Source organism: Salminus brasiliensis, chromosome 1 (genome assembly GCF_030463535.1).
Source record: "Salminus brasiliensis chromosome 1, fSalBra1.hap2, whole genome shotgun sequence".
NCBI lineage: Eukaryota > Metazoa > Chordata > Actinopteri > Characiformes > Bryconidae > Salminus > Salminus brasiliensis.
In genome coordinates, this window is record NC_132878.1 from 91,026,911 (window position 1) to 91,166,345 (window position 139,435).

The 139,435-nt window shown below is 42.2% G+C and overlaps 2 protein-coding genes across 3 annotated transcripts; both read left to right on the forward strand.

The window, feature by feature from the left end:
• The first annotated feature begins 14,635 nt into the window (after nt 1–14,635).
• On the forward strand, nt 14,636–81,670 carry sv2a (synaptic vesicle glycoprotein 2A). The gene is made up of 13 exons (XM_072692382.1): nt 14,636–14,840; nt 38,723–39,480; nt 59,113–59,293; nt 59,564–59,715; nt 61,434–61,567; nt 63,658–63,747; nt 65,015–65,125; nt 65,458–65,546; nt 67,050–67,214; nt 69,136–69,269; nt 71,326–71,529; nt 72,642–72,801; nt 75,836–81,670. Exons 2-13 carry the CDS (start codon nt 38,883–38,885, stop codon nt 76,017–76,019), a joined length of 2,202 nt encoding a protein of 733 aa, XP_072548483.1. The 5' UTR covers nt 14,636–14,840; nt 38,723–38,882; the 3' UTR covers nt 76,020–81,670.
• Nucleotides 68,452–86,430, forward strand: bola1 (bolA family member 1). 2 transcript variants are annotated; one of them, XM_072692384.1, is made up of 2 exons: nt 68,452–68,456; nt 85,453–86,430. In XM_072692384.1, exon 2 carries the CDS (start codon nt 85,486–85,488, stop codon nt 85,924–85,926), a length of 441 nt encoding a protein of 146 aa, XP_072548485.1. In that variant the 5' UTR covers nt 68,452–68,456; nt 85,453–85,485; the 3' UTR covers nt 85,927–86,430. The 2 variants fall into 2 exon arrangements, with proteins under 2 accessions (XP_072548485.1, XP_072548484.1); XM_072692383.1 differs by lacking the exon at nt 68,452–68,456 and adding an exon at nt 83,380–83,446 and having other exon boundaries at nt 85,455–86,430.
• The last annotated feature ends 53,005 nt before the right edge of the window (nt 86,431–139,435 follow it).

A 139,435-nucleotide genomic window follows, 5' to 3' on the forward strand; every position in this document is an offset into this window, starting at 1 on the left:
TGCTGAACATACAGAAACCCAGAGGACGTGTGTATGCTCACTGGTGGATCTAGACAGTAAAGACAGGTGACCCCTGATTCCCATCACCACCACGGAAAAGAAATCTGAGTCTGAAGTTTTCCCTACGCATTAAACCACTCTGGCTTTGTTTACATCTCAATGATTTAATGAGGCACCTTGTATAAATAGTACAAGTTAAGAACCTTGAGGTCAAGCTGGCAATGGGGCCACTCTGGGCAGACCAGCAGTACGGATGCTGTAGCAGAAGGACTAGCCAAGGAGGTCAATCTGTGAAAGTAAGGAGCTACTTGGAAATCCAAAAATAGGATATCCAAGCTACTAGTCAGGAATTTAGCAGTGGTCCCACTTGGACAGCAGCAGCAGTAAAGTTTCCAAATTAGGAAAGCCGTGGAGAACATGGCATGGTACTGATGTTACAGCACCAGACTGTGTTCAAGCATCCAACTCGGCTGGTGTCTGTGAGAACAAACAGGATGTCCCCCGTGTAAGCCTAGGTACTTTTACGTTTTACTGTTACTAGAGCTGGAAGCTGATCCCAAAAAGAGTCGTAAGCCCTCTGATTATCCGAAACTCCCAAGCTTTGGCTTGGTTTCTGCAGAGATTCCAGAATTTTGTGGGAGTGTTAGTGGTGTAGAGTCTGGATAGATAGGTATACTCTGCCTTCTGGCATATCTCAGCATAAACACACCACTATATCAGTGTGTGAATACCTCCACCATCTTTTCTGAGACAGACTGAATTTTAATAATATACACACAATATGACACACTATATGTCCAAATGTTTGTGGACATCCCTTCTAATGAATGCATTCAGCTACGTTATCTTGCAACCACTGCTGACACAGATGTGACCCACCCACATAGCTGGTCTAGTCCCTGTAGAAAAGTACTGTCATTAGAACAGGACTCTTTGGAGCACATAAACATGAACCCATTGGCACCATGCAGAGTTTCCTAATGCCAGGCGTGGGCTATAGAGGGGTATAAAGCCCCCCAGCATTGAGCTGTGGAGCAGTGGAAGAACTGTGTTCTCTGGAATGATGGCTGGTTCTCCATCCAATTTTTTTGGGATGAGGTGGGGTGGTGATCATCCAACATCCTGACGCCCTTACTAACGCTCTTGTCACTAAATTGCAATCCATCAAATCCTCACAGCAATGCTCCTCCAAAATCTAGTAGAAAGCCTTCTTAACCGGACAGTAGAGACAATTACCCCAACAAAAGCAGGGCAAACTCACTTTTAATACCCTTAACTTTGGAAAAAACTAATGAATGAGCAGGTGTCCAAATACTTTTGTCCCTATATTGATTGTATTTACGCTTAACACCTGCCTAACACTAATACTTGCATATTTAGGCTAATTTATGTGGAATGCATCCTTTGGTATGAGTTGTGGATGATTATCCAACATCCTGACCTCAATAATGCTCTTAACGCACTGAATGCAATCAAATCCTCACAGCAATGCTTCTCCAAAATCTAGCAGAAAGCCTTCTTCCCTGGACAGTAGAGACAGTTACTCCAACACAAGCTGGATAAACTCTTTTATTTTAACACCCTTGATCTTAGATGATCCAATGAACGAGCAGGTGTCCCAATACTTTTGTCCTTACCATGTATACACATATAGATCCATTGTAAATGGCACTGTATAGCCTTTATTTTTTCTCATAGAGAGAACCTGCTCGGACCTGGACCTCCTTATATGGGCAACCAGTGCATTCCCAGTAAGAATGAACTGGAAACGCTGCGCAACCAGTTAAAATAGGACTCCACATTTAGGTCATTTCACGACTTCTCCACATCCATCCACCCATTATCCCCATCCATCCCATTCATCCCCACTGCACAGCTTAGAGAAAGGGGTCATCCTGTTCATACCAGCGATTGCCATAGAAACAGGGTGATGTAAAAATGAGCACGAGGCAGCAAAGTGTAACCCAGATCTGCCATCCGTAAACATGCCCCAGATGAAAATGTGATGCATGGCCATTACGCACACGCAGAGGGTCCCTGTACTCACCTCTGAGATGACGAAGGGGTGCTCTTAAAACAGTCGAAGCTCAGAGCTGCAATGATCCTCCAAAACATGTCCATGCCTCTGTTGCCTCTCATGGCAAAGCAACCTTCTCAAAGCCTCCCTCATCTTGCCTCCTTGCGTTATGGCATGCGAGCATGGCTGAAGCGTCGCGTTCAGACCCCCAGAGCCATCGTATCTAGCCTACAAACGCGCCAGACAGGAATCCGAGAGCAGTCCACGTACAGAGAGGAGAAGGCTCTCGGCGTGTCGTTTGAAGGTGGGAGGATGAGCCAATTGCAATCCCCCCTCCTCCTTGTGAAATCAGGCTCCTTGTTTGGAATTGCCCGTTCCACCTTAAATGGCGCAGCAGTTACATTCTGGCGCCTCAGGCGCCAGAATGTAACTGCTGCGCCATTTAAGGTGGAACGGGCAATTCCAAACAAGAGGCTCAAACTTCAGCCTTATGCATAAACTTAGACTCATTTTAGGCTTATAAAAGACTAAAGCAGTGGGGTGGGGACTTTATTTTATTTTCCTAGCAGCTCAGGTGCTTTTCTGAAACCCGTCTAACCAGACCATCTTATCTGCTTGTGACAGTTCAGTTCATCAAAACAGGCCTGATTTCAGTTTCGCTCTGTGCCCTCAGTGCAATCTCATGCTTGCTGGGCAAGGTTGTGGTTTCTGGTGGTGCAAGACTGAACAGAAGTGTTCCTTCCTCTTAAACCGACGTGAATTATTTGGCTGCATCAGTAGAGTCAGTCCACTAAGTAACACACAGATGTGCGAAAGCCAATAGAATAGGAGTCACTAGACTCTCTGGAGCAGACAGACAAAATGAGTCTAGAAAAAAATTGGCGATGTGGTGGATTGGACATTTCTGGTTGCCGAACGCAATCAAATCCTCACAGCAATGCTCCTCCAAAATCTAGTAGAAAGCCTTCTGCCATGAACAATAGTTACAGAGAGGTGGTTACTCCATCAAAAGCAGGATGGACCATTTTTAATGGCCTTAATTTCATAATAAACAATGAATGAGCAGGTGTCCGAATACTTTTGTCCATATTGTGTACATCTGACTTTGACAGAGGCTTTGTTATCGTAGCAGGGATTGGCTGAGAAGGGGCTGCAGGAAATAACCAATCCGAGAGTTTAGATCAGGCACGGCTCCATGCGGTGTGGTATAAGGGTCAGAAGGGTCAGATGGGTCATCCTTGACCATATTCTCCACAAGTGTAGTGTCTACCTAGAGAACTGTCCAGGCCTGAGCCCAAAAAATGAGGGGTGGGTGGTGGTGACTGCTACACAGTGACTGGAGGACATTAATGGGGAGGCTTCACTGTGAATCAGTATGAAGTTACACTGATTGACCACCTTTATGCTATGCTAAAGCGCTTCTATCCTGGTGGGAGTGATAGTGGGACCATCCCCCAGAGTGACAATGCCTCCATCCAGAGAGCACCAGGGGTCACTGAATGTTTAGATGAGGATGGAAAGACAGGGAAGAATATGCTGTGGCCTTCATAGATGCCAGATCTCAACCCAGTCAAATGGAACCTATGGATTGAACCTAAGATTTTGGACTGACGAGTTAGGCAGCGATCTTCACAACCGTCATCAAAACACTGAATGGTGAGAAGATCTTTTGGAAGAAAGGGGGTCCAGGGTCCTTCCTGACCAGTTTTAAGGATTCAAGGTTTTAAGGAGACTTTACTGTCATTTGCATCACATGTGGTACATGGGGTGGAACGAAATTGAGATCTCAAGGTCCCAGTTACACCAAAAGAGCAAGAAATTGAATAAATAAAATAATAATAATAATTTTTTTTTTTAGAATATGAGAAGGGTAGACATAAGTAGGAAAGTGAAATAAATAAATAAATAAATTCAGATACCTTTGAGAAACTAGGCCCAGATCTCTGGAGTCTGTTGGCGGCCCAACACCATAATAAAACATTTGATGTAAACAGGTTTTCCTGATTGGCTGTCCTGTATTGTGCAGCGTTCAAAGAGAGCAGTGCTAAACACTCCTTATAACTTCAGTGTGAGTGGGCGGGGCTAAACCGCTATGACCTGAACGAGTGGATAGATGCTACTTTTTGTGATTTCACAAAATCTATGGATTCACAAAAAGCACATTTGGTACCAAGACTTGTATCCAGACACCAACATTGATGACAGTTCTTGCAAAAGTCAAGTAAGTGCATGTGAAAGGTGGAAGTGCTCATAATGTTCAAAGTGAAAGCCAGTAAAAATGTAGTCAAACTAAATGATCCTGTATTTGAAAGTTTTTAGTGAACTGATATAGCGACTGACATGCCGACTCCAAAGGATTTGACATCGTAGAGCTCTGACTGTGTGTCACATGGGATGAATGTGTGTATGCGAGTGTGTATAAAGCAGAAGAAAAACTAATTCCTGTTCGACACACTTACAGTGTCCTCCATTGGGCCAAAGAGCCATTTTTCTTTGATAAGCCCCACCCTCTGCTCAGCCAATCAGCTTTGATTAAAGTTCCAGACTTTAATTTAACCTCTTGAGACCCAGCATCCTCATACTGGGACATTACATTTCTGCTCCTCTGCACCATGATACTTCACTTTTTTAAAACTTCGACCCTTTGACCTCATATGAGGACACTGTTTTCTGCTAAGTCGACTTCCTGTACAAAGACTAAGTTTAGTTTTTATGCTTGTTAGGTTCTACTAATCCCACATAGGAGAAATTAAAAATGCACACCAAGCTAAAGTCCAGGTCTCAGGAGGTTAAGGCTGTCTACATACGTTTAGGTTCCACCATCTTGAAATTGCATCACTTTTTACACAGTCCCCCTCATGGCATTTCAGGACATTCATGTTTGGGACGTTTGGCTTCACAGGTGTTTATGATTACTCAGGTGTGTCCTGTTGCTTCATTAGTGCAGGTAAAAGACACCCAGGCTTGCTTCTAAGCCTCTGAAAACCTTTGAAGTCTGCAATTTCCATTGTTCAACATGAAGAAGAGATGTGCCAATGGAGGTCAAGGAAGCTCTGACGAGGCTGAAGAACATGAATAAAGCCATTACAGACGTTGGTGAAACCTTGGGATTAGCAAACTCAACTGTGTGGAATATCATTGAGAAGAAAGAGCGCACCGGTGAGCTCATCAGTCGTAAAGGGGCTGGTAGGCCAAGAAAGACCTTCACTGCTGATGGCAGAAGAATCCTCCTAAGTCCTGTAAATAATCAGTAAATAATATTGTTATAGTTTTTTTTTACTTTTATTATTTATATTGAGTATAAAGTGGTAATTTATCTACGTTTTTGCATCTGAGTGTCTTGCTATTCCCTTTCTGCTGTAACACTGAGAATTTCCCCACTGTGGGTCTAATAAAGGATTATCTTATTTTATCTTACCCAATGTAATAATATTTCACAGAAAAAGAATGGTTTGTGCAAAACTTTAGGCATGGCCATCAGCACTGGCGTCTGCGGACTGGTGCGTTGGAGCCGGGTATGTGGCGTTGGTTGCCCAGTGATCTTGCATTGCTAGTCTTCCCTGACTGGTGTTGAGGGCATTGTATGCACGTACAGGATGGGTGATTGGCAGTCCAAATTAGGGAAAAAAAACACAAAAAACTTTAGGCACACTGGGCCAAATGAGTAGTACCTCCAGCCGCTGTAGCTGATCATACATCTAACACAATATTTTTAGCAGATCTAAATGTTAGAGTCACTCACAAAATGACCTGTGCAGAACCCTGGACACCTTACAGATTTACTATGTAGTAACACCCCCTCTTTTAATCACACTGATAGATCATATTTAAAAATATTTTCCAAATGTAAGAATTTGAGCATTTATTTAAACTTAAAAAATAAAATTTTATATATTGTGAATTTATACTTCCATTAGTTTTCAAATATGTGAGAATAAACCAATGAACAAATGGATGTTAATGAAAACATTCTAGGAACTTTCAGAAAACCTGACAGATTAAATATTCAAAGAACCAAAACTGCAATGTTCAAAACATTCATTTAATGTTTTACCAATCAAATGTACCTTTGCTGGTTGTGGCCAAAGAGGTCAATTTTGGCTTCCTCAATCCAGAGCGCTTGCTTTTGAAACTCAGCTGGGTTCTCTAGTTTTGTAGCGTAGCCAACTTTAACCTTTGGGAATGTGCATGCATTTGTCCCCTGGAGCTGTGTGCACACACTACCTGCTGTGCAACATTCTTACCTTATCAGAGAAGCTGAATCCAGAGCACAGACTGGTTTGACCAATTTAGCCAGGCTATTTGATTCATAATTAGCAGTAATAATTCTCTTAGTAATTGGTCTATTTAACTTTTGAATTTTTTGTTTTTTTGGGGGTGAGTTGACCCTTCCGACCCATATCTTGGCTATGAGGCAGTAAGAAATACCTAGCTACTGAAAGTGACCTAAATTTAAGTTCAATTTAATTTCTACTGTCTGCCTTTGTTCCAGGTTAGACGTTAAGATTTAGTTCCATAGTTCCACATTGGCCCAACATATGAATGCCCACCAGGGTCAGTGAGGAGACCTGGAGGGGTTCAACATGGGCCTCCTCCTGGGATGTACACAGCACATGGGGCCTAGAATGGAACCCTGTGAGATTACGGTGGGCTGTTACGATTGGGCCCATTTGGAAAGCCCAACTGGGTCCCAGTGAAAAAGGCATGTACAAACCCACTCAGAGCCCATGCCCTCCCGGAACCCACCTAACCCCACATGAGCATGTTGGCTGGGATATAAGGTTTTTATGGGATGTCCTAGCATTTTCACATGACTGTATGCCCAAAAGTTTGTAGACACCTGCTTGTCTATCAAGGGTATTAAAGGTACCCATATCCTTCCATATTTTCCAAGTATTTACTTTTTTCCTTTTGGCTTTACTTGTGATGTTTGTGTGGTTTTGTCTTGCACAAGTAGTCATTGTTCATTTTGTGGACTAATTATTTGCAAATTATAAAACCTATGCTTATACTTGGACTTAGATTTAGTTCCACTTTTGGGTCTAATTTCATTCCGTTCTGGTGCTTCAGCTGTTACTCACATGTCTAACTTTGGAGCTTTAGGCTTTTGTTTTAGACTAAAAAAGAGAAGAACTGAACCTCAAATGGGAAAGTCAGTTCCTGTGCTGATAAATACTGGATGTAATAATTGTGGCTCTACAGGGAACCCAGTCCCTTTTTACTCCACCTCAACTGGGTTTAATAGCTCCTATTACTTGTACTTGAGTCATTTTGTGATTGAAGTCATATTTGTAGTTGGCTATTCTTGGCCTATCCACCTCTTCCTTCCAGTTAACCTTATTTCTTTGAAATAACAGGCTGCTGTAGGCCTGTTCACCTTTAACCCTGCACCATTCTGTTGGAGGATGCAGCTGTGCAGGACCTCGGTGGTGAAGGAAGCTATTATCTCCACTACTTGTTCATATTCAAGTAATAGACTGAAACAGAACAGCAATATAAGGCTAGACAGGCCTTTTGGGAAGAGATACATCGCTCACTGTGGAGGTATAAACGTGTGTCGTTCACTTAGAGAGTGCATTACTCTCACTTTTATTAGGGTTCTCCCACCACCTACTGTTTGTCCCTGGAAATGCACCTGGCCGACCTTTGGTTGCTGCCCCTGATTTTATTTAGTACGACTTTATTTAGGAATATTGCTTTGATCCACTTTCAAATGTAGAACACATCTTAATTACATGCTGAAAAAATTGACGTTCTGTACCGATTCTGTTTTGAAGGTCCTGTGGTGAAGGTGTTGAGGTGCTCTTTTCATTTTCTTGGCAGTGGCGTATGAAAGGATGTCTCTCTCTCTCTGTTTCTCCTTGTTTAAAAAACATACTAGGACTTTGCAACTTTTCGAGGGCAGTGTTTACTTCACCAGTAAAGAAAGAGCAACCATTGCTTTACAGTTGTTGGTGTGTAGGTTATATATGGCTCCACTCACTTACTTTTACATTTAAGGCATTTAGCAGACGCCCATATCCAGTTCTTCAGTGTTTATTAAGAAGATACCCTTAGCTAGTTTGTATAGATCAGGGTCCAAAAGATACCTCTAAGCTTAGATACTACTAAATAAAAAAGTCTGCATGGAGACCACCATAATCAGCACTACACTTCTACTGTTGGAAGAGGTGGGTCCTCAGTCAGCATTTGAAGACAGCGAGTGACTCTGCCGTTCCAACATCCAGGGAATATTCGCTCCACCACTTAGTTCCAGCACTTCATCAAGCACAAGCAAACCAAGCTAAACGTCTGAGGTTGAGATGAGACAGACTCCTCCAGAATCTTCTGTAATCATGTTCTCATCACCTGCAGCTGATTCTAATTTCAGATATTTGAAGTAATAATAAATGTGGGTAGTGTCCAAACCTTTTCCTCGCAAGAAAATAACATTGCTATTAATGACATTTCACTACATTTCATTTCTTCAGTTCCATGTGTTTAGTTATGTTTCATATCCACATGTTGTTCATATATATATATATATATATATACATAAACATGCCAATGTAGGGCCTGTATTGTTAGCCCAACTGGCAACCAGAATGTTTTGTCCTCGAGTTCTACGTTGGCCCCTTTTATGAATGCGCACCAGTGATGGGACCAGGAGGAGTTAAACATAGGCCCCATCTGGATTGTCCACTGCACATGGGGCCTAGATGAGACCATGAGACTATGACTCCACCTATGTGAGCCTAATGGTTATGATCATTTTGGCTGGGACAGCCAAAAAAACCTTTGGAACACAAAGGTTTTTATGGGGTGACCTACTATTTTCACATGACTGTATGTCCAAAAATTTGTAGACACCTGCTTGTCTATGAAGGGTATTAAAGGGCCCATATTCTTCAATTTCCATGTACGTCTTTCCCCTAGGCTTTACTTATGATGTTTGTCTGGTTTCATCTCTACCGATCTGAAAAAGATTTCCACATTTTTTTAAACATTGTTGTGAGAATTTGATTGCATCCCGCCACAAGAGCACTGGTAAGGTCAGCTACCCATGGACTACATGTCCATGTTAACTGGGTGTCCACCCGTGGGTTCCGTTATTTAGAACAAAGTACACCAATCAGCCATAACATTAAAGGGCCCATATTCTTCAATTTCCATGTACGTCTTTCCCCTAGGCTTTACTTATGATGTTTGTCTGGTTTCATCTCTACCGATCTGAAAAAGATTTCCACATTTTTTTAAACATTGTTGTGAGAATTTGATTGCATCCCGCCACAAGAGCACTGGTAAGGTCAGCTACCCATGGACTACATGTCCATGTTAACTGGGTGTCCACCCATGGGTTCCGTTATTTAGAACAAAGTACACCAATCAGCCATAACATTAAAAACCACCTGCCTAGTATTGTGTAGGTCCCCCTTGTGCAACCAAAACAGATGGGACACAAAGGTTTTTATGAGGTGTCCTACCATTTTCACATGACTTTATGCCCAAAAGTTTGTAGACACCTGCTTGCCTACTTTCCATGTACGTTTTTCCTCTAGGCTTTACTTATGTTGTTTGTCTGGTTTCATCTCTACCAATCTGAGAAGGATTTCCAAATATTTTGAAACATTGTTGTGAGGATTTGATTGCATTTAGCCACAAGAGCACTGGTAAGGTCAGCTACAGATGCTGGATTATTAGTTCTGGCTCTCCATCTCATGCCAAAGCTATTGGGTAAAGCTCCATCACTAGAGAGAGCACAGTTCCAACGTTCCAAAGCTCGTTGCTGGGGGGCTTTCTACCCCTCTAGCTGATGCTCAGTGTCAGGAATGGTGATCCTAGGCTCATGTGTGGCTGTTCTGGACAAAGCTTTTATATGCTAGGCAGATTACACAAGCTTTGTGAGCACAGTTGACTGCCTGTGTCTGAATACTTTTGGACACACCTTGCTCATTTTAATTTGATTATCAGTGGTTTTCTGACATTAAAAATCAGTTGTGATGTAATAACTCAGGCAGTGTCACCGAGTAGGTCCTCTGTATCCCTCAAAAGTGACAGAAGATGCACTCCTTAGCTGTGGCGTCGCACAAACATGCATGAAGCCTTATTTGACAATCCGGTCACATCGTCACACTGCCTGTTGCTAAGCACTGAATTACCCTGGCGGGTCGGATCAGAGCGTCTGCAGCTGAAATATCCAGCGTTAGCTACAGGTCTCACCTGCTGTGCCTTACTGTGCTGTACTGAAGACTGCGCACGGCTCCCTTAGCAACAAACTGCTACTGATATCAATGGGGGCTTCTCTGTCTTTTACTGTAGCAAAGACAAGAAAAAAACACACGACTGCTATGTGAACCATATTTGACATCCCAGAATGAACAGTATCACCTTTTATTTTTCAACATCACTACCACTATTGAAATCCTGATTATTGGCCAAAGCCAATATGACAACCTAGGGGGTCCCAAGGGCCAGTTTTAGAGCAGTTGACTTAAAGGTCATATATCTAATGTAATATATAGGACTGTGTGGAGTACACTAGGACCTGGGACTCAGTTGGGCTTCCCAAGTGGACCCCATCATTACAGCCCACCCTTATCTTACGTTGGTCCCATCCAGGCCCCATGTGCAGAACAACCCAGATGTTTCAACCCATGTTTCACCCTTCCTGGTTCCATCCCTGACCCTGGTGTGACCCTGGTAGGCATACATATGTGGCCAACATGGAACCCATGGACAAACCCATGGGAGTCTGGGAGTTCACCCGTGGGTATGATTATATAGAATGAAGTACGCCAATCAGCCATAACATTAAAACCACCTGCCTAGTATTGTGTAGGCCCCCCTTCTGCAACCAAAACGGCTTTGACCCCTCCAGGCTTGGACTCCACAAGAGCTCTGAAGGTGTCCTGTGGTATCTAGCATCAAGACATTAGCAGCTGGTCCTTCAGACCATCAAGACAAGACAAGACAAGCATGTACACCATTGTGTATGGAGTACCTTATGTGTAGAGGAGCACCACCATTTCAGAGAACACAGTTCTATTTCAGCCCATGCCTAGCATTAGGCATGGTACCAATTGGTTCATGTTTACCTACTCCAGAGAGTCCTATTCTATTGGCAATACTTCTCTACATTTTAGTCCAAACCCCTTGACTTGTCAAAGAACCACCTGTGCATTTCCATGATTCTTTGAGTGCTGACTGTATGTGTAGGTGGAATTAGTGTATGTGTATATACATGTATCAACTTGTATCAACCAGCATTAGTACAAGTGTAGTGACGATGTAGATGTTGTAAAGTGTTTAGATTAGTCCAGGTGGCTGTTGGAGGGTAGTGGTGTGTTCAGTAATCTGAGCGCCTCAGGGAAGAAGCTGTTGCAGAGTCTGGATGTGGCGTAACAGATTCTCTGGGATCTTTTGAAAAGAGCATTAGAAGGGTGTGGGAGGGATTGAGGGGGCATCTACAATACTGGATGCCTTGTAGATGCAGGGTTTTTTTTTTGCATGGTTGAATCAGTCTGCTCTATGGTGGCAAAACTGTTGAATGTATTCTTTAAATAGTACCACGAAGGGTTCTGCTATTGTTACAGCTCAACAAATCCAGGAAATTAGACTTTTTTATAACGTCCATTATAAACATGTTTTGTGGTTATTGTGGGGCCCACATGGGTGGAACGCGGGCTAGGTGGGTTCCAGGTGAGCACAGGCTCTGAGTGGGTTTGTACATGTGTTGTTACTGGGACCCAGTTGGGCTTCCCAAATGGGCCCCATCATTACAGCCCACCCTTATCTTACATTGGTCCCATACAGGCCACATGTGCAGTGTACACCCCAGAAAGTGGGCCCATCTTCCACCCTTCCTGGTTCCATCACTGACCCTGGTGTGACCCTGGTGGGCATACATATGTGGGGCCAACATGAAACCCATGGACAAAACATTTTGGTTTCCAGTTATGCTACTCATACAAGCCCCGCATGGCCACGTTATCTGGGAGTCTACCGTGGGTACCATTATATAGAATCAAGTATGCCAATCAGCCATAACATTAAAACCACCTGCCTAGTACGGTGTAGGTCCCCCTTGTGCCGCCAAAACAGCTCTGACCCGCTGAGGTATGGACTTCACAAGAGCTTTGAAGGTGTCCAGTGGTATCTGGCATCAAGACATTAGCAGCTGGTTCTTTAATTCCTGTAAGTCATGAGCTGGGGCCTCTATGGATGGCATCATCGAGTCCTGGATGCCTATGATTCTGTCGCAGCTTCACTGGTTGTCAGGTACTGGCCACTGCATACCGGAAACATCCCACAAGACCTGCTTGATGTTTTGGAGATGCTCTGACCCAGTCATGTAGCCATCACAATTTGGTTCTTGTCAAATTGGTTCAGATTCTTATGCTTGGCCATTTTCCTGCTTTTAACAATCACCTTCAGGACCGGACTGTTAATTTGCAGCCTAATATATAGATCCCCTCTTTTGAAAGGTGCTATTAACCAGATAACCAATGTTATTCACTGCAGCTGTCAGTGGTTTTAATATTATGGCTGACTGATGTACATGTTCAATGTTAATATACAGTTATCAGTCTTTCCTTCCAAAGAAATGTGAGCGTAATACATTCATAATCACCTCTCTAATGAACAGACACTTTTCCCTGGCCATATCTTGCTGGTTTCACACATAGACCTCCTGATCCATCAAAGCTTGATCTATTGCTTGGGCTGATGCTTTTCAGCTGCCATTTAAACTGGCTGTGCAACTACAGGCAGCTTAATAACCCCAAACTGACCATCACAAGGGAGGCATTTGCTATTCATTTTCTATTAGTGAATTATGTGCAAATATGCCAAACGAAAAGGCTTTGACATACACGGCCTACGACCAACACACTGCCCTATATGACCCCATGCCCCCATAATACCTGAAGCTGCTGCTGTTCAATACAAGCTGGATGCATTTCAGCTAGAATTGCAACTATGCAAGCAAACATTTGCCATTCACTTTTCATTGTCAGACACTTACAGTGATAATAAGACGAAATACAGTATTTTTAATAGAAGACTGAAACATAATGATCTGTGATGCTCAGTGCAAGCTGTATCCATGGCTTGTGTTGATCAAATTCAGTTATGAGCTTGACTGTTCAAGCAATTGCAAGCAAAAGCAATGACAGATGGTTAAGAATAGCATTTGCCATCATGAAATATCTGCCATTTATTTTCCTTCGCGTTATTTACAGCAAAAATGCACATAATTCAGTCTGAGTCCAATTTCAGCCAATGCTTGCAATAATCTTCCCAAAGGGCAAATTATTATACTCCAGAATGGTATTTTTTTTTTTTACCTTTGAGAGACCTCTGCTCCCACATAACACACTATCCATACGCCATAATATCTAAACCCATTCTACTTGTGATGCAAAAGCAATGACAGCTTTGCTACTCCATAGCTCAACAGGGGGCCCTGTTATACCCCTGTAGATCACACCTGGAATTAGGTATGGTGCAAATATAGACAAACTGTGTGTGTGCATTTGCACATGGACATAGGGTATCTGAATCCCACCCTATACTTGTGATGCTCAACCCTAGCTTGATCCATTGTATAGGGTTAAGCATCACAAGTATAGGGTGGGATTCAGATACCCTATGTCCAAATGTTTGCGGACACCCTTTCTGATAAATACAATCAGCTACTTGCTTATGCAAATGCAAGCAAACACAATAACAGCTCCACATTTGCTCATTAACCGTTAGCCAGGTCGGATAACTTATTTACACTGCATTTTGCATTGCAGTAATCACTCCAAACTGGTGCTTATTCGTGTATTCTTTCCAAATTTGCCAAAATGTGAGTAGTTTTTAATGAGGATTGAATAAATGAATGGCTTTGTCATTCAGGGCAACCTATGTCCCATACTGACTCAAAACACATTGTCCAATATGACCCTATGCCCCCTAAAACCTGCAGCCACCCTACTAATGCTCGGTCCACGCGTTATATCCATGCAAGGCCTATTGATTTCAGCTGCCATTTCAACCGTCCGGCCATTGCAGCTGGGATGCGGAGATCGACACAGTGCACGCGCATTCACACCCCTCTCCTATATTAACATCAGCAGTGTTTTTATTTACACTATTGACTGAAAGCCTGCTTGTAATGGGGGCTTATTTGTGCATCATCAAAAAATAATAATTAAAAAAATAAATATATTAAAAAAAAAATAAAAAAAATATAAAAAAATAAAAACACCCCCAGTGGTCTCTGCTGGTCTCCACGGCTAAATTATGGACACGAGCGTGCGCACGTGCGCGAGCACTCCCCCCTCTTTACGTCCTTACTCGGTACATATGTGCAGAATACGACCTTCATTTATATGAGAAACCTCACTGTTGGTTCTTGCCCACCGGGTGCGACGCCCGTCGGTCAATGGCGAAGACAGCGCTTTCCTGGCCCATTTTAGAACCGCAATCTTATCAAATACCTACAAATATTACATTCATCCCAATTAAATCTACACCCATTGCATAATTTCCAGCACATTTGACATTAGCAACAGAAATGCTTACTGAACCCCCCTCCAGGTGAATGGTACGGTCCTACGGGAGAGATGAGGGGTGTTGGGGGGGGTACTCCAAGAAGTGCGCTGTGTAGTAGGGCAGCACCCTCCACACACGCACGGCGCTCCTCTTCCAGGGATACAGCGAAGCAGCCAGACAGCCAGATCCCTTATCATCACAAAAACTATATAAATATATAAAATATAATTATTTTCCCCATTAAAACAGCCCAAACGGAGAGCTCGAGGAAGGGATCTACAAAGAGCAGCCTATAATAATAAAGGTAGGTGGTGATGCATAGTAATTATATATATATTTCAGTATATTTCAGTGGATTTGAGCAGCCTGGTGCAGTAGAAAGTGGAAATAAAAAAAATAACACATCCAGCAGCTGTTGCTAATTAATTCGTAATTAGCATATTTTTCACACCCGTTGAAATCATGGTAGCTAAATGTCGTCGAAATATAATATTACGAATTAAATGTATCGTGATGGTTTTACCGCAAATGTTAGTAAAAATACATTAATATTAATAATAATTAAAATAAAAATAATAATAAATAATAAAATCAGCGTCTCGTGCACCATCGCGTCGGTTTAAATTTCCTGAGAGATGACGGTTGGTCTCACAGCAGCGCGCGCCTGATTTCTGAGCTAAAACTGCGCAAATATGCCGATAATCGATAAACTCGCCGCTTATCGTACTCATAACCCCCACAACACACGATATCCCGGCGCAAAGTGAGGAAAAACGAAAGCTCCGGCTAATTAATCGCTCATTTCATCGACCGTTAGGTGAGGAGTAACGTTAGCCTTAGCCTCGCCCCTTCACCTTCGAGTCTGACGGTCCTCCAGGGGGCTGGTTGTTAGCCTATGGGTCTCACTGCGAAATGACTGGGCTTTATTTTACAGGTGTGGTTTGATTTTGACGACGTTACGAAGTCGTAGTAGAGGTTTTCTGGTGAATACTTGGATAAAATGGGGTCATAATATGGCTGTGTTGGTGACCTTGCAGCAAACGTAGGCTAAAGGATGGCAACCTGTGGTAGCTAGGCTGGATGGGGGGGTTTCTCAGATGATGATTTTGGACCTTTTTGCTGTATTACTTCACTTTCTGTCAAGCCTGAGACCAGAAAACACGGCATGAAGAGGTTTGCCTGGGTACAGTCACGATTCGTGGATGGCCTAGATGATGCTTTCGTGGGGTTTTGCTTGGTCGGGTTGGAGGAATGGTGGTTGTGGTGACTGGCCTGTCGACGTGATGATGGGCTTGGATTGAAAATGTCATTTATGTCAGTTATGTTGGGTTGTAATGTGCTATAAAGCGCACTGAATATAGCCTTGCAGTTATTAGTGCAGGTTCTGCTTCGGTTCCAGGTTCGAATTTTGTTCCTCTCATGCTTGGCTTGACCTAAAAAATCCCATGAAATGAGATAATATGTTTTTGTGTTCCTCAGCCGCTCTGTAAGTGAACACCGGTTGATCCCAAAAGCAGATACTATATCGGATTACAGATGCTCTTACTAAACACTTGTTCCAAACATTGATCTAATGAGCTCTTAGCGAACACAGGGTTTTTCCAAGGGCTCTCCTGGTAGCTGTTCTCCATGAGTTCATTATGAGTTCATCTACCTGTCTTTGATAGTCTGGTCCTTCAGGTCTCATTTTGGGATGCTTATTTATTTATATATTTTTTTTATCTCAGTCTCTTATATCCGTGGCTTGTTGTGTACTTTCTATGTGCTGCATTGCTCTTTGCAGTGTAACCTTGAGAGGAACCCTCGGAGGGACGATAATGAGGCAGGGACTGACGGTAAGAAAGCAGGTTGAGGGTCCTCGCTTGTAGAACTCGCTTTTCTGGGTTCATCGGTCTTCCCGGCTGGGGTCCACATGTCATGTGATCCAGCTTTCGGCCGACCATTGGTAGAGCTATTTCTGGACTGGCCAAGTCATGGCTTGCCACTGCGTTGGGTTTGGAGAGGTGAGAATGTCTGGTAGAGGCAGAGGATAAAATCTGTTGAAATGGCTGCGCAGGCCACCACAAGAAACCATAACGTTATCAGAGAATGACCGGTCTGATTCAACAGGAATTGACTGAAAATTGGTTACTATAAGAGCAATATAAGTCATATTTTACTTTATGGACAGGTGTATGGTTTATGTCCTGTTAAGAGAGTGAGTTTGAGGATCTCCAGATACTAGAAATTTCTTTAAATTGACCATTGGTAAAAATGGCAGTTTTGAATTACTAGGAATAACATATTGGTACGTTAATGCACGTTCGAGATATTGGAGATGATCCTTCATTACAGCGGAGGTCTATTCTGGAAAACGTCAATTAAAAAGTGGCAGAAATGGAAGGTGAATGATTTTACGCCCAGAAACTGCAGTATGTTCTGCCAAGAAAGACTGGGTGCAGCAGCATCGTAATCTCTCCGTCGTAATCCCTGCAGTGGAGAAGTGGAAGCTCTTCTGCAGGGGAAATTGTTCTGCTCCCATGGGCAATATGTGCTGCTGCCAGTGTATTCTGATGGCAGACCCTATTTCAACCTGTTGAATGAATCAGCGTTTCTTGTCTCACAAAGGTTTTAGATGTTTCTTTTGCTGAGTCATGTCAACAGAGCTGTAAATTGGGTACCGGTATTGCTAGTATACGTGATAACATAGGCTGTAAATCTGTGCTGTTGTTTGTTTGTTCACCATTAGGAAAGACTAGGAGATGCACATTTTCTTCAAACCTGGTTCCAGAAATCAGCAGCCGTATGCTCCTTTAAGCAGCTGCCAAGCACTCTGAGAATCAAAATAATTTATGCCCACAAATTAGAAGGCTATAAGAACATAGCAAACCTTTTTAAGTAGTTTTAATGAAATTAAGAAGGGACGGTTAGCAGGAATTGTGGAGGTCAAGAGAGAACTGCAATGTAGAAATGATAGAAAGGCCTTTAAGAAGATTAAGCATACTCTGGAGTGGTGGTGCACTATTCTACTGTGCAGCGACACTTACACTCTGGTATAGGAAAAATGGATTCAATTAAATATTTATATTTCTGAAAGCAAACATTACACCCTCTTTAAAAAGGCTGAAGATGAAAAGAGGATGGATAATAATCCTACACATACCTCAAAATCCTCATTGGACCATCTCAAGAGGTGCAAGCTGAAGATTTTGCCATGGCATGGTATCTGTGGAAAGTGGCGCAAGGCAGCCCAAAAATCCTAAAGAACTAGAAGCCTTTGGCAAAGAAGACGGGGTGAGAATCACCAAAAATGTCTTGACTACTGACCATGCAGGGTGCCCAAACCTTTACTTTGAGACCTTTCCCTTTTTTTAACAACAGCACAAGCTGTACATTAGCCAGCAATAGTGCTAGTATATGTGATAACAGCATGAATTACACATTAGTTAAGTACAGGAAAAACAGACCGGAACACGTAGGGTTGTCAGTATTTCACAGATCCAGGGTTAAAAGGTCCCTGGAGTTGTGTATTAAATCTGCATCTGTCCTCACTGTGATGCATAAATGTCTTACATAATCCCAACCCATACAGTAGTGCTGGATGCTGCTCAGAATGTTAATGAGGACCGTTAGCCCAGGACGAGGGCGGTGAGTGTGTGCTTGTCTGTGGCGGCGGGGGCTAAAATGGATGCGGTGTGGATCATGGGTGAGCACAGCTGATGGAGCGCAGTGTGTCCATGGTGACAGCGCACACGCAGATTTGTTACAATGGCTAACGTGACTCACTGTGGCTTTGTCTTCTCCACAGACATGGCAGTAGATGCTGAGCTGCCTCTTAAATGTCCACCAGTGCCCCACTCTCTTCTCTTCTCTCATCCCTTCACATTCACACGTCTCTACATTGTCTTCTCTTTTATTCTGTACTCTCCCCTTCAATCCTGTTTGTTATCTTCTCTTCTATTCCCTGATCTCTTTAAGCCTCTTCTTTGTCTGTCTTCTCTCACCTTCTCTTTCCTCAGTTATTCAATCCTTGCTTTTGTTTTCTCTTCACTTTTCTTCAACCATTTCTGTTGGCTTCTCTCCTCTTCCCTCATTTTTCAAACCTCTCTTTTTCTCTCCTATTCAGTCCTCTCGTTTATCTTATATTCCATCCTCTCTTCTCTCTTCTCTTCTTTTCTCGCCCTTCCCTCATTTCTCATACCTTTTTCTTTTCTTCTCTTCCCTTCAAGCCTACCCCCTCCCTCTTATTTCTTTTCTCCTCTCACACTTCCCTTCCCTAATTTCTCAGTTCAACCCTGTCCCTTCCCCCATTTCTCTTCTCTTCCTTCAAACCTCTCATTTCTATTCTCTTCAATCCTGTTCCTTCCATCTCTTGTCTCTTCTCTTTCTTCTCCTCAATCCTCTCATTTCTCTTCTCTTCAGTTATCTCTTTTCCCTCCTCTTCAAACCTATTCCTTCCACCATTTCTCATCTCTTCTCTTCAATCCTCTCCTGTCAGTTCTCTTCCATCTGTTCCCTTGCCTCATTTCTTATACCTTTCTCCTCTCTTCTCTCTATTCTGTTAGATTTAATTTTCTTTTCATTTTCATTAATTACCCTTCTCTTTTGCCATTTCCTTTCCTTGTTTTTTCCTCTGTTCTCTTCTTTTTTCTTCTCTTCTTTCTTCTCAACTTTCTTCCTTTTCAGTTCTATTTTCGCTCTTTATTTCTAACCTCTTCTTTTTTTATTTGCACCTTTCTCTGTTTTCTGATCTGTTATATTGTTTTTATTCTGCTTTCTGTTTTTCTCTCTTTGCACCATTTATTAGCTTTTTCTTTTCTTCTCTTTTCACAGCGCCTTTCTTTCTCTTCCTCCGTCCACCTCTTTCAGCTCATCACCTCATCACAGCACACTCATTTTCACCCGGTTTCCATTTCCACCCTGCCATTTACTCAAGATCTCCAAGAAATATAGTGGATGAATTGAACTCCTCTGGGGCCTCTTTAGCTGTACTTTACATCTCTTGCGTCAGTGGCAGAGTGTGTGCTATGCTCTCAAACGAGAACACTGCAGAAATGTCCTCACACAGCATCAGCACAGGCTCATAAAATGAGAGTGAGGAAATGAAAACTGGTTTGGGTAAACAGATGCAGATATGTCAGCCGAAATGGATCTGTTAACAACAGCTAGGGAGACACGTTCAGTAGCGTTTAGTGGTACCTGCTAACAAGATGGCAGTTCCTTCCCTCTGAGGCTTCTGGTGCGTTTCAGGCTGGGGTGTTTGCTAAATGAAAGGCTGGAGAGAGAGCCTAGTGTATCCGAGCCTCTAGGCTGTGTTTATCCACTAGTCTATAGGATCAGCACTGAACACACAAGTCCTGCCTGCTGGGAGGCCTTTGGAAAGCGAAAACGCTAAGATGGAGCATCCTTTTGTGTCTTCCTTTCAGAAATTTTGGGTTAGATAATCTGTGAAATCTGTGAAATCCCACTGTGGGACTAATGAAGGATTTTTTTTTTATCTGTAAATAATTTCAGAGAAATAACAGACACATGCAGTAGCTTTTTGTATAGCCATTGTGAAGCTCCAGCTTTGAGTCTTATGTCATTAAAAGAACAATTAAAAATGCAAATGTAACTAATAGTGACTGAATGTTAAAGCATTAACATATTTACATAATGTTAACAGGTGATTAGTAGCTTTTATTTATCACAGGCAATCTTAGATAGGCCTCTATTATAGGTGTAAATATTAAAAACATAATACTGAATTGATGTAGTAAATCTTAGCCTTAGCGCCTTGAGCCTTGTGGAAGACAAAGTCGTTATAATTATTATTATGGATGAATATTAATGGGATAGTTTCCCAGATAGGGATTTATCTTAGTCCTGGACTACACGTTACTCTAAATGAGGATTCTCAATTGAAAGGAAAATGTTGACAAAGACTAGCATAAGTCCCTGTCCGGGAAATCAGCACTTTTAGAATTATTAATAATAACACACATTATACCCTTGTTTCTCACGTGGCTCAATCCACAAAGGCTGAGATTTATACAACATAAACCTGAGTATTATATTTTTTTACAATTTCACCAATAATATATTGACAAAAGTATTGGGACACTTGCTCATTCATTATTTCTTCCGAACTCGAGGATAAAAAAAGTTAGTTATACCCTTCTTTTGTTGGAGTAACTGTCTCTACTGTCCAGGGAGGAAGGCGTTCTACTATGTTTTGGAGCAGCACTGCTGTGTGGATTTGGCTGCATTCAGTGACTGCAGCGCTAGGTGAGGTCAGGATGTTGAAAGATCATCACCTGCATCATCATCCCCAACTCATCTCTGGATGAAGCACCATCCATCATTTTAGTGAACACAGTTCCTCCACAGCTAAATGCTGGGGGGCTTTATACTCCTCTAGCTCACGCCTGGCATTAGGCAGCATGGTGCCAATAGGTTCATGTTGATCTGCTCCAGAGAGTCCTGTTCTATTGGCTAGACATCTCTACAAGGACTAGACGAGCTGTGTGTGTGTGCATATGCACATCTGTATCACTCATCAGCAACGGGGGCAATTTAAAGTAGCTGAATGCATTCATTGGAAGGGGTGTCCACAAATATTTGGACATATCCAGCATTGCCTGTTGGAAAGTGATATTAAAGCTGAATCAGCCAGCAGCTGCTGAAACCAAAAAGAGATTTCACAACATGGTTTGTTATCATGCATGAGTCTGTAACATTTCTGTAACATTATGTACTTTGCACCAAAATCCAAATCATGAAGCCTTTATCATGCTATACAGTACTTTCACATTTTGTGTTTTGTGTAGGACTCTTTAACCCTGCAACCTGTGCAGGATGTGACAGAGCAGGCTGATTACATACGCTTTACAGGGCACCGTGTTTTTTAAGCGGTATGAGAAAAACAGGCATGCATTTGAAACCAGTGCAAAACACTGCATTTTCTCTGTGCTGGCTTTTGCAGTGACTCTTCTCATCAGTGAGTCATAGCATGGATTAGTTCTGCTGACAGCCCAGCAGCAGAGAGTGCAGACCCTTTGCTCTTTCTCTGCACATGGGCCAGTGCTTTTACTGCGTAACAGCACTATTTCAATTCTTAGGATGTTCACAACATGCCAAAATGCTCAGCCAAAAGAAAGACTGCGCAATTGGCAGCCCACACATATCTGCTGCAGCTGTTGCAAGTTCTAGTAATTGTGATAAATCAGTATCAGCTCAGGTTCAGTTGTTTTTGTTTATTTTTGTGGCTCACTTTGATCTTAATAACCTAATCAACATATCTATATCATTGTATCTCAAAAATGGCAATGTTACAGTAGAAGGCAAAAACCTTCTAGACTTTGAGTGGAAGTCATTTTGGAGCATTTCTTTTGGTCCATTCTTCAATACATTTGCATACAATGGAAAGAACGTTCTGTCAAAATGGGGATACAATTTTTTTTGCATGACAGCAATGTGTACCATTTCTCATCGTTCTTGCACATAGAAATCTGTAGTACATTTAAATTTGAGTAGTATTCTTATGCATTATTCATTATGTGAATTCATGCCTACTTACAGCTGACCTGAAACAACCCATAAGTGGTCAAATCTAAAGCTTGTCTTGTAGAGAAAAAGCTAATCATTTTCTTCTAGAAAGATCTCTTAGAGAAAAGTGTTGCTGTTTTCCATCCGTTTTCCGTTCCTCTAGAAGCTTGGAGGCTAATGTTGAATTCTGCCAGACAAGACAAGACAAGTTATGTCTAGGGTTTAAATAAACATAAAAGAATGAAAATGGTCAGCTGTGATCTTGACCACATAAAGACATAGACAAACATGGATCTTCATAACTGTAGCTTTAATTAACCCACCTCCAGTTTGTCCCATTCACTAAAGACTGTCACAAGTTTTCTATAAAACCTTAAAAACCTCAGTAAAAGATCTAGGAGGGAGGAAATTTCACCAGCTGACTTCTTGTTGTTGCAGCAGTGGCAGAACCACAGAACCACGCTGGAGTTCAGTGAGCTCTTTAGAACCGCCTGCTCTTTCATTAATGTGTGTAAGAAAGGCTGACTGCATGAAACACCTAAACACACCTAAACGTGTCCCAATACTTTTGTCCAAATACTGTATTTACATTTGGCTGACGTGCTTATCCAGAGTGTCTTACATTTATATCATGTTACACAAGTAGGAGAAGGCAGTGTAGAGAAGTCTTACTCACTCTGTTGGTGTAGGCTGGTGCGCTTGCCCAACCAGGGAATTGAACCCAGGTTTGTCACAAGAAAGGTGGTGTTGCCCACTACGCTACACAATATTTTTTATTAAAGTCTTTTTAAAGGCTTTCTAGTTTTTTAGTCATTGTGGAATGATCATGTAAGGCAAAGGTTGAAGGTGAGCGTCAGATGTGTGTGTGTGTGTGTGTGTGTGTGTGACATAAGGGTGGTGGTGGGTGGAGACAACATTATGAGGGGCATAATGAGACTCATCAAGGCTGCTAATGAGATGCTCCTTTATGGGTGCACAACTCCAGATGAGCCTTGACATGATCGTTCATTTGCTATGCCTTTCCAAAAAACCATCGCTTCTCTCTCTGCTTTCTTTCTTGTGTACTCCTTCTGGTTGCCTGGTGTGAATCATCCGCCCACACCTAAAATCTGGTGCTGCAAATTATTCAGTGAATGGCCGTCTGCTGCCAGAGCCTTCTGAATGAACCCAGCGAAGGGCAGGCGCTCTAAATCTCTAAATCCGAAATCTCTGCCAAATGGATTATCGTTACGATTAGCCAGTTCATAGCAAATACAATGTCCAAACACTGGAGAAAAACACACTAAGACTGCATGATTTTATTTACAGGCTTAACCTCACTGCCCTCCCTGGATTACTGTACTTGACAGCTGACAGAGGCTTGATGGAATCGTGCCTTCTACACTGCATGTCCAAATGTTTGTGGACAACCCTTCTAATGAATGCTTTCGGCTACTTTATGAGTTGCACTTATTGCTGACACAGAAGTGCAAATACACACATACAGATTGTCTAGTCCCTGTAGAGAAGTACTGCCTGTATGGAGCAGATCAACACAAACCTATGGTCACCATGCTGCCTAATGCCAGGCGTGGGCTAGAGGGATATAAAGCCCCCCAGCATTGAGCTGTGGAGCAGTGGAACTGTGTTCTCTGGAATAATGGCTGGTCTCAATCCAGTACTTTTGGGATGAGTTATGGACTTGATTAGGATGAGGTGGCATGATTATCCAGCATCATGACCTCACTCATGTTCTTGTTGCTGAATGCAGTCAGGTCTTCACAGCAATTCCACACCAAAACCACAGAGTGGTTGGTGTGGTGCAACAGATAACACCCCTACCTGCCACTGAGCTACCACGCCATGTGGGAGACTGGGGTCCGATTCCCTAGCTGGGTGACTATGCTGCGCTACACCAATAAGAGTCCTTGGGCAAGACTCCTAACACTACACTGACCCACCTCTGTAATACGAGTTACCTTGTAAGTCACTCTGGATAAGAGCGTCTGCTAAATGCCATAAATGTAAATGTAATGTAAATGCAATTCTCCATAATTTGGTAGAAAGCCTTTTCTGGAGAGTAGAGAGACAGAAACAGTTGCTCCAACAAAAGCAGGATAAAATCTTTTTTAATACATTAGATTTTTGAAGAAATGCTGAATAAGCAGATGTCCCAATACTTTTGTCCATATAGTGTTTTTTTTTACAGATGACAGCACTCGGTTGAATTGGTATTTCAGACAGTGTTTGCTACATATGTGTCCATGGGATAGTAGTGCTTTGAGCAGTGTCATAGACTAATCTCTTTTGATTATATAAAGAACCACTTTTGTAAGAGGTGTGAGAGGTGTGTGAGGAGTCTTTTAAAGGTTCAGCCCCTTGTAAGTAAGCAAGCCCTGCATGTAAGCCCACAATTCGTCATCCTCAGAACTACATTCCTGTCATAATTAACATCAGTTTCATAGGCCCTAAAATAGAACCCTGTGGGACTCCACTAGATATGCTAAAAAACAAATGGTTAACAAATAACTGTACTCGGATTAATAGCTGACTAATAAACATAGGGTTCAAGGGGCTAAATGCGAAGGCTCTTAAAAATAGCCCTTCTATGTATTTTTAAGAGTCTGTCGTGATTAATGAGGCCAAGTGATGACCTTAACTATTCACTTATTAGGCAGTCGTAACTTTTGGCTTAAATTATCTCTGCTAAATGGAAATGTCCCTTCATTAAACGGCCCTGGTTTGCAGAATGTGGCTTATTCATTCATTCATCTCATCACAAGCCAAAAGCTACATTTTTCTACACACGCCATGGGGTATTAAATTTAGCCCTGTGTCCTCGATGAGCTGTGGCCCATGGGTTTTGTAAAATGTTCTCACTTATTTAAGGAGTATTTTTGGTGCCCCAGAGAGGCATTTTAGATGGTTTATGAGGCCTGTTGTGGGATTACAGCATCAAACACTGAGTAAGTTAACAATGACACATCGATTTTTAACCAATCCCTCACCCATTTCTGTGCCTCTCTCCTAATAAACAGCCCTCATTGGGTGATGCGTTCATCTGCATCATTTTAGGAACGTATTGTTTAATGGATTGTGACTGAACGACTATAACCGAGACTTAGACCTCTAATGCTCAGCCTCAGAGGTTTTCCGGTTTAGGCTCTGCTGGGATTTGTCAGCAGTAGCAGTAGCTGATTGATGCAGTCAGACTTTGGCGCAGTGACTACTGCTTGCTGTCCCCGTTTTCGTCCTGGTGTGGCTGTGCTGCTCTGCTGTAGTCTCTGGCTGAGAGTGAGAGCAATGCTCCCTCTGGCACCATCAACGCAGCTTCAAAAAATTCAATTACGTAATTAGGTCTTTCATTATCCACTAAACAAGAGATGGAGCACTTGCCCACCCCTCACACGAGAGCAGATTCACAATCTAGTCACTCCTAATGAGGTGTGGAAGAGATGTTGTCTCTGGCCCCTGGACCCTCATCTGCCTCTGTTTCTGCTCATCATTGCCTGACAGTTTGACACTTGGCACAACTCTTTGGCTTAAGTGTCGACAAACGTAATTCCTTAGTAAAGAAAGAAGGGAAATCTGCTGATTTTTGAGGACTGGAGGTTGAGTGTACTCTATACTCAAGGTTACTCAGTGAAGAACCAGAGGCACGTTTCCATCGAGCTTTCAGAACCTTTTGAGAAGCAAGTATCCTGGACGAGAACAACACATGAAGGAGCTACTGGTTATTTAACCCTTGTGTTGCCTTAAGCATAAAAAAACTGGCAGTGTGTAAAACCCTCTAAAATATCTTTTCTCAGCTTGGAATTAAAAGACTTTCTAGACTGACCCCAACAGTAGAGAATGTGAAACATGGTCTCTGTATGTTTACTTCCATGAAGGCTGTAGGCAAGCAGATCTATGTTGGAAATGGCCCCTTTTTTGACCTGTACGACCTACGTTTTTTGGACCAAGTTCAGACTGATTGAGGACCACAGTCGATCAGTTCTATGTGACATTAAAGCAACAGTATGTAGCAATTGTACATTAAAACAGCAGCTTCAGAATCATTGTGATACTTCACTGACTGTTACAGGGGGAATGGCGTCCCTGTCATTGCCATTCTGGGCTGAAAAGTTGCTACTGCACTGTGGAGCTGCATGAGACCTCTTGCCAGAACTGTGTAACACCTTCGTAACATGAGTTATATTAGTATAAAATCCTGTAAAATTATTTCAGGCTGGACGATATGGTATATATATATATATACTTATATACTTATATTTACTACTTTAGCGTCAGATTCTTATAAACTGCTATTCAGATACTCTTTCTGACAATACAGTTATTTTTATTCAACATCTGCTGCTCTTCATCTACTTAAACTAGTCTAATTACACTGTTTGTAATGAAACCTGCAGTTAATCAGTGTTTTTAAGCACTAACAATATCCTCGATATGCTTAGAGAAGCATATTATGTATCATGATAACAAAATGTATCACAATAAGATAAAATATCGTAATATTGCTCACCCCACCGCCTCCGTCCACATGCTTCTTTACATTTCAGTGATGGTCCTGATTATACTTCTGTAGTGGAAGCCCATTAGCAAAAAATACCAATTTTTGCATAAAGCTGCTTTAAAGAAAAGTACCATATTGGTGCCATTTCTGTCTAGTAATGTGACCATAGGGTAGGGGAGTTTCTGGACTCCATGAAAGGCTCCTGTTCTGTGAAAAAGAGCCTGCAGGGGAAATTGGACTCAAGTAATCCTGCAGTGGTTCTAAAGAGATCAGACTGCGGACAATCATATTCTAACATGATTACAGTCTCTGTGCCAGACCCCCCCCCTCCATTCAACAATGCAAGCCTTCTTTGTGTCTGTATCAGGTAGGGTTGGGTGGTACTACGGTAATAAGCTATATCACAGTATTTAAACAGAGGATTTTTTGAATTAAAAATATTTCAGAGTCATGATAAGAACTGTTGAATATCTGTCCTGTGTCTATCTAGTAAATAGCCAGATAAGCTCATTCATTCTCCAATGTGTATTTCCGAGGGCCACAGTTTGGGGGGCGCTGTTGGAGCTCACTGACTGGTGATATCATGCTGCCAGCAGGTGGGCAAACAAGTGGCCCGCAGTAGCTGCACATTTAGGCACCAGCTTGAGTCATTCCATATGAAACGGAGAGCAAACCTGAGCAAGCCTGGATGAACCAGCCTGCAAGATGTTTCTAAAAACGTAACCAGAGATGCAAACCAACAAATTAAGCACCTTCTAAGACCATTCACTCGACTCTGTGCTCTCAGATATGCAAGTAATTTGTAATAAGCTTTATTTGGCTCTGAGATGGTCTGTTCCACGGTGCTGGGTCTACTAGCTACGCTAACCCAGAATAAGCCTGACTAGCCGGCTGCAAATGCGATTGGACAAAGGAGGAGACTTCATCTCTCTAGGACTCCAGTTTTGAAGTGCAGTAGTTAGCCAGAATTGCAGCTGTGCTGAGTGGTACTCGTTGGCTCTGAAGCCGAGCAAGCGAAGCAAAGGTTAGCTTAGCGAGGCGGCTACAGATCCGCTCCCCCTAAAGGTTTTATTTCAGCTTTCGGCCTTTTCAGTAGCAGTCGCTAAACTTCATCCTCCAGATCTGAGTCATTATCATCTAGACGTTTATAATTAGAGGTCAGCCAGACTAGACAGACTAGTTCAGTGTTGTCATGCTAGCTCAGCTAATGCCAACCAGCTTCTCTCTCCAAATTCACAGCACAGTTCAGCATTTAGTTCATGTAGTCTGATTGATGGTTTAACATTGATTAAATAATTGATTTTGAGTTGAGTTGAATTGAATGAATTGAGTCCATGTAGTCAAGAGATGCATCCTGGGGGTTGTAGTGTTGGAGAGGCACTCCGTATTCTTATCTACAAAGTCTGTATCAGTATCAGGCATGAAATCCGTACCCTGCGTTCATTTTGTCTGTATTTGTGGGCGTTCCCCGAAAGCTTACGGATATGAACGGAACAGGGCAGTACCTCTGGAAATCGTGGGAGGAGTGTAGCCAATAGTTCAAGAGAAGCACAACCACTGCTCTATGGACATGACGAAGAAGTAACTCTGAGCATTTCTGGTTTTAAAGGCTGCAAGTCGAGATGAAAATGCAATGTAAATGACGTAGCTAAACGTAGGACCAGTCTGCAAAAAGCTTCGTAAAATTGATCAAGATGGTTTAATGATATTTAAATAAGTGGACGCATCCCAGCACTAAAGGCAGGGCTGTGAAATCGCACTGATGAGGGGATTTGGCTTCATGACGGTGCCGCCTGGTTGTTTTGGCTTTATCTGCAGTGATGTGTGTTTTAGCTAGTCTGATTGAGGAAGGATACTGCTCCCCAGTGAGTCGTTAGCAAGGAGAAACCTCTGTAAAGTCGAGGCTGTTTACCACTCTTCTGCCCTACAGTCTGAAACAGAGGGGAAAGAGACCTAAAGGTAAGTAGATCTCAAACATGTCAGAAGCCTTGCTGAAGCTAGCTGTTTCCTGGTCCATAAAGCTCAGGGTTTACTGAGCAGTGGAATCACTTGACATTTCGTGTGGTTGAGGACAATCAATTAGAAGATCCTCCTGCAAACACAAATCTCCATATTGCAAACGAGCAGTACATCTGAACACTCATTCAGAAAGACATTTTGGCATCCAAAGACATGGACAGAGATTCTAGCAGTCTGTTTTGTTTATTAAAATCAGAGACACACTCTTGTGCAAAAAAGTGTAACATGGACAGAGACACACATCAGCACATTTGAATAAAGCAGTATTACTGTTTATTTGTCTAATTGAACATGTAAACATTAAATGAGGCTCGTTCAAAAGTAATGGCACATTAAAAAAAACAAAAAACGTGTCCTTCCATTTTCCAACCCGCAAAAAAGACGCTGAAAAGATGTCTTTGCGTGATGTTTGGTTGAAAATTAAAAAGAAGTCCAGACAACGTCCCTTGACCTCTAAATTAATCATGAAGCATTGGGCGGTGGTCCTTCACTGCGTTTTTCTTGAACAGCAGTGATTATGTTCAGGAACACTAGTTTGGGTTTGTACACAGCATTTTCCTCAGCTTATTTAATTACTATTTAATGGCTATATTAGGGCTATATGTGGTCCGAAAAACATGTCCACTTTGGGCTAAATTTGGACCAAATCAGACGGACTAAACACAGCCCAATTTTCAGCATCTCTTTTTGAGCTAAATAAAGTCCATGATGGGCCAACTGGATTTAGCCCAAAAACAACGGCCATATTGCTTCTGTCCAATGAAAAATTGAATGCATCTTCATGTTGTCTGTTTAATTTTTTTTCCATGGTTTGAACCCTGTAGCTCCTCTGATCACTGTGTAAATTACCCTGAAAAAAATGGATCAATAGAAATGCTCTAAATTATTGAGAATGAAGTCTTATTTTAAATTGACTACCATTTAAAGTTAATCACATTTTCCCTTTTTCTGTAAACTCACCATTTTGGAGATACATGCTTTTCATTGGACAGCAACGATATGATGTCTGCTGCCGGGTTGGTTACATTTATGACTTAGAAGACGATCAAGAGTGACCTAAGCCTTGGGAACACGACACAGCTTTCCAAATCGTAGCAGATAATAAACAGACCGGGAGTCTCACATTTCCCCTTTTGAGTTTACTTTTGATTTTTATGGCGAATGGAAAAAATATCTATCCCACACTAAACGACTAGGGGTCATACACTACTCGACTTCAGCCCGCTGCTGCACTGAACCGAACACACCCCAAAAAAACGTGCATCTCAGCTTTACCTAGGAAATGCAGATTCTCACCGTCATTTGCGCGGACTAAACAAGAACGAGAGAGAGGTGAAAACGTCTTTAGGTGAGGTCGAGGGTGAGAAGGCGGGAGTCAGCGTGGTCTGTACTGACTGCAGAGGGAGTTGGAGGTGAGTAGCACAGCACATATTGGAGGCAAGGAAGGTGTTGGCTTCTTATAGGCGAATTTCCGTTCCACCTTAAATGGTGCTGTGGTATCAGACCTGTAGCTGCTAGCACCAGAATTGAGCTGCTGCATCATTTAAGGTGGAAAATAGAATTAAATTAGGAAGCTGCATAATAACTGCATTTCCCTGCTCAGTTTTAATTGGCTATGGACAAGGCCTGGTCAGATAGAGCTGTCGAGCGTCAAGCAGTATACACTACTAGATTACACTCACAATCGTGTCTGATATACAGTTGGATATATATATATATATATTTTCAACTGCTGACTCGACTGCTCCACAGCTCAGTGCTAGGGGCATTATACCCTTCTAGTCCACACCTGGCATTAGGCAGCATGGTGCCAATAGGTTCATGTTTATCTGCTCCAGAGTGTCCTATTCTATTGGCAGTACTTCTCTACAGGCACTAGACAAGCTGTGTGTGTGTGTACATTTGCACATGCATTCATTAGAAGGGGTGTCCACAAACATGTGGCCATAAAGTGTACATTATCTCTGCACAGTGTACACAACATAAGGCCTGATTAGCAACTGCGTTAGACTGTCAGTTGTTCACTGAAAACCATGTAATTCTGGGCTAAGACTGAATCTATGTAGAGAAGATAAACCTGTGAGAAACACAGAGCGTCTCCAGATTTCAGCCCTCAACCAGTGCTTGGAAAATGCATGAGGGATTGAGCGAAGTGGAGGATGTCCATTGTCTCTGCTTTCCTTCGCACTGATTGAATGAAGCTGATAGTGATGGGCTGTGGTTTTAATGCAGCAGCCTGGGGAGTTTTCAGCTCCGGTGTCAGGCTAGTAGTAAAATCAGCCAGATCCTACAGGGACCGTATCAAACGTCCACTTTTTTTAGACTGTGCAATAAGACCTTCAGGCTCCTATATATTATTCTAATTATAAGGCCTTTTCAGTGTAACCCTTTACCAAATACAGCTCTCACTGTTGAGAATATGATTTCTGCTCATTGACTTTAGAGTTTGGTCATTTAATTCTAGCAATTGTTTATGGCACAGGATTGTCATAAGGTAGATCTGTAATAGGGGTGTAATGGTACACAAAATCACGGTTTGGGCTTCACGGTTTCATGTGTTCGGTACCCCCCTAACCCCCTCCCCCCCTCCCGCCCAATAAAAAAGACTAATCTAGGTTTCTTATTTGAGACATTTGTACAACTTACAGTTTACTGCATAGTAGTGTGCTATAGCACCCCCCCCCCCACTGTTGGGCCCATATTAGATGGTCAGTATTAGCTGTCCGTGAACTTGCCCGCAGCTGACAGTCACCCCATCGTTTGTTAACTGTGAAGGAAAACACGAGGGGCTCTCTTATAAATAGCTGGACAAGCCGAGGTAGGCTGCAGTTCTTGCTGCTGCGTCATAGTAGGCTCCAGAAATGCAGCCCACGTTCAGAGCAATTTGGAGGAATCCACTGATGTAGCTTTCCTGGCCTTCGGTTACCCACAGTTCTCTGCACACAAACAACAAGGTAACAAAGCCTCCAGAGCAGAGTCCGTTTAAAATGTTAGCTTTTTTAAATATAATAATTCTGTTATATTTAATCATTTTCTGTGGCGAAACGAAAAAGCATGCAGGTTTTAGCCGCCAGTTTTCATAGAACAGTCCTATCAAGGACCCGCTTTGGGACTACAGACAGGTACCTTCTTGATGTGTGGTGATTGTAGAAACGAAGGAGTTGTAAAGGTGCAATGATGCTCGGGCGATGAGGTAGCTCATCACACCTGACCAGCAGGTAAAGGGTAAAGTCATGGTGGCAACATAAACAACCCGGATCATTTTTGGTTAGTAGAGAGCAGGGTATGGTGTCTGCACCCCTCTCGGTGTATTGAGTTATGTAAGGGGGAAAATCCGAGCTGGACTGATGAATAAATTATTCCATCAACAAGACTCTTCTCCCCGATTGCCCTCTACCCGAGCACGGAGCATAAATATCCAGAGACGGAGACTCACTACACTGTATTGATTTCACATATTCATTACTATGGGTAAGTCTAGCTGGCCCCTTATTGGTTCTTCAGCTGACTGTTATTGAGGAAGTCTCAGGCTCAGTCTCAGGTTAATGGCTATTAAACACTCAAGCGCCACTGTTGGATTTCTCTCAGGCCGATACCACAAATATGTCTGGAGTCCTGACCAATCAGGCCAGTAAGCACACCAGAAACAGTCCAATGTGCAAGATGCTAATGCGCTAATCACTTGGCCAGAATGTTACTGATGTGCTCCTTCACCCTGAGACACTGCCGACTTCAAAAGCTCCTCAGAACGCTCTCCAACAGGTCTTCTCCTCCAAGACGTTCTCAGTGGATTTACTCAAGCAGCTGTTGGCAAAAACAGAAATGCTCACATCATGATTCTTCTTCTATTGTTAAATGGGTGTCGGGAGCCTGCTTCAACTTCCTAACTGGTCCGAAAGCATGAACCATCCACTGTCACACTGACAACCAACCTGACCCGAGACCGCCTCTTTTTGTTGGACAGAATTTTGGTCCTTTGGTCTGGGGCACCTTCTATACATGCTGTTGAGCTTTGGGCCAAACTGAAAATTCAGAAGATCCGGACCAAAAGGCATCCGAAGAGTCTACCCTGCAATTACACCTTGATTGCACCATTTTAGATGGAGTACAGAGGCAAAATTACAAAAATTGTGGTTCCAAATACCAAATAAACCGCCTCTGAAGGTCTGAACGTCCAGACCAAACAAGGGAGGCGGGAAAGCACCATAAACGACTACACTGCTCCATTTCAAATCCTGTCACTGTCACTGTCCAAATACTTAAATCACCAGCCCCACCACATCCCTAACTCTAACATTTGGAGTATAGGTGGTGTTACGGGCTGTAGTGCTACACTATTTGTGCAGATGTTTGTGGACACCCCTGCTGATAAATGCAAATCAGCTATTTTAAGTTTTAAGCACCCACAGCGTGTCTGTAGAGACGTATTGCCAATACAATAGGACTCTCTGGAGCAGATCAACCTTTTTGACACCATGCCAGACGTGGGCTAGAGGGGTATTGAGCTGTGGAGCAGTGGGACTGTGTTCTCTGGAATGATGGTTGGTGCTCCATCCAATTCTTTTGGGATGAGTTTAAGAGTTGGGTATGACGTCACTAATGCCCTTGTTGCTGAATTCAATCAAATTCTCACAGCAGTGCTCCTCCAATATCTTGTAGAAAGCCCTCTTCCTTGGTCAGTTGAGACAGGTAATCCATCGAAAGCAGGATAAACTCTTTTTAATACCCTTGATTCCAGAGGAAACTATGAATTAGTCGTGTCCCAATACTTTTGTCCATATAGTGGATGTCTGATGACACCATAAGGACAGTTCTACTTTGCTGTTGCCAACTGGGACATTTCTCCACAGGGTCAGTTGCGTACATCGTTGAAGTCATGCTGTTTCTCACACACACACACACACACACACACACATGCAGTCATACAACCCAGTCTCGCCTTATTGCTTGTTCAGGTTTTGGACAGGTGTCCTCTCGTGTTACGTGGGACTGTTTAAGCCTGTGTCTTGTCCCTGCTGGGGCTTTCAGTGCTGTCAGGCCTATAAAGCCGGGCATGGCTCTTTAATTGTTGGGTTGCTATGTGTTCAGTTATCAGTGAAATAACACTGGAGGACACGACCAGTGAAAGGCATCGCTGCAGCTGCTGCTCAAACAGAGGCGCCGAAATGAACGGTGAAATGAGCAGCGCAGGAGACGTGTGTGTGTGTGTGTGTGTGTTTTTTCTTGAAGACAAGGCAGGCGATGGTCTGACCGCCTCGTTATCTCCAGGGATGCAGGGTGGCCAGAGAGGTGAGAAGAGACCGCCCAGCTGATGAGGCCTGTTTGGGAAGAGAAACACAACAATGAGACCATCCCGCAAAGCAATTACCCCCTGATCAGACGAGAGAGGGGGGGGTGGTGGTAGAGAGACAGTGAGGGAGAGAGACAGAAGAGAGGGGGGGGTAGAGAGACAGAAGAGAGAGAGGGGGGTAGAGAGACAGTGAGGGAGAGGGACAGAAGAGAGAGAGAGAGGGGGGGGGTAGAGAGACAGTGAGGGAGAGGGACAGAAGAGATTGTCCTAGAATAGGCCTGTCACGGTCAGTTGCTAGTTGCTATGTGGTCACACAAGGGTAAAAGTGTTTTTGCTAGGTGGTTGCTATCGTATCTCAGTGCTGTTACATACTATTGTGTTAATAGATGAATAGGTTAATAGATGGTTTCTATGGTGTTGCTAAGTGGTTGCTACAGTGTTGTTTGGTGGTTGCTATCGTATCTCAGTGTTATTGCATGCTATGCTGTTGTTTAGTGGTTGCTAAATGGTTTCTATTGTGTTGCTCGGTGTTTGCTATGGTGTTTAGTGGTTGATAGATGGTTTCTATGGTGTTGCTAAGTGGTTGCTACAGTGTTGTGTGGTGGTGGCTATCATAACTCAGTGTTGTTGCATGCTATGCTGTTTTTTAGTGGTTGCTAAATGGTTTCTATTGTGTTGCTTGGTGGTTGCTTTGACATTTCAGGTGGTTGCTATGGTGTTTAGTGGTTGACAGATGGTTCATAACTGCTAAGTGGTTGCAACAGTGTCGTTTGGTGGTTGCTATCGTATCTCAGTGCTGTTGCATGCTATGCTGTTTTTAGTGGTTGCTAAATGGTTTTTGACATGGGAAAATGACATTTCAGGTGGATGCTATGGTGTTTAGTGATTGCTAGGTGGTTTCTATGGTGTTGCAGTGCTATTTCAGGTGATTGCTGTGGTGTTGCTACGTGGTTACAATGGGGGTTACTATGGTGTTTAGTGGTTGATAGATGGTTTCTGTGGTGTTGCTAAGTGGATGCTATGGTGTTGCTGTGTGGTTGCTATGGTGTTGCTGAGTGGTTGCTATGGTGTTGGTAGATGGTTGCTGTACCATTGTTAAGTGGTTACAATGGTGGTGGTGGTGTTAAGCGGTTACAACGGGGTTGCTGTGGCATCCCAAGTGGTGTTGTTTAATGGTTGATAGATGTTGCTAAGTTGCTAAGTGGTTGCTAGATGGTTGCTGTGCTAAGGTATCTCAGGTTGTTGCTATGGTGTTGCTAAGTGCTTGCTCAGAGGTTGTTATATTGTTGGTAGTAGGTTGGTAGTTACTACGACATTGCTGTCTTTCCAGGTTGCTGTTCATCCTTCCACACATCCACCCACATAAGGAACCAGTGAAGTCTTTTTAAGACAGTACTGAGAACTTCTTAGGTCTTGGTGTTATCTTAACTTATCTTAAGATTCCTGGTAAGTTTTTTCTTGGGAAGCTTTTTGTGAATTCAGCTGTAACTCACACAGTCACTCACTCACGTTTAGCAGGCTGAGGATTCTCCACACAGGTGATACTCCAAAAGCCGCCTGTGCTGTGCGTCAGTGACACTGCGTGTGCTTGTTTTTCCTGTAGTTTCCGAGTCTTGGTTTGCTTTTATTGTTTTTTTATTTTTTTCTGGTCTACTTATTATCGTTTGACATCAGACATGTATAAAGTACTAGAGACCCAGACTTACATAAAAGTGCGAGTGTTCCTTAAGCTCCATACTTTATATTTTTGTACTTATTGCAAGTAGATTATTGTAAAATGTACTGGTTAAGTACTGAAAGTAAAAGTACAGTACTGTGTTCTGTAGTTCTTACAGAGAGCAGTCAAAAGTTTGAGTATCAGAGTTTATATTATTTCAGATGCTCAGACTTAAGGCCTGTCTTAGTTCCTCTGGCTGTAGTAGAAGGACAGGACTGTAGGAGACAGAGTTCATGAACACGAGTCTTCAGTTCACTCTCTAAACAAACTCGCCCAAAAGAGAGAGAGAGAGCTGAACATGTGCAAAACAAGATAATGGTATGATGGTATGTTCAATCAGCTGCTTGTTGCTGTGTGTGTATGCAGTGCACCTGCTTGTTGTTTACAGGGTCTTGATAATTGGTCTAAATCTCTGTTTTGTGACTCATACAGTTGTTCAGTGATCTACTGACGTGATGTGTCGTGATAACAGTAATGTGCAGTTGAAGTCAAGTCAAATGTATTACTGTATTTTACATTTTACAACCCGATGTCACAAAGCAGCTTTAGAGACAAAGGGAATGAGACTGAATAAATCCTGGGAACCTGAGTGAGTAAGCCAAAGGCAACAGTGGCACGAGAAACTCCCTCAAAGCTGGAGAAGAAAACAATGAACAAGAGGCACAAGAGGGGTCCCATCCTCCTCTCTTCAAAACCACTTACACTGATCAGCCATAACATTAGTACCACCTGCCTAATATTGAATTGATCCCCCTTGTGCCACTACAACAGATCTGACTTTTGGAGGCATGGACCCCACAAGATCTCGGAAGGCGCTGTAAGTCCTGTAAGTTGTGAGGTGGGGCCTCCATGTATCGTGTCAGTGAGCCTCGAGTGCCCATGACCCTGTTGCCAATTTACCCGTTGTCCCTTTTTGGGGCATCATTGGGGATGTTTTGGAGATGTTTCAGCCGTCTAGCATCACAGTTTGGTTCTTGTCAAAGTTCCTGCATTAACACCTTCATCACCTTCAAGAACTGACTGTTCACTTGCTGCCTAATATATCTGACCCTTGAAGCCCTTGATGACGATAATAAGTGTTTTTTTTTTTACTTCACTTGTCAGTGGTACTAATGTTATGGCTAATTGGTGTAAAAGTGACTAATGCACAATATTTAGCCACCATAACGCCACCTGTTTTCTATGGGGTGTAAGAAAATGTTGATATTTAACTATGCACCCACTGCTGACACTGATGTGCAAATGCGCGCACACACACACAGCTTGTCTAGTCCCTGTAGAGAAGTATTGCCAATAGAATAGGACTCCCTGGAGCAGATAAACATGACTATATTAGCACCATGCCTAATGTCAGGCGTGAGTTAGAGGGGTATAAAGCCCCCCAGCTTTGAGCAATGTCATTTGGACAGTAGAGACAGTAGTTACTCCAACAAAACGGTGTCCCAATACTTTTGTCCATATAGTGTAGTTCTGTAACCCTCCTCTACGTTGCTGTCTCATGCTCTGAAAGGCCCTACTTGTACAGCTTTATTTCAGAGCACCTGAGTGCCTCAGAGACAGCGGTGATGTTGCTTAATTATCTATGTCACATTATTAATACCGGCCGTGGATCCCGACTAATTTCAGCAGGTTGTACAAGGTGTCGGGAAATGATGGTTTTATAATTTTCCCCTGGGAACATTTTAATTGCGGTGTTTGTTCAGATGGAACTGTCAGATTCACAGCATGTTTCTCTAAAGTCTTCCCCCCCTGCTTTTAGGCAGAGAGGGAGAGACCAAGGTCACCTGTGGTGCCTCCGGAGCTAGTGTGTCCTCAGACACACTCTGGCTCTCGCACCTCAAAGACATAAGCGTTATTAGCAATAGTAGTATTAGCACTGGGTTCGTACCCCCTGATCAGCAGTGGTTGAAGACATCATTACAGTTTCACTCAAAGCACTGCATCATTCCACCCATTTTAAAGGTTTTGTGGTTGATGCTTTAAATGGTTGTTAGAGCTAGACCATAGAAGAACCACTTACGGTTCCTTAAAGAAGCATATTTGTGATGAAGATGTAGCTGTAAACTGTAAGGAACCTCCTCATACATCTCCATTGCAAACATCTGTCTTTATGGAATCGAAAGTGGCTCGTCTATGGTGTAGCTCAAACAACCATTTGAAGCACCTTGATCTTTAGGAGCGTCCAAAATACCCCAAAATTTGTGGACGCCCCTCTTTAAGCAGCTGCATTAAGGCGTGCCCAATTACACCTGTATAATCTCCATAGGAAAGCATTGGCAATAAAACGGGACACTCTGGAGCAGCCATACATGCACATAATGCCCAATGCTGATGTTCAGCCTGAGGTATATAAAGCTGTGCAGCCGTATCCAATAAATGTGTGATGAGCAAATGTTGTGATCCAGAACTAATTATCCAGCATCAGCACCTGACTTCACTAATGATCTTGTGGTTGAATGCAATTACATTCTCACAGCAATGTTGAATACCTTTGATTAATGAAAATACCTTTGATTTGCAAGAATTCTGTGTTTCTGTCCACAAACTTTTGCATTTCTGTAACTAATGACAGTGCTTAAACGTTGCGTCAGAGATTCCTTGCATCTAAATCAGATGCCTGAGCTAAATCAGATGCCTGATGTATTTTGAAAGTCCCATGGACTAAGGAAGTATTAATAAATGTTTTGGCCACAGTTTGCAGGGTATGGTTAGAGAAAATGTTGTGTTGCAGCCAGTGGCTCAGGGATCATTTTACTGGTAGATGAAAGAGAGTATGAAGTTTGCTTCCAGAATTTTTGGAAACCCTCAAAATCCACAATGGACAACCTCAAGAGGAGCAAGCTAAGGGGTTTCCTAGTGCTTTCACAGTCACCCTACCTAACCATCATCGGAAATCTTTGGATAGACCTCAGAAAAGCAGTGCATGCAAGACTGCCCAAGAATCCCAAAGAACTAGAAGCATTTGGCAAGTTAAGTTCTGCTAAGTACTAAGGGCGGTTTGGGTGCCAAAGCTTTTTTGGGGCTTTTTGGTTTCGCTGAGCTATTCACAAGACCAGCAATTGTAACCATGTTTCAAGCAGAGGTGCCCAAACTTTTGCATGCCACTGTATTGCACAGCCCAGAGTCTGTCCTCTCATTGATCCTCTGTTCCTCTGTTTACAGATTACTGCAGATCGCTGCACCCGGCTGGTGCTTTAATCGCTGTCCAGGGTGCTGAACTGAAACAGCCAACCTCTGCTGCTGCTCTGCTAAATGCAGACTGACCTCTGCTGAGCTTCCTCCAGCCACCGCAGATTAACACCAACCACACATCTCCGCAGCAATGGATGAGGGGTACCGAGACCGGACAGCCTTCATCAAAGGCGCCAAGGACATCGCAAAAGAAGTGAAGCGGCAGGCGGGCAAGAAGGTGGGCCGCCACGTGGACAAGATGTCAGACGAGTACACCAAACGCTCCTACACGCGCTTCGAGGAGGAAGACGATGACGATGATTATCCCGTCCAGGCGCAGGACGGCAGCTACTACCGCAGCAACAGCCGCGCCAACGATGACGAGGGCGCCCACAGCGACTCCACGGAGGGCCACGACGAGGACGACGAGATCTACGAGGGCGAGTACCAGGGTATCCCGCGCAACGACTCGGTGGGCAAGGCCGACGGGCAGCCAGGGGGCGCCGCCCACTCACAGTTCCGGGACTTGGCGCAGTACGAGGGCGAGAGGCGCAAGGACCAGGAGGAGCTGGCCCAGCAGTACGAGACCATCCTGCAGGAGTGTGGCCACGGGCGCTTCCAGTGGACCCTCTACTTCGTGCTTGGGCTGGCGCTCATGGCCGACGGCGTGGAGATCTTCGTGGTGGGTTTTGTGCTGCCCAGCGCTGAGAAGGACATGTGCCTGTCCGAGCCCAACAAAGGCATGCTGGGTAAGTCATCTGTCACCCTTCTGCAGGTCTAACAAACCAGGTTTGTTTTCACAGATGGTAGACGAAGCACCTCCTGGAAATGTGTTGGAAAATCGTATGACGCTATTTGAAAGGCAATAAGGCTGACAGGCTGATGTGATTCTGTAAAAATGCAATCATGTGTTAGAACTTTGAAATGATTGGGCTTACAAATTAAATTGTGTCACGGATAATGTTATTTATCATACTGTAATACTGCACTGTGTCTCTGACTGCAGTACCCAGCTCTAGAGGCGTATGCGTTGTAGTCTAACCTACTCTTTGTATTTTCATGGATAATACAGTCACACAAAGGTAAGATATCCAAGGTTGCTCTTTAAGACTACAGTAAAGGTACCTGGTTTTTAGTATGTAAACAAAGCATCAGACTTAATTTAGCCAATACCTGATCCATGAATACACTAAAAATCCAAATGTTTGTGGACACCCCTTCTAATGAATGCATTCAGCTACTTTGAGTTGCAACCACTGCTGACACTGCATCTCAGAAGCAGATAAACATCAACCTAACGGCACCATGCTGCCTAATGCCAGGCATGGGCTAGAGGGGCATAAAGCCCCCCAGGATTGAACAATATAATGTGGACAGTAGAGACAGTAGTCACTCCAACAAAAGCAGGATAAACTGTTTTTTAATATTCTTAATTTAGGAAGAAATGGTGTCCCAATACTTTTGTCCATATAGTGTAGTTATATATCCCTCCTCTATGAACCCCCCCAGCATCTATGAACCCTCCAGCATTGGTGCAGTGGAGTAGTGGAACTAACTGTGTTCTCTGGAATAATATATGGTGCTCCATCTAATACTTTTGGGATACTGAGATGGAGATGAGGTGGGGTGGTTATCATCCAACATCCTGACCTCACTAACACTCTTTTTACTGAATGCAATTAAATCCTCACAGCAATGACCCTCCAAAATCTAGTGTAAAAGCCTTCTTCCCTGGACAGTAGAGACAGTTACTCCAACAAAAGCAGGATCAACTCTTAATTAATACCCATTTTTAGGACATAATAGTACATATGCAGGTGTCCCAGTATTTTTTGTGAATACAGTGTATGTGCCTGGATCAGGACATCACTACTGGGGATCTGCCAAATATCGGCCTGGCCAAAAATGATTGGATTTTTGCTCTGAAATCTTTCTTTTGAGTCACATTTGAGCAAAAAGAACAAATGCAATTAAGCACAATGGATTATCTTAATCATTTAAGAGTCTTTTATGCAGATATGAGTGAGAATGTGGGGGTTGTGTGTGCACTGTAAATGAAATCTATCATGTGCACACAGAGACCTCGAACAGCGATCAACAGTATATTCCTGCAGGCCAGTGTCCGTTCACATTTCATGCCCAATACACCATCTGTCAGATCCATTGAGTGAAGGACACACAGTGAAGAACGGCCTGCTCTCCGCTGTCTGAACTCCACACTGCGATGACGCATTCAGAGCTATAATTAACAGGCAGGAATAGAAAGGCTTCACAATGCAGCGGGTGCTGCAGCGAGAGAGGAGGGAACTGGCTGAGGAACGACCTCCAATCATGAACAAGCGCCACACTGACAGAAACCTCATATGCCTGGGTCCTTTGTAGACCGAAATAACATATACAAATACTGTAGATCTCCGCTGCTGGTAGAACCGCATGACCGTACGCTTCCATACACCTGCAAAGTTCCAGCTACTTCCCAAATGTAATCACTCCTTTTAAACAGTCATTAACATCTGCTTTGCGACCTATTTCCCACACATCCAACGAGACGCTTACTCTGACAATTCTAGGAATCCCAAAAAGGCCTAGTTTACAAAAAGAGTCTACCTGAGTCTAACTTCATGATTGACTGTCAATTAACCCACCCATTCTTAGCTCCCCATAGCACTAGTAATGCTCCCAGCACTAGGAAGATAAGGACTTAACACATGTCTCCAAGACCTCCAAAGCCAGACACCACCTATCTTCGAACTGCTGCCGATGCGGCATTACATGCCAGCCAGTTTGCTTGGAGGAAAGCACCGGGTCCCCAGCTCCACCACACCAGCTAACAGACCGCTTTGGCAGCCAACATCTACCCACCTGATTAGAGCATGGCCAGTTGTGCTCTCTCAGACTCTGGCCGCTGATGGCAAAGCGGAATGGCCCGGGATTCAATCTCGTGACCCCCTGGCCGCTGAGCCACTCAGAGCCCCATATTTACAATTTTTTAAATTTACTTAAAGATACTGTAAAATAAAAAATCAGCAAAAGAATAAACATGCCATCACATTACTCACCCCTGCTTTACATGTATGAGCGAGTGTGTGTGTGTGTGAGAATATGTGTATGCTTGTGTGTATCTTAACAGGGCCCTAGGTCTCTCCCCTCTCTTACACAACCGTCCTGACTCATGGTGGAGTGCCTCTGTGGCTTTACTGGCTGCTCCTTCACTCTTCCACTGGGTCCTAGAGCTCCACACGAACACACGTGCATGCACATGCACCCAGCTGCAGCGCCGCAGTGCCAGCGCTCACATGACACTCTCCAATCAGAGTCGTCAGTGTGTGTTTATGTGTGTGTGTGTGGGGGGGGGCTGGAAGTGGCTGCAGAATCTCCTCGCTCACTGCACACACTGCAGGCCATCCCTGCATGTCATTCCACTCTTCATTTCACACACGATCTGCTGCATGGAACACATTACCATAGAGCCTATTTATCACCAGCTTCTATGATATCCTCTTTCAGCTCAATTGGAATACAATACGCTGTTAATTAGACCATTTCTAGACAGAGGAAAACTCGTTCCACATTTAAAGTACCGTTGCTGTAGACCTCTGACATTCTGAAGTCGCCCTCATGCCCGTATTTGGACGTTCAGGCTAAAGCAGGCTTTCTCTAAGAGAAATATGAATGGTTTTATAAATCACAGCTGTTTTCGCCTTTGTTACAAATAAACACACCCAGGTCCACTACATAAGTACGGCTTTCCTCCATAGGTCACTGGATCCTCTGTATTATGAGGCCATTAATTGACCTTAACTGACCAAATCCATTTTTGTTATGTTTTGTTATGATAAATATGATTTTTTTTCCTTTGCATTAAATATTCAAGCATATATTTAACAGTTTATATAATTTTTTATAAAATATATAATAAAACATTATTTTTCAATATAACATTACTGTTGTAAACACAATATTATGTGTCCGAAATCCACAGAATATATAATAATAAATATTAAGCACCCCCAAAACTGAAGCTTTACAAACCATACGTGTCTTTAAAAGTACATATGCTAAATTTGACCTAATTTATTTAAATGACCTTTTAAAAAAATCTATTTTTTATATTTGAGAATTTATTGATTTATTTAAATGAGAAATATTGTGCGGCCTGTTGCACCACTTAAGTCAAGTCAGATTTATTTGTGTAGCTTTTTACAACTGTTGTCATCACAAAGCAGCTTTACATAATTAGTAATTAATAAAAGACAGAAACAAAAAAGAAATAACGTAAGACATGAAAGATCAAAGACCACCAGTGAGCAGCCAACAGCGACAGTGGCAAGGAGAACCTCCCTCAGAGCTGGAGGAAGAAACCTTGGGAGGAACCAAGACTCACAAGGGGGACCCGACCCGTCCTCCTCTGATCAGAACTATTTATAAATTATTGATAAAAGTTACCAAACCATCTAAACTGTTGAACTGCTCTGACCATAATCATAATATATTAATCATGGTGTAGTAGAACTTAATATAGTCATGGCAGTGATGGTCAGAGTAATGATGGGTAATAGTGGTGATATTAATAGTGCAGATAGTTAAGAGTCCATTCAGGTTTTAACATGGTCATTAAACAGGTAGCAGTGGTAGGAGGGTGTGCTTCTGGTCTGGTATGGTGGTGGTGGGTTGGGGGCAGCTGGTGTGACGCAGTGTCCTCTTGCCGTGCTGTTCGGTTAGCTAGCTGAAGAGATTGTAGCTGTTTTGTTTAGACTTTGCTTTTACCGTGGCAGCCTTCTGATGTGTGGATATCTTTATTCTGAGGGAGTGAAGTTGGGGAAAAGAGATGCCAAAAGCCTGGTCTGGTTAGCGTTAGGTTTTTGTGTTGTTCCTGAGCATTTGGACCAGTTGTCTCTTAGTTGAGGGTGACAGAGCCTTCTTTTAGATCTTGGTTAAGTGGCTACACCTTCCAATGTGTTGTTCTCACGTACAATGGCTTGAACTGAGGGTCTTGGAATGTGCAGTTGTTTAATAATGGCTTTAAGAGACATTCCTGTCTTATGTAAATGTATGATCATCCTTCTCAGATCTGCTCTGAGCCCCGTGGACTTTCTCATCGTACTGTGTGTTGGTCAATCCAATGAGTGTGCTGTCAAACAACCCTTTTAATGTTGTACAGAGACGCTGCCGCCAGCTGTAGCCAATCATGACCTACTTTTTTACAAAATCCAACAGGTCAGCTGCAGTATCCTCAGTATCGGTCAGCTAGCTGTAGAGATTGTAGCTGTTTTGCCACTAACCCCTTTGTGCAGAGCTGCTGTAATCCTTGGATTGGCTCTCAGTACTATCTAATTATCTCTATTCTGAGGTTGTGCCTGTGTCCGTTTTGGAGGGAGTGAGCTTTGAGAGAAGAGATGGATCCATGCTGGCTTTGCTGGCTTTAGTTTCCTACCCCTCTATGGACCTTTGCGTAGGAAAAGCCGTGGCTCATGTAGCAACTCGTCTAGCTGGACGCTGCAGTCTGGAGGTGATCAGCTGCATGTTTCAGAAAACTGCTCTGGAGAAGAGCGTCTGCTAAATGCCTTTAATATAAATTCATCATCAGTTATGATCAGTTATTGTTCTCAGGTCATGTTGCAAACGTAACTCGGTCCTGCAGATTTCTCCTGTACAACATCCGGAGAATTCGACCCTTCATCTCTAGAGAGTCGCCCAGGTGCTCGTTCAGTCTCTCGACACTTCAAGGCTTGACTACTGCAACTCTCTTCTGGCTGGTCTCCCTCTGCGCACCATCAGGCCCCTGCAACTTATCCAGAATGCAGCAGCACCGGTCGTCTTCAACGTTCCTAAATTCAGCCATGTCACTCCACTGCTGCGTTCTCTCTTCACTGGCTTCAAACCCAGACTGAAGACCCTCCTCTTTTGAGAATACTTGGGTGAATAGCAGAGTGGTCTCCTTACTGACTTGTGTTTAGTAGAGTCTAAACTTAGAGGATCTTTGAATTTTAGCCTATTCAAATGAGTGTCTGCAGCCGTGCAAAAGCTTCGTAGTTCCACCTAGAGGTTAAACAGTGCCCTGTAACCGAGGAGCCTCATGCAGAGCTGCTGTAATCCTTAACTCGAGACTATGATCGGATTTGCTCTCAGGATTGGCTAATTAGAGAAATATCGGCCAATCGCATATTTTGCCTGATTATCAGATGATACCGATATGAAGCGATTTTTCCATTTCTGATTAGTCTAATTAGGCAAAGCAAAAATAGGAGAGAAACAGAGCATCCAATACTAAAGGAAGCCTCCTGAATCTTTTGTACAGTGCAGCCTGCGCTGCAACTCCTCTGGATAGAGTTAAATTAATGGACACATTACCAAAGAATCTAACGTATTGCTGGTGAGATTCTTGCTTTGGTAAGGTTAAATCAATAAAGCAGTATAGTGGGCTTTTGATAGCAGAAAACAGTAACGGTTAAGGGATGGTTTTCAGTCCTGAACTATAAGAGCTATAAGAGCCACGGCAGCTGCGCATAGAAACACACCAGGCTCGACTCGTTCCCGCTATCAATATTTCCATCTATCTGTCAGCCGCCAGCATGCTACGAATGATAGAAAGCCTTTTCCAGGGAATCTGTTTCTATGCCGTGGTGAATAGCCTAGGGGGGGGTGTGCTGCGGTACATGCACACACTGTGTAACTTTCAAAAACTCATTAAGGGGGAAAAGCACTGTAGAAGCAGAAGCACACTATATGTCCAAATGTTTGTGGACACCCCTTCTATTGAATGCGATCAGCTACTCATTAGAAGTCCAAATAGAGAAGTATTGCCAATAAAATAGGACTCCCTGGAACAAATAAACATAAACCCATTGGCACCGTGCCTAATAATGCCAGATATGGGTTAGCATTGAGCTGTGGAGCAGTGGATTGGTGTTCCATGGTTGGCAGTGGATTAGTGCTCCATCCAATGCGTTACGGATGAGTTGAGGAGTCACTAATGCTCTTGTCTTTGAATGCAATCAAATCCCCACAGCAGTGTTCCTCCAAAATCTAGTAGAAAGCCGTCTTCCCTGGACAGTAGAGACAGCTACTCCAACAAAAGCTGGACAAACTTTTTTAAATACCCTTGATTTCAGACGAAACAATGAATCAGCAGGTGTCCCAATACTTTTGTCCATATAGTGTGTGAGTGCCCAGCAGCGTAAAAAGATTAAACACATTATTGTTCTAATATCTAATATTAAATATTTATTTTTTCCTATGATGTTTCCCCCAATTTAGTGATCTCCAGTTCCCACCCACTGGCTAGGTTTCCCCCTACCCCATGATGCCGCCACCACCACTGCTGGGAGGGTGAATGCTAGCATAGCATAGCACAGCTGGGGCTTCCTCTCTATCTATGCTATTCTATGTCACCTCATCCCCGACTCCCCTTATCATCCCCAAAAAATAGATGGAGAACCAACCATCATTCCAGAAAACACAGTTCTTCCACTGCTCCACAGCTCAATGCTGGGGGGCTTTATACCCTTCTATAGCGCACGCCTGGCATTAGGCAGCATGGTGCCAATAGGTTCATGTTTATCCTATTCTAACGGCAATCCTTTTCTTCTACCGGTACTAGACATGCTGTGTGTGTGTGCATCTCTGTGAGCAATGATTGCAACCTAAAGTAGCTGAATACATCATTAGAAGGGTGTCCACAAACATTTGGCCATATTGTATAGTGAATGTGGAAAAGTCCAATCTCCAACCAGTTCTTTCAGCCGGAGGGAATTTTCAGCTGCATATTGGGAAGCCTGTCCACCTCAGAGCACAGGTAGGTGAGTCAGGCATCAGTGAGCAGTTGGGATCCAGAGCAGGATGTGGAATCAGACATTTTCCCCACATCATAGTGTGTTTTTTGGAGGAGGGGGTGGAGGAGGGGGTGGAGGAGGGAGTGGAGGAAGGAGTGGAGGAAGGAGTGGAGGAGGGAGAGGAGGAAGGAGTGGAGGAGGAAGGAGAGGAGGAGGGAGTGGAGGAAGGAGTGGAGGAGGAAGGAGTGGAGGAAGGAGAGGAGGAGGAAGGGTGGAGTAGGAAGAAGTGGAGGAGGGAGAGGAGGAAGGAGTGGAGGAGGGAGAGGAGGAAGGAGTGGAGGAGGAAGGAGAGGAGGAGGGAGTGGAGGAAGGAGTGGAGGAGGAAGGAGAGGAGGAGGGAGTGGAGGAAGGAGTGGAGGAAGGAGAGGAGGAGGAAGGGTGGAGTAGGAAGAAGTGGAGGAGGGAGAGGAGGAAGGAGTGGAGGAGGGAGAGGAGGAAGGAGAGGAGGAAGGAGTGGAGGAGGGAGAGGAGGAAGGAGTGGAGGAGGGAGAGGAGGAGGGAGTGGAGGAAGGAGTGGAGGAAGGAGTGGAGGAGGGAGTGGAGGAAGGAGGGGAGGAGGAAGAGTAGGAAGGAGTGAGGAGGAGGGAGAGGAGGAAGGAGTGGAGGAGGAAGAGTAGGAAGGAGTGGAGGAAGGAGTGGAGGAGGGAGAGGAGGAAGGAGTGGAGGAGGAAGAGTAGGAAGGAGTGGAGGAAGGAGTGGAGGAAGGAGGGGAGGAGGAGGAAGGAGGGGAGGAGGAGGAAGGAGAGGAGGAGGGAGTGGAGGAGGGAGTGGAGGAGGGAGTGAAGGAGGGAGTGGAGGAGGAAGGAGTGGAGGAAGGAGAGGAGGAGGGAGTGGAGGAAGGAGTGAAGGAGGGAGTGGAGGAAGGAGTGGAGGAAGGAGAGGAGGAGGGAGTGGAGGAGGGAGTGAAGGAGGGAGTGGAGGAGGAAGGAGTGGAGGAAGGAGAGGAGGAGGGAGTGGAGGAAGGAGTGAAGGAGGGAGTGGAGGAAGGAGTGGAGGAAGGAGAGGAGGAGGAGGGAGAGGAGGAAGGAGGGGAGGAGGAGGAAGGAGTGGAGGAGGAAGAGTAGGAAGGAGTGGAGGAAGGAGAGGAGGAAGGAGTGGAGGAAGGAGGGGAGGAGGAGGAAGGAGTGGAGGAGGAAGGAGAGGAGGAAGGAGTGGAGGAGGAAGGAGAGGAGGAGGGAGTGGAGGAGGAAGGAGTGGAGGAGGGAGTGGAGGAAGGAGTGGAGGAGGAAGGAGTGGAGGAAGGAGAGGAGGAAGGAGTGGAGAAGGAAGGAGAGGAGGAGGGAGTGGAGGAAGGAGTGAAGGAGGGAGTGGAGGAAGGAGTGGAGGAGGAAGGAGTGGAGGAAGGAGGGGAGGAGGAGGAAGGAGTGGAGGAGGGAGAGGAGGAAGGAGTGGAGGAGGAAGGAGAGGAGGAGGGAGTGGAGGAAGGAGTGGAGGAGGGAGTGGAGGAAGGAGTGGAGGAGGAAGGAGTGGAGGAAGGAGAGGAGGAAGGAGTGGAGGAGGAAGGAGAGGAGGAGGGAGTGGAGGAGGAAGGAGTGGAGGAGGGAGTGAAGGAGGGAGTGGAGGAAGGAGTGGAGAAGGAAGGAGAGGAGGAGGGAGTGGAGGAAGGAGTGGAGGAAGGAGTGAAGGAGGGAGTGGAGGAAGGAGTGGAGGAGGAAGAAGTGGAGGAGGAGGGAGTGGAGGAAGGAGTGGAGGAGGGAGAGGAGGAAGAGTAGGAAGGAGTGAAGGAGGGAGAGGAGGAAGGAGTGGAGGAGGAAGAGTAGGAAGGAGTGGAGGAGGAAGAGTAGGAAGGAGTGGAGGAGGGAGAGGAGGAAGGAGTGGAGGAGGGAGAGGAGGAGGGAGTGGAGGAGGGAGAGGAGGAAGGAGTGAAGGAGGGAGAGGAGGAGGAAGGGCGGTCTGCTGCCGTCGGCGGGTTGTGTTCTGTGGTTTCTTTGTCACGGAGCGCCGTGTGCCGAGCAGTGCGCCAGATTAACAGGAGCACTCCTCCTTCTCCCGCTGCCTCTCTCTCTCTCGCTCTTTCTCGTTGCCTCTCTCTTTCTCTGTCTCACTCTGACTCTCTTTATTCATTTTCTTTCTCTCTCTCTCACTCTATTCTCTCTCTCTTTCCCTTTGTCTTTCTCCTTCCATATCTCACTCTCTCAATTTGTTTAGTCTTTTTCTCCCTCCTTCTCTCTCTCTCTTCCTGCCTCTCTTTTTTTCTGTCCGCCTCAATCATTCTCTCCTTCCTTTTCTCTCTCTCTCTCTCTCTCTCTCTCTCCCACGCTTTTCCCCCTTTGTCTCCCTTCCTCATTGCCTCTCTCTTTGTCTATCTGCCTCTCCCTGTCTCTTTTCTTTTCTGCCTCTCTTTTTTGATCTGCCTTTATTTCTGTTCCTCTCACCTCTCTTTCCCGTTTTCTCTCTCTCTTCCTCTCTACCTCTCTCTCCTTTTCCTCTTTGCCTGTCTCTTTTTAATCTGCCTCTCTCTCTCTTCCTCGCTGCTTCTGTTTGTGTAGGCCTCTCTCTCTTTCTCACATTTGTTTCTCTGCCTCTCTCTTTCTTTTCTTTTCTGCCTCTTTTATTTGCCTCTGTTTTTCTCTCTGCCTCTCTCTACCATTTTCTCTCCATTCCTCTCTGTCTCTTTTTTCCTCTTTGCCTCTCTTTTTTTATCTGCCTCACTATCTCTCGCTTCCTCTCCGCCCCTTTTTGTGTACGCTTCTCTCGCTCTCTCTCGCCCATTTCCCTCGCTCTCCTTTTCTGTCTCTCTTCCTCACCTCCTCTCTCTTTGTTTATCTGCCCCTCTCTCTCTTTTCTCTCTTTTTTATCTGCCTCTCTTTTCCTCTCTGCCTCGTTTTGTGTACAATTCTCTCTCTTCCTTTTCTCTTGCTCTCCTTTTCGGTCTCTCTTCCTGACCTCCTCTCTCTTTATTTATCTGCCTCTCTCTCTCTCTCTCTCTCTCTCTCTCTTCCTCACTGCTTCTTTTTATATCCGCCTCTCTCTCCCCTCTCTGTTCTTTCTTTCTTCCTTTTTGCCTCACTCTCTCTTTGCCTATCTGCCTCTCTTTTTCTATTGGCCTCTTTCTATTTCTTCCTTTGTCTCTCTCTTCCTCACCTCCTCTCTCTTTGTTTATCTGCCTCTCTTTGTCTCTCTTCTTTTCTGCCTCTTTTATCTCCCCCTCTGTCTCTTTTCCTCTCTGCCTCTCTCTTTTTGTGTGCGCTTCTCTCTCTCCCCTTTCTCTTGCTTTCCTTTTCTATCTCTCTTCCTCACCTCTTCTCTTTGTTTATCTGCCTCTCTCTCCTTTCTTCTCTGCCTGTTTTGTCTGCCTCTCTCTCTCTCAAACCTTTTCTCTCTCTGCCTCTTTTTATATGCCTCTCTCCCCACACTCATCTCTCTATTTCTTTGCCTCGCTCTCTCTTTGTGTATCTGTCTCTCTCTCTGCCTCTTTCTCTTTTATCCATCCTTCCCTCTCCTTTTCTCTCTTATCTTATCTCTCTCTCCTTTTCTATGTCTCTCAACCGATTCTTTGTGTCTGTCTCTTTCACGCGGTATCTCTCCCCTTTTCACTCTTTCTTTCTCTACCTCTCTCTCTCTTCAGCTATAGAGGAGTCCCTGCCTCCGGCACAGCTGGCTGTGACGCAGAGAGCCAGAGTGAGAGAGAGAGAGAGTGAGGGGCATAGAGAAAGAGATGGTGGGGGAAAAAAGGGAGCGAGAGAGATGCAGAGAGGCAGGCAGACAGTGCTCTCGCAGAAAGGGGAGAAAAACACACTATAAATAGTGCCACACCCCTCCCCTCTCTCTCTCTCCCTTCCTCTCTCTCTCTTTACCTCCTCGGGCTGATGCTGTGTGTTCTTCTGTCACTATGCAGGAGACTCACACGGCCTCCTCTGCTTTTCCCCTCTCTCGCCCCTCCCCCACTCTCTCTCTTTCTCTCTCTCCCTATTCACACTTTCTCTCTCTCCCTCCCCCTCTTTTTTTATCTTTGGTGGTAGCTCAGCTGTCTCCAGGCTCCTCCACCCTCCCTCCTTCTTCTGAGGCTCCCACGGCAATGACGCAAGTGGTCCCTCCCACTCAGCCGTCACCGAGCAACAGCTGAGCTCCCATTGGCCGCTCAGAATGGCGTCACTGTGGCAATGGGTAGTGTGAAGCAGAGGCCTTTCTGTAAGACTGACGTGTGGTGCTGAAAATGAGGTTAAGCACAGCAAACAGTCAGTTGCGTGTAACCTGGTCCGGCAGGGGGAAAGTGCACTGATCAGTGACACTGACATGGTCGTAGCATGGTGTGTGTGTGTGTGTGAGTGTGTGTGTGTGTGGTGGCATGAGTGTATCAGGACCAGTGGTGTTGCTGGAGTATTTGCACACATTAGTGTCAATGCTAGGCTGACAAATATCCGAGTCTGTGGTCAGAAAAAATAACGAAAGGCTCGAGGAGGTGTTTCTGATAAAATGGCCCTGTGACTGCAGGTACAAGGTTGATGTGCTTTAGCTAACAGCATGGTGGATAGCACCAGCTGTAGTCAGAGAGAGCTCTCCAAAAAATGAGGTGGACATTAAGGCCAGTCATTGTTAAGGTGAGCCGGAGATTAAGACCCATTCAAGTCTGGAGGGCTGGAGGTCTCAAAACAAACAATGTGATGATAACGACCAATTATAGTCAAGGGAAGGTCCCAGAACAAATGAGGCAGTGATCAGGACCAATCACATTCAAGTGGTGGTCTCAGAACAAAGGAGGCAGTGACCACGACCAATCACAGACAAGGGAAGGTCCCAGAACAGATAATGCAGTAACTATGACCCAGAACAAGTGAAGCAGTAATTAGGACCAATCGCAGTCAGGTGGCAGTTATTTGGACCAGTCATAGTCAGGGGGAGGTCTCAAAACAAATGTGGCAGTGATTTAGACCAATCACAATCAAGAACCAGTCTTAGCCAGAGGAAGTTCAATCACATTCAAGTGGAGGTCTTAGAATGAATGAGGCATTGACAATGACAAATCATATTCAGGGGGGAGGTCCCAGAATAAATGAGGCAGTGATTACGACCAATCACAATAAGGGTAGGTCCCAGAACAAATGAGGCAGAGACTATGTCTAATTATAGTCAGAGAGAGGTCCCAGAACAAATAAGGCAGTAACTACGACCAATCCCTGTCAGGGGGAGGTCCCAGGATAAATGAGACAGTCAGGAGCAGGTCTCAGAATAAACAAGGCAATGATGAGTACCTGTCACAATCAGGGAAAGGTCTCAGAACAAATGTGCCAGGGATTTGGACCAATCAAAATCAAGAGGAGGTCTCAGAACACATAAGGCAGTGGTTAGGACCAATCACGGTCAGGAGGAGGTCTCAGAGCACATAAGGCAGTGGTTAGGACCAATCGCGGTCAGGAGGAGGTCTCAGAGCACATAAGGCAGTGGTTAGGACCAATCGCGGTCAGGAGGAGGTCTCAGAACACATAAGGCAGTGGTTAGGACCAATCACGGTCAGGAGGAGGTCTCAGAGCACATAAGGCAGTGGTTAGGACCAATCGCGGTCAGTAGGAGGTCTCAGAGCACATAAGGCAGTGGTGTGGACCAATCGCGGTCAGGAGGAGGTCTCTGAACAAATGTGCCAGGGATTTGGACCAATCAAAATCAAGAGGAGGTCTCAGAACACATAAGGCAGTGGTTAGGACCAATCGTGGTCAGGAGGAGGTCTCAGAACACATAAGGCAGTGGTTAGGACCAATCGCGGGCAGGAGGAGGTCTCAGAGCACATAAGGCAGTGGTTAGGACCAATCGCGGGCAGGAGGAGGTCTCAGAACAAATGAGGCAATGACTTTGACAGTCAGGAGAAGGTCTCAGAATAAACAAGGTGATAATGAGGACCAGTCGTGTTCAGGAGGAGGTCTCAGAACAGTTGAGGTAGTGATTAGGACCAGTCACAGTCAAGAGGGAGGTCATCATCGTAACTGGTAAAGAGAGTTCCAATTTACTGCTCTTTTGACCGTTTGAGAATGACACTTTTGACCATTTGTGCTGAGACACTTTTGGAAATCCCAGCCCAATCTAGCGGCCCCAAAGTCCAGCACTGCTCTGCTAAGCACATCCCTGGACACACTGAAATATCACAAGACTCAGATCTCGACTGCAGGCGCTGGGAGAAAGTGCTGAGGGTCTGCAGAATCGGCACCACGGACAGCTCTGGAGTTCGCCTATGAGGCCTGAGCCAGGAGAGTGGCGGGAGATAACATTAGCATTGCGCTGCTGCATTGCGGTGATGGCCATCTCCGCTTGTCATCGCCGGCTCTCTGCCATGGAGGCCCATTGTGTGGCTGATGTGAGAGAGTGTGGTCAGTTAAACAAATTCTCAGCTCCACAGCCTGAGTCACCTTCTCCACTCTGACTGCAAGAGAAGGACATTGCACTCTAGGCACTCTTAACAGCTGCCTTAAAGCCACAATGGGATTTCTAAAACCACCTACCTTAGGGCATATGGGTGGGCATATTAACATGTAATCCCTTTAGATGCCTAAACATCAACTTATGCTTACTGTATGTAATTTTCTGATTATGATATTGATGGGTAGGCCAAGAGACCTCCAATCTCATACTTCATCCTTCATATTTTCGTCAGTTGATTGTTCTAATACTACAGATTATGGCCGTTCCCCCTCTATGCACTCATTTTGGTTTTCACCACAAATAGACAAATGATCAGTGGCTCCTGTGCCAGATGTGGACCTCCAAGGCAGCAGGTGGCGCTTGATTTCAGCTACCACAGCCCCTTACGGTTGATGTTATTGATGCTTAATTGGCGAGTGTTTCAGTGCTGTCGTGACAAGGTTGACTGGGGCGAAAACTAAAGGAGGCATCCCAGAGTGATGAAACCTGCAGAACCTGAGCCGAGCCACTAGTTCTGTTCCACTCAGCCAGACTGAAAAATTAATGGTTCAGGCCACCCATCTTTTTATCTGCTTCCTACTGGCCAGGGTTGTTGGGGGTCTGTAGCCCACCCAGAATCAATCGGTGCAAAGCAGGAAAACCCCCTAGGTATTTTTTAAGGGGTAGGAGAACATCAGACTACCTGAAGGTAAACCAAGCAGACACACACACAGACTCCTCACAGACAGAGAAAGGATCAAACCCATAACCGTGGACCAATCCTCCTGCCCGCGATTGGTGACTCCCCTTGCATCTTACAGTGTATCTAGCACTGCGCAGGTGAGGGCTACTCGACTGCTCAACGTGCCTGGATGAGACGAGAACACTAAGTACCGGTAATGTTAATAGATGCTTGTACTGCTAGTATGAAGTTGAGTGATGGGAGGGAGGGAAGGTCATCCTACCCATCCAGAAAGAACGAGGCCAGTCATCTGCGTTACAGTAATCAATGATCAGCACTGTGCTACTCAGAAGCCCCAGAACCTTTTTATTCTTATTGCTGCTTTATTATTTTTATTGATTGATTTGTGAACATTTGAATATTTGTTGTATTTTCCTTCTTATTATTAATAATTATTAGTGATTGCCCCCGATCAGTCAATACTGATGCGTTCTTTGTGCATCTATAAATAATTCAGCCTGACAGTTTAGATCAGATGAGCTGCTGATTAATGGGTTCAGGAAAATCCTTTATTTTTATTATCAGTTTCTATAATCAGACATTCTGGACTGATTGATTTAGATTTTTTAACCACTGTTTTATAGTGTTTAATATCTAATAATTCAGTCTGACTCTCCTCCCTGACCAATCAGCTCCCAGCTCCTTTACTACACTGCAGTCTAATCACTTCCTGTGTGTGTGTGTATGTGTATGTAGTGGTACACACTCTGTGCCGATGTCTACTAGTGTGTAATAACTGGTTTATAGTGGGTGAATGTGCTGTGTGTAATTGGGTTTCTATAGTGTGTGTGTGTGTGTGTGTGTGTGTGTGTCTGTATTAGCATTGGGGTTAAACATAAATCCTTTTGATAAAGGGTCAGATATTATGGTCTGTTTTCAGGTTCCACTGTAAAATAGCTCCACACTGCAGAATCTCAACTCCTTTATTTGCCTTCTGAGAATGTCCACACCGCTGACGTCTGGGAGTAATGTCCGTTAATGGCACCTTGAGGACACTAGGTGGCGCTCTGAACACTGTGGTTAAATCAAAGACTCAGAACTGGATTGGGAGTAAAATAGCAGATACCTGATTTATTAAAACAGGTCGCCATCCCAATTAATTAGTATAATAAACACTGCAATGACATTATTATTATTATTATTATTAATGTTCTTCTTATTATTATTGTTCTTATTATTATTCTAAATTATTTAGTTTTTATTATTATTGTTGTTCTTTTAATTGTTGTTATTATTTGTGTTATTATTGTTGTTCTTCTTAAGTATTATTAGTGTTATTATTATTATTGTTCTTGTTCTTATTGTTATTATTTATTTTATTAATTATAATAATGTTTGTTCGTCCTGTTATTTGTTATTATTATTATTAGTAGTAGTAGTATTGTTTACACAATTTATATAAATATTGGTTTAATTAGTTATAATAACATTTAATACGACTGAATTATTTTTTTACAAACTTTTTACATCAAGTCATATTTAAAAGCTAAACCAGGGATCCTGCCCAATCTGGCAACCTTGAAGCCTGGCTACTGGCTCGGTTTGAACAGCACAGAGCCGAGCAGGAGAGCAGAGGAAACAGCATCCTTTTATCTAAAGAACACCCGCGATTTCTCTCATCAGTCAAGGAATAGGGAAGAAGGGTTTAGAGCTGGGTTTAGAACCACGGTAGATGCTAAACTCGGCCATGTGCAGCCTTAAACACGCTCTGCTTTATTTCTGGTACTCAGTGCAACTGAGAACAAACTAGCTAGCGATCAATCCGGAGCAGGCAGAAGCTGATTCTGACTGGAGTTAAGACTGGCACAGGCGCCTCGAATAGCGAGAATCTAGGACGCTGTGCCAAATCACAGTCTCCACAGAATGCTTGCTGCTAGAGACAAGCTATAGCGTCTGGCTTGACGAAGAAACTTTGTTTCCCTACTGATGCGCAAGTGGGTTCAGAGTTGTGGTAAACATGTCAGATATGAGAATGGCTTTACCGTATTTATATATTTTAATGAGCAACTTTATCAACCATTACTGGATATTTGCTGCAGCCCCACAGGCCAGCCATGAGGTCACTCAAGGCAAAAAAAATAAAAAAGGGCAGGGGCTCGGCCCCCTCTGGAGAGCAGTGTCTATCTTTGTAGGTGTGCAATTTCAGATTGTAGCCCATCTGTTGGAAAGGGACCACTTATAGGACCTCCACTGACCAGTTGTTATTAGCATGATGGTCCTTTCTCAGCTGCGGTGACACTGACAGGGTACCCAGATAGTAGCCAGTCTAGTCCAGTTCTGGCCCACACTTATCCTTTCATTCAGCTCTCATACTCACCACTGTGGAATCACACAAATCCAGATGATGGAAGACCGCAAGTATTGGGACAAAAGTATTGGGACACCTCCTCATTCTTTAGGATGTTGGATGATCACCAACACAACAACTCATCCCAAAAGTATTGGATGGAGCACCAACCATTATTGCATAGAGCAACAGTTCCTCCACTGCTCCACAGCTCAGTGCTGGGGGGGGGGCTTTATACCCCTCTGACCTGGCATTAGGTAGCATGATGTTTATCTGCTCCAGAGAGTCTTATTCTATTGACAGTACTTCTCTACATGGACTAGACAAGCTGAGTATGTGTGTGCATTGGCACATCTGTGTCAACATTCATTAGAAGGGGTGTCCACAGACATTTGGACATGTAGTGTAGAAAGGCATGTTGCATATGAGGCCAGATGTGGCCCAGGGTTCAAATACCATGGCAAACCTGTGGCTGTAGCTGCTGTAACAGGGCCAGTGTTGGCCCACAGTACACTGGTCATTGCTGTCACTGACCCGTGAGTGCCCTTTACTTGGTTGTATTTGGCCCAGAATCATCTACGGTCTGGGTAATGCATGTGGCTGTTTTTTTTTTCGTACCTACTGTGCACGTACTGTATATCTCAATGGAAATGCTAGCTGAAGTAATGTATTTCAGCTAAATAACACATTACTGCCGGCCTCCCAGCACTGAAACTTAATTAGCCTTGGCCGAGCTTCCTTGGCAACACCGGTCTTATATAATAAAGGTATTTCCGAGTGAAAGCTGCGTCTGTATTACCATTGTCCCGCTGTCTTCTGAACCCTGAGATGAGCAAAAAAGGGGCCTGCCTGCCTCGTCACTCTGACAAATGTAGCCATTTCAGAAGCAGCGAGATTATCAATAAAGCGCCGGACCGGTGCGGTAGACTCCGTTAAAGACGGTGACAGTACGTCGATGGTGGCGCCGGCGGCCGGCTGACTGCTCGTCTGCTGCCGCGGTGACTCATTGCTGGGCTCACACCCTAAATCACACAATCAGCGGGCGACAGAGCCGAGCAGTCACACACATATTTCAGGCCCAGCTCATTCGCTCGTTAGCACCGTAAGCAGTAAGGATGGAAGGATCTGTTCAGATCAGAATCAGCCAGCTTCCGTAGTAAATGTGTGATTGGAGATTGGCCAGCACTTCTTCCATCTGGCCGAGGAATTAGAGCCGATCTGTTTTGTAAAACACATGAGACGAATTTTGAAACTCGAACGAAAGCATGTCTGATTATGTACTATTTTTTCATTTGATTTTCGTTACGCAGGGAGAGGACTGTAGTGTTAGGAGTAGTGCTGAGGCCCTTACAGAAGAGTGGATGCTGGAACTGCAGCAAAACTGTAGACATATAGTGTATGAGAAGTTGGACTGCTAGAAGACCACTCGGTTGGTAGGACAGAGACAGTAATGCTGGCTTGCACGGGCGTCTTCTAATCGATGCATCAGAGCTGGGTACCCGGCGCTTTCCTCCGAGCACGTTGGTTACCTAGTGACGTTACATCTGAGGCAGTTGGAAAAGAGGTGGTGGCTGGTTGCGCCTGTGTCGGATGAGGTATGTGGCAGTCCTCACCCTCCCAGTGTGGGGAGCATTACATGTGATAGGGGAGAGGACTAACAAGTGGGTTGGATAATTAAAAACAAATGAAAAAAAAGACAAAAATAGAATCTGTGATGTAAAATGACATTTACAGAAGAGATGTTAGAACTGTGGCATTTGGCTGTAATTCAAAGCATATATTCATTGTTACCACCCTCACTAATTATCTTTATATATAATGATCCACCCTCACTAATTATCATTATATATAATGATCCCACCCTCACTAATTATCATTATATATAATGATCCACCCTCACTAATTATCTTTATATATAATGATCCCACCCTCACTAATTATCTTTATATATAATGATCCCACCCTCACTAATTATCATTATATATAACGATCCCACCCTCACTAATTATCATTATATATAATGATCCCACCCTCACTAATTATCATTATATATAACGATCCCACCCTCACTAATTATCATTATATATAATGATCCCACCCTCACTAATTATCATTATATATAATGATCCCACCCTCATTAATGATCATTATATATAACGATCCCACCCTCACTAATTATCATTATATACAACAATCCCACCCTTACTAATGATCATTATATAAAATGATCCCACCCTCACTATTTATCATTATATACAACAATCACACCCTCAGTAATTATCAATATATATAATGATCCCACCCTCACTAATTCTCATTATATATAACAATCCCACCTTCACCAATGGTCAATATATGTAATGATCCCACCCTTTTTCGTTAATTATCGTTATACATGATAACAATCCTACCCTCACTACCCTCACAGCTGCCGAGTGGCAGGAGGTACAGAATCATGAAGACTAGTGTAAAGTGTGAATTTGATTGTGGTTGGATGAGAAGTATAAACATAAACCATTCCGACACCCTATTGGTTAGTCAGCGATCCATCGCATCAGTTATTGATCACATGCCTCTGAAGCTTGACTTTTTGCATCATTACAACACTTATTGACAACTACTCATCATATTTTCCCTCCATGAAACACATGTTAATGCTCAGCTCAACATTTTAATAGAACATTCTCCTCATTCTGGCTTTTAGAAAAATGTGTTTTTTGGGGGTAGTGCACTATAGACCCCTGTGTCGCGGCCTAAGCTGTTGGCCTTTGTTTTCTTTCCTTTAAGTAGTTCTGAAACCAGTACTTTTACACTTTTACTTTAGTAAAAAGCTTCGGTTGATTCTTCAGCTTCTATAGAAGTCTTTTTTAACCCCAGTATCTCCACTTCTACCTGAGTAATGAATGTGAATACCTTTGATACCTTTGTTTCTGACATTGTCTCACACTGTTGCATCATTATTAGGCATCTTTTACAATGCTAACTTTGTGCAATTAGGCTACATTGCTACATTAGCCTTGTAGTTTCAGTGCAGTACTAAAGAAGCCAACTTTGGCACAAAACATGTCTTTGTTGGTCCCTGGCGGGAGTAGAAAATGGTTGATTTTAACACACTCTCTCTCTCTCTCTCTCTCTCTCTCTCTCTCTCTCTCTCTCTCTCTCTCTCGCTGTCTCTCTCTCTGGTTTTCAGGTCTGATTGTGTACCTGGGTATGATGGTCGGAGCGTTTGTGTGGGGGGGGTTGGCTGATCGGATTGGGCGCAGGCAGACTCTGCTCATCTCTCTCTCCATTAACAGCGTCTTTGCTTTCTTCTCCTCCTTCGTCCAAGGATACAGCTCCTTCCTGTTCTGCCGTCTGCTCTCCGGTGTTGGGTAAAAATACACTTATCTTATAAACTTTCTACAGCAGCAGATGACACGCTTCAAGACATGCTGTCCACATTCAGTAACTCTGAGCCCAAAACAATGAATGTCAGTAATTGGCAGTACATTTAATGATGTATATTTGTAAATAATACTGATATGTATATGATCAACAAATATGATAATGTATGTATTTATGAACTGTATCATAGCTAATGCTTTTTAATGCTTTTTTTCTGTGTCTTTGCGTCTTTCTCCGTCTCTTTCTTCTGGCTACAGGATTGGAGGTTCCATTCCCATAGTCTTCTCTTACTACTCTGAGTTCTTGGCTCAGGAGAAGCGCGGTGAGCACTTAAGCTGGCTCTGCATGTTCTGGATGATTGGAGGAATCTATGCTTCGGCCATGGCATGGGCCATCATCCCCCACTATGGTAACAATCCTGCTTTTATTAATAATGTCATCATTGTATCACTAGTGACATGATAGTTATATATGGTAACAGTCTCATTCTTACTAATGACATTATCATTATATAAGGTATTAATCCCACCCTCACTAATTACATTATTATTATATATGGTAATGATCCCCGCCCTCACTAATGACACTATTATTTTATATGGTAACAATCCCACCCTCGCTAATGACATTATTGTTATATATGGTAACAGTCTCACTCTCACTAATGACAGTATTGTTATATAAGGTAACAGTCTCACTCTCACTAATGACATTATTGTTATATATGGTAACAATCCCACCTTCGCTAATGACATTATTGTTATATATGGTAACAGTCTCACTCTCACTAATGACATTATTGTTATAGATGGTAACAGTCTCACTCTCACTAATGACATTATTGTTATATATGGTAACAATCCCACCTTCGCTAATGACTCTATTGTTATATATAGTAACAGTCTCACTCTCACTAATGACTCTATTGTTATATATGGTAACAGTCTCACTCTCACTAATGACATTATTGTTATATATGGTAACAATCCCACCTTCGCTAATGACTCTATTGTTATATATAGTAACAGTCTCACTCTCACTAATGACATAAAAATTGTATAACATATCACTCCAAGCCTTATTAATGCCATTATTGTTATATAGTAAAAATCCCTAATTCATTTATGACATTCTAGTTGTATATGTGGTAACAATCCCACCCTCGCTATTAACAAATGACAGTCCTATTCTTACTAATGACATTATCGTTATGGTAACAGTCTTACTCTCACTAATGACAGTATTGTTATATATGGTAACAATTTCACCCTTAATAATGGCATTATTGTTATATATGGTAACAATCCCAATTTCACTAATGACATTATCATTATATATACAGTAACAATCTCACCTTCACTAATGACATTATAGTTACATATCGTAACAATCACACCCTCGTTATTAACACTATAGTTATATATGAAGACAGTCTCACTCTTACTAATAACATTATTGTTATATATGGTAAAAATTGCAATGTCACCTGTGACATTATCACTATATATGGTTACAATCCCACCTTGAATAATGACATTATTGTTACATATGGCGACAATACAAATTTCACCAAAGACTCACCATTATCATTACATATGGTAATGATCTCACCCTATATATGGGATCAATTCCATCCTCACTAATGACATCTTGTTATCTATGGTACCAGTTTCATCCTCACTAATGACATTGTTATATATGATACCAATTTCCCTAACAGCATTACTGTTACATATGGTAACATTCCCAACCACACTATCGACACTATAGTTATATATGGAGACAGTCCTTCTCTCACTATTGAGACTATCATAATATAAGATAATAATCCTATCTTCACCCTTATTGCCATCCCCTGCTGCAGTAACAATGTTGCCCTTGCCATAGTTGCTATCCTCCACTGCAGTAATAGTCCCAGTAAGTACACTCGTCAGTAGGCTAACAAATAATTCCATGTTATGTAATTTAAAATCCCCAAGAAAGACTCAAACAAATTATTTGGAGGCACTTTCAGACATTCCCAGAGCTTATTATAGTAACACCACAAATGTAGAAATGGTGTTTAGATGCAAATCATGGTCATGTGTGGCCCTGCCTAAGGTCTGTCTCTCTTTTATCTCCGACCAGGATGGAGCTTCCAGATGGGTTCAGCCTACCAGTTCCATAGCTGGAGGGTGTTTGTGCTGGTGTGTGCATTCCCTGCGGTGGCTGCCATCGCAGCCCTAAACACCATGCCAGAAAGCCCACGCTTCTTCCTGGAGGTCAGTGACTCAGCAGCACACATCTTCAGATGACAGATCACATTCATCTTAAACTGTCCGAGAATCAAATTTACACAGTCGTCCACTTCCCCAAATGTAGTTGGCCAGCCAAGACACCTTTATTGGTGTCTGAAGTTTGCTTTTTTAGTTCTGCACTGGAGATACGAGGCTAATGTAGCTAACAGGTCATGGAAACGTATAGCCAAAAGTTTAGCATCATGCAGACTGCATGGCTACACCATCGTTTTACCTCATACACTTGCCTCTGACAGTATTTTATTGCTTATTTATCCCAAATAAACAAACTGTTATCTACACTATGCATCCAAATGTTTTTGGACACCTCTTGTAATAAATGCATTGAGCTACTTGAAGTTGCACCTATTGCTGACACAGATAGCTAGTCCCTGCAGAGAAGTATTGCCAATAGAATAGGACTCTCTGGAGCAGATAAACATCAACCTATTGGCACCATGCTGCCTAATGCCAGGTGTGGGCTAGAGGGGTATAAAGCCCATTAGCACTGAGCTGTGGAGCAGTGGAAGAACGGTGTTCTCTGGAACGATGCTTGGTGCTGGTGGGGTGGTGATCATCCAACATCTTGATCTTATTATTATAAATGGTAACAATCCCACTCTTAAATTGACATTGTGGTTATATATGGTACCCATCCCAATTTCCCAAACAACATTACTGTTATATATGGTAACATTCCCACCCTCACTATCAAAACTTTAGGTATACATGGAGACAGTCCCACCCTCACTAATAACATCATCATAATATGAGGTAATAACATTTATTTACATCTCCTGTACATCTCCAGTAACAATGTTGACATGACTAATGCTCCTGTTGCTGAATGCAATCAAATACTCACAGCACAATGCTCCAAAATCTGGACAGCAGAGACAGTTCCTCCAACAAAAGCAGAATAAACTCTTTTTTAATCCCCTTGAACAATGGATGAGCAGGTGTCCCAATACTTTTGTCCATAGAGTGTATATCACGTAACAAAATTAGAAAGCACGCTAAATACAATAACAGCTATCCTGAAGTCTGCATTTTTTTGTAGTGTTGTCCAGGTTTAAAGGTAACAATGTGCCACAGTCTCAAAAACCATATTAGCAGGAGATTATTTAACAGTATGACACATTTCAAGGTGTCTGATGATTTAGCCATTTTCCCCATTGCTAATCTTGTGACTTTTATAACTGCTATTTCTTGTTAGCTATATTGGCCTCATAGCTCCAGGAAGCCAAAAGGCCGATCAACTATGGAAAATATTGTGAATTAGATTTTTTCATTCTAATTTTTAGATGTTTAATTCTTATGTATTTGGTTTTAGACGCCTATTTACAACCCTGTTATTTTACCTGAGAATTATACATGCTGATTTTTCTTTTATGGTAAGCTCTGCTTTTATTGGCTAGTTTACGTCACAAAGACTGTCCACAGCCACATAACCTGGCCTAGCCTAACCTAACATTAGCATAGCATACCTTAGTAATAATCTTAGGGATGCAACACAGTATGACAGTGTTCTTGTTCTCTTGGTGTTCTCTCATCAAGATGTGTGACTGGCTAACTAAAGACATAGTAGTCAGTTGACTGAGGTAGCCTTTAGCCTAGCATGCATTCGTCCAGCACCCAGTTGGACCGCCAGCTGTCTTTGACCGGCCTCCACTCTCCTTTTTCAGGCCTCCAGCTTCCAAGAGCTAATAAATGCAGCAGCACTTGCACTGATCAGCCATTCCTCCTACTAGAGTTGGCCTAGCGTTAGCTTTTAGCCACTTACATGTTCTCCAGAAGCAGCCGTTGTGTTTGGCCTCACATGACTTTCTCTAGTGGGCTGGATGTGTGTACATTTATTACGTAACAGTTTGGGGGTTTGAGAATTGGCCTGTTTTACAGCTCCTTTTTACTTGTGTGGGTTTTTAGGAAGGGACAGCAGTGTTTGAGGTTCATAGTTTGTGACTTCCATGTATTGAACTTTCATTATTTGACTATACCGAGATAAACACCTCCATACAAGGGCACCTTTCACCTTTCAGTTTGGGTTGAATGCCATGTACATCTGCTCTGAACAGAACGGAAAACATGATGAAGCGTGGATGATCCTGAAACAGGTCCATGACACCAACATGAGGGCCAAGGGCTACCCTGAGAGGGTCTTCTCTGTAAGTACCAGCGACTTCTACAACTGCTCCGAGAAATGGCCTAGAAACTGGGGATTCTGGGATTCTGAATCGCTCCAATTAAGAAATGAATTATTCAGTCATGCTAATGAGCTTCCAGTTATCTGTTATGGCAGTGGAGGAGATCAAAGTGTCACACATTTATGTGATACTTCAGAGTTTTGGAATTAGTTTTGTGAAATATGCAAACCTTCGTTTGATCCCAAAGTTTCAGTTTGTTTCCTTGGAAACCGATACGGAAGTGGTGCAGGCTGGGTGGGGTAAGGGGGGTTTGACTAAGTAATACTCATGCGAGCACATTATTATGTCATCTGCTGCGTTCATAACATTCTTCTGTTTTTGTGAGATGTGCCTCATCAAATTCAGGAAAGCTGTAAAGCTGTAATAGCTGACGTGTGAACAGCACCTGTTCACTGTCCATACATGAATAAATGAATGTTTAAACGTGCGGATCGTTAATTAATGTTAAATAATGTTCATTAATGTTCATGTCTAAACAATTATTCTAAATATAAGAAAATGTATGAATGTGGGAATCCAGTGAGCTGTTGGAGTCATCTTCAGCATTAAGTTCAAGGTCAAAGTTATCAATTATGCTACATAAACTGCTGTTAGTATACAGTCATGTGTACTAGGACGAGGTCACCCCCATTTTAAACACATTTATATATGAATATTGAGAGATTGAGGTAATATAACCAAACGCATGCAAAAATCATTTAATTAATATAATTAATACATTTCATTGGGCAACCACAACCCACATTTATTACTAATTTAAACATCTAAAATTAGAACCAGGTGCAGAACATCAGCTGCAGATGATCAGAACATGGTTAGAGAGGATTCAGGAGGAGCCTGTCTTATCTAAACCTCAAGATGTTTAGTCTGGTCTGCTCTTGATTGTTGAAGTGAGTGGTGAAGAAGATCACCATGGCCAGATTCAAAGAGCTCTCTGAGGCCTTCAGAAAGAAAGGCTGTAGATGCAGAGGAGTCTGATAGGGGACTTAAGAAGATCTCAGAACAATTAGAAATCAGCTCTTCCACTGTCCACTGAATCATTTACATGTGATGGTCAGGTTAGGCTGTCCTAGCATGTTCAGCCCAAGATCAGACCTCAAGATAAGTGTAAAAAAGTCTCCAACAATCCTAAAATGTCATCAGGGGACCTACAGGTAGCTCTTATTGCCACAGTTGAAGCTGAAGTACATGCATGTTTGTGAATACTGATAAACTGCTGAATCCCTAGGTGACCACTATTAAGACAGTGAAGCAGATGGATGAGCTGGTGGATATGGGAGGTGACACCACAGCCTGGCACCTGCGCTGGAGGATCAAGCTCACCAATCTCTTTCATCAGGTACATCAGTTCTACATACAGTTGTAGATATCAGATTAGCCAGGCCTGGAGTCAACTGGACTGATTCCATGCCTAGTAAACACATGACATCTGGTCTCATCACATGGCCTATAGCTAAAGTAGCTAAGGGTATTCCTTAAATGAACATTATTCTAAAACTGGATTGAATTGTAAGTGATCTCACATTGACTTGCTGGTTTCCTGACAGTAAATCACACTGACATCTAAAAGAAAATGGCTGAAGCAAGCACAAACTACTGGGGGATTTGACTCAAATTTAAGAGTTTTGTCCTCCTGGCGCTAATCTTTTCCCTGTCATTGGTCCCTCGCAGGTGTGGAGCAACTTCCTGACCGTTTTCAGTCCTGAGTACCGTCGTGTCACCTACATGATGATGGCTGTGTGGTTCTCCATGTCATTCAGGTAAAGGCTCTGTATGTTTTGCGTGAAATTAGGCATGTTCGGAAGCAGACAGCTTGGAATTCTGACACACAGTTGGAGAGGCTTTCTACATTTCTGCGTACAGTGGCGTGCAACTCTCCGGTCACAATATCTGTTGAATGGCTGTGTAGGAGATTAAGAAAGGCATATCTCCAAAAGGCATAAACTGTAGAAGAGCAGTATTGCCAATAGAATAGGACTCTCTAGAGCAGATAAACTTGAACCTATTGGCACCATGCTTCCTAATGCCATGTGTGAGCATGAGGGGTATAAAGCATTGAGCTGTGGAGCAGTGGAACGAATGCAATTAAATCCTCACAGCAGTGCTCCTCCAAAATCTAGTAGAAAGCCTTCTTCCCTGGGCAGTAGAGACAGGAACTCCAACAAAATCAGGAGAAACTCTTTTTTGCATATCCTTGATGTCAAAAGATACAATGAATGAGCAGGTGTCCCTATACTTTTGCCCATATAGAGTAACAGATATTTTGACCAGGGGTGCTGAATCTTTTGCATGCCACTGTAAATACCCAGTATAAGCACACAGAATGAGAACATTTCAATCTTTAACCATAATAGGAGTGCTTGGGACTCGCTAGTTTTACAGAAAAAATATATATTGCTAACAAGAGGCAGTAGCCTGGGGGAAACGACTGCATACTCATGGTGAGCGAGGGGGGAAAGACACATCCAGTATGCAAATAGATCAGGGGTGGGCAACTTATTTCTTTGCTCAAACAGGGCCTGGCAGTTAACAGGTGAGTTGAATCAGGTGAGCTCGAGCAGAAAAAGCACTAAACTGTGCAGGAATACGGCCCTCCAGGACTGGAATTGCCCACCCCTGTCAGGAGCCAGTGAGAAGGTGTGAGTTTTACTCATCATGGTTGCACTGCCCAAACATAAAGTACACCCTAAAGGTCACCATATTTCACTGATACAGCTCAGTTCTCTCAGTCAGTCTGAATAACTTCATCTTAACTCAAAATACGCCTGAATGTTGATCTTACTCAAATGAGTGTGAATTTTTGAATGTGCTTAGTTTAATCAGCCTAAGTGATCCCACATTTGAGTTATTTGAGTTTAAATGAATTATTCCATGAGGAACAATAAGCTAATAGGTGGGAAATAGAAATGACAGAATTGGGGAGAAAACTTTGACATGTTGGATCAACATGATTTCTTCATTTCTGTAGGTCTGTTCTAATATAGGCGTTAAAAACATGAGCTCAGGCTCAGTTCACATCATACAAATGAGATCATGCTAATTAGTGTTTTTTTCATGCACTGCTAACTTTCAGCCTGGTTCGCTTTCCTTTTTCTTTTCCTTTTTCTGTGCTTTTTTTCTTTTTTTATATAACTCTGAGGATTAGCACTGGCTGTCCTGGCTCCAATGAATCTTTGCATCTCTATGAAAACGATACTGGAGTAATTACTGGATTATTAGTGTTTAATGAGCTGTCTCATGGCTCCCCGATCTCTCCCCTGTAGCTACTACGGCCTGACTGTGTGGTTCCCTGACATGATCAAGTACCTGCAGAAGCAGGAATACTCTTCACGCACCAAAGTCTTCATCAAGGAGAAAGTGGAACACGTGACCTTTAACTTCACCCTGGAGAACCAGATCCATCGCCAAGGAGAGTACTTCAACAACAAGTAAGCACTTCAAGTGTGTCGGGCCCCTGTGATGAACCACGTGGCCTGTTGTTTTTTTAGTGTTCTTGTTCTAAAGACACTGGCCCTCATTCACCAACCGGTCCTAAGAAGAAACTTCTTATGCAGTTTTCACAAAGATCCTGACATTCACCAGTGTTGTTCGGCCTACAAGGACACAATATTAATCTGACCAAGGGCCCTAGGTCAGCTATCTTTAGCCGATCCACCAACCGCACACCACACAGCTTGATTAAGGGCGTGTCGGTGTGTCTTTGCTACTGTAACGACGTGAAACGTGCGTCTTGCATGACTCGAAATGCATAAAAGGCATGTACTAAGTCTCTTAATTATTCATGGGTGTGTTCTTTGCGTGTAATGTGCCATAAACCAATCAGCATGTCACTCGCCATTCCCTTTAAGAGGCAGGTGCGGTCTGACTGGTGGATTGCTATCTTAATGGCACAAAATGGGGGTGTACGAGCATTGGGCTGCACACGCCTGTGTTGACAATTCACTGCCAAGATAGCAACGAACGCCTGACTCTTAACGTCTGCCTAGGCTGTTTTCAGTTAGTGGCTCACCTGTGTTTTCCGTTGCTGAGAAAGCAGCAATACGCCAGAAATTGACCTAAACACGCCTCTTTTCGAGACCACCACGCCCATCAGCGTGGTTGGTGTGGCGCAACAAATAACACCAGTACCTGCCACTGAGCTGCCACACCATGTGGGAGACTGGGGTTTGAGTCTGGGTGACTACACTGCGCTACACCAAAAAGAGTCCTTGGGCAAGACTCCTAACACTGCGTTGGTCCACCTCTGTAATACCAGTAACCTTGTAAGTCGCTCTGGATAAGAGCTTCAGCTAAATGACGTAAATGTAAACGTAAATCAGCATAGGTATATTCACAAGTTAAACGATGCAGATGGAAGGTGTAAAAATACAGGGTGGGCCATTTATATGGATACACCTAAATAAAATGGGAATGGTTGGTGATATTAACTTCCTGTTTGTGGCACATTAGTATATGGGAGGGGGAAAACTTTTCAAGATGGGTGGTGACCATGCTGGCCATTTTGAAGTCGGCCATTTTGGATCCAACTTTAGTTCTTTCAATGGGAAGAGGGTCATGTGACATCAAATTTTTTGAGAATTTCACAAGAAAAACAATGGTGTGCTTGGTTTTAACCGTAACTTTATTCTTATTTAAAAGTTTCTGACCACTTATAAAATGTGTTTAAAGTGCTGCCCATTGTGTTGGATTGTCAATGCAACCCTCTTCTCCCACTCTTCACACACTGATGGAAACACCGCAGAAGAAATACTAGCACAGGCTTCCAGTATCCCTAGCTTCAGGTGCTGCACATCTCGTATCTTCCATATACTAATGTGCCACAAACAGGAAGTTAATATCACCAACCATTCCCATTTTATTTAGGTGTATCCATATAAATGGCCCACCCTGCAGACTGTTGGTGGGGTGTAAGATAGCAATGAGCATTGCAATGTGTCTTAGACTTTCTGGAAGGACTTTTCTCAAAGGCAAATTGAAGATCATGTTTAGGAACATATTGGTATTGCTAAATGAGGTCCACTGTTCTGACCATTGAGAGCATTAACTGCTCCCATTACCATTAAGTGCCCATTCTCCAGATAATGGTCTCCAGTATTTACCTCACAGTTGCTGAATGTTCCCTAATGAACACAGCAGGTGTTAACACTTATTCTGTATAAAGACTGACTGTCTTCAGATAACTTGGCAGAACTGAGCAACACAGTGTTCGAATAATATTACCTATTATATTATAATATAATACTCTCTGCCCATTAGCCAGCTTTTTTACTTTATGAACTAGTAGCCATGTCATGTGACTAATATATGTTTTATTGAGCTGAGCTTTTTCCTTTCTCCTTTTTTCTAAAGGTTTTTGAACCTGAAGATGAAGTCTATGGTGTTCGAGGACTCTCTCTTTGAAGAGTGCTACTTTGAGGACATCACCTCCACCAACACCTTCTTCAAAAACTGCACCTTCATTGCCACCCTCTTCTACAACACAGGTGAGAACAGGATGGCTTTCTTGGCAGTCCTCCTGCCCTCCATCTGTTCTCAATGGCAGTGGTATTCTCAGCCTCAGACGCTCCGCCCACAGACAACAGAGCAGACATCCATGTACACATGCTTTCTTGCAGTGCTTGCAATGTTTGTCAACTACGGTTAAAGATGAGCGTGAGTCTGGACAGCATTTAGACCAGAAACAGACCAGAGGTTTTGTTCAGTGTTGATCAGCAGGGGCTCCCAAGTGGCCATCGCCAGTGATGCCACAGCCATCTGTGTCTGGGAGTCTCAGAGAGCAGCAGTTAGTGATCTCCTTCAAGCGTGTTAAGCTATCCAGTGACGTTGAGCTATCCAGTGACATTAGCGACAGTTAGAAAAGAGGCAGTTGGCTGGCTTCACAGCGAGATATAGGCATGGTGTCTTTCATAATTGATAATTAGCTGTCTGCATATTAGTCAAATGGCCCCTTTCTGTTAAAGTAGGTGTCTTTTAGTGATATTTAAGCAGTATTATGCGAGAATTGGCATTTCTTGCTCCCTCTACAGTCGGGAAGTGGAATTTGGATTTGAGACACACCTAAAGGACACACTTGACTCATGCATTTCTGGACAACCTGAGAGATACAGAACCATCACTGACAGTGTAAGAAGCATGTGGGCTGAGGCGATAGAGTAATATTACATTACATTAGATCATTTATAATATTCAGTTATTGTGTTTTATTGCATTAAACAGTTTATGTTATCTTATTCCATTATTGGGTTTTATTACAGTTGATTATTTATAATATTAAATATTTGGGTTTTCTTACATTAGATCATTTACAATACCTTATTCCAATATTGTGTTTTATTACATTATATCATTTATAATATTCTTTTATTGGGTTTATTACATTGAATCATTTTCAATATCTTTTTCCATTATTGGGTTTTATTACATTAGATTATTCATAATATATTGAATTATTGGGTTTTATTACAGTATATTTTTTATAATATTTAATTATTGGGTTTTATTACATTAGATCATTTATAATACCTTTTTCCATTATTGGGTTATTTTCAGGTTGATCATTTGTACTACCTAATTGCATTATTGGGAGTTTATTATATTTCTAGGTTGATTATGTCTAATACTATTTTACATTATTGAGGTTTTATTACTTTATTACTCTTAGATTAATCATTTGTAATTTCTTATTACATTATTTATTACATTTTCTGGTGGATCATTGGTGATATCCCATTACATTATTGGGTTCAAAAATCCAAAAGTCATTTCTGGGATTATTACATCATTGGAAATTGATGAAATGCTATAAGGTCTGTTGGGCACTCCTATACCTCCAGCCACAGCTGGCTATGGCATCGCCTGGGATTAAACTTGCAACCTTCCAGTGATTGCAAAGACAATTATTTAAATATTTTTAAAGGCAGAAACACTAGAAAAGACCGACTGGGGCTGTGTACTGAGGTGACAGTGCTTATTGAATGTAGCTTTGCATTAGAGGGCAGGACTGGCATAGTCAATTGTGTAAGGCAGATAGAAGCTGAGCCCAGTCTCTCTCATCCATAATCCTTAAATAGAGGACTGTCGACTGATGCATTTGCCATCAGTCAAAATGACCTCATTCAGCGGACATATGAAATACACTGAAACGGTTTCAGGTATCCTAGCAACAAAGGCCACAATTCTGATTCTTAAGGCATGAGCAAAATCTGTTGCCTCTGCGTCAATCTAAACAGCCTTCAAGGGCCCTTTTAGATAGATACTTTGGACTAGTATACTCTCATATGTTTCTTGGCCTCTTGCCTTAAACTCTATTCTGAAGCAGCAAAAGCTGGTGGACTTTATTCTCTGTTTCTAACAGCAGTAAATGAAGCTTCTCTCACTGAGATGCTTTTGTATTACATGCTATTCAAGTGCAAATATGCATTTTTACAGTCTGCATTGAACTGAATTCACATCTGCTCCAGGTGCACACAGGCAGACATTAAGTGTCCGGCATTTCTGTTTGGTGTTGGTTTAATTAGCTGCGTTTCTTCCTCTTTTCAGATCTGTTTAAGTACAGGCTGATCAACAGTCGCCTCATCAACAGCACCTTCCTGCATAACAAAGAGGGCTGCTTGCTGGACTTCAGTGACGAGAACAACGCCTACATGATCTACTTTGTCAGTTTTCTGGGCACACTGGCAGTCCTGCCTGGGAACATCGTGTCTGCTCTGCTCATGGACAAGATTGGACGCCTGAGGATGCTGGGTAAGAAAGCTCTGTGACTGGTCAGCCATGAATGCAACAGATCAGTGATGGAAATTTGACATAGTGGGTTTGTAGGAAAACCCCCTACAGTCAGTGACTGTAATCCGTGCTTTAAGCCATCCCACAAGAAGGACATGCTTTACACATGCATTTCTGGACAAGCTAAGAGATACAGAACCAGGACTGGAAGTGAGAGAAGCATGTGGACTGAGGTGGTAGAGTACTACTATAGGATTGTACACTAATATGACTCGAGTTACACAGCATTGCACAGTTCTTACAAGCATTTCCTACCTGCTTCACCAAGGTGGCAACAAGAGAAGCACTGTTCTCTCTCATTTTGATGTCAGTGGAGCATAAACATGATTTTAAAGCTGTTATATCAAATGTAAAAATTCATACACAAGAAACAGTCAGAATAAATTGTTATTCTTCATAAATCTTTATATTTCTTTCCTAAGAACAATGAATGTAAATTTAACTAAATAATGAAATATTAGATATAATATTAGGGTCTTGTGTAGATTATAATGAGCTGTAAAATACAGCTGGTAAGGCTTTGCTACAAGCAGCTACATAAGAACTACATAAGAACACATTAAGATTGCATTAAAAGACTATGTGAGAACTTCTTAATTTTACAGTGAAATGCATTTAAGATTTTTTATACATCTATTTTTCTCTATAGTTTTTAAGATCTGTTTAATTTTTAAGATTAGTTTTGTCTTAACAAAAATCTTGTTACAGTTACTACTTAATTATTGTCCTCGCCATGCCCATGCGACTCTACTGCCCAAAATGCTGTCAGTCTGACTGGTCGTGTCTGCCTGTCATCATTGGAGCCAGCGTATGAGCTAATATATAGCTTATGAGTAACGGAAGGTTATAACCACTTGTTCCTATATTTTAGACTTTGACATTGCTTTGAATACAGAAGTATTTAGACCCACAACACTGGACCCTTCCTTTCGACATTTGTGTGTTTTGCCTACTGTATATGCTTACCTGAGCTCATAAGGACATGGAAATGGGTGCAAAGCACTAATGGGACCTAGTCGTGTGGTCATGTCCTGCAGTCACTGTTTTTTACACTCCTGTTTTCTCCCCTGCAGCCGGTTCCAGTGTGATCTCCTGTGTCAGCTGTTTCTTCCTGTCGTTTGGGAACAGTGAGTCGGCCATGATTGCCCTCCTCTGTCTCTTTGGAGGCATCAGCATTGCGTCGTGGAACGCCTTGGACGTACTGACGGTAGAACTGTACCCGTCTGATAAGAGGTACTCCAGATTGCTCCCTATTAAAACACAAATCTAACCTAAACATTGTTTAAGGTTAAAAATAATTAACCTTAATAATGTGATAAAAGTAAAGAGCATGTGAAGCGTTTTCACTGCTTTTAAGTGCAATAGCTGCACAACCACTGCAGTGCCACCTCCTCTCTGCAGCTCAGGCGCATCATCATCATCATGAATATCTGAAAAAAACCTCTCTTTCAAAATGTCTGAAATCCCAGCTGGCTTGGCACTGAGTACTACGCATTATTTGTGGGAAGATGTGCAGTAACCATGGTGCTTGCCACAGGGTTTTTTACCTTCTGTGCCACACAGCACCCCCATGTGGTCAAGTCTTCAGCATAGTTGGGTCAGGCTGTATTTATTTAGTAATATGTGATTCAGGAAGAGGTGATTTGCACAGACTGAGGCTGCACAGGGTTTCTGTTCATGCTATATGTAGTCAGCGAAGACGTGTTTCAATGCCCTGGAGCTGCACCATGTTAACCTGCATGTCTACATCAGCATACCTGCCTCAGTCCACACGGAGCTGTGGGGAAACTTCACCGATCTTTCAAAATGTGTGTATGAATCAGAGGTCAGTGGACAACATCAGTTCAGTTTTGATCTGGTTGGGATGTACACACAGCTTGCCAAGTCAGATAAAGTAAGTTTTAAGTGTCAGCTTGATAATGGTAAAATAGTTGTAAATCTAAATAAAATAAAGGGACTATTTGGCCTATAACACTCTGCATTTATGTTTCCACCATTAACTGTTTATTCTTTTAATCAAATCTAATAAAATCAGGTTTATTGTCACTTCATATAAACATATAAACACAGGTGTAAAGGTGAGTGAAAATCTTAGGTGCATCGTCCCTCACTGTAGTAAAAACGCAAGTATATTAAAAATGCTGAATATATACACATTAACTTACACTATACACACACTATACATACACTATACATACACTGTACATACACTATACACACACTTTACATACACTGTACGCACTATACATATACACACACTATACATACACTATAAAAACACTATACATATACACACACCATACATAACCTATACATACACTATAAACTCACTATACATATACACACACTATACATACCCTATACATACACTATAAACACACTATACATATACACACACACTATACATATACACACACACTATACATATACTATAAACACACTATACATATACACAAACTATACATACCCTATACATACACTATAAACACACTATACATATACTATAAACACACTGTACATATACACACACTATACATATACACACACACTATACATATACACACACACTATACATATACTATAAACACACTATACATATACACAAACTATACATACCCTATACATACACTATAAACACACTATACATATACTATAAACACACTGTACATATACACACACTATACATATACTCAAACACTATACATATACTATAAACACACTATACATATACACACACTATACATACCCTATACATACACTATAAACACACTATACATATACTATAAACACACTGTACATATACACACACTATACATATACTCAAACACTATACATATACTATAAACACACTATACATATACACACACTATACATACCCTATACATACACTATAAGCACACTATACATATACACACACACTATACATACCCTATACATACAACTTAAACACACTATACATATACACACACTGTGCATACACTATACATACAGTATACACACACTATACATACCATATACAGTGTATCACAAAAGTGAGTACACCCCTCACATTTCTGCAGAAACACTGCAGAACATAGAACATCTTTGGGGCATCCTCAAGTGGAAGGTGGAGGAGCGCAAAGTCTCGAATATCCGCCAGCTCCGTGATGTTGTCATGGAGGAGTGGAAAAGCATTCCAGTGGCAACCTGTGAAGCTCTGGTAAACTCCATGCCCAGGAGAGTTAAGGCAGTTCTGGAAAATAATGGTGGCCACACAAAATATTGACACTTCTGGAACTTTCACTAAGGGGTGTACTCACTTTCGTTGCCGGTGGTTTAGACATTATTGGCTGTGTATTGAGTTATTTTGAGGGAAGAATAAATTTACACTGTTATATAAGCTGCACACAGACCACTTTTCATTGTGTCAAAGTGTCATTTTGTCAGTGTTGTCCCATGAAAAGATATACTTAAATATCTGCAGAAATGTGAGGGGTGTACTCACTTTTGTAATGCACTGTATACCCTATACACACACTATATACACACTATACTTATACAGACTATATAGACTATACATTGGTGCTCTCACTCTGGCCCTTCATTGCCACTGCACAGTGCGTCCCCTCCAGTCAGAACCTCATACTGTGAAGCACGGTGGAGGTAGAGTGATGGTTTGGGGATGCTTTGCTGCATCAAGACCTTTATCAGACAATGTCAGGAGATCTGTCAATGAGCTGAAGCGCAGTTGTCTCATACAACAAGATGATGATCCAAACCCACAACCAAGTCTACCTCACAATCGTTAAAGATACAAAAGATCAGCTTTTAGAATGGTCTTGACAAACTGCTGACCTAAACCCCATTAAAATGTTGTGGTGGGGCCTGGAACACATAATTCCTGATCCAAGGCATTCGAATGTTACTGAGCTGAAGTAGTTCTGTGAGGCGAAGTGGGACACTAATTAACAAGTACAGAAAGCGTTTTGGTTGCAGGGTTTGCTGCTATGGAGAGGTGTAATCAGCTCGTGAAAGCTAGGAGGCAATCACTTTTTCACACAAGGGGGTTGGGTGTTGAATATCTTGTCTCACCATTGGGTTTTGGGTGAAGATGTAAAGCCACTCAACATTTAATTAGCACTATACATTAGCCTCATAGCTCCAGTGCAAGCAAGCAAATTTGAGGCACAGGTCTTGGCTGATGGACTGCATTTTGGTTAAGGGGGGGAATTACAGTGTAAAGTTTAATCACCTGCCTGACTTATTACCTCATTCTCTCTCTCCGCAGAACCACGGCCTTCGGCTTTCTGAACGCCCTGTGTAAGCTAGCTGCTGTGCTGGGAATCAGCATCTTCCAGTCCTTCGTGGGCATCACCAAAGCGGTGCCCATTCTCTTCGCCTCGGGGGCGCTGGCGGCCGGCAGCTTCCTGGCGCTGAAGCTTCCGGAGACACGGGGGCAGGTGCTTCAATAGTGCAGCCTCCCTGCCAGCAGGTGGCGACGTTGAATAGGAAGTGTTTCCCAAAACCCCATTGAGTGAGCCACGCTGCGAGCAGCGGAGAATACCACACAAAAATCTACCATTTTTTTATCCTCTCATTACAGGAGATCAGTTCTAGATGTTGTTCCATAGCCCTTTCCTTCTCTGTGTCGAACTTTTACTGAGCGATTTCCGTCGTTTTCCGGCAGCAAACAGCGACAGTTCTTAGCAAACACAGGTCAGATTGTAGTACCGGTCATTTTCCCCTTTGAGGTCATGAAGTCGGGAGATTAATCTCGCCGCAGAAAAGCCATCCATTGTTCAAACCAGTCTTGTGCAAGTTCCTCTCGTCAGATACAGTAGGGTTCAAATTCACACTTACTTTTATTTGTCTGTACCGTCGAGTGGCACGGTTTTAAGGATGTCGGGTTCGAATCCTGGGCTACACTCCGAGGTCTGATCCCGTCCTTATCTGTTAGCATCCATACAGGGAAAACAAAGGCTGTGTGTGTGTGTATTTGTCAAAATGTGCGTATGTGTGTGTGTTGAACAACTGCCATTTTTGACACATTCCAAGGTTTATTTGTAGTTTCTACGTGAGAACCGGCCTGTGATGAGTTTGACTTCTCCCTTTAATCTTAGTCCAAGCCATTCTGTCGTAGGAAATCATGGGTGAGAGTGATGGGTGTTGTCGTTGGGGTTGTATTTTTTTCTGCACGGACAGTGTTTCGAGTGTTCTTTGCTCTAGTGTGGTGCTGGTGCTGGTTGTTGTTGTTATTTTCCGCTCACGGTATCCTAAAGAAACCGACGTGAACTTGTGGATAGCTGCGCGCGACGGAGCTCGTCCCCCGCCAACACTCTTCACTTTCAGATCACGCCCGTTTGTTTTCGAGGTCGGGAGGTCATGGTAGAGTCGGATCGTAATATCATGAGCGCACTGTAACCCAGGTTTTAGGAGAGGAACCGGGAAGGAACCCAAGACGTAGAGAGTCGTCGTACGCCGCGAGAGAAAGAGAGTGAAGTAGCTTTATTGAAAGTGTTGTAATGAGAACATGGTTTACGATAGTATACACGAGTGCTGCCTATCCCCATACTCTGCCCACCTGTGGTTTCTGAGATGATGTAAAATATGTCACATATTAAGATGTTGGCCCCTTCGGAAAATAAATGAATGGGGATACATGGTTATATGTTGGCGATATATTCCAAAATATAAATAGAATATATTGTAGTATATTTTCAGTAGATGACTTTTTTGTATGGGCATGCATGTCCCATTCCAAACCGACCATGATGAGATGACGAAAGCCCTTATTATCATTACTTACTGTATATCCACGTATGTGTTTCATAACAGGTCCCTCAATCCATCCTCGTGTTTTCTTTGAATGTGCACAGCATCTCGTCGATATTTACTCACGAGGGCCGTGCGGAAAAAGCAGTGATGAAAAACTCACATTCGAAAACTTGAGAGGGGCAAAAAAAAAAAAAGCAAATCAAGCACAAGACGGTTTGATGAGACTATCAAAAAACCAATAGGTTTTATTTTGAAAAATGATGTAAATTATGTACTGAATATAAATATACAGTTGGGTCTGTCTGTTTAAACACTGTAGCTAATGTTAAATATATAAATATATAGGGCAAAACTCTGAATAGATGAAATTATCTCTCCGTTTCAGATGTTGAAATCTAGTACCATAATGTCTTAGATAGGTTCTACTTGATGTCTGTATATATATATATATATATATATATATATATATATATATATATATATATATATATTGGTTTAAGGTACTTTTATTTTGAACAAAAGCAAATATTCAGAGACCTGACGGAAACGAGTCAAACACAAATGCAATCCATGCGCGATGTGTTTCGTCCATACGTTCTTTTCCGTTCTTACAATGACAAAGAAAGAGGTACCCGTAGATATGTATGTATGTATGTGTGTGTGTGTGTGTGTGTGTGTGTGTGTGCTTGCATGTGAAACGTTGAGGTGTTCCACAGAATATTTGTATGTATTTATTTCTATGGTTGCGAGAGTTTGATTTTATAGTCTTTTTTACTTTGGATGTCTGTAGAAAACAGGTTGTGCCACATGCAGGGTAAAACTTCTTGCTGTATTGTTGTTTGACGTGACGTTCTCATCACTACTACAGTCGAAAATCTGAACGAGAGTCTGGTTCATGTACAAAAAAAACAATAAAACAGAGAAAAAATGCTGGACGTTAAAATGACCCTAGAAATTTGATGGCAGTATGAACTGAATTGAAATTGGGGGCGTAGAAGAAAGCCAGCACAAAAACAAAGAGCTGAAGAACTGAATTTTGCCCAAATGGCGTTTTATGTTACTTTTTTTTTTGTTTGTTTGTTTCTTTTGGTAGTTTGGTCTGGTGGTTTATGTTTACTTCGACATAGATGGAACTTGATCATTCGGTCCATACAATTCCTCTTATCTAACGTACTACTGATGACTGCCTTCTGTTAACTGTCAGATACGTCTAGCAAAAAAAATCTTAATAAATAAGATAATAATAATAATAATAATCAAGCCAACCAGATTTCCAGTCTCAGATGCTTCTCTTTGCAGATAGTGCTAATCACAGCGAAAATGCAGAGGTGTCACTCCTTTTTACTGCCATTTTGTAGGATAGCAGCCATATTCTGGACGTACTCGGGTGAAAAATAGACACTGCAGTAAGTTGGTCCTCGAGTTTAATTAGCTTACACTGCAAAACATGAAACAAGAAAAAGTAAAAACATCGTCAGTCTGGTTATGAGATTACGGAACTTCTTTCTAGATGTTTTTACTTAATTTAAGACATTGTATCTTGATGTTTTTTGGCTCGTTGTAGGAAAAAAAAATGCTGTTCCTGTTTTACAATTGTCTGCTAGTAGAGCACTGATTTTAAAAGGTCTTAGCATGTGTTAAATAATCTTAGAATATTCCTACAACAATCCCACGATAAGAAATAGGCTCCAAGTGGCGCAGCTGTCTAAGCGTCTACAGGGATGCCACAGCCATCCGTAAGTCCAAGAGAGCACAACTGGCCTCACTCTCTCTGGGTGGATATGAAGGCCCTTCATTTGCCCTCTATCTCTCAGACAATGTTGGCAAGTTAAAAACAACTAGATTTCAGGTGATTTTACTTTTCAAGATGAAATGTTTTGCAGTGTAGAAACACTACGATTTGTTACCAAAGTAGTTCCGCGATCGATTTTAAGCACAATCTGACTTTTCAATCAGCCGCAGCCTAATCTCAGTGTCCTACAGTCAGGTCTGTTGGGCTTCACTGTGCTCTAGCAAAAACCATGCCTTCAGCAAATCAGGCTTTAAGGGATCCCAGTACAAATCGCCCTAAGACCTGCCTCCACTTCTTCACCATCAGTGACAATCTTTTTATGTGGGCTGTGGACGGTCGGTGGAGGTCACTGCCACTACTTCAGCTCAAACTTGCTAAAAGCAGCAAAGCAGCTAGTAGGATATGAGAAGGACTGAGCAGTGTCCAGAGTGCAGTGATAACACAGGCAAAAAAACGAGAGCGCCGTCGCTCGTGTGGGACCCGAACTGTAGACGCACAATATTTTACTCAGTTACAATTGAAACAGAGCAACACCTGCGTTTCAGAAGCTGCTGGAGTTCCTAAAAGGACCTTCAAACAAGGAAATCCTTCAACTTTCCAGTGCTCATGATGATGGCAGAGTGTCAAAGTGTGTAGAGCTGTCACTGCCGATCAGGGTCGAGTAATCTCACAGTTATTTTGATGCTAATTGTGATACATTCATCCTTAATCGACTACAAAGTTTGGACGGAATTCTTCACGGTGGTACAAACCAAAAAAGGCCGGGTTTAGCCTGATGCTTTTCGGATGTAGGAGATCACATCATCCAGCATGATTAAAAGTTACATTATGGTCATGTGGGAAAATTAGTGCATTAAAATACAGTTTACTGCTGTTTCAGTGACATTTATGGCATTTAGCTGACGCTCTTATTCAAAGTGTAAAACTCGTATTACAGAGGGGGGCCACAGCATAGTCACCCAGACCTACCACTTGGTGTGGTAGCTCCACACCAACCACCATAAGCTTTAGGAGGCACAGTTTTTAGTAGGATTGGGCAGTTATTGGGCACAAGCCTACTATATATATATATATATATATATATATATATATATAAGCTATGTGGGGAACAAATGCATGGAAATGGGTATGTCTGTCAGGCTCTGCTGCTTGCTCTAGGGGTCAATACAAGAATTGTACATGTGTGTTTATTTGCGGGTAGCAGTATTTCAATGAATCGCATTTGGAGTAATTTTAATGGTCATTTTTAAATGATACAGCAGTGCTTAATGCACTCCCAATGTACCCCAATTAATTGAGAATGTAAATTTCAATCTGTTCATTTTTGTACCTGAGTGACAGCCCTACTGTATGTGTGCATGTAAAAGTTGAAGGACTTTACGTTTGCAGAGTTCCCTTTAGGCACTTTTAGCAGCTCAGTAGTTTTATTCACTAGTTTTTATTCATCAGAGAATCAGGATCAAGTGCAAGATCACCTTGAGCTCACGAAAGCACACCCCACCGCATTCCCCGAAGGCCCCCGTTCTTCAGCAGGCTATCACTGCCAAGTGAATTTTTGCCGATATCCGTTCCCATCCGCGGTTGTACAGCATGTCCTTTTTTCTTAAGCGTCGCATCTCCTCCGTGTTGTCTTTGGTCCGTCCATTGAACTACAGACAAGGATGTCAATATCGCTGTCGTACGCTGTGAACATGCTGAGCTACAGTAAACGATCTCAGTGAGGCTATGACTTATTTGTAGGTAGACAAAAAAAGCAGTCCTGGAATTTGTGAACTTCGCCTGTTTGGATTGTTACTGGGTGTTTACTGATTGGTTTTGTTTTTTGTTTGTTTGTTTGTTTTGTATTTCAATGATTAGCAGTCAACTGTGTGCGCAAAAAGAAATCAAAGCAATAAGTGACTGACAGGTTTCTTTGCTCCGCCCCTTCCAGACCCCCCCACCCCCATTTCTATTGGGAAAAGAAAGCACACTGAAAATAAAGAGGCCACATGCAATGAGATGTGTAGTGATTAAAAGAAAATGATATATATATATTATATATTATATTATATATATATATATATGTAGAAACATCTGAAAGGCCAATGTCAATGATTCTACAAATATCCCATAGGTCTTTTGATGCTTTTGTCAATTACAATGTATCGCCATAATTTCAATGTGACAGAGTTTATCACCTTATCATTGTACTGTGCTGTAGAGATTGTAGTTGTTTGTATGTAAAAGTATAAATATGTGGAACAATAAAAAAAAAGTGAAAAAGACAAAAACTGTTGAACACAAGAACTAGAGTACTATCGTATGTTGTTCATTTTTGTGATCTGTTTCTTTTTTGTACATGAGAATGACAATGGCGTAACGACGTTGACATTATCATTGAACATGGAGACTATTTCAATGTTACACCAAAATGGTTCTGTATTAAAGGTTCGTGAGAGACTTCTCATTTTCCCAGTCATGCTGGGACCTGCGCTGCACCTGTGCAGTGAACCGATCCTGTTCTCCAGCGAATGAAAACCTACATATGGATAATAAACAAATGTCATGAAGATCAAACCTCTGGCTTCGTAGTTATTGACATGATAAAAAAAAGATTCCCAGTAGGCCTGATAACTGGAACGAGAAACACTCAGATAGTTTTTTTAAATCCACCCATTGTGCTTTTTTCACGACCTACCACCATCTACCCAGCCATGTCACTCCACTGCTGTGTTCTCTCTTCACTGGCTTCCTGTAGCTGCTGCCGCATCAGATTCAAACCCCTGACTCTGGCCTACAAAGCCCAGAACGGACCAGCCAGCCCCTCTGTGCTTGATGGTGATGGTCAAAAGCTGATCCGCACCAAGAGCCCTTCCAGCTTCAAGTACGGCTCGGCTTGACCCGCCATCCTTTAAGATCCACGGAAGACGAGCGTCCAGACTTTTTACTGTCCTGCACTGAAGTGGTGGAATGAACTTCCCCTGGGTGTCCAAACAGCAGAGTCCAACGCTCGCTGTCTTCAAACGCAGACTGAAGACCCTCCTCTTCTGAGAGGACTTGGGTGAATAGCAGAGTACTATGGTCACCTTACTGGCTTGTGTTTAGTCGAGTCTAAGATTAGAGGATCTTTGAATTATTAGTCTATTTAAACTAGCTGAGGTTTTCTTGGAGCGTCTGCTAAATGCCTTAAATGTAAATGTACCCCATCATCCTCTCCTAGCTGGAAGCAGAAGCTTCCCGGAAGTCTTGCCCCCCTTCTACAGCCGTACAGTCTCTCCTCGCACAGCAACATTTGCAAATTACGACATTCCCGTCTCTGAACCCTAGTCTGACTAGTCTGCTACCATACACCAACCGCTACAACCGTATGTTGGAATATCCCCAACCACAGTTGATGTACAGTGAATTTGATATTCTGTATAACTAAAATAATGAGTTGTTGAGTTGGGGAGGATGAGGTGTGATGGTGAGCAATGCTCCTCCAAACTGTTAGACCCCTGCTCCAGGAATGTGTGTGTATGTACGTGTTCACTGCACAGATAAGAGGTCAAACTCCATCTGTGTCCAACACTAATGGTCAATATGGTTGCTTTGTCTTCTTCCCTGGACGGTAGAGACAGTTACTCCAGCACAATCAGGATCAACTCTCTTTAATACCCTTGAAGAAACAATGAATAAGCAGGCGTCCCAATACTTTTGTCCAGCTAGAGCTAGAATGTGTATATATATGTAGTTCATGTCCATGCAGTTAAACAATGAGTTGTTGAGTTCCTGACCTCACTAACGCACTTGTCTCTGAATGTGATCAAATCCTCACAGCAGTTCTCCTCCAAACTCCAGCAGAAAGCCTTGTGGTGGCTCAACTATTAAACCCACAGGGTTGTGGGTTCGATTCCCGGGCTCGGCAAGCTGCCACTGTTAGACCTCTGCTCCAGGAATGTGTGTGTATGTACGTGTTCACTGCACAGATAAGAGGTCAAACTCCATCTGTGTCCAACACTAATGGTCAATATGGTTGCTTTGTCTTCTTCCCTGGACAGTAGAGACAGTTACTCCAGCACAATCAGGATCAACTCTTTTTAATACCCTTGAAGAAACAATGAATAAGCAGGTGTCCCAATACTTTTGTCCAGCTAGAGCTAGAATGTGTATATATATATATATATATATGTAGGTCATGTCCATGCAGTTATTTACCCTTGAAGTCCAGCTTTGTGAAGAGGTGCCCACTCTGAGAGCATCTCGATCCCCTCCTTCGCCAACAGGTGGCAGTGCTGTGCTCAGCTCAGCTCAGCTCAGCTCAGCGCAGCGCAGCTCTACAGCGAGGAAGAGCCGAGGCTCGTTTAAAGTGAGGTGAGATAATGGAGTAAAACAGGCTGGTGGAGCTTTTAGCCGGTTTACTGAGGCATTGAGGAGTGTGGTTTATCTAGTAGATCACTGTTAACTCGCAGCTGTTGGGGTAAAGCAGACAGGAAGGCAGGCAGGCATGTAGCTAGCTAGCTAGCATGGAAGCTAGCCGACCCCTAGCTAAACATGTTGTGGTTGACTGGGATGATCAGCCTGAGTGTGCTGGTCTACCAGTATGACCAAGCTGGTTGACTGGGATGATCAGCCTGAGTGTGTGGGTCTACCAGTATGACCAAGCTGGTTGACTGGGATGATCAGCCTGAGTGTGTGGGTCTACCAGTATGACCAAGCTGGTTGACTGGGATGATCAGCCTGAGTGTGTGGGTCTACCAGTATGACCAAGCTGGTTGACTGGGATGATCAGCCTGAGTGTGCTGGTCTACCAGTATGACCAAGCTGGTTGACTGGGATGATCAGCCTGAGTGTGTGGGTCTACCAGTATGACCAAGCTGGTCGACTGGGATGATCAGCCTGAGTGTGCTGGTCTACCAGTATGACCAAGCTGGTTGACTGGGATGATCAGCCTGAGTGTGCTTGGTCTACCAGTATGACCAAGCTGGTCGACTGGGATGATCAGCCTGAGTGTGTGGGTCTACCAGTATGACCAAGCTGGTCGACTGGGATGATCAGCCTGAGTGTGCTGGTCTACCAGTATGACCAAGCTGGTTGACTGGGATGATCAGCCTGAGTGTGCTTGGTCTACCAGTATGACCAAGCTGGTCGACTGGGATGATCAGCCTGAGTGTGTGGGTCTACCAGTATGACCAAGCTGGTCGACTGGGATGATCAGCCTGAGTGTGTGGGTCTACCAGTATGACCAAGCTGGTTGACTGGGATGATCAGCCTGTGTGTGCTTGGTCTACCAGTATGACCAAGCTGGTCGACTGGGATGATCAGCCTGAGTGTGTGGGTCTACCAGTATGACCAAGCTGGTCGACTGGGATGATCAGCCTGAGTGTGTGGGTCTACCAGTATGACCAAGCTGGTTGACTGGGATGATCAGCCTGAGTGTGCTGATCTACCAGTATGACCAAGCTGGTTGACTGGGATGATCAGCCTGAGTGTGCTTGGTCTACCAGTATGACCAAGCTGGTTGACTGGGATGATCAGCCTGAGTGTGTGGGTCTACCAGTATGACCAAGCTGGTTGACTGGGATGATCAGCCTGAGTGTGTGGGTCTACCAGTATGACCAAGCTGGTTGACTGGGATGATCAGCCTGAGTGTGCGGGTCTACCAGTATGAACAGCTGACTTTCTAAACTGGTCAATGGGCTTTGCTAAACCTTGTTGACCAGCACAACCAGCCTGGCCAAACGGATCGACAACCTGTACTAAACCAATCACCAAGCTTGTTGACTGGGATGATCAGCCTAAGTGTGCTGATCTACCAGTATGACCAACTTAACCAAACTGATCAACAACCTATACTAAACCAATCAACCAGTATGACCAAGCTTGTTGACGGGCATGATCAGCCTGAGCATGCTGGTCTACCAGTATGACCAGCTTGACCAAACTGATCAACAAGCTTTACTAAACTATTTGACCAGTATGACCATCATGATCATGCTTACACATGGTTACACTTATGAAAATAAACTGCAAAAACAGCCAAATCTGATCTGAGCAAAAGGTCAGATTAATCAGATTGATTCAATCACATTGATTAATCAGGCCTGTAATGTGAACCAGTAGACCAGTACTGTTCTGTAGGACACCCAGTATAGTTTTATCGACCTTCTTTAAATATTACAGTAGGGTACATATCTGAATGGTAGCGTCGAGCACTAGATTTATCTGAAGGGGCTCCCGTGCTCACAATGCTGTTTTGCTGTGCTGAGCTCCAGCACTCACATGAATTAATGACCATTAAAAAGCACCTGTTTATGTTCTTGGTAAAAGCCCTTTCGTTCTTTGTGAACATGAATCAAGACTGTTGTATTTATCTCCACAGGCCTGTCCGCCCTCTCACTCCTGACCTTCTGATGTTGTCCAGCATCCGTTCCTCCTCTCTCACGCTTGCCTTATCTAGACAGTTGTCTCGTTTTCGGCCGAGCATGGAGCCCGGCGCTAATCGCCCCGTGGAGACAGCCATTCGGACCAAGCTCACGCAGGCTCTCCAGCCGGAGCACTTGGAGGTGCTGAACGAGAGCCACATGCACGCCGTCCCACGGGGCTCCGAGTCACACTTCCGGGTTCTGGTGATCAGCCCTCGCTTTGAGGGCCTTTCTCTGCTGCAGCGGCACCGTCTGGTCAACGAGGCTCTGCGCGAGGAGCTGAGTTCTTGCGTCCATGCCCTCGCCATCCAGGCCAAGACGCCTCAGCAGTGGAGCAGCGACCCCAGCCTGGCCAAGAGCCCACCCTGCCTCGGGGGCTCCAAACATGACAACACCATGGCAGAGAAGCTGAAGGCTGGACAGAACTGATCTCAGGGACGTTTCCTCTGTGGAGAATTCAGTTCCTCTTCATCTGTCTGAGGACCTGAATGTAGATTAGACCTTCATAGTTATAGTAACTACATAACATCTGTATTGCTGCTGTCAGTGTAAAAAGATTTTATTAGAAGTCATCTTGGAGCGTTTCTATTGGTCCGTTCATCATAAAACTTCAAAAAAGATTCAATATGAAGAACAACTGCCAGATTTAAAATATGTCAAAAAGGTTTTTGGGTGACAGTGACGAGATATTATTTTCATTAGTTAAACCTTAATATTAATGACTGAATAATACTTGGCATCAATGCAAACAGTTTGAGCTTAAAACAAATAATAACATGGATTTAAACCCTGTCACGTTTCTTTTAGGCTTGAATGGGGTGGACAAAATCCATATTACAGTTATATTGGCTTCATAATACAGTTATGAGACACTTGCAATGTATAATATAACTCCCTGCTCCAACAAAACAATTAAAGGGCCCATATCCAGTATTTTTCTTGTATTATTTATTTATTTATTTATTTATTTATTTATAAACCCTGAGGTCCACTTTTGATGTTTATGTGGGGCTCTGCACCAAAAACAGTTATTATTAAGTACTTGGTATTGGTATTCAATTAGTTTAACCTTTTTTATCCCTTTTAAGTAAACAGACGTTTGTATTACTGTCTGTCTTTTTTTTTTTTTACTCTTTATAATCATAATTTTTTCTCTATGCTTTATTTTATTGTTTTGAACTGCACAAAATTTCTCTGCAGTTTCGTTCTCTCTGCAGTTTGTCTGCTGTCCACACAGTCTTGGCGGGCAAATAACATTACATGAAATAACATTTATTTTACCCTGAGGTCCACTTTTCCAACCTCTCTTTATCCCTTGTATGTAAACAGACTTTTTTGTTAGCGTCTGTTTACTGGCTTTTTTTTCCTCCTTTTTTATTGTTTTAACAATCACTATTATTTATATACTATATATATACTTATGCTGATAAATTATACTTTGCCGTTCCAAACCTTGTGCACCCCCAAGTGGCTGATTTATTTTTTCTCTTTTACATAGCAGCAGGGCAGCGCCCCATTGAATTCTCTGATTGGCTGCTTTCTGCCCTTACTGTGCCTCACTAAGCCCCACCTCCGCATGCTTGTTATCACCCCTCCTAATGAATTGACTGATCTATGTAAATGATCTCTGTTCTGATTGGATACCCTGTGTTGTGCACTATTTAATAATCAGTCTGGGCTGAAACACTCTGCATAACTGCAGTATGAATGGGCAGGGCTGAGCTGCTGCCTGCCTTGATTTTTGTGACTAAACAAAAGCAGTGAACTGAAATCGGGCTGTTTCCACACCTGGAAACCACGTTTCATCTAGCACCACATCTTTTCAGCTCTAATTGTGGATTAGTTTAGGCATAGGCCATCAGCTTCCATCTAAACACTAAGGCAAACCCTAACAGCTTTAACCTGCCAGCCCCCTGCTGTATAAAACCCAAACCCTAACAGTAGTGCTAATAATGGTCTAATAGCTCTAACTTTAACTGAAGGTGTATTATTCAGTCATCATCTCTGAGGCTTTTAACCTTTAACCTTTTCTTGGCTGGGCAAACACACAACACGGCACCAATAAGTCCAATAAGGCTAAGACTCCCTATATCATCATTCTCCGACCTGTGTAAAATGATTCACATGTGAGTTGCTGTGGATAAGAGCTTTGCACACTTGCCGTGAATGTAAGGTAAGCTGTGTAGTATTGAGAGTGCTGAATGGAGGTGTGGCCCCAGATCTGGACCCTTCGTTAAAAGCGTTAAAAGATTGGCTCAGTAGTGTTAATGCTTGCTGTTAAGTAAGGGTTGTGTAATGTGCCCCCCCCCCCCCCCCCCCCCACTCTCCACTGTTATCATTCTTCTCTTCGGGTGAATCCCAGGTGTTGCAGAATCCCTGAGAGAGGTGCAGCCAGCTGTCTGTAGCTTCTAGGTTGATTAATTCAGTGTCACTGGCTCAGTTCATGGTTGACAGGACTCATTACTCCGCCTATACAGCTTTGGACTGACGGCTCGTTTTAGCACATCCTCTGCGGCCGGGAAACGAGATGCAATTTTTCCGTTGTAATGTGGAAAATTGGACCGCTCAGTGGGTGCAGATGGGACAGCTGAGCACTTATCAGCATCTCAGTGCTGGGTGACGTGTCTCTCAGTTTCAGCAGTGGCCGTAATCTGTTGTGCCACCCATTTGATGTTTGTCCAAGTAGTCGTTTTGGATGTGGAGATCATACGTTTAAGCCTTTTCGTTTTTAATCTGGGTAACCTCACTGGATCTCATGAACAGCAGCAGTGGGTTGGTTGGGAAGGCCTACACAGTGGTCATAGAAGGACCGGTTTGATGAAAAATCAGAACTGTAGTCCAGTAATCAAGACATGTTTGGTGTCTGGAGTTTGCCTGTTGGCTAACGTTGCTAATAAGTAGTGGAAGCCGGTGTCCCCCTAATAGCCAATTATTGCAAATATGGAATAAATAAATGGAAATTTCATAGATTTTTCTAAATTCGCACAGAATTAAATGATTAAGGTGTAAAGAAGGTCATTCATTTATAACTATTTAACCATCACCACCACCATTATTTGAAGAACTCGAAGGCTGTGACCGAAATTGATTCCTTCTACCTCAATAGTATTGTGCTATATAGGAAGGGACTAATTAGTTTACTGAGTAGAGCGAGAAACAGGTAAATTTGGACACTTCCATCATCAGCATATGCCAGCACCAACCGCATAAGCCCGGATACCTCTGTGCTCACACTGTGAATTGTGCTGTTTATGGAAAGACCTTTAACCTTTATGTTGCTGAGCAACCTAAACCTACTGTTAATGAACTACATGAGAAAGTATCTGAAATTCATGGCGTCCGGTTGCTCGTAACCACCACTCGTATGAGCAGTGGTCATCAGATCTTTCCTCTGTTGCTTAGTAACAAGAGACTTGTAATGCATTCTGGTCCACATTCAGCTCATGTAGTGAGCTATGATGTGGGAGATTGTAGTACCCTCATGTTCGACCTCTATGATTCATTAGGACTCCACACCAAACCCCACTCTGACTGACGAAATTACACAGACGTTTGCTTCAAGATGTGCTATTTTGAATGCCTAACGGGTCTGTAATGAATTAATTAAATAAATAAATCACCTGTGTGAAATGAGTGATAAATAATATTATAATAATAATAATATAATAATAATAATATTAATATAATATATTTATTAGAGTTAAAACCTTTGTAATATCATTAATGTTCACCCTGCTTAATTTTGTTGTGTCCCCGAAATGTGTCTAGCTGAACGTTGCTTTGGAGAGATGACACAATAGTCAAATTTGCACTGTACAGTATACACTACAAGCATTTTATTAGGAACACCTGTACACCTACTCATTCATGCACGTATCTAATCAGACAATCCTGTTTCAGCAGTGCGGTGCATGAAATCATACCAATACCAGCTGCTTCTGGTAATGTTTACATCAACCATTAAAACAGGGGGAAATGTGACCCCTGTGATTTTGAGCATGGCATGCTTGTTGGTGCCAAGGGCTGGTTTAAGTATTTCTAGAACTGCTGGCATCCTCAGTAGTATCTGGAGTTACTCACAGAGGACAACAGAGAATGGTCATACTGGTTGGAGCTAACAGCAGAAAAGCACCTCAGTAGCAGGAGGCCTCCAACAGCAGAACACAGACCACATCGGGTTCCTCCACTTCTGTCAGCCAAGAACAGAAAGCTGAGGCTGAAAGCAGTGGTCTGGTCTGACGAATCTAGAATCTATTGCCAAGGCACACAGATGGTAGGGTCAGGATTTGGCACCAGCAGCATGAATACATGAACCCAACCTGCCTTGTGTGAACAGTGGAGCGGCTACTTCCAGCAGGATGATGCACCATGTCACAAAGCATGCGTCATCTCCAAATGGTCTTATGAACATGACAGTGGCACCAGGTCTGAACCCACTACAACGCCTTTGGGATGTGGTAGACCGGGAGATTGGGAGCATTGGGAGAAAGTACTGAAAAATCTGCAGGAATTCTGTGACTCAATCATGTCAACATGGACCAGAATCTCAAAGGATCTCTTGTGGAATCCATGGCATGAAGAATTGAGGCTGTTTTGAGAGCAAAAGGAGGACCTACAGAGTATTAGCAGCATTAGTGTTCCTAATAAAGTGCTCATATGTAATTACTTAAGGGGAAAACATTCATTCTTGAGGACTAGAAGAACAGCAGGAACAGACCCAGTGGATGTCATTTCTCCACCAGAGGGCAGCAACGTTCAACATTCCCAACAGTAGAAGCCTCTGTGTGAGACTGGACTGAGGTGGAAAGGTTGGGCCTCATGTCTGAAGATAAGGATAACAGACGATCCTGCAGAAGCTGTTGGTAAGGTTGTGACCAGGGTGGACTAAACCAAGCCAACTTTAGCATTGAGAATTTTCCGAACTAGGCTAAAGTAGCCTAAAGTAAGCCTAAAGGCTGAACAGAGTAGTCTTTGTTTTTGGCCATCCATAGAACCAGATTTTTAATGTGAAAGCGGTTCACTGTCAAAGGGTTTTGTACAGGATACTGAAGCAGAAGCTGAATGCTTTTCATACTCCAGACATATGAATGAGTGCATTATGAGCAGTGCTGCACATGTAGCTGAGACCATTGTCCTCAAGCAATTTTGAACCACATTGACCTTCATCCCAAGATTCTGTGCCACCGTACATCGTCATTATGACCATTTGTGGAGGTGAGCACAACTTTACGTCAAATAAATTCCACAAAATTAAGATATGAAAATTTTTGTGTCTTAAGTTTGCTTGTATGACTAGAAAGATTAACGTTACTGCACACAATCTGCCATATCATTAGTACTACCTGCCTAATATTGAGTTACATATCTGACCATTCAAGGCATGGACTCCACAAGACCTCTGAAGCTGACCTGTGGTATCTGGCACCAAGACTAACATAAGCAGCAGATCCCTTAAGTCCTGTAAGGTGTGAGGTGGGGCCTCCATTGATCACATGGTTCAACAATTGTCCTTTCTGGGAGCACTCTGGTAGGTACTGAGCCCTGCATACCAGGAGCACCCCACAAGGCCTGCCTGATGTTTTGGAGCTGTTCTGACCCAGTGGTCTAGCCATCACTGTTTGACACAGTGTCTATTTTTCCTGCTTTTAACACCTTTATCTCCTTCACCCATTTTCCACCCCTCGACCGATGCCACTGTAGATGAAGATGATCCATGTTCTTCACTTCACCTCTCAGTGGTACTAATGTTCTGGAACTTTTAAAGCTAATGTGAATGACACAGAAAGCTTATGTTAGCTACAATTAGCAAGCTACTCTCGCTGATCTACCTAAATCCTAAAACCTTGCCGTCCTGCACATGTAGATAATGTATAGCTCACAGGATAAAGTTCTGGTGAAAGAAACCCAAGCCGTCATTAATCCGAAGAGATCCGAAGAGAACTAAACGGACGATATTGCTCTTCTCTACGGTGAAAAGTTGGTGAAAAGCATGTTTCCTGTTTCATCCATGTGAAACAGGTCAACCTGTCATGTCCCAGAGCCAGCAACCAGCAACTGGTATAACGGCTGGGCTGGAAAAACAGCGATGTGACCATTTTACGGCCCGTCCATTAGAGAGAGCCTGAGGGCGACCCCGACACAAGTTAAAGCAGAGTGCTGAATGCTAAAGCCTGATTTGTGTGCTTCGGTTCCAGGTGCTCCTGCGGCCTAAAAGTTCCATCTGGGTGACAGAAGCCAGAGCAGGAAGCAGAGCTCGCACAGGTGGGGTTATATGGCCCAGGCTTTTTTTTTTTTTTGTCCAGTTCTGCTGTCGGCCTGTAGTGTGATATGGCTGCAAAAGCTTGGAGTTACAGTTAACTATGGTAATAGCTAATTATCTATATGTCCAAATAAATGCAGACACCCCTACTAATGAAGGCCTTCAGCTACTATAAGTTGCACCCATGGCTTGTCTAGTCCCTGTAAAGAGGTAAAAGAGGCAATAGAATAGGACTCTCTGGAGCAGATAAGCATGAACCTATTGGCCCCATGCTGCCTAATGCCAGGTGTGGGCTACAGGGGTATAAAGCCCCCCAGCATTGAGCTGTTCTCTTGAATGATGACTGGTGCTCCATCCATTACTTTTGAAAGGATGAGCTGTGGAGGTGTAGCCGCTGAGCGCCACTTAGCTAATATCATTTCTGTGGACTCCTTTCTGGACATGTAAAGGTGGGATGATGTGGCTGATCATTTATGTGTGTTTTCTTGTGTTCTCTCAGCTGTGGGCTGGCCATGATGGATCTGGGTGGCAGCGGGGTCGTGGTGGGACGTCCTGGCTCGGACATGGTCTTGGTGGGAACCCGTACGGCCTTGCGTCAGAGCTGGGAGAGCGATGGAGCCAGGGCTTTCTGGGATCCTGCCCGGCGCGGGGTTCCCGTGAGCACCTTGATTTACAGGCCTGCTGCTGGACCTGGGCTGCTCTAACACTGCTGACCCTTCGAGGTTCAGGGGTCAAGAGGTTACAGATGGGGGGTAGTGGTGGTTAGAGGTTGAGCACCAAATGGTAGTCTGAAAAAAAAGCCCCTCCAGGGCCCGGCCGTCTCTGTGGAATTGCCGTCTGCGACTTTGCTCCATCGCTCCATGCTTGGGTGATGGCTTTAACATTTGCTCGCAATCATAAACGTCAATTACCGGGATTGTGCCGTTAAGTGCAAAAGCTGTCGGTGCTCCGTGTGCTGGAAAGGGGCGCAAATGGCTTCTCGACAGGCTTCTTTCTGAGAAGTAATTTGGATCATCCCGTTGTGTTCAGGTGAAATGTGTGAGAGTTTGTTGTTCTGTGCTGCTGAACAATGATCACGTTGTCTAGATACTAACGAAGAGTCGCCACATAGTGAAAACACAGGGGGGGGGTATTCATTGGCCTGGTTGTTTATCTGTTTTGTCATTCCGGAGGCCAAGACAACAATTAGATTTAAGGTGATGGTAACAGCTCATTAAGCCCTTTTGATTGGAAGGATTTTTTTTTTCTTTTTTGGTCCGGCTGTCCGGCCTAACGAATGAGGCCGGTGAATAAGAGGCTCTGAAGAGGAAGACAAAGGCGAAAGGGGGAAGACAATATCCTTGTGTGGGAGAATTAGTTACACTCAGTAGTCCAAGTATTCAAAGCAGAGAGGGGATCAGCGAGGATTAGAGCAAAGTCTGCACAGGTGGGTGATGGGGGAGTCACATGTCGGGACATTACCTTGTTTGGGATACAGCAGGCAAGGCTGGGTGATGTGTGAGGGTCGGTAATTATGGGGATGACCGTGTGCAGACACTTTCATTTACAATCAGCAGCGTTTTTCCGAGGTATTGAGAAGGTTCGCCTGTAACACGACAGAAATGACGCTCAAGGAACGCTCAGAAAACATCACGTAATGATGGTGTGTGTTTCCCACGCCACGTTCCCAGGAAACGTTTAAAGTCACGTTCCCAAACCTAACCCTAAAAACACTGATATAGCTGATACGCTACATGGACAAAAGTATTGGGACACCTGCTCATTCTTTGTTATTTCTGAAATCAAGACTTGATTGAGACCTGCTTTTGCTGGAGTGACTGTCTCTACTGTCCAGGGAAGAAGGCTTTCTACTGGATTGTGGAGGAGCATTGCTGTGAGGATTTGATTGCATTTAGCGACATGTGTGTAAGTGAGGTCAGGATGTTGGATGATCACCACCCCACCTCATCATCCCCAACTCATCCAAAAGTATTAAATGAAGCACCAACCATCATTCCAGAGAACACAGTAGTACTGCTCCAAAGCTCAATGCTGTTGGCCTTTATACCCCTCTAGCCCATGGCTGGCACCAATAGGTTCATGTTTATCGGCTTCAGGAGTCCTATTCTACTGGCAGTACTTCTCTACAGGGAAGAGACAAGCTGTATATGTGTGCATTTGCACAACTCAAATGTCAGCAATGGGTGCAGCTTCAAGTAGTTGAATGCATTTATTAGAATGGGTGTCCACAAACATTTGGACATATAGTGTAGGTGTTGAGATTTTAAGCTAGCACTGCTGGAGACACACAGATATGGCTAATAATTTATTAAAGTCATATAATAAGTCATAATACTGCAAAAAGAAATGACCCTTACCAGCAATATAGCAAGAAAGTCATAGGGAAGTTGACAACTAGCAACAAGCCACTTGGCCTATATTATTGTAGCTTCCATAATCAGAAAAGGTAAAAAAGCAATTGCCGACCTCAACGGCTTAGTGACTACAGCAACTGACATCACATGACAGTGGCTAAAGGCTAAATAACTAGTGTCCCACCCCAGACAAGTCAAGACCCAGTTCTAGCTCACGCCTGCTACTGTCATCCAGCCCACGTACCGCTGTGGAATGACAACAATGACGCCTGATCGTGGTCGCAGTTTGGCCAGTTTTGGCTCAAAATAGAAATGCTTGGTCCTCATGTGCCCCAGAGTTCAAATGCCATGAGAAAGCTTCCTTGGAGAAACCTGAGAAATGTGGCTGTGGCTACAACTGGGCCGGTTATTGGTCCACAAAACCATTGCCATAACTGACCCACAGAAAACTGGGCGGTATTTGGCATAGAACTATGTGCTGTCTGGTCAGCCCTACTGTTAGCTCGCTCCCTATAGATAAGTAGTAGCCTATGCTAGGAACTAGAATAGATCAGCTAAGTGTAATTTTGGCGTTGATGATAGCATCCTTAGTGTTGGACTTGGAGGCCAAACTTGAACTATTATGACTAATAACCAGTTCTTGTAATTCCTCAAGAACCCGACATGGCTTGTGGCAAGTGTGTGATAATTTGGGCAAGCTTGGAGCTCACGCACATTTAAGCTTCCATTACTTATTAGCTACATTAGCCTCATACACTACATGTCCAAATGTTTGTGGACACTCCTAGAAAAGAATGCTTTAAGCACCCATTTCTGAGTCAAATGTACAAATGCACGCTCACAGCTTGTCAGGTCCATGTAGTCGAAAGTACTGCCAATAGAATAGGACTCTCTGGATCAAATGAGCATTGAGCTGTGGAGCAGTGGAACTGTGTTGAATGATGCTGCTCCATCAAGTACTTTAGGGATAAGTTTGGGAGCAATCAAATCCTCACAGCAATGCAGCACAATCTAGTAAAAGGCCTTCCCTAGACATTAGGGACAGTTAATCCAACAAAAGGAGAATAAACTCTCTTTTTAATACCTCTGATTGTGGAAGAAACAATGAATGTCACAATACTTTTGTCCATATGTTGTAGCTCGAGTGCTAAACTAAAGAAGCAGGCGTTACTATGTCTAGGTCTAAGTCTAGACTAGAATATGTTTAAGGGAATATTTGTAGAAGAATACTTTCTGGAGAAGGTTCTTCACCTATATCTTCTGTCATGGCCACCTTTGTCCTTCCACATGGTCGCCTAAGGTCCAGCCTAGAAAGCAAGCGCCAAAACCTAATCTCCTGTAGGCCAGATGCGTGCTCCACTGAAAGGCTCCAATGTGCCTCACTTTGGCCCGGACAAAGGCGCGACCTATTGTTATCCTGTCAGGCCGGGTGATGTATTCTATCCCATCTTCGCAGAAACAAAAACGGATCTGCGATTGCACGAGCGCTGTTGTCCTCCCATGCCACGTCCGCTGGAGATGGTGCGGACACCAGGCCGTTTGACCTCAGACTCTTCTGGCCTTTGTTCCAGGTGCCCCCTTGTCTTCTGGCCAGCTCTGAGCCCAGCGCTGTTCTGCGCTCTGTCAAAATAAAGAGTCGGGGGCCCTCCAGTTTATTTTCATTAGGCTTTGAAACGGGGCCTTGGAGAGAGCAAAGGCGAAAGGAAAGAAAGCCTTAATACGGTGATTAAGAGGCAAATAAAACATTTGAGGAGGAGAGGAGGGGTCACCCTAGGGTTTACTGCATTTTTACGCTTAGCTCTTCTTGGCGGAATTAATGATCGGGCGTGCCGCTAGTCACCGTGTCCAAGATAGATCCGATGCTAAAAAGCGTGCTGGTGAATTTAGAGCAGGGCTCTTGGCTTCGGGCCCTTTAAAGCGATAGTTAGGAAAAAAATGTAGTCACACAATTTTCTCTTTGTATTCAATCAACCATGATTGCAGCTAACAAGTAAGGTAGGTTGGAATGACCACCTCAGTGGCCTGATGACTGGGTGTTTACTAATAGACTTGCTAGTAGTGATGAAACACAAGATGAAACACAAAAAGGTGTAAAGGCCTTAATCAAGCTCGAGACATTTGAGTAATGATCCTGTATCCAGAGAGTTGCTACGCTGTTGTTATGTGGTTACTAGGCTGAAACTGTTTTTGCTAGGTGGTTCCTATGGTATCCATAGGTGTTTTTTTTTTCATCACATTACTTTTGTTTTAATTGGGAAACAGATGACATTTTTACCAGGTAATTAGTAATCTGTTTTTGCCAGGTGGTTGCTATAGCATTGGTAGGTGGGCACCATGATGTTGCTAGGTTGTTGTTTTAGTAGGCCATGTGATTTCTACTTTGTTGCTAAGTGGTTGTTAGTAGTATTATTAAGCTGTTGCTAGGTGGTTACTATCTCTATGCTGATTTGTTTTCAATATATTGCTCCATTTTTAGGTTAGATCTTTACGCATGATCATTGATTGTTTACATAATCAATGATTCTGCACAATTATTATTATTTTTTTATCCCAAATGATATGCAACTTTTTTGCATAAGCAATTAGCTCCAAATATTCCTCAAATATTCCAAATTCCTTATTTGTCCAAATACATACAAAAGACAATCTAATCTAAAAGTAATCAGATTATATTCCTTCTGTACTCAAATACTTATGTAAAGTAATCCTCCCTACTGTAGTTTTTTGGTGATTGGTGATCGTGTTCAGATTTCATTTGAATCCATGAAAAGCCAGGACACATTGTGATCGGATTGCAAATGGTTGACTCAAATCTCATTCAGAGGTGGTCAGAGATGGATCTTCACCACATTTAAAATAAATATAAAGTAATTTTCCTACTTCTGCATTTAATTACATGGCTGCTGAGTGCTGCTTGTGAAAGCATAATTGTCCAATTACCTGTCCGGTTTGTTACCTGTCCGGTTTTCTGTTTTCTGTGCTTCGGTTTCTTCTCTTATTAGCCAGCCTTAACTGGTAGCAACAGATGAGAAACTGTGAAAATTTGTTTACAGCATGTAAAGTAAAATGGAAGTGATGTAGGTGTGTATGTGTTTTTTTTACATGGGAAAGTAAAATCTGTTTCTCAAATGGGTGTCAGAAGCTTATCCAGATCTGATCCAGACATGGGACACATCTTAAGTAGAGGTGTAAACAAGCTCAGAGTCATCTATAAAAATGGTGTAAAAAGCAACATGTGAAAGCTACATTGTAGCAAGCCTTACTTTTTTCTATAATTTGGATTTTTTAATAGCCAACAGTGGCCCAAACAAGTCAGCGTGGAGGTACACCAATCAGCCATAACATTGTGGTAAAGTGAATAACATTAAACGGAGGGGTGGATCAATAGGTAGTTTGGATGGTAGCTTGGTATGTAAGTAGACAAGTGGGTCAATGGGTAGGTGAGTGTGTAGCTTGGTAGGTAGGTAGATGGGTGGGTCAGTAAGTAGGTGGGTGGGTACCTTGGTATGTAGGTAGATGGGTAGGTCAATAGGTAGGTTAGAGGGTAACTTGGTAGGTAGGTAGATGGGTGAGTTAATATGTAGATGGGTGGGTCAGCAGGGAGGTGGGTAGCTTGGTAGGAATGTAGATGGGTGGGTCATTGGATAGGTGGTTACAATGGCACCTATGAATGGGTGGGATCTACATATCAGACATCAAGTGAACAGTCAGTTATTGAAGGTGGTGTGTTGAAAGCAGGTGAAATGGCCAAGCATAAGAATCTGAGCCAATTTGACAAGAGCCAAGCTGTGGTGGCTAGACGACTGGGTCAGAACATCTCCAAAACATCATGCAGGTATTGTGGGTTTTTTGTGGTATGCAGTGGTCAGTAACTACCAAAAATGCTCAGAGGAAAGACAACTGGTAAACTGGCTGGTGAACAGGGTTATGGGCGCCCAGAGCTCAATGATGTAATCCATGGAGGCCCCACCTCACAGCTTACAGGACTTAAAGGATCTGCTGCTAACGTCTTGGTGCCAGATACCACAGTACACTTCAGAGCAATTTAGGGGCCACGAGGGGGACGTACACAGTACTAGGCAGGTGGTTTTAATGTTATGGCTAATCGGTGTAAGTGACAGATGTTTGCACAGTGCTAATTGGTGGGGTATAAGCTTTCATTACATGTTCCAGTGCAGCCCTGGTGCGAACCTAACCCAGAAAACGTCAGACACCAAGCATGTGTACAATTGAGTTCCCAAACAGGTCCTGTGTAATGCAGTCCTGCCATTGACCTCCACCTGTGCTGAAGGCTCTGTTAAATCTTCTGAAAGCATCTTCTGCCACCTCAAACACAACACACTAAAAGGTTTTGCTCTGTAAGACATATCCTCCACTTCATTTTTAATGAGGGGGATTCCCGAGCACTCTGCTGCGAGTGGCTGGCTGCCGTCTAACCGACAGCTAATAACAGAGTGACCCGAGGCGAGGGGACGCAGTGACCCCACACTGAGCACACGGACATGTTGTTTGCCTACATGATGAAGGTCGGTATGTTCATGTGACTTCTCTTACGTTTGTTGGCCCCTGCTGTGAGTGACTCTTTTTCTCTCGCTTTCTCCACACTCTCAAAAATAAAGTGCTTTGGGTCTTTGAGTGACGTCATAGAAGAACCACCTTCCTTAAAAAGCCGCGTCTGTAATGGCTATTGAGTGTGAACTGTGGAGAACCTTTTAAAGGTTTAAAGAACCCGCACTTGATATAGAGGTTTGTTACCACACCTTCTCTCTCACTTTCTCAACATTGGGTATGTGGGTGGGTAGCCTGGTATGTAAGTAGATGGGTGGGTCAGTAGGTAGGCAGGTGGGTCAGTTGGTGGGTAGCTTGTTATGTAGGTAGGTAGCTTGGTATGTAAGTAGATAGCTGGGTCAGTAGGTAGGTGGGTGGGTCAGTAGGTAGATGGGTGGGTCAGTAGGTGGGTAGCTTGTTATGTAGGTAGGTGGGTGGGTCAGAAGGTAGATGGGTGGGTAGCTTGGTGGGTGGGTCAGTAGGTAGGTTGGTTGGAAACACGGAATGTAGGTAGAGGGATGAGTTGGTAGGTGGGTGTTTTGGGTCAGTAGGTAGGTGGGTGGTTGGGTCAGTAGGTAGGTGGGTGTTTGGGTCAATAGGTAGGTGGGTGTTTTGGGTCAGTATGTAGGTGTGTGTTTTGAGTCAGTGTGTAGGTGTGTGTTTTGAGTCAGTGTGTAGGTGTGTGTTTTGGGTCAGTGTGTAGGTGGCTGGTTGGGTTGGTAGGTAGGTGGGTAGTTGGGTCAGTATGTAGGTGGGTGTTTTGGGTCAGTGTGTAGGTGGCTGGTTGGGTTGGTAGGTAGGTGGGTAGTTGGGTCAGTATGTAGGTGGGTGTTTTGGGTCAGTGTGTAGGTGGCTGGTTGGGTTGGTAGGTAGGTGGGTGTTTTGGGTCAGTGTGTAGGTGGCTGGTTCGGTTGGTAGGTAGGTGGGTGTTTTGGGTCAGTGTGTAGGTGGCTGGTTCGGTTGGTTGGTAGGTGGGTGTTTTGGGTCAGTGTGTAGGTGGCTGGTTCGGTTGGTAGGTAGGTGGGTGTTTTGGGTCAGTGTGTAGGTGGCTGGTTCGGTTGGTTGGTAGGTGGGTGTTTTGGGTCAGTGTGTAGGTGGCTGGTTCGGTTGGTAGGTAGGTGGGTGTTTTGGGTCAGTGTGTAGGTGGCTGGTTCGGTTGGTTGGTAGGTGGGTGTTTTGGGTCAGTGTGTAGGTGGGAGTTTGGGTCAGTAGGTAGGTGGGAGTTTGGGTCAGTAGGTAGGTGGGAGTTTGGGTCAGTATGTAGGTGGGTGTAATTCCAATAAGAAACTGGGTTTGTGTTCTACATGAACCTCAAAGGGGTTCTCCTATGGCATCGCTCACAGAACCCTTTTTTTCTCTCCCCAAAATCCTACATTGTACTGCAATTTAGAATCCCTGACCGGATGGATTTTTTAGATCCCAAAAAGAGGACATGTGGTCACTCTAGTTGTTGCTGTGGACTGCTTGTCCTGCCAGGGAATCAAACCCTAATGTGGAACAGGGAGGGTGATGTGACCCACTACACTACTCTGTGTCTTACTCTCTCTCTCTCTCTCTCTCTCTCCTATTGTGTGTCTCTTTTTGTCTCTGTCTCTATCTCTCTCATTTGTCTTTTCTTTCTCTCTTTCAAAGCCTTTCTCTCTCTGTTTCTCCAGTCTCTGCCTCTCACTTTCTCTTCTCTCTATCTGCTAGTGTCTCTCTCTCTGTCTTTGTCTCTCTCATTTTCTTCACTCTTTTTCTTTTGTTCTCTCTCTCTCTCTCTCTCTCTCTCTCTCTCTCTCTCTTTCTCTCTCTCTCTCTCTCTCTCCGTACTCGTATGATCTTGTAGAGACGGTATCCTCTTTATTGGGCCCTCAGGTGTTTAGCAGTCTCCTCCTCTGGCTGACCGGTCCTCTCAGCGTGAGAACCTCCAGTGTAAACTTCCTGTCCTGTATTCACTCTGTGGTAACCGAGCACCTCGCCGTCACACTCTGTCGCTCCGCCGCTTCAGATGACCGTCCCGTCTCCATTCACGCTCATGTCCAGACCTGGCCGGGGTCAAACTGCCACTGTTTACTAAACACACCGACAAGCTTTCTGAAAGGCTCCAACACCCCGCTTGCACACACACACACATGCACCCCACCTCCACCACTTCCTCACACACACACCTCCTCGCACTCACATCCTCTTTGTTTGGGCTCGTCTGACCAGAAAATGTCACGCATCTTGCGAGAGTGGACCTTTGCCAGTTTGCGCTCTTCCCTCCGGTCATGTTTCAGAGACTTCCCGATCCCAAGTTCTAAACCATTCATTATTCCATGCAGCTCTGAGGGACAGAGGGGTGTGGAGTAGTGGTGGTAAGAATAGCAGTGCCGTTATTGGAGTGGGAAAATACGGACCGTTGTCGTGACCGAAGTCTGAGGTCATGTTTAAAGCTGTTGTGAAATGATCAACGATCCCAGTGGACATGCAGCCAGTTAACAGGCGCTAGACTGATTTACATATAGCCCAGTTGTGGTGGAGAGAAGGCGGGGCTTAGAGCAGCATTATGTGAGAATTGGTATTTTGTGCACCCTGGCTTTGAGCGCTTACATCAGGCTTTGAGCGCCCCCTGATGGACAGATGTACACATTCTTTTCTGGACAAGCTGAGAGATCCAGAACCGTCACTGAAAGTGTAAGAAGCATGCAGACTGAGGCGGTGGAGTGATACTTCAGGACGGCAACACCATAGCAACCACCTGTGATTCCATAGCAACCTCCTAGCAACCAATCAATGCACCCATAGCAACCACCTGGGATACCAAAGAAACCACGTAGTGAAAACAGTTTTACCCTAGTAACCACATATTCTAATTATTAACCAACCACCCAGCTACCACTTAACACCTTCATTGCAACCTTTAAGCAACACCTTAGCAACCTCTTAGCAACCAATTGATGCATCCATAGCAACCACCTGGCATACCAAAGAAACCACCTAGTGAAAACAGTTTCACCCTAGTGACCACATATTCCAATTATTACCCAACCACCCAGCGACCACTTAACAACTTCATTGCAACCACCAAGCAACACCATAGCAACTGCCTGTGATACCATAGCAACTTCCTACCAACCAATTAATGTATCCATAGCAACCACCTGTGATACCAAAGAAACCATCTAGTGAAAACAGTTTCCCCCTAGTGACCACATATGACCACTAATTATTAACCAACCACCCAGCAACCACTTAACAACTTCACTGCAAACTCCAAGCAATGCCATAGCAACCGCCTGTGATAGCATAGCAACCTCCTAGCAACACCATAGCAACCACCTATTAAGCAATACTATAGCAACCTCCTACCAACCAATTAATGAATCCATAGCAACCACCTGGAATACCATAAATGCCATCTAGTGAAAACAGTTTTACCATAGTGACCATGTATTATTATTATTATTATTATTATTATTATTCTGTACAATTGTAACAGTCTCTGTTATTGTCAGCAATAAATGAGACATCTAAGAGTTGAGAAACTCATATTATAATCAGGGAATTCCCCTGAACTCTCTTTATGGTGGGAAGGATATTAGGAATTTCTCAGCTCGCTCCGATGTGCTCCGAAGTTAATAATTTAACAAAATGTAGGAAAAAAAGGACTAGGATCATCTAGGCTTAAAAGCCAGCAACAAACATTTGACAGAATGACTGATTTTCGGAGTCCCTTTTCTGAGCTAATGAAACAGCCAATTATTTCTCAGTACTGCAGAGATCAAAAGTGTTTGGGTTTAGCATTTAGCAACCTGACCCTTAACCCAGTCCGACACCGCAGTTGTTTTGTACCCATGGCCATGGTGTGAATGAACGTAGTGAACTGGCACTGAGTAACACGAGGCAGCTGTGAGTGTGCTGTAGAGTGACATCTTTCTGCTTTAAGTGCTTTGCTCTGGGACGGCCAAGTAGGTCAAGAGAATCGACACGAGGTGAAGAGACCCACAAGAGCGTGAGGAGAAGGTCAACCGTAAAATCCCCCCCCCACACACACACACATACACCCCCCCCCAGAGCGGGACACTCGCTGGGTTCCCCTGCTTCTTGCCCCTTTCCGCCCAGGTCCATGTCGCCCGGCTCAGTGTGATCCTGTCTGACCTCCCTGGGCTAAAATTGCTAACCCCAGTCATCCCCTCTGCCCCACGGTGGCATCACCAACATCTTTAACCTTGTCAATCACTTCCTTTACACAGACCGCTGAAGTTAGGAATCACTGTATTACGAGTAGTTGTTCTTGTGAAGAACAATCATTCACTTCACATATCGTCTTTGTCATGCAAAAACCTTGTATTTCTTTTATTATATTTTTGACTTTTTGACATTGTGAAATAGTAGAGTCTTGCTGTTATTCTTTACATTGCATTAGAATTTCATGATGAATGGACCAATAGAAATGCTCCAAAATTACCTGGAAAAAAAAAAGTTTTACATTGAATTTCATTGAAAGTTAAGAAGGGTTTTGCCTTCTCCTGTAAAGCTGCAATTTTGGAGACATAAGGTCTTTGTCTGACAGTAAAGGAAGATAAGAAACATTAGGAATAATATAATAATATATAATAATAATAATAATAATAATAGTCATATAATAATATAACACAGGGATATAACATAATATAATGAGAAATATAATCATTAAAAGATCTATTATTTATTATTATTCATTATTATTATTATATATTTTATAAAACTATTTTAGATTATGAAAAACACCTTGGTTGTGTCCCACAATTTTCCCTCAACCCTGTTACTTGATCCCAAAAAAATATTTCTTTTTTTTTATTTTTAATCAAATACTTTTACAGCATTTGTTTGACTGTTATCAAGAGTGACGTACATTTAAATCATATTACACATGTAGGAGAGTGTAGGGCTAGGACGACTCTTGCCCAAGAACTCTTGATCTGTGGTGTTGTGTGGTGTGATTTCCCAGCCTGGGAGTCAATCCCTGGTCTAGGCCACAGAAAGGCCATAACTGTGCCCATAGCTGTGCCCTATTCCCTATATAGTGCACTACTTTGGGGTTCGGTGATCGGTCGTAGTGCTAAATTTTCAGTGCGCTTTAACAATCCCACAATGCACCGTAATATATATCCTACACAATTTACACTAAACGGACACGGAATACATAATCCACTGCGCTGTTCGGCTTAAGGGTTTTGCTTGCAGCTTCTCTGCGGAAAACTGGCCGTCAGATTGCTTATGCAGTGCACTCGGCTGTGGCACAGCAGTGAGCTCACCACCATAACAAGGTGTCTGAAGTCGTTCACTACCTTGTTGAATTCTGTTCCCTAGCACACAGTGATCTGGGTTTTCACACAAGGGGGATACAGTGAAAAGGGCACAGTTTCAGACACAGCTCATGCTTTTATCCACTACCCTACACCAACCCCCAAAGAGACTGTGATGTTGACTGACGAGGTACAACCCCGTTACCAAAACTGGCCAGTAGTTTAAAATTTGAAACATTTTAATATGCTCATTTTCACCTTTCCCCTTCAGCCCTGTTACTCAAGTATGCCTTTTGTCACCAAAGAAACCTTACTAGTGAGATTGATATTGCTTGTGAGATGAGTTAACATGTTTTGACAGTTAAATGAACTCAAAAAAGAAAGTCTCTGAGATTCACTGCTGCAAATTCAACACTTATCCAATTGTAAAACTAAAACGTTCCAAAATAAAACTTTTAAGAAAAACATTTTGAAACTAAAACCTTCTGAAATTACACCTTTCCTAGATTTTTGGAAACATAAAGTTTACTAAATGAAGTCTTTCGGAAATGAAAATGTTTCAAAACAAAAACGTTCATGTCAAGGTGGGAGGATGAATGCCTGCGTGGGCTGTTTATATTCTGTGGTGTGTCAGGATATGGGTTTTTATATCAGTGTGAAACTTAACATGTTAACAATTAACATTAACATTAACAAATTATTACAAATTTGACTATATAATTAACATTATTGATTTTTTTTATGTTCTACAGCTCCCTGAATTGATAAACTTTGTTATTGATCTTAATAAACAAAGTTAACAAATCTTAACAACTTAATTAATCTTAATCACGCCTCAAAAATGGCCAAAAAACCTTCTTAACTCTAATGGAAGTCAATGTAAAGTCATTTTGGAGCATTTCTATTGGTCCATTCATCATGAAATGTGCACAATGTAAAGAACAACTACCAGATTTTCATTATGTCAAAATGAAAAACAGCAAAACTGGAGAAGGTTTTTAGTGATACACTGAAGATACGTAAGCTTAAGAATTGTAGAGAGACCCACATGGCTTGGGTTTGGGGGATGGGGGGCATCCTCGTACACACGACAGGGTGGCTAGATGAGTCGACCCCAAATGTCAGATGTCAGCTGTGTTTGCTTAATTGCTTCAGTTGGTGCAGGTTTCACTCAGAAAGTGCTGAGTGAGGATTTTGGGAATGCTGATAAAGGAAAGACACACAACTCCGGGAGTGCCGTTAAGTGCCGTTAAATCAAGGAATATTTGGTTTAGCAGTTGTTCACAAAAGGGTTACAATGGTTAATTGCCTCTACATAGTCAATTGAATAATTGCCTTTAGAGGTCTGCAATTTGCTGAACTGAGGTGTGTTGGGTGTGGATTGGAGGTGAAACCTGTAGGAAGGTAGATCTCCGGGGGTGGGGTTGGAGATCACTGCTCTGTAATGTTTATGTCATTCCGGGAGATTTCAGTACAAGTCTAATAGATTAAAATGAAATAGGGGTGATATAGCTTCTGTGTTTCATTAGGACTGATACTGCTTACAGCCAAATTGTGGAACAATGGTGGCAGCAAAGGAAGAAGTGAAGAATGTACAAAGCTCTATCCGGACATGAATACATTTGCATGCATTCCTGGGGTAATTCTCTCTTTTATGAAGGCTCCTTTGTAATTTAATTTCAGTCCGGATTGTCTATGTTTTTTTTCTCTCCTCTTTTTCTTTCTTCTCCTCTGAGAAAATTACAGGCAGATTTGTTTTGTTTTTAGTAAACTCGTCACATGCTGTATTTAGTTTCTGAGAGCTTGTATCCAAGATTCTCTGGTTCACATTAAAAACTTTCTGAATCACAAAATGAAAAACATTCCAATATTCTTTCCCAAAAAAAGTTTTCAAATGAAAAAGTTTCTGAAACAAAAACTTAATAAAAAGTTTCTGATATAAACTTTTCAAAATAAAAAATTCCAGAAACAAAATATCCTGAAATGAAAACCTTCCAAAAGAAGGGTAGTGACATGAAGCTCTTTCAAAATGAAACTTTTCTGAGAAACTTTTCTGAAACACTGTTAGAAACAAAAACTTGCCAAAACAAAACTTTTTGAAACTAAAACATTTCTAAATTGAAAACTTCCTAAAACAAAATGTCCTAACATAAAAACTTTCAAAAAGTTACTGAATTGAAACCTTTTCAAATTGAAACTTTTCTGAGATAAAATCTTTCCAAATTAAAAATGAATTATGAAACGAAACTGAAATGAAGTTGTTGTTGGAACTTTGCTTCACCTTGAACTGAAATAGGAGCCAGTGTCTTTTCATTTGGACCCGATGTTGTAAATGAACCGTGATCATGTGACCACGCAGCTCAAACATACTAAATTCACTCATTTAATCAGTCAGTCGTTTTGTCGCATAATAGATTCATCAGTAATCAAGAAATTATTGATTGTAGCCCTAGTTTGTGAAATGCATCATGCAAAGGACATGGTAGTGGCTGAGGGGGCTGCAGCCCTCTCAAATTTCAGAAATCACTGCAAGGTCAAAAATAATGAAAACTAATAATATACTATTATATTACATTATATTATATTATATAGAGGTTATATTATTATTTTGTTTGATTTATAAATTAGCACAAACATGGAGTAGCCATCAAAACAGTATATTTTATCGCAGTGAGCAAAGTGCTGTAATACTGTTTACAAAATTCTAATATACATTTCCCAATTAGATTGAGTGTCTAATAACTGTCTAATTACACATAACACAACAAGATAACCACTGGTGATAGAGTCAGTATTGTATGTGTATTTTAATAAACTGTACTACTGCAGCCCCACACAAATGGATATAATTGGCACTATAATTTCAGAGCTGAATATTAATGTATTAATAAAATACAGCTAGCCTATTGTCTTAAATAGCCTTATAAATAATAATAAATACATTATTGACAAATTATTTATTCATTATTGAACTGTTGAATAATAGGAATAAATGATCTACAAATAAATAAACACTTTTTAATCTTCAAACTACACGTTTATACTGGTAATGTTTTTAATGTTTAATTCTAATGACCCATATGATCCATACACATATAAAATGAGGAGCAGCGAGGCCCTCCTCCAACCAGGAGAAAGCAGAGTGAGCAGGACTCTCATGAATATGTTGATAAACTGACAAAAAAGGAGGCGTATTCATTTGCATATCGTCACTGAAAATTCTGCCCAGAACACCCTTCCTAAAGTCCTGATGCAAGCATGGCCAAAACACACACACACACACAGCATTTTCATTCAGAGCAGCAGCTTTGTTTCTGCATGACATAGACTCTGCTGGACGGCGAGCGCTGAACAGACTCCTCCGACAGGTAGAGAGCGCCAGGAAGTGACGACAAAGTCATTTACTGTAAAGGAGCTGTCAGTGTGGACAGTGGAGCACGAGCCAGCGTTTTTTCTTCCTCCCTTCCTACTCTGACTCCTATGTTGTGGACTGGAGGGAGATGAAGAAGTGAGAGAAGAAGAAGAAGAGGGTGTGAAAAGAAAGAGGGAGTTGGAGAAAGATGGTGGGTAGGCCCTGCTCCTCCTTTAACTGGGGAGAAAGAGGATGAAACCTGTCATTAGGAAGGTTAAATGAAGAAAGCCCTCAATGGGGTGGCCATTGTCCTGGGCCTGCGAGGAGGACCCGCTCTTTAGTGCCTTAAATAACACGGCCTTCTGCATTGTCCTGGCCTGAAAGGGAAGGGGAGGTGCGGCTGAAGCGGCGCTCAGCGGAGGAGCTCGGTGGGGGTGGGCCCTCAGCTGGGGGGCAGGAACCTTTTGGGGCTTTATTTTGTTTTATTTTCACCTCTTGTTGTTCCTTCTTTCTCGACAGCTCATCCAGAACCGGGTTTTAGAAAGGTCTCTGAGACGTGCCATCCTGGGGAGTGGGGGGGATCAGCTCTTTAGTCTTAAAAATGCTTTTCGGAGGAAATGCATAGCTCTACTGTTTAAGCTTCTCCTGGAGGCAGAAAGCTCAGGACTTCAGCCCATCCTATTGTTTAAGGATAAAGTGACAAATCTAAAAAGTATAAAGGTCAATAATCACAGAAATGAGGCCTACTCTGAGGCCTAAATTATCTTATAAAAAATCCAAAAAAGGGAAGAAAAAAAAAGATATTAATAATATTAACCCTAGTGCACTTAACAGATGTGAGTGACCTTCGGGTCACTGTGCTTTTCTCACTTTGATCTTTGAATAATTACTTGACTGACTTTCACTCAGTGACCACTGATAAGGCTGTGATGTTCTCCAGCCAGGGGGAGTGGAGTGGGAGGGCTGTGTTTGTGGCCATCAGATGTTTAGAGACACACTCAAACAGCAGTTAAGCATCAAACAGTACTCCTCGAGGAAGACCAATATTTCCAGTTCCCATCCAACACCTAGTTTATCTAATCAGTCCTTATTTAAAGTAAATCCAGTGAGCTGCTGGTGGAGCTAAATAAATCCATACAGTGTCTGGAGTTCTCAGAGAAGATCAGCACCCAAACCTGAGGGACTTCTAACCAACAGATCAATAACTTTACTGACAAACAGCACATTCTGACTACTGCTTTGGTTTATTTCTGATTATGGTCCCAAACAACATGAAATAATCTGTTTACATACATTGATTTCCATTGAAAGTTGAGAAGGTTTTTCTTTCTCCTTTCCTGAAGCTTATATAAGGTGATCTCTATTGTCTTTTTATGAGAGATCATCTGATTTCCTAAGTCAAAATAAGTTCTCTACAGAATACACACTTCATTATTAACATTTTGTGGACATTTTAGACACAAAACCTAGTTATTTTAATGAATTTAACATACTGGAAAAAAAATCATCTAATAAAATTTTGAATAAACTGTAAAAATCCCAAGAACATACATTGTAATTCAGACTTAATATGTAGAAATCATGAGAAATGTCTCTATTTCTTATTATATACAAAATCTGTCCAACTTTCTACTCAGTAAGTGATTATTTTAACACAATATAATAAATAAACTTCTGAAAAATCTGTTTGTTTTACAGAAAGATCACAATTACACAATAAAATGTTATTTTGACCAAATAAGTTGTAAGTTGAAATATCAAGACAATAATTCAGAATCCCCAGACAATAAGTAATTATTTTAACACTATGTGTCTAAATCTCTGAAAAAAAAAGTTAGTTTTACATAACAGGTCAAAATGACAAGAGAAAAAGTCACTATTGTGCAATATTGAAAAAGACATTATTAAAAAGATGTAAACAATCCAAGTACATACATTGTAATTCTGACAAAATAGGTATGAAGGATCTTTTTTGTTTTATAGAATCTGTCAGAATTTCTACACAGTAAGTAATTATTTCAACACAATATGTCTAAACTTCTACAAAAAGTTCACAGGTCACAATTACAAAGGAAAAAGTCAGCATTTGTTTGACAAAATAAGTTGAAAGCTGACAGAATAAGTTGAAATATCAAGAAATGTCGTTATAAAAAAAATAATAATCCGAATTCCCAGACAATAAGTAAGTATTTTAACACTGTGTATATTAATCTTCGGACAATAAGTGAATTTTACATATTAGGTCACAATTGCAAGAGAAAAGGTCAGTATGTTGACAAAATGAGTGCATATTTGAAGAAACAAGCCCTTATGTGTGCAAAAATGTCAAAAATATTAAGACAATAAATTATTATTTTAAGATATCCTGAGAAACTTTTCATATTTACTGCAATCATATAGCATTCTAACATACTTTTCCTGCAAATAATTCCTATTTATTTAAATGAGGTTAACATTAGAAAATATATAGCATAATCTATTGAATGTTCACTTAATTAAATTGAAAAAGTAAAAAGTAATATGTGTGCAGGAGGAGTGTTCAAACATTTGCTTAAGACTGTATATTGATTGATATCCCAACCAGTTCCAGTTAAATTACTTCAGAATAAAATAATCTTGTTTTAAACTATTAAACAAAACAATAATTCTAGCAACCGTTGCAATTTCTTAACTGATTTTAGACCCTGTTGTAAACAGTGTGGTGAACTGCTTGACTTCAGACTTTATCCACTCAGCTTTAGAACAGCAATCTTCACCAAATCCCCAACGGTGAGCCATCTCATTCTTATCTGCAGTACCAGAGATACGTGTGTTCCAATGGCCATGTGGAGACAGCTGAATGTGTGAGCAGGATTCCTTCTGGAGTTCGAGAATGTCAAACCACCTGTTAGTGTTTAACCCACCTAGAGGTTCTTGCATCATTCTCCTCTCAAAGCCTGGTTTCATATCTGAGAATGAACTCGTTGTGGAGCAGTGTTGTCATTGGATAGAGCTCGGATATAAAGCTTTCTAGATCAGACCAAAAACCTATCTGTTAAAAAAATAGGATTCTTCAAGGGTTCTTTAGGAAAGGCAATGCTGTATAGAACCAGGACCATTGAAAGAACCAGTGAGATGTATTAGTCCTTTGCATTAGGAAAAACATTTTAGACATTTTCAGACATAGCATATATATATATATGAATCATACAGTACATGGACCAAAGTATTGGGACACCTACACGTTATACCCGGGGTAGGCAATGGTGGTTGAAGTCCAGCACAGTTTGCTGATTTCCCTACTTAAACAGATCAATGTAAGAGTTACTTAAAACTGGTACAGATTACTGATTACAGTTAGAACTGTTATCTAGAACATAATCCAAAGGATTACTATAGTTATCAGTGAGGAAGCAAATCCTTTTGACACTTCTTAAGTTGCTGGAACCCAATTATCCAGTCAGCTTGGTTGCTGCTAAGCCAACCACAGAAACCACAAAGAGAAGAAAATAATGTTTTTTTTGCATTTTTCCATCCCATAAATGTCTTTTGGTGTGCAGGAGAGGCTTGAATGTAATCCTGCTATTGATCACCTTATTTTTCTAATGTATTTTTACTCAGATGAATAACTAAACCTGACCGGAAATGCCCACTACTGAGCTAATATGACGTCCCATTGAAGAAATTTCACCAACCAATAGTAGCTCGTATTACAGAACCACGCTGGAATTCAGTGAGCTCTTTAGCACCACCCATTCTTTCACTAATGTGTGGAAAGGCAGACTGCATGGCTAAGTGCTTCACTTTATACTCCTGTTGTAATGGGACTGAATGAAACGCCTGAATTCAATTATTAAGAGGTGTATCCCAATACTATTGTTCCTATAGTGTAGATAATATTTATAGTTAATCTATAAATCTATAGTTTAGTCTATATAGAGAGTCAAAAAATCATATTTTGTGTTGTTTATGTTAAAACCCAGTGGAAAGTATCACAAGCTGTCATCATCTGTTTGCATGTTTCTAATATTTACACTGTTACTCTTCAAAAGAAAGGTGCCATAGACGTATCTTTGCACAATGCCATAGAAGAACCACTTTTGGTTCCATAAAGAACCTTTCGGTGGATAGTTCTGTGAAGAAGCACTTTTTGTTAATGAGGTATGAGTGTGAGGAACCTTTTTCTAAGGTTTTAAGAACCTCTCCATGATGTAAAGGTTTATGATGATGTAAAAACCCTTAAACAGCTGTAGAACCTTGTTGTTCTCTTGTTGTGGAGGTTCTTTAAACCTTTAAAAGGTTCTTCACACTCACAAATGTCTTTTTCCCAACACAGTTTTTCTATAGTTTGGCCTGATGAACCCTGAGAATGATGTACAGTTCAAAGTTCATGACAAGGAATCATTTTTAATATGAATATTGCTATTTTATGTTAAATAATAACTGACAGTGTGGACTTAAGCATAAAAAGAACATTGGAGATGCTATATTCAGGATTGTGGGATGTTTATACACTTATTAATACAGTTATTAGCAATTAAAGTAATTAATGTACTCCTAATTGTTCTCAGTCATTTTAGAATCATCTACTGCTCCGTTCATCATTCTAGACACATCTAACTTGTCCTATTGTCCTAATTATTTGAAATGTGACCCCCTTTAACACCATATCTGTGAACTGTACACTGCAGAGTCAACCTCAGTGAGATTTAAAGCCCCTGAATGTTTGCACTCCTTATCCCACATTACATTAGAACACTCAGCTGGAGCGCAGCGTTTCAGTGCTTCAAAAGGAGATACTAAGGTCAAGATGAGGTCTCCTAATCTGTCTCTGCTGGGAATCTCACCATCTCGCAGGGGTTTGTGACAACTTAACACTCTCCAGCCCTACCTGAATGCCTCATAAACCTATTTGGCCAATTAGTGACTCCATTAGAAGTCTTTCTCTGAGTGCCGGAGCACTGATGACTTTAGGAGCACAATAAAGGCCAGGCTGAGTCACATCCCCAACAACCCAGGACCCGTGTTCTTATGTAAAGGAGAAGCCGAGGTCATCGAAAGCCTGTTTTAGAAAGGCGTGCAGATACAGCGGCCTCGCTGTGAATAAAGGCAAAGCTGAGTCTCGTGCTCCCTCAGAGCTCATAGTTAATGGCAACCTTTGGTTGATGAGTAACTAGATGACAAATTGAGGACTAAGTAAGCGTTAGACTTAGACAGGCTTGGTTAATGAGTATATGGGAGGGATAACAAAACCAAAAACATACATTCTCCACTTGCCATGACATAAATTCCCAAGAATATTTCCTATAAAATCTAAAAACATAATCTCTTTATGTTAGAAATTGAGTTCACTTTTTGTTCACTTTCAGTTTTAAATAGTTTACTTTTACTTTTCAGTAAAATGAACAGTCCTGGTGATTGTAGGGCCAAAAATAGGTCTTTTTTTGACAAAACAGGTTGCAGTCATAATTTGTTTTACAAACTCTGTTAAAATCTCTGCATAGTAAGTAATTATTTCAATACAATATGTCAAAACTTTTGGAAAATCTATTAGTTTTACCAAAAAGTCACAATTACAAAGAACAAAATCAGCATTTTGGCAAAAAAAGGTGCAAATCCTGAAAAAGCAAGTTGACAAAATAAGTGAAAATATCAAGAAAAGTTAATGTTTTGGCAAAATCTATCGCAATCTTAAGAAAATAAGTAATTATTTAAACACAATATAAGTGTTTACTGAGTTAGTTCTAGAGAAAAGGTCAAAATTGCAAGGGTAAAAGTCACTATTTTGACAAAATAAGTACTAAGCCTATCAAAAACTATATTTGCTTAGCAAAACAACGGTAATAAGGCAGTGAATTCTACTGGTATATTTTACTAGAAAGGTTTAAGCACATTTTTTAATTTACAGAAAGGAAATGGATCCAAGCGTCTGGGAAAACTGGGAATTGTATCTTACTGGAAATTAATCTTTTGAATTTTGTTTTCAAGTTAATTTAGTTTTAAAATTTGAGGCAATTAAGTTTCCAACATATTTGCAGTAAAGTCAGTGTTCGAAGTTTACAGCGATGTCTCGAGATTAACAGGTATTCTACTCCAAGGGACTCCTCCAAGACCAACACTGTGCTGGAAACCACGCAATGTATATTGGTCAAGCGAGAACAACGTGAATTAGAAGTGTTGCATCTGACGGGCTGAAGTAGTTTTCTCTCCCCATTTAAGAGAACAGCAAACAGTAAAGCCTTTAAAGAGCACCATTCTCCACCGGCTGTGAGAGGAGGGCTGTGGGGAGGGAGTCTAATCACTTTCCCCGCTGCCTCCTCACACAAGCCAGAGTGAAAGATCACAGCACTAGCGGCAGGCCTAGCTAACGCGGCCCACCGCTCCGCCCACTGCCATTCAGAGGCTCCTGGGGTGGCTGTTTCGGGCTGCCACACCATTGATGCTGTGATGGATGGCTTCATAAAACTGCCCTGCTCCCTCTCTCGGGTGGGACGCCCAGTGAAGGAATGCCACTGCGCTGGCCCCGCAGGCGCTGGACAGATGCGTCGGCTTCGCCTTTGCCTGGACCGTTCCCAGGAATCCCCTGGGACAGTGTTAGGACAGGACCTGATGTTCCTATTGTGGTGGGGAACGTGGGGTCACGCGATAGGATCCCACCGCCCAGTAACACCATACTTTGTTCCCGTCAATCTCATGATGACCCTGCCGCAGGTAGAAAACACTTACGGGTGCTGAAGTGGAAAGTTACTGTGTGTTTTCCAGGGAAAAGCCATAATAACCAGTTTGCGGGTTATTTCTCTATCTGCCCCAGGGCCAGCAGGGGTGACGGCACACTGCGGTTTTGCTCAGAGCCTCCATTCAGGCTGCGGCTCCGTGGGCGCAGGCGTAGAAATCGGCTCCATTCAATCAGACACGGTCAGGGTTTTAGGGAAGGGGATCAGGAGGCTTTTCCTTCATTGATTTGCCACAGTTAAGGATCTACCACGCTGTGGTACCTGGCTTGAAAGGACACCCCTAAATAACAGAATAAGTCAAACCACATGGTGGTCCGCAGAGGTCTCCCAGTTTTATTTATACCCACCCTGCTGAAAATACATGTTAAGACTGCTTCAACAGCTTTAAGACGGCCCTGAAAGATATAGTTTTGGATTTCAGGGCTGGAACATAAAAATTAAGTAAATGAAGCCACTTTTAGAGCTGGAGTAAATCAACTGAGTTCAGTTGTTTGCTTGTGGAGCTGTAATTTTGCAGGGGTGGAGAGGTAGAAGTAGATGTATCTCGCTAATATACATAGCATTACATTCACTTTGCCATTTTTATTTTTCACTTTTGGACCTAATCTGAATCTGTTCTTTACATTGTGTCAGAATGTCATGATAAATGGACCAATAGAAATGCTCCGAAATGACTAGGTATAAAATCTTTTAACACTGACTGTCATTGAAAGTTAAGTTAGATTGTTCTTTTGTGTAACAGCGCTGATATACAAGTTTAAATGGATGCAAATCAATCGTGCTGCTCCTTACTCTAAGCCCCACCCCTAAACACTGATTTTCTATTAACCCTAAAGTTCTATTACTGGATAATAGACCTTAGTGTGTAGTAAGCCCTGGAGTGTTGAGGGATTAAACTGTATCGTGAAGGATTAAGAAAGCTTTTTGAGATATGTTGAAGTTTATTAAAATCATCAATTTTCATATATTATAAACGGTATTTGTACAGCCACACAGGCTTTCATAGAAATTAAAAATAGAACAAGTTGTTACTTTTATTTTTGATACTTAAATATACTCAAAGTAAGTACTTTTGTAACTAAAATATAAACACTTCTACTCGACTACCATTCAACACATTAAAAAACTAATTAAAGTAGTACATTGTTGCTAAAACAAAAGTTGCACATTTGATGTGGACTGAAACACTGATTAAAATGGAAGTGTAATTGTTCCTTCAGACTGAAAGACAAATAAATCTTCAGAAATGTCCCACTGGATTCACACATTTGAGCTTTGAGTTCACGCCTTATTATGTTTGTAAATGAAAGTTGAAAAGACGTCCAAAGAAAGTTGTTAAGAAGACAACAAAGAAGTTTGTATAACATTAGAAGGCCTTGAACTCTCAATCTCTTGATTTATTCTTAATAGGGGGAAGGTTTAGACTGTTGTAATACACTTGAACTAGTCAAAGTCTTACAGTTTCTCATTTATTTATTTATTTTTTTTTTACCATTTTCTGCCTGAAATTGTGTATCCACACTCTGAGGATTTTTAGTCAAAGAGTGAATAAACAAAATGCTGTTTTACAAAATTGCAATTGGAAACACTTTACAGTTAACATACTGTAAAACATGGGTTGTTTTAACCAAGTAAAGTATATAAAACTAGAACTATAAATTTTACATTAATTGAACAATAGATAGGTTTACATGTCAGAATGCCAGAGATGCTGTTGAACTTTAGTTGTTCCAGAGTAGTTCAGAACAGAGAGTTATAAAATCTAAACCAGGGTTCTTCAATTCCTATCCTAAAGAACCAGAGTCTAGAACCGTTTGGTGATATCCCTGATCAAACACACCTGATACAGCTGGTCTGTTAATGGCCAGGTTGTGTAAGAAAATCACCAAACCATGCTGGACACTGGGCCTCCAGGACAGGAAAATAAGAAACCCTGGTCTAAATGTTCGTCTTACAATCCAGAGATTGAGAGTTTGAGACCTGGTAACACCATGAACATCATGTACATTTTTGGCAGTAACTCTGTCAAGGTCTTTCTTTCAACTTTCAAACACAATTAATTCCCAGAAGAGTGTTTACTGGGTTGGCCCTTATTGTTTTCAGGGTAAGGATTCTGAGGAACAGTATTCGAGTGTTGGAAGCCTGTGAAATGCTGTAAAACTCACTGGTGCCAAGATGTGGCCTGAAGACACTGGAAGGTCCCGACCATAACAATCTGAAGTGACACAGGGAGAAGCTACGGAAAAGCAGAAAAGAAAGAAAAGGCCACCATGATGCAGTGACGCAATATATCAAGTGTCCTGACACTTCCTCAACAGTCACGGTGTTGTCAAGCGCATGGATGGAATTAAAAACGCAGCGCTCTGCGGTTGAGCAGAAACTGCTCCGAGCCTGTACAACAGGCCCTTTCAGGCCTCTGGAACACAGATGACATTGTAATCGCTCAATCGAAGACCAAAATGACAGAGTGGCTACATGCGCCAGTAATAGTCCAATGCTTCATAAAGCGCTTTTAGGAGGCTTTTAAGTTGTGCTGGGCTGCGGGCAGCTGAATAGGAGCCGAGGAGGACAATGCTTTTAAAGTGTCCCCTTGATGTCACAGACTATTACCCAGATATTATGAGTAATTATGCTAGGGTCTCACAGGAACCGGGGTGTACATGGGTAGAAGCAGTCCAGAGAGAGGTTTTGTGTGTGTGTGTGTGTGTGTGTGTGACTGCATGTGTGTGGGAGGGAGGCTTTGCAAGAACAGGAGATTTTTTGTGTTGGAGAAAGAGAGGCTTGGACACTTCATCTTCTCTTCTCTGTGCTGCCAAAAAGGCCAGAGGTCAAATGTCAGGGCGATTGAAGAATTCCGAGCTGCATGCCGACAGATCAGGTTTCGGAGCCGGGGGAGGGGAGGGATCTGCCCTAAAGGGAAAGGTGCCTGTGTATGTGTGAGCTTGTCCCAACAGCTTTTTGTTTAAGGCATCTCCCTGTTGCCTTTTTGCTCTGGAGGCTTCTGAGGTTTCACTCAAAGCTGAACATGTTTTCTCCAGGCCCAGAGTACCTTCAAGTGACTCCCACGACTCTGCTGCCCACAGGTTTCCATTTCTCTCGCTGAAAATCAGATTTAAGACAGAATTTAAGCTTTAAGTCACAGAAACTGGGAATAAAGTTCAGAAGAACGTTTGGTTTCAGGAATGTGTATCTGTTTAAGATTAGCTATGAGACCTGTACGTTAAACACTGGATTTCTGAAATGCACATGTTTCTCTTCTTGTTTTGCCATGAAGAGATACATGTACTCTACATTTACTCTACATGTACTCTACATCTACATTTACTCTACATTTACTCTACATTTACTCTACATCTACATTTACTCTACATTTACTCTACATCTACATTTACTCTACATCTACATTTACTCTACATCTACTCTACATTTACTCTACATCTACATTTACTCTACATCTACATTTACTCTACATTTACTCTACATCTACTCTACATTTACTCTACATCTACATTTACTCTACATTTATTCTACATTTACTCTACATTTATTCTACATTTATTCTACATTTACTCTACATTTACTCTACATCTACATTTACTCTACATCTACATTTACTCTACATTTATTCTACATTCACTCTACATTTACTCTACATTTATTCTACATTTATTCTACATTTACTCTACATGTACTCTACATTTACCCTACATGTGCTATACATTTACTCTACATTTACTCTACATTTACTCTACATCTACTCTACATTTACTCTACATCTACATTTACTCTACATCTACATTTACTCTACATTTATTCTACATTTACTCTACATTTATTCTACATTTACTCTACATTTACTCTACATCTACATTTACTCTACATCTACATTTACTCTACATTTACTCTACATTTACTCTACATCTACATTTACTCTACATTTACTCTACATCTACATTTACTCTACATTTATTCTACATTCACTCTACATTTACTCTACATTTATTCTACATTTATTCTACATTTACTCTACATGTACTCTACATTTACCCTACATGTGCTATACATTTATTCTACATTTATTCTACATGTATTCTACATTTACTCAACATTTACTCTATGTTTACTCTACATTTATTCTACATTTACTCTACATGTACTCTACATTTACCCTACATGTGCTATACATTTATTCTACATTTATTCTACATTTACTCTGTTTACTCTATGTTTACTCTACATTTACTCTACATGTACTCTATGTTTACTCGACATGTACTCTACAATTACTCTACATGTACTCTACAATTACCCTACATTTACTCGAAAGTGTTATAACACACTTCTATTACAAAAGAATATCCCCACCAGTTTGTACCGAAGTCCAGAGTTATACACCTTTGTGTGAAATAGGCCTTGGAGTGTTTACGGGGTCAAACACTTAGACACAGGACTATTAAGGGAACTAAATTTGCCAAATTATTATAAGGACAAATGATCGCTTCTTGGTACAACAAAGAAGTGAGATCATATGTCCTGCAGGTGTATCCACTGCCTTGTTGCCCTGTTTAATAAGCTCACCTTGTTTTAATGAACATGCCTCCAGAACATCAGAGCAGAGCATCAGTTCATTAAGAATTTATCAGAATCCAATAAGTAATGATGTGTTTGTAGGATTTTGCACAAAATGTACTGTATGAAAAGCTGTAACCCTTGAACCCAACCCTGCCTTCATCGTAGCTGCTTGTAACTTGAGAGTCTTGTGTTCTAAACAGGTTTCACACTAATGGTTAATGGTTCTTCATTAAGGCCGTGTTTGGAGGGTTGAGTAGTGGCAGTGTTTCATCAAAAATATAATCTGTTAAAATTACAGTGAAAAGGTAAATAATTGGATTACAGGTACAATTTAAAAACAGGTAACTGTTTACTAGCAACATTATAGCTGGGGTGGGCCCGCCTAATAAATTCTCAACCCATGTTCTCAGTGGTGACTTCTTAGCTAAGTTCAGTTCCTAACCCTTCACTTTAAATGGATTTTATTCCAGGTCAATTTGGAGCATTCCTACTGGTCATCATGAAGCCATGACACAATGTAAAGAACAACAATGCCAGCTTCACCTACTGGGGAAAAAATGGAAAAGTGGGAAAAACTGGCAGCAGTTGTGGCAAGTAATCTGAAAGTAACTAAAAGTAATTACATTACTTTGACCTCTTAAATGGCCTGTGGCACACCAGCATGCCAAAATTTTACACTCTTCTATAACCAAGGAATAGCCCCATCAGTTTGCACAGAGGTCCCTGTAGTTACTGAGTAATGCACCTTAGTGTGTGATAAGCCTTGGAGTGTTACGGGGTTAAAGTAGTACAATTACAATTACATTTTTAACAGGTATTCAGCAGTGGTGGCTCAGTGGTCAGAGCTCTGGCCTATTGATTACAGGGTTGTGGGTTTGATACCCAGGCTTGGCAAGCTGCCGCTGTTGGGCCCTTGAGCAAGGCCCTTTACTCTCTCTGCTCTCCAGGTGATGCAGCAATGGCTGCCCACCACTCTGGGCACGTGGACTCACTGTCCACTGTGTGTTTTACTGGTGTGTGTGTGTGTTCACTGCACGGATGGAATAAAAGCAGAAGTCAAATGTGTCCGTCAAAAGTGTAATGGAATGTATTTTGGCTGTTTAAATAACCTTTTCTATGAAGAAAAAGATCTTGCAGATGGTTCTTTACATAAAATATTAAAGAAAAAGAACCAAAATATTCTACAGTTGCTTTAGGTCACCCTTTTCTGTACTACAAATAATATTTTTTGGAGTTTAGAGTGTAGAACCATTAGAAAGTTGTTCTTTACATGAGAAAATTAAAAAGAAAGGACACTACACCCTTAAAAGGGGGTTCTTCAATGGTTCAACAATGGCTATATATTGAATCATACCAGCTCAAAGAGTCATAATAAATGGTTCTTTAGTAAAAACAATGGCTATATATTGAATCATACCAGCTCAAAGAGTCATAATAAATGGTTCTTTAGTAAAAACAAGGGCTATATATTGAATCATACCAGCTCAAAGAGTCATAATAAATGGTTCTTTGGCTGGTTAAGTGGTTGGTTCTTTTCTATGTTGGATAATACCTAGCTGATGATTCTTTAAAAATCTCTTTACAAATGGCTCTGCTATTGTTACAAGTCAAAGAACCCATTATCAGGACTTACTAGAGCTGTTTTTGCTTAGGGTGTAGAATCATTAGAACATTGTTCATTAGATAATGCAAAGAAACAGAGCAGTACACCCTTCATTAATGTTTTTTTTTAGTGAAGGCAATAGTTATATACAGAACTTAAAGAACCATTTAAAGGTTCAATGGTTTTTGTCTATGTACAATGGACGAAAAAGCACCAACAAATGTTCCACAAATCAAAGAACCCTTTTTCAGGGCTATGTAGAACCCTTTTTCCATATAGGACACATGGTAAGACTAAGGCCTCCACTATACAGGCTAAAAATGTTCTACTCGGTTGTCCTTGGAGCTTTCCTTTTAAACCTGGGTTATTATTACACTGCATAGGACGAATCAGTAAGAGAAGTGCCAGATTTTCTGTCTCTGTGGTACAGAAGAGCATTTCTTAACCCTGAAACCCGTTTCATCATCAGTTATTCCGCTTAACTCCTGTATTAGGAACCACCGCTCCGAGCCCACGTTTTCCACAAAATCAGTGGTTGCACAACCCAGTAGGGGAAAAGGGCATCATTGCATATTGACCACACAAAGGTCATTCTCGCTCAAACCAGCTACGACCTGCTCCCTTTTGCCCCACATTCAGACCTCATACCCTCCTCGCCCAGTGCAAGCGCAATCAACCCCCCCACCACCACCCACCACCACCCCACCACACTCACACACACACACAATCCCAGATACAGATACTGCATCCCAGAGTGCAGTGTATAATGAGCCATTTTACAGTATCACATCACATTTAGCTTCTTTCATTGGCCATCTGCTCTTTACATGGCTATGGGTCGTTAAAAGCCCCAAACAAACAGTTGGTGAATCGTATTGGGGTCCAAGTCCCCAGTGCTTTGGCTTGCCCCCAAAAAACTCTGCAAGCTTTGAGCCCAACCATGTTTGGGTCCAGCTCTCTAACTAATGGGGCACTTTGAGAAAGGGTAAGGCTTTGATGCCGGTCTTTTTAACAACGTGTTCTTGCAGTGATTGGGGTGAGAATTGGCCAGCAGGGTTCCAGGGGGAAAATGTAAACCACGGATTAGCTGGACTAATGGCCCTTTGCTTGTCATTGATGTTAATTAGCGTTAATTGGGGCCCCCTTCTCTGTATTTCTTTTTTTTGTGGGGTGGTGTTTTTTCGGGGGGCGGAGGCCTGATGAGACCTGCGCATGGTGGAGCTTTCAAAGTGGTCACCCCGTTTAACACCAGGCCAGTAGTGGCTCGTCCTCTTGACCGCGTCCCTCTGTTTTCACTCGTCTCTCGTTGTCAGAGCTAATTTGCTTTCGCTGCACTGATTCCCATTCATCAGGCTTGATCTTCACAGCCATTTAAGCCATTTTTTTTGTAGTCGTTTAGGGCCCAGATCGGCCCCCCTGGCTTGTCCTACTCATCACCAGTGTTTGTGTTTCCTCCCCCACTAAGCTGCGATGGGATTTTGGAAGGCTTCTGCATCGTTTGTCCAAAATCTTGTGCTCTATAATCCGATGCTTTGTTGGTTTGGATAACGCCTCCATTGTCTTCAGGAGCTGTCCGGCTTTGATGCTATTTGCCGATTGTCACATGACGGTAAAGCTGCTTCGCAACTCAGGAGCATGCTTTTAGTTATTTGCATAGTGGGTTCTGAATCGACAAAGCAGTACACCAAGGGGTGGTTGTTTTCGTAAGTGGCTGCAGGCCGTATCTGCTGGACTGCCATTGCTCATCCGGCTGGACAGGGGCTGCTTAGTGGGAAAGGAGGCCCCAGTTTGGTGGATTTTCTCTGGCCAACACCTGGTATCACTTTATTAACCCTCGTCCGTCGCGACCCCCGAACGCCCAGGGAACAGCGGGGCCATCGGGGCGGCCCCCACGGACGTCAGGAGCTGCCTTTGAAGGGGGGAAATGATGCCCCACATTGGAGCCTCAATGATGACTTTACCAGTACCGTGACCTCTTTGACCTCGTACCCCCCTCCCCTCCCCTACCCTCCCCACAGCTGCTGGCCCCCACCGGCCTCCAGTGAACGGCAGTAGGAGACAGGGAGAGAGAGAGAGAGCAGGGAGAGCACTGGAAAGGGGGAGAACAGCAAAAGGTCAACTGGTGGTCAGAAGATTTTTATTGGGATTGAGAGGGAGAGGGAAAGACGGAGGGAGAATGCGTTAAAGACCACCGTCTGAGATTTTAACTGCAGGGAATTTGGTCGACCCCCTCTCTCAGCAAGTTAAGTCCAGTTCGGCTGAAACGAGCACAGAGACATGGGTTTCGTTAGCCGTCTCCAGCGTGAAAAACACAACTGTCCTTCCGGTCAGTTCAGAACTCCTCAGTTCAGCAATTCGCTGCGTTTGGTGGTTTTTATATATGGATGTATTTATAGAAGTCGTCACAGGGGACAAAAAGGATTCTCTCACAGTAATGCCCCTGTGGTCTTCAATCACAAAGCCTGTAACATTGGGATGCGATAAAGTTGACCCAGCGGAAAACTGCAGCTGATTCCCTTCCAAAAATCTCTTCCAAAGATCTGGATTAAAAATCACTCCTCACAGTTGTTTTTGTATTCTCCTTCGTTTCCTCTTCCTTCAGGCCTCGTTATCTGCTGGTGGACACGGAGATGACATGGACAAAGCCTCGCTCCTCGAGATGTATCCTTCTATGTGTCAGCACCGTTCCAGCCCTCGCTGCGTGGGCGGCAGGGGCGCTTTCACGGGCCGCTGCCACTGCGGGGAAAAACCAGCGAGGAGAAAACACAAGGTTATCAGCAGACGTGACCCTTGGTGTCACGCCTGTTCCACCACCGCCATAACGTGCAGTCACAAGGCTTCCCCCTCGGGCCGACCTGCTGGAGAAATTTACGGCCCGATCGCATGACTTAAGTTCTTGGGTAAAAATGCCTATAAACATTGCATTATAGTGATGGAGGCGTTTGGGGGGGAGCGAAGGAGGGACAAAGCAAATCTGTTACAGCCCAGTATTCTGCCTTGTTAAGCTCATTGGTCACAGTCTCCTTTCCCTGATGATTTATAATGTTGTGTTTTCCTTCTTGTGGCCTGCTTGCGGTTTCCGAAGCTGCGTTTGTGCACAGGGAAGAGTGGATTCCTACCAAATGGACTTGAGCCAGTTGTCGTAACAAAACCTCATAATTCTGAAATGTAACTTTATAGAGAAAAAAAGGGCTCATATCATGGAAAACTGAATTTACATCACCTTTAAAAAAGAATAAGGGTTAAGTAAGTACTATTAACATTTCTAAACGTCTTTAGGTCCATGTGGTCTTCAGTCCATACGTTCTGCAGTTCCATGGAGTCTTTAGTTCATACAGTGACAAAGAGTCTTTAGGACCATATAGTCTAATCAAAAACATGTATCTCCAGTTTTCTCCATTTTTAGTTTTCTCCATTGTTTGAACCCTGTAGCTGCTCTGCTCATATTTTACATTTTGGAGATACATGTTTTGAATTGGACAGTAACAATGTGGTCTCCAGTCCACACAGTCTTCATTTCCATACAGTCTTTAGGTCTACTCAGTGGCATAGAGTCTTCAGGGGCATATCTCTGCTGTCCAATCAAAAACATGCATCTTCATATTTAGTTTTTTCAATCATTAGAAATACAGTGGGGAAAAAAAGTATTTAGTCAGTCACCAATTGTGCAAGTTCTCCCGCTTAAAAAGATGACAGAGGCCTGTAATTGACATCATAGGTACCCCTCAACTATGAAAGACAAAATGAGAAAAAAAAATCTGAAAATCACATTGTCTGATTTTTAAAGAATTTATTTGCAAATAATGGTGGAAAATAAGTATTTGGTCAATAACAAAAGTTCATCTCAATACTTATCTGTCATATGTCCTTTGTTGGCAATGACAGAGGTCAAACGTTTTCTGTAAGTCTTCACAAAGTTGGCACACACCGTTGCTGGTATGTTGGCCCATTCCTCCATGCAGATCTCCTCTAGAGCAGTGATGTTTTGGGACTGTCAGCGGGCAACACAGACTTTCAACTCCCTCCAAAGGTTTTCTATGGGGTTGAGATCTGGAGGCTGGCTAGGCCACTCCAGGACCTTGAAATGCTTCTTACGAAGCCACTCCTTTGTTGCCCTGGCAGTGTGCTTGGGATCATTGTCATGCTAAAAGACCCAGCCACGTTTCATCTTCAGTGCCCTTGCTGATGGAAGGAGGTTTGCACTCAAAATCTCACAATACATGGCCCCATTCATTCTTTCATGTACACGGACCAGTCGTCCTAGTCCCTTTGCAGAGAAACAGCCCCAAAGCATGATGTTGCCACCCCCATGCTTCACAGTTGGTATGGTGTTCTTTGGATGCAACTCAGCATTCATTCTCCTCCAAACACAACGAGTTGTGTTTGTACCAAACAGTTCTACTTTGGTTTTATCTGACCATAAGACATTCTCCCAATACTCTTCCAGAACATCCAAATGCTCTCTAGCAAACTTCAGACACGCCCGGATATGTACTGGCTTAAGCAGGGGAACACGTCTGTCCCTGGCGGCGTAGTGTGTTACTGACGGTAGCCTTTGTAACGTTGGTCCCAGCTTTCTGCAGGTCATTCACTAGGTCCCCACGTGTGGTTCTGGGATTTTTGCTCACCGTTCTTGTGATCATTTTGACCCCATGGGCTGAGATCTTGCGTGGAGCCCCTGATCGAGGGAGATTAGCAGTGGTCTTGTAGGTCTCCCATTTTCTGATTATTGCTCCCACAGTAGATTTCTTCACACCAAGCTGCTTGCCTATTGCAGATTCAGTCTTCCCAGCCTGGTGCAGGTCTACAGTTTTGTTTCCGGTGTCCTTCGACAGCTCTTTGGCCTTCATCATAGTGGAGTTTGGAGTGTGACTGTTTGAGGTTGTGGGCAGGTGTCTTTTATACTGTTAACGACTTCAAACAGGTGCCATTAATACAGGTAATGAGTGGAGGACAGAGAAGGCTCTTAAAAAAGAAGTTACAGGTCTGTGACAGCCAGAAATCTTGCTTGTTTGTAGGTGACCAAATACTTATTTTCCACCATTATTTGCAAATAAATTCTTTAAAAATCAGATAATGTGATTTTCAGATTTTTCTCATTTTGTCTCTCATAGTTGCGGTCTACCTATGATGTCAATTACAGACCTCTCTCATCTTTTTAAGTGGGAGAACTTGCACAATTGGTGACTGACTAAATACTTTTTTCCCCACTGTATGTAGCTGCTCTGCTCTTATTTTACATTCATAATTTTGGAGATACATGTTTTGAATCGGACAGTAACAATATGGTCTTCAGTCCATCCAGTCTTCAAGGCCATATGGTTCTCAGTCCATACTGAGGCAGTCTTCAGGTCCATCCAGTCTTCAAGTCCACACAGTCTGCAGTTCCATACAGTATTCAGTCCATTCAGTATACTGTGTAAGTAATTCTGGATGAATAGACCAATATAAATGCTCTAAATTACTTAATAATATTAATATTTTATACTATAAAATAATAAAGGTAAAGGTGCACGTATTTGTCACTGTACACTGTACAGCGAAATGTGTCCACCGTATTTAACCCCTCTGTGGTCGTGAACACACACACACACACTAGTGAACTAGGGGCATTGAGTACACACACACACCCAGAGCAGCCGGGTGGGCAGCCAACTCCAGCGCCCGGGGAGCAGAGAGGGTAAAGGGCCTTGCTCAAGGGCCCAACAGTGGCAGCTTGCCGAGCCCGGGTATCGAACCTACTTAATACTTAATAATAACTCATATTTACTTTCTACTGTAAGGGCATCGTTTGGAGATGTTTTATATATTTATATATATGTTTTTATTGGACAGCAACAATAAGGTCCATATAGTGACATCCAGTCTTCAGGTCCATATGATTTTCAGTCCCTACTGCCTTCAAGTCCATACAGTCTATACAGCCTTTAGTCTATATGGCTTTCAGGTCCACAGGGTCCTTACTCCATACAGTGACATACAGTCTTCACGTTAATACAGTCCAGTCCATACGGTCTTCAGGTCCATATGGTCCTTAGTCCATACAGTGACATACAGTCTTCCGGTCCATACGTCCTTTATGTCTATATGGTCTTTAGGTCCATGCAGTCTTCAGTGCATACAGCCTTCAGTCCATATAGTCTTTAGGTCCATATGGTCCTTAGTCCATACAGTGACATACAGTCTTCAGGTCCATACGGCCTGTATGTCCATACAGTCTTTAGGTCCATGCAGTCTTCAGTGCATATGGCCTTTCACTCCAAACAGTCTTCAGGTCTATATGGTTCTTAGTCCATACAGTGACATACAGTCTTCAGGTCCATACAGTCTTTATGTCCATACGGCCTTCATTCCATACAGTCATCAGTCCATACAGTCTTCAGGACCATACAGTCATCAGTCCATACAGTGACATACAGTCTTTAGGTTCACATTTTTTTCAGTATATAACATCTTCAGGTCCATATGGTCTTCAGTCTATGCAGTCTTCAGGTCCATATCGTCTATGTGTTGTTGTTGTTAACCCGCAGAAACCCTATATCTCAAGTTTTGCCATTTTTAAAATCTAAATCTGACAGTTGTTCTTTACATTAAGTCAAAATGTCATGATATGACCAATGGAAAAATTATGTTGATTTCACAAGGTTTTTGTGGGTCGATATGAAAATCAAGCTGTTTTTACGATGTCATATTAACCAGAGCTTGTACATAAATCCATTCATAATCTTAGGCCACTTTTATTGATCCAGATGTCATTTCACACAGTGTTGCATAACAGCTGCAGTTTTTAAATGGTGGCAGAAATGAATAACCATATTAAACAGAGTTATGAGGTTCTGATAAGACAGGGAAGATAGACTGTGAGTAGTCTATTAAGAAGGAAGCTTTAACCCCTCAACACTCCAAGGCTTATCACACACTAAGGCATATTACTCAGTAACTACAGGGTCTTCTGTACAAACTGGTGTGGCTATTCTCTGGTAATGGAAGCTTGTAATAACACTTTTGGCCTGCCGGCAGGGCATAGGCTGTTTAGGGGTTAAACAATGAAGGTTGATTAATGTTCTTGACAGTTGTGTCCACCAACAACTGTCCAAAACCTCAAAATTCAACATAAATCTTAATTATTTAAGTAGACATAATTAACACCCATTAGTTCAACCTATGCATCTCTCTCTCTCTCTCTCTCTCTCTCTCTCTCTCTCTTTTTATTCTTTCAATCTTTTTCCCTCTCTCTCTCAGTTAGCTGTCTCTCTGTAGGCATCTTTTTATGGAGCTGACATTCCTGGGCCGGCCGAAACAGAGGCTCTTGTTTAGGAGCCACCCTCCCCATCCAAAGCCCTTTTTATCATCTTCCTAGTTTTGGAGCCTGGGAGCAAAGGTCAAGACCCCCTCCAGCTTCAGAGACATGTCAGGTCATGCTAGCCACATGCTGTACCGTTCCCTGTTTAGCTCTGAAAACTGCCTGACTCCATGCCTATGCCAGAGCTCACACAACAGCACATGTTACGAGTGCTTTACAGTCACCGAGCCGCTAAAACTTATGTCATTTGAAAGTTTCATTAGCAGACACAGACATATCAAATGAGCCAGTTCTCCGTTTCTCTCATGGTGGCTTGCAGCGCAAAACTGCCATCCAGAACTGCATATTAGGGCTGCTGAAACAAGATCTCCCAAATGGAAACTACATAGGAGGTGTAACAAAAACAGCAATAACACTCTTAACACTGGTGTGTGTTAAGGGTCCCGTATCATGAACAATCAAATTAGCCTCAATTTTAAAAGCTAAAATTGTTTGCTGAAACTTGTTAAACTCTTCATTCACTCCCCCGTTCATAAATGAAAAACAAGTGGCAAAAACAGCCCGATTGTTTTGGACGTTTAGTGTGATGTCATAAAAATCATCACTTTGACCTAAGCTCCACCCACTTACACGAACACAAGTGATAAGATAGCTGAAGATAAGCTAAGTAAGAAATAAGAAATGAGGCTGGACTGCCTTTTGAATGAGGTACAATACAATGCAGGCCATCCAATCAGAACAGAAGTCATTTGCATATGTATTTACATATCCTGGCTTGTATGCAAAATACTTTTTTTTTTTTTTTTTCAGTTTTTCCCTTTTTAACATAATGTGAAAATGGCAGTTGTTCATCAAAATGTCATGAGCAATGGACCAATAGAAATGCGGCAAAATCTTAACTACATAAAATTAAGAAAGGTTTTTGTTTCTTCTCCATATATATATATATATATATATATATATATATATATATATATATATATATATATAATGAAAAACACATGTGTTTTAACTCTGAATTCTATTGGTCAATGCTTCCAGAATTATTTACACAGTGTACAGAAGCAGCTACAGGATTCAAAACATGGAGAAAACTAAAAACAGATCAATATATATATATATATATATATATATATATATATATATATATATATATATATATATATATATAGTTTTCATTGGACAGCAGTGATATACCCTATACTGGACTATACTGATTCTAGATTCTTAAATGTGGTTCTAAATAAGACTTTATGTGGTATCAAGCAATTGAACTGAGTTATTCAACTCTAAATACTTTGAATCAAATACTGGTTCATTTGCAACATTTATTTGAGTTATATCAACTCAATTCAATTTCTTGTTACAGCATAAAGTCATTTTGTAGGTTGAAGGGATGAACCACTCTTTTACAAAGTAATGGCTCATAAAATGGTTTCCTAAAAAGAAATGACTGTTTTGTGTATATAAACTCACTATCACAACTATCAAACTATTATTTATGTGAACTAAAAGAAAATGAAGGATATTGGCTCTTTAATATGTTGACATTTCCTCCATAGTGTTTTTAAACCATTTCTATTCCCCTTGAAATGTTCACCCAGTCTACATGGCTTTCAATTTCAGATTCAAATAAGTAGTTGATATTTAGGTGAGTGCTTTTGTCTTCACCACAAGGCCAGATTTGAACTGTTGGAGATGTCTCTTCAGCACATTAAGAGATGGCTCCAGTGGTCATGTCAGGCTATGTGGTTCTATAGGGCTTCTCCCACTGTTCTAGCTGAATCAGCATCAGCGTCACGTCCACGTCTGGCGTGAAATATGAAACTTGGATGCATAAACAGGAATGAAAAAAAATTAGGGGAAGACCCCTAACCCTAACGCAGGACCCCTCCGAATAGACAAACAAATAACCAAATAAATCTGGAGACCACTGAGTTGAGGTTAGCAACCCCAGAGGGGGTCAGTACAGGAACAGATAAATCTCAGTTAAAGACGCCATGTTTCTCAGCATTTAACCTCTTAATCAACCCCAGTCAAACAAAGGAAGGAGCACACGCTAAAATTGTCAGTGCTGACTACTGCATGAACTACATGGCATATACTTTCATTCAGAGCTATGGGACACTTCTGGGTAATAATAAACGTCATTGAATTTATAAGAGCTTAATTAAACTATAATGTAACATATTTGCAGACTTAATCAGTATACATTATAGGTAATCATATAAACCATGTGATGCAACACTAATTATGTAGTTGAGGCATTACAGTAGCATGTGATACTTTTTTCTTTAGTTTAATTAGCCAAAATATCTTTTAATTATTATCAACGTTTATTAACGTTTTCCTTTTTCTGTGCATGCATCAACATGCTAGGTTAACATTGCTAACAAACGCTGAACCCACAATCAATCTCATCTCTGTGAAAATATGCCCAAAACCATCTCAACATGCACCCAGATCTTCACATCTTCATTTTGCTCTGACAAATCAATGTGGTTTAAAACACTGTAAAACTGTAGTCTGTTAACACATAAATAAACTTCTCTTCAAATAGCCAGACTGGTCCAAGCTGATGGAAAGGCTACAGTAACTCAGTTAACTACTCTGAACAATTGTGGAGAGCAGAAAACCATCTGAGAATGCACAACGCAAATGTCGAAACCTTGAGGTGGACGAGCCGCAACAGCCGAGGGACATGTTTTCTATTTCTGTCAGCCAAGAACAGAAAACTGAGGCTGCAGTGGCCACAGGCTCTCTAAAACTGGTCAGTTGAAGCCTGGTCTCAGCTGGAGAAACGTTGCCTGGTCTGATGAATCTTGATTCCTGTTAAGGCACACAGGTGGTAGGATCAGAAAGTGGCACCAATGAAACCCATGGAGCCAACCTGCTTTGTAAGTTGGGTCTATGTTAGTCCAGGCTGGTGGAGTTGGGGTTCTTGGCCAGAAAACATTCTCTGGTCAAGATGAATCTCAAGAATCTCAAGGAAATCATTTCATCTTGTGGAATCGATACCATGAGGAATAGGGTCTGGGAAGCCCGACCTACTATCAATACAGCATTCTTAATAAAGTGCTTGTTGGGTGTACATGTCTTATCACCATAATGACTTCCTGGTGGTTTGGAGAACTATTAAACTAATAAAAACCTGGTGTGATGACAATTGTTGACATGATTGAAGAGTTAGCTTTTGTTAGAAATTTAATGGAAACTTTGCCGGTTCCCAGACACCTCATTCCCAGCTTTAAGCCCAGCAGCCTATTGCGTACTTTAGTCAAAAATGATCTAATTCAGCAGCCCAATCCAACTGAAGAACCACCCATGACGGTTATATCTCAGAGTGAAGCTGAGCAGCAGTTGGAAAAACAAAAAGTTGAAGCTTTTCAGAGGCGCTGGATCTGTAGCCAGCTGGCTGAACTAATGTTAGCTTAGTCAGCTGGCTCCAGATCCAATCAGAGCCACATGTCACCTCAATTTTACAGGTAGGATTCTGACTAATTTCTACACGGATATACTAATACTAATATTTCCGAGAGAAAAGTTGATGTGGCGCAGATAACAGACAACACCACTACCTGCCAGTAAGCTACAACACCATGTTGGAGACTGGGGTTCGATTCCTGGTCTGGGTGACTATGCTGCGCTACACCAATAAGATCAAGGAGCAAGGACCAAGGCGTCCTTGGGCAAGACTCCTAACACTACATTGGCCCTCCTCTGTAATACGAGTAACTTTGTAAGTTGCTCTGGATAAGAGTGTCAGCAAAATGCCATAAATGTAAATGTAGAAAAGTGACTGTCACAGAAAAGCCTAAATGCTTGTTAGCTCAGTTAGCTAGCTTAGCTAGTGGAACCAAACATCCTTACACCACAGTAAGCAGTTGGCAGTTGTGTTTGCATTAATAAGAACATATAATTATAATATTATGTACAGAATGTGTTTATGGTCAGTATATATCCAAATGCAATGTTACTGTATGTTGAATATAAGAGAATTTTGTATGTTGTAATATATGGCTAAATATTTTAAATCTATAGATTGGCATATTTGAGATTTCCATTATATTATAATGGTATGATATTATGATATGGTATAAGTACTCATAAGAAGCCAACCCACTTATTAATTATGTGGTACTTCCCAATATCACAATATCATTTATTACTTTAATTCTGCAGATATATTTTTTAACTTTATCTGTAGCTAATTAACATTTCTTATAGCACAAAACAAACACTAAATGGACAAAAGTATTGGGACACCTGCTTATTCAGTGTTTCTTCTAAAATCAAGGGTATTAAAAAGAGTTGATCCTGCTTTTGTTGGAGTAACTGTCTCTACTGTCCAGGGAAGATGGCTTTCCGCTAGATTTTGGAGGAACATTGCTGTGAGGATTTGAATGCACTCAGCTACAAAAGCATTAATGAGGTCAGAAAGTTGGAGGATCACCACCCCACCTCATCCCTAACTCATCCCCAAAGTATTGGATGGAGCACCATCCATCATTCCAGAGAATACAGTCTCACTGCTCCACATCTCAATGCTGGGGGGGCTTTATACCCCTCTAGCCCACGCTTGACATTAGGCAGCATGGTGCCAATAGGTTCATGTTTATCTGCTCCTGATCTGTTCCTATTGTATTGGCAGTATTGGTGTGTGTGTGTGCATTTGCACATCTGTGTCAGCAATGGGTGTAACTTAAAGTAGTTTAATGCTTTCATTAGAAGGGGTGTCCACAAATATTTGGACATATAGTGTACATAGGACTTACACATTTTGGCTCAATAATGCAATGTAATCCATTGTCAGTAATAATTAGCAATATTTCATATAGTAAACAGCTTCAGCAGACCATTATCCAGTCATATTTAAAATATACAGTGTTAGACTGCACTCTAAGGTTGTGTAAAAGCCTCTAATGAGTGTGAACATGAGCTTCAATGGATAACATTAAAAACATCTGAACTTTCTGTATAAAGGAGTTAGCATGGTCAAAAATGTGCTCATATTTAAATGCATATCTAGCAACAGATCAGATTATTGAATATGTTCAGTATTTCACACTTTGATTTTCATAACTCATATATTTTCATAACTTTATCAATAAAATGATCCCATATTTTGGTGTGGCCACCATTGCATTTACATTTTCTGATGAATTACCTCAATTACTCCTGCTTTTGTATTTAAACTGGCTTCCCAAATGTTCCGCACAGCCAAAGTCCAGTTGACTTACTAAAAATACAACTGTGTTTGTGTGTGCTCCTACAAATGGCAGGGGTGCACTGACCAGATGGTAAAAGAAGAATGAGTTGTTCAAGCCCACAGAACGATTAGCTTGCATTATCAGCAACAATGGCAGCGTCAGCAAAGACCCATTTCTTGTTATCCCTGCATATGTAGTCTTGTGTAGTCACACAATGGCCTATTTTACTAAATAGCTAACCAAACTAAAACAGAGCCAAAGCTCCTCGTTTCCATAGACCAAAGAACTATTCTAGTTGATTTTCTTATCTTATTAGCTCTAGAGATACTGGAGTTAAGAACACTGTGTTTCTGTGACCGACTACCAGAGCTTTGACTGAAACCTGCCCAACAGGTCCACAAGGCCATATTTTCACCACCTTCAGGTTCCCTAAAACTAAATTCTTTCTGGATGGTGTATTCTGGTGTGTCAGAAGGGAGCAGTGACTCATGGGTCATGAAGTGTCAGAAGCTCCATAAATTATCCAGCAAACCAGTGGCCTTTGCTTTTCCTAGGCCATTCTGTGCGTCCGTGTTTACTGCCTGACCCCATTCTTAGAGGCAGTGTGCCAGTTGCTGTGGTCGTCCATCACCCTGCAGGTACTAACTGTTCTTTCAGCTTCATCATCGCTCTGTGAAATGCGCACTTCTGATTCGTCATAATGGTCTTATTTTATCGGAAGACGACCTCTCTTCCTCATTGACCTCTTTTTAGAACTTTACCTACAGAGAGAAAATCTCTGCTAAAGCTCTGCTCTACTAAAGCCTGAGTAGACTGATAAATCAATGTGCTGATCAGTTATTTATCTCAGTGTTACTGAGCTCTACTAAAGCCTGAGTAGACTGATAAATCTCTGTGCTGATCAGTTATTTATCTCAGTGTTACTGAGCTCTACTAAAGCCTGAGTAGACTGATAAATCAATGTGCTGATCAGTTATTTATCTCAGTGTTACTGAGCTCTACTAAAGCCTGAGTAGACTGATAAGTCAATGTGCTGATCAGTTATTTATCTCAGTGTTACTGAGCTCTACTAAAGCCTGAGTAGACTGATAAATCACTGTGCTGATCAGTTATTTATCTCAGTGTTACTGAGCTCTACTAAAGCCTGAGTAGACTGATAAATCAATGTGCTGATCAGTTGTTTAGTATCTCAGTGTTACTGAGCTCTACTAAGCCTGAGTAGACTGATAAATCACTGTGCTGATCAGTTGTTTAGTATCTCAGTGTTACTGAGCTCTACTAAAGCCTGAGTAGACTGATAAATCAATGTGCTGATCAGTTATTTATCTCAGTGTTACTGAGCTCTACTAAAGCCTGAGTAGACTGATAAATCAATGTGCTGATCAGTTATTTATCTCAGTGTTACTGAGCTCTACTAAAGCCTGAGTAGACTGATAAATCACTGTGCTGATCAGTTATTTATCTCAGTGTTACTGAGCTCTACTAAAGCCTGAGTAGACTGATAAATCAATGTGCTGATCAGTTGTTTAGTATCTCAGTGTTACTAAGCTCTACTAAAGCCTGAGTAGACTGATAAATCTCTGTGCTGATCAGTTATTTATCTCAGTGTTACTGAGCTCTACTAAAGCCTGAGTAGACTGATAAATCAATGTGCTGATCAGTTATTTATCTCAGTGTTACTGAGCTCTACTAAAGCCTGAGTAGACTGATAAGTCAATGTGCTGATCAGTTATTTATCTCAGTGTTACTGAGCTCTACTAAAGCCTGAGTAGACTGATAAATCACTGTGCTGATCAGTTATTTATCTCAGTGTTACTGAGCTCTACTAAAGCCTGAGTAGACTGATAAATCACTGTGCTGATCAGTTATTTATCTCAGTGTTACTGAGCTCTACTAAAGCCTGAGTAGACTGATAAATCAATGTGCTGATCAGTTGTTTAGTATCTCAGTGTTACTGAGCTCTACTAAGCCTGAGTAGACTGATAAATCAATGTGCTGATCAGTTGTTTAGTATCTCAGTGTTACTGAGCTCTACTAAAGCCTGAGTAGACTGATAAATCTCTGTGCTGATCAGTTATTTATCTCAGTGTTACTGAGCTCTACTAAAGCCTGAGTAGACTGATAAATCAATGTGCTGATCAGTTATTTATCTCAGTGTTACTGAGCTCTACTAAAGCCTGAGTAGACTGATAAATCACTGTGCTGATCAGTTATTTATCTCAGTGTTACTGAGCTCTACTAAAGCCTGAGTAGACTGATAAATCACTGTGCTGATCAGTTATTTATCTCAGTGTTACTGAGCTCTACTAAAGCCTGAGTAGACTGATAAATCAATGTGCTGATCAGTTGTTTAGTATCTCAGTGTTACTGAGCTCTACTAAAGCCTGAGTAGACTGATAAATCTCTGTGCTGATCAGTTATTTATCTCAGTGTTACTGAGCTCTACTAAAGCCTGAGTAGACTGATAAATCAATGTGCTGATCAGTTATTTATATCAGTGTTGCTGAGCTCTACTAAAGCCTGAGTAGACTGATAAATCAATGTGCTGATCAGTTATTTATCTCAGTGTTACTGAGCTCTACTAAAGCCTGAGTAGACTGATAAATCACTGTGCTGATCAGTTATTTATCTCAGTGTTACTGAGCTCTACTAAAGCCTGAGTAGACTGATAAATCAATGTGCTGATCAGTTGTTTAGTATCTCAGTGTTACTGAGCTCTACTAAAGCCTGAGTAGACTGATAAATCTCTGTGCTGATCAGTTATTTATCTCAGTGTTACTGAGCTCTACTAAAGCCTGAGTAGACTGATAAATCACTGTGCTGATCAGTTATTTATCTCAGTGTTACTGAGCTCTACTAAAGCCTGAGTAGACTGATAAATCAATGTGCTGATCAGTTATTTATCTCAGTGTTACTGAGCTCTACTAAAGCCTGAGTAGACTGATAAATCTCTGTGCTGATCAGTTATTTTTTCTCAGTGTTACTGAGCTCTACCAAAGCCTGAGTAGACTGATAAATCCCTGTGCTGATCAGTTATTTATCTCAGTGTTACTGAGCTCTTCTAAAGCCTGAGTAGACTGATAAATCAATGTGCTGATCAGTTATTTATCTCAGTGTTACTGAGCTCTACTAAAGCCTGAGTAGACTGATAAATCTCTGTGCTGATCAGTAATTTATCTCAGTGGTACTGAGCTCTACTAAAGCCTGAGTAGACTGATAAATCTCTGTGCTGATCAGTTATTTATCTCAGTGTTACTGAGCTCTACTAAAGCCTGAGTAGACTGATAAATCACTGTGCTGATCAGTTATTTATCTCAGTGTTACTGAGCTCTACTAAAGCCTGAGTAGACTGATAAATCACTGTGCTGATCAGTTATTTTTTCTCAGTGTTACTGAGCTCTACCAAAGCCTGAGTAGACTGATAAATCACTGTGCTGATCAGTTATTTATCTCAGTGTTACTGAGCTCTACTAAAGCCTGAGTAGACTGATAAATCAATGTGCTGATCAGTTATTTATCTCAGTGTTACTGAGCTCTACTAAAGCCTGAGTAGACTGATAAATCTCTGTGCTGATCAGTAATTTATCTCAGTGGTACTGAGCTCTACTAAAGCCTGAGTAGACTGATAAATCTCTGTGCTGATCAGTTATTTATCTCAGTGTTACTGAGCTCTACTAAAGCCTGAGTAGACTGATAAATCCCTGTGCTGATCAGTTATTCATCTCAGTGTTACTGAGCTCTACCAAAGCCTGAGTAGACTGATAAATCAATGTGCTGATCAGTTATTTATATCAGTGTTGCTGAGCTAATACGCTTAGCATTCGTGTTTTTCTGGATTGTTACATATGCAGGAACTGAAAATTGCTCAGCTTCCAACCCCATAGTCTAATTTACAACTTCATGTTTCTGAGATATGTTGAATTGCTTGATCAGCTCATGCAGCAGACATGGTTGAGCTTAGGGGTTTGAAGGAGCAGCAGTAAACAGCAGGGATTATTTTAAACCTTTAGTCAAATGATAAGCAAAAAAAAAAGTTAGAAACAACATGAATTAATCCAATTCACAATATGAGTTTTTCCCCATGGGCATTAAGTACTTTTTAATGACTTGTTGTACTGAAATATTTTCCCAAATACATTTAGTAAAGTGTATTCAGTATTTAGCCACCACTACTTTTTAAAAGTTTTCTTCCCAACTCTACTGCACCTACGACAAGTAACCATTCATTATCTGCCATTACATCCCCGTCTTCATACACTGAGAATACACAACACTCAATACATTAGACGTCCTGACGCAATTTGTCGGAATTCATTTAGACTTTCTTAAAAGGTTGCACTGTATAGAATTACACTTAATCACTAGCCCTGCCAAAATAATGCCCTTAGTCAGTCCAACCACAGCATGTGGAATGATCTAATAGCAAGTCAAGGGGCTAATTGGACAACAGGTAGGGTTACATGTGACAACAATTAAGCCAAGCTAAAGGCCAACAGTATGGCCTCTGGCACTAGGATCACTGTGCTCAATAAGGGGCAGCAGTGGAGCGAAGCCCTTTTCTCTGGCTGCTCTTTAAATAGGGATTCTGTGTTTCTGTGCATCTTTGATTTCCCCCATCATTTACACATGCTTTCATTTCTAAATTGCAATATTGTGGTGATCCAAAATTAAGGGCATGGGGGTGAATTTATCATGGCATTCTGGACAATGAGTGTTCTTGCATGTTTTAAATGGTTTATAGAAGACTAGAGTTTGGGCAGAGTGCAGAAAGCTGAAGTCAGAAGTCATGGTCCTGTTCTAGCGTTTTGCGAGAGAACACCATTAATGTGCTGCAGTTCAATTTATATTTATTGTTTCAGTAGAAATTGTGCAACTTGGGTTTTACACTGGAATTCTCATCAGCTATCTATATAGTTGTAGGTATTAACGCTACCGTAGCATAAATATATTCATAATATACTATTAGGCTAAATAGGTTTAACAGTTATTGCACCATTTTGTTTTTGTGATTATAAATCTATGAACTAATCCCAGTTTGGAATAAGGTAAGTTGCCACAGCTAGCCTGTGTATGTATGCTAAAATTAGGACATTAGTCAGAATTAGCATATTATTTGCCACTTCATGCATCATTTCAGTTGTGTTTGACAACATGTTCGACAGTAATGGCTTCATTTTGAAAGGTAAAATGTCAAATAAACTCTAAAGTCCTGTTCTGGTCCTGTTCTAGCATTTTGTGAGAGAACCTCATTAATGTTTGAGTTCAGTAGAAATTGAGCAACTTAAGTTGTACACTGGAATTTTTGGTCATGCACATCAATTAGTTCTTTAACCATCATCATCATCAACAACTTTAGCAATTAGCTGTGACATTATATCAGTTTCCAACATAACTTTGAGAAATTAGCTATTAATCTAGCATGGTTTAGCAGTTATTGTACTGTTTTGTTTTTGTGAACATCTATGAAACTATCCCAGTTTAGAATAAGCCTGTGTATTTATGCTAATGTTAGGAGGACAGGCTCATTTCTGTGTAAGACACACTGATACTAAGCTTAGCGTAAATAAATGCAGGTTGCGGTTGACAATATAGTAAAAATATTTATATTTAAAGACATTTTTGTGATACATGGTATTAACCCTAATGCACATGATCACAGAGAAAATGCATCTGTAGCAACAGATTCTTGAAAACGACTGTTCAAATCCTCTCCCGTACTGAAACCTGTGATTTTTACTCAAAATCTGCTGCACTTCGTTGAATTACACCAGCATAATTACACTGTTTGTAATGAAATGTGCAGCTGATGAATGTTCTTTAAGCACTGGCTATGCCCTCTATATCCTATATCTTATGAACACAAACTGTGGAGACTGGCCTGGCCAACAAATAGTCAGAATTAGCATATTATTTACCACTTTATGACTCATTTAATATGAACATATTTTGTTCATTAGTAATGGCCTAATTTTGACAGTGGAATGTCAAATAAACTCCCCTGTCTCTCTATATGCTCTCCCAAATGAAAATCTGATTTATAGGTATTTATAGGTTTAAATATATGCCACATATTAGAATATATGCAGTTCCCTTATATCCAACGTATATTTGTCACATATTGAAATATATTGGTGAGACATATCTCAGCTTAGTTGATTTATTTGGCTATTTTAAAACATGGGACATACATTTCAGCCACATATCAACATAGACACACATACAAAACATATATTTAACAGTATATAACAGAGAATTGTGCAAAATCTCCCAAATGGCAACTTTACAGAAGATCTTAGCAAACATGGAGATACACAGTTGTTGTTTGACAGCAGTGCTATGTATTATATGTTTTTTTTTACAGATATGTACTATAGTTGATATTTACATATATATGTTTACTACCTATATGTTAACATATTTATTTACCTACCAATCAAAGTATATGTACAATCCATATATTATGCATGAGTCCAATATGTATGTAAATACAGCTTGAAATATATGCCCAGTGCTTTATGCAAATATATCAGATTACTTGGATAATTTCAAACACACTATGATTGTCCACCTATACTGAAACTTATGATTGAACTAAAATCCATCATTAGCAGTGCTACTAGCCTTTTGTTTGCTTACAGAGAGAAGCAGCAAACCGTCAAAACCAACAGTAGAGGCTCTGGACCCCTGTTAGGGTCTATAATGTCCCCCATGGTGAAACGTAGTCACCTCCTTTTGGTCTAAATCACAGCCTGCATTACACAAACAAGCCATT

Excerpts from the sequence above, each read along its gene's own strand:
- bola1 (XM_072692384.1), top strand. The coding sequence starts at position 85,486 with ATGTTGTCCAGCATCCGTTCCTCCTCTCTCACGCTTGCCTTATCTAGA.
- sv2a (XM_072692382.1), top strand. The coding sequence starts at position 38,883 with ATGGATGAGGGGTACCGAGACCGGACAGCCTTCATCAAAGGCGCCAAG. Across the intron at positions 59,294-59,563 it reads CGTCTGCTCTCCGGTGTTGG|GATTGGAGGTTCCATTCCCA; the intron begins GTAAAAATACAC and ends TTCTGGCTACAG. Across the intron at positions 65,547-67,049 it reads TGGTTCTCCATGTCATTCAG|CTACTACGGCCTGACTGTGT; the intron begins GTAAAGGCTCTG and ends TCTCCCCTGTAG.